Consider the following 144179-nt stretch of genomic DNA (forward strand, 5'->3'; position numbering starts at 1 on the left):
CACAGACTGGTGGGACCGCATAGTGTTGCAGGTGTGGGACGATTCCCAGTGGCTGAGAAACTTTTGCATGCATAAGGGCACTTTCATGGAACTTTGTGAGTTGCTTTCCCCTGCCCTGAAGCGCCAGAATACCAAGATGAGAGCAGCTCTCACAGTTGAGAAGTGAGTGGTGATAGCCCTGTGGAACCTTGCAATGCCAGACAGCTACCAGTCAGTCGGGAATCAATTTGGAGTGGGCAAATCTACTGTGGGGGCTGCTGTGATGCAAGTAGCCAAAGCAATCACTGAGCTGCTTCTACCAAAGGTAGTGACTCTGGGAAATGTGCAGGTCATAGTGGATGGCTTTGCTGCAATGGGATTCCCTAACTGTGGTGGGGCGATAGATGGAACCCATATCCCTATCTTGACACTGGAGCACCAGGGCAGCCAGTACATAAACCGAAAGGGGTACTTTTCAATGGTGCTGCAAGCACCGTGGATCACAAGGGATGTTTCACCAACATCAATGTGGGATGGCCAGGAACTGTTCATGACGCTCGCGTCTTCAGGAACACTACTCTGTTTAAACGACTGCATCAAGGGATTTACTTCCCAGACCAGAAAATAACCATTGGGGATGTTGAAATGCCTATAGCTATCCTTGGGGACCCAGCCTACCTCTTAATGCCATGGCTCATGAAGCCATACATAGGCAGCCTGGACAGTAGTCAGGAGCTGTTCAACTACAGGCTGAGCAAGTGCAGAATGGTGGTAGAATGTGCATTTGGACATTTAAAGGGTTGCTGGCACACGTTACTGACTCGCTCAGAGCTCAGCCAAACCAATATTCCCATTGTTATTGCTGCTTGCTGTGTGCTCCACAATCAATGTGAGAGTAAGGGGGAGACCTTTATGGCGGGGTGGGAGGCTGAGGCAAATTGCCTGGCCGTTATTACACGCAGCCAGACACCAGGGCGATTAGAAGAGCACACCAGGAAGCGCTGCGCATCAGAGAAGCTTTGAAAACCAGTTTCATGACTGGACAGGCTACGGTGTGAAAGTTCTGTTTGTTTCTCCTTGATGAAAACCCGCCCCCTTGATTGACTCATTTCCTGTAAGCAACCCACCCTCCCCCTTTGATCACAGCTTGCTTTCTAAGGAAATAAAGTCACTATCATTTAAAAATCATATATTCTTTATTAATTGATTATAAAAAGAGGGAGAGAACTGACAAGGTAGCCCGGGTGGGGTTTGGGAGGAGGATAGGAGGGAAGGAAAAGGCAACTTCAAAAGATCAAAATAATGACAGCCTTTTGCTTGGGCTGTCCACTGGGGTGGAGTGGGCGGGTGCATGGAGCCTCCCTCCCTCCCCTCCCGCGTTCTTACACGTATGGGTGAGGAGGCTATGGAACATGGTGAGGGGGAAGGGCGGTTATACAGGGGCTGCAGCAGTACTCTGTGATCCTGCTGCCGTTCCTGAAGCTCCACCAGACGCCGGAGCATGTCCGTTTGATCACGCAGCAGCCCCAGCGTTGCATCTTGCCACCTCTCATCTCGAGCGCCTCTCCTCTTCTCCCATTCGTTCCTCATTGCCTCACGTTCACTGGAAGCTTTCCTGTACTGGGATAGGGTGACCTTCCACTCATTCAGATGAGCTCTTTCATTGCGGGACAATTCCATGATTTCCGAGAATATTTCGTCTCACATCCGTTTTTTCACCGCCTTATCTGAGATAGCTTTCTGGACAGAGGAGGGAGGCTTGAAAAATTTGCAGCTGTGGGAGGGAGGGAAAAAAGGGAGAGAAGTATTAGAAAGATATATTTTACAGAACAATGCTTATACTCTTTCACGGTGAACAACACTAGTACCCTGAATCAGAGAGAGTATATATTTGTTCAGTCTTTTCAGGTCTAAGATAAGATGAAGACCCTCTTTTTTCTTCAAAATAAGGAATTGTCCAATTATGCTGGAAGAAGGACCAGAGACACTGGATGTGGTATAAATAGACTTCAACTTAATTCTTAAATATCAGGCAGTACCTAACAGATAAAAGTGCACAGGGCAGGTAATTCCATAATTATTTTAATATATACCTGAGGTGCTTCCGTCAGCCCTCCCTCTTTCCCATTGTAGTCCCCAGCCAATCCCGTGCTGGGACATCACCCTCCCCCCCCCAAATGAGGTTTAAGGGTCACTATAAAGGGGGGGGGCCGTGAATGCCTACCATACCAGTTACATACCCCAAACACCCTCTTTCCACTCCTTTAAAGAGTACCTCCTTTAAATCCTTTCCCAATCCTTTTTATCTCATCACTGTATTCCCTTCATGGAGGGAATACCTATGGAATATCCGCACTGGACATCTGCCACAAGGAGACTCCAATAATTAGCTTGGTTGCCTGTACTCATACCCAGCTGTGTTCATAGACATCTCCTAATGCTCCCTTTAATATTGGCCTAAAGCATGTCTGTTCCCAAGTCTGACAGGGGACCTCATCCTCCCTGAATAATTATGGTGCCCCATGTGCTATGTCTGGAAGCAAAATTACCAACCCCTCTCCCATTACAGGGTAAGACTTACAAGGTAACACACCTTGTGGACAGGGTGGAAGTGGTAGGCATGGTCTATCTTGATTTTAGTAAAGCTTTTGATACTGTCCCGCATGACCTTCTCATGAATAAACTAGGGAAATGCAATGTAGATAGAGCTACTATAAGGTGGATGCAAAACTGGTTGGAAAACCATTCCCAGAGAGTAGTTATCCATGGTTCACAGTCATGCTGGAAGGGCATAACGAGTGGGGTCCTGCAGAGATCAATTGTAGGTCTGGTTCTGTTCAATATCTTCATAAATGATTTAGATAATGGCATAGAGATTACTCTTATAAAGTTTGTGGATGATACCAAGCTGGGAGGGGTTGCAAGTGCTCTGGAGGATAGGATTAAAATTCAAAATGATCTGGACAAACTCGAGAAATGGTCTGAAGTAAATAGGATGAAATTCAATAAGGACAAATGCAAAGTACTCCACTTAGGAAGGAACAATCAGATGAACACATACAAAATGGGAAATGACTGTCTAGGAAAGAGTACTGCAGAAAGGGATCTGGGGGTCATAATGAGCCACAAGCTAAATGTGAGTCAATGGTGTAACACTGTTGCAAAAAAAGCAAACATCATTCTGGGATGTATTAGCAGAAGTATTATAAGTAAGACACGAGAAGTAATTCTTCTGCTCTACTCCTCTCTGATTAGGCTTCAACTGGTGTATTGTGTCCAGTTCTGGGTGCCACATTTGAGGAAGGATGTGGACAAATTGGAGAGAGTCCAGAGAAGAGCAATAAAAATGATTAAAGGTCTAGAAAACAAGACCCATGAGGGAAGATTGAAAAAAAATGGGTTTGTGTAGTCTGGGAAAAGAGAAGACTGAGAAGGGGATATAACAGTTTTCAAGTATGTAAAAGGTTGTTACAAGGAGGAGGAAGAAAAAATGTTTTTCTTAACCTCTGAGGCTAGGACAAGAAGCAATGGGATTAAATTGCAGCAAGGGGAGGTTTAGATTGGACATTAGGAAAGACCACCTAACTGTCAAGGTGGTTAAGCACTGAAATAAATTGCCTAGGGAGGTTGTGGAATCTCCATCACTGGGGATTTTTAAGAGCAGGTTAGACAACCACCTGTCAGGAATGGTTTAGATAATTAGTCCTGCCACGAGTGCAGGGGACTGGACTGGATGACGTCTCAAGGTCCCTTCCATTTCTATGATTCTATGAAAATATATTGGAAGTAAAGAAACAATTGTAAAATATTCTGTACCTTTCTGCTCCTGCTAGGATAGCTCTACTGATAAGTGAGGGCATTCTTGACCTGGCTAAGGTTCTGTGGGATACACCAGCCACTTAGCTTCCAACATCTCAGATAGCAGGAAAGAGGTATCCGCTGCCTCAAAGGGCTTCGAGCAGTTCTGTACTCATGTAATGCTGGGCACCTTGATTGTCTCATCTGCACTTGAAGTTTAAGCAGACAAAGCATCCCTAAAGACAAAGACCACCTCCCATTGGATCTGGAAGGGCCTGTTCATTATCAGCACAGCAGTTACAAATCACCAAATGCCAGGATCTATTTGTGAAGTATAACTCCTTGTTATAAGGTAATCTCCTTTTGTATCTATGTAAATCCTGTGGTGAAGACCTAGAGAGTTGTGAGCCCACTATTGAGATCTGTGAGTGAACAGAGAGGAGTGGCCTTGAGAACTCCAGATGGAAAGGCTGCATTGGGGAGGGAGCTCTCGGCCAGCCTCTGGTGGAGAGCAAGGAGAATTGACTAAATGGGCCAGGTCCCATTTGCATTTCAGTTATGTGGCATTTTAGGTTATTTTGGTTAAAATATAGTTGTGTTAAGTCTGGAGGCAACACAGTGTTATGGACCCTGTTGAGAAATAAAGGGACAAGGATCTACAGTAAATGTGTCTGGGGGCCAGTCATCCTGACCTGAGACTTCAGTCAGCATAGTTGGATCAGGAGCAGGAGAGAAGAAAGAGGCATCTGTCTTCTGCTGAGAATGCCTCTGTGGTGGTAAGAACTCTGTTAAGGGTATTAGGTCCACAGATCTCTCTAAAGAGCTGAGCTGAGGCTGCTGCAAAACAGCAGACAGCACAAAATGGTTCCTTCCTATGGGACTCTGGTGTGGGCCTCCCTACCCCGCAATTAAAGTTGAAATCACTCCAGATGGGTTGGGTACCAGAGGCCTCGGGAGCAGCACAGATCTGTCAGCATCTCTGGACTCCATCAGCCCAGGGCAACACACTAAGGCCTGGTCTACACTGGGGGGTGGGGAGGATCGATCTAAGATACGCAACTTCAGTTATGAGAATAGCGTAGCTGAAGTTGATGTATCTTAGATCGATCCCCCCCCCGTCCTCACGGTGTGCAATCGACGGCCGCAGCTCCCCTGACGACTCCACTGACGCCTCTCACCCTGGTGGAGTTCTGGAGTCGATGGGGAGCGCGTTCGGGGATCGATCTATCGCGTCTAGATGAGACGCGATAAATCAATCCCCAATAGATCGATCGCTACCCGCCAATCTGGTGGGTAGTGTGGACGTACCCTAAGAGTGAGGAGCTGGGGCAGAGGGAAGTGGCTATAAAGTACCATCCACGCTCAACTACCAGAAGGAATGAGGTTTGCACTCTAGGTGCTGCCGGTGGGGAGATCTTACCTAAGAATGTTAAATTGTTAATTGCTACTTTTCCCAAATTTATTCTGTTGTCCCCCATCCCTTGCCCCCCCCCCCCATACAGTTTTCTTTGTTTTAACACCTAGACTCGGTGCTTGCAAGTGAGGAAGTATTGCCTTTGAAAAAAATCGGTTGTCCCTTAAGTATTCAGGCTAGATTTTGGGGCCTCAAAGCAGAATTTGGCTCCATGTCTAATGAGAGGCATTTGAAGTTGAGCTGGTCAAAGTTGCTGGATAAAATTACAAGTGGAGCTCTTTTTGTCACTGACATTCAACCACATATTTAGAGCAGTATAAGTCTGATAAAAAAGTACTGAGAAGATTTTGTCAAGGAGAAGCTTCTTTGGAACCTACCAGTTCTCTCTTACTTGCTCTCACAGTTTCAGCTAAGATCAATTATTCTTTTAGTTTTCATCAACTCTTTAAAAATTATTTCTCCACCTTTGTTACATATTTGTTAATGTACTTTGAGCACCAACAGGATTACCATGTACACTAAACTAACAGGCCTTCTCTAATATAAAGAGTTGACAATTTGCATGTAAATTAGTCAAAATAAATCCAGCTATTCTTTAACACCTGCATTTTTCAACATTTCCTAGATCTTTAATGTAAATGAGGACATATTTTTAGATTGTCTCCCAGATTTATTTTAAACTTTAAAGCCCACGGCATTTCAATTTTGAATGCCATGAGTATTTTATATATATATTATATCATTCAACTAGAAAGAATCCTTCTAAAGCTACAGAATGATTTTTATAGCTGCTGTGATGAAGATAATGAGAATAATGAATAATAGATGGGAAGCATTCATGAATACATGAACTCCTGTTAATGACTTTTTGAACTACATTAGATGTTTATACATATTTCATAAAAACAAAAATGTGTTGTAATTTATCGTTACGTACTTACGGCTGTATTTGTTATATATATTGTTCAATTACCAAGAAAAGGGGGGGGAAAGCTTTCTATTTGATTTTCCCTCTTTCCAACCCAATAACCCACCCAAATCCATAGAGCACAGTCCTGCTCCTCTTCAGTTGCAGTAGAAAAAATGATTTCTATAGGAACAGGATTAATCCCAAAAGGCTTTCTAAGGAAAGGCTCACTCATGCAAATGTTTACTCATGAGAGAACTCTTTATTCACACCCATAGCTTCTGCGGAATTAGTATTGAAAGATGTATTAATAAGTAAGTGTTACAAGAGAGACAGTTTTGGGTGAGGAAATATCTTTTATTGGACCAACTTCTGTTGATGAGAGAAAAGGTCAGGCCATGCACTGGATTTCTGCAGCAATTTTTTTTAACTACCTTCCTAACAAATAAGTAAACCTCCTGCTGAAATTTCAGATTTTTAGTAGTGAGGGGCACCATTCTTTGAAGTGCTGAGCATCTTTCCCGCCTATTTAAATTATTGTGAGTTAAGGACACTCAGTACTTTCTTAGGGCCTAATACGGTGGATTTGAATTTGTTCCTTTATCTCTTACTTGATCATTGCTCACAGAAGTAGTCTCATAGTCAGTAAATCTCTTCTCTTGAATAAGGATTGGGCCCCTGGCCCTCATTGTACATAAAAGGGTGAGATCTGATATGTTCTTTCTCAGCTACTTTGTTTCTTTTTCTGTTCTGACCTACTCTTTCTCTCAGTCTAGTTGCTGGATCAGACGTTCTGGGCCCAGATTTATTTTTTGTATATCAGTGAATTAGAAGAGAGAAACGTGAAGGTAACAGAAATAACTAGTTTCTTTTAGGTAACAGTTGGGGGAAATACTAAAGAAAACACCATGATTACATACAAGCAAGTAGTAGTTTTTGGTATCAAATTTTGATTCTCAACTGTTAGAAAAAGGATGGGGTGAACCTGAGAACTAGAAGACTGGCAAAGCTCGGAGACTAGGTTTGCACATCCCTACATTTCTAATGTTTGAAAAAGTCTTCTTATAATATACACTAAAGTTTCTCTTATTCTTCAAAGTTGAGTCATTTTTAAAATGAAGTCGTTGGCTTTCTTCCTCATCAGTTGCATACCATCTTCAGCTAACTACCCAGGAAAGAAAGCAATGAGAAACATCCGGCAATCCTTTAAAAAATAACCTTAATTTTGATCTGACCCAGAAACTGCTTTGTTTTGCTGGTTTAAACTTAATAATAGACCTCCAAATATATTGGATGTAAATTCTTATAATACTGATCACCTCTGGAATGTCAACTCGGTAATACAATTGAGTTTTCTTAGCACAAGGGGTCAATAATAAAAAATACCCAAACACTTACCAGCCTGCCTGAACACATTTGGTTGTAGTGTAATAAAAATGCTAGGTCTTGGTTTAATGAATCAAAGGGAAGGATTGTAACAGAGCAGGATTCATTCTTGTGTTAACCCTAGAATCTGTGCCTGTTCTGTGTTAGTGATTGGTGAGTAAGAACATAACAGAATTAAGACTAAATGAGCAATACAATCCTGAAGAAAACAAAACAGCTATTCTCCATAATGATGTGTAACACTATTATTTAAGTATCAGAGGGGTAGCCGTGTTAGTCTGAATCTGTAAAAAGCAACAGAGGGTCCTGTGGTGCCTTTAAGACTAACAGAAGTATTGGGAGCATAAGCTTTCGTGGGTGAATGCCCACTTCATCAGATGCAAGAAATGGAAATCTCCAGAGGCAGGTATAAATCAGTATGGAGATAACGAGGTTAGTTCAATCAGGGAGGGTGAGGTGCTCTGCTAGCAGTTGAGGTGTGAACACCAAGGGAGGAGAAACTGCTTCTGTATTTGGATAGCCATTCACAGTCTTTGTTTAATCCTGATCTGATGTCAAATTTGCAAATGAACTGGAGCTCAGCAGTTTCTCTTTGGAGTTTGGTCCTGAAGTTTTTTTGCTGTAAGATGGCTACCTTTACATCTGCTATTGTATGGCCAGGGAGGTTGAAGTGTTCTCCTACAGGTTTTTGTATATTGCCATTCCTGATATCTGACTTGTGTCCATTTATCCTCTTGCGTAGTGACTGTCCAGTTTGGCCAATGTACATAGCAGAGGGGCATTGCTGGCACATGATGGCATATATAACATTGGTGGACGTGCAGGTGAATGAGCCAGTGATGTTGTAGCTGATCTGGTTAGGTCCTGTGATGGTGTTGCTGGTGTAGAGATGTGGGCAGAGTTGGCATCGAGGTTTGTTGCATGGATTGGTTCCTGAGTTAGAATTGTTATGGTGCAGTGCGTGGTTGCTGGTGAACCATAACAACTCTAACTCAGGAACCAACCCATGCAACGAACCTCGATGCCAACTCTGCCCACATATCTACATTTGGAACGTAGGCTTTTTGCTAGATCTTAAAAGAAACAATTACAAAAATTAAGCATCGACTAGCTCTCTTGAGGTTCAGCTTAAAGGTTACAAGCAAAACAAAAGCATCTGGGGTTAGCACAGAGGAGATCCATAATCCAAAATAAAGAAATAAACCTAATTGCATCTATTTAAACATACCTAGAAGAAATAATTGGACAGGGTATGGACAATGAATTGTTATACCAGGTTCAAGCCTTCCACAGGATTCCTGCCTATCGCATTGCTGCTCCGTGTCTCCTTCTCAGGAGACCAGACAAAGGGAAAGTTTCTTTCCCAATTTTAAAAAGTTCTAGCCTTCCCATTGGCTCTTTTGGTCAGGTGTGCCCTTTTTTTTTTTTAACCTGGGGGACTTTTTAACCCTTTACAGGTAAAGCAAGTAGAGAACAGCTACTAAGAGGGATTTTACAGCTAATGGGCTGGCTGGCTGTCCATCAAAGGGAGCTACCCCCGCTCCTACACATCTAAATAAGGATTAGCCCTCGAAGGGTATGGAAAACTGGTCGGGGGGGGGGGGGGCACATGTTCAATCACACATAGGAGAATTCATACAAGTTGATGAATAAAATGCTTGTAGTGTATCACAGTGCTTTGCTCCACAGGTCAAGGATAGAGTACAGTATTGCACTGCGTAGCACAGGGTCCATGGAATTTCAGGGAAACCCCACATATGGGACATCAGCAGGATCAAGGGGACTGAATGAACATGCCACAGGAGTCCTAATTAGGATCCACAGGTTCTAGAACTGATCCATTCATGGAGCTGGAGGAGAACATTACATCCCTATGCATTTATTTTCTCTCCTTCCATATCCTACTTATTTTTATTTGGTTTCTTCTATCTTCCTAAATGTAGAGTGGTCCTTTGTATCTTGGGACAAATGACCCCTTTTTACTAATCCCACCTTTATCCTCACCCACGCTGAGTCTAGGATCTAGATTTTATTGGCTTTTTAAATTTGTTATTATTTTTTTTTTACTTTGAGAGGCCCTTGTTAGCAAAGAAGCATGATAACAGGCTTATGCATGTGCTGGCAGACTGAGTGCACTTTTCCATCTACTCTAAAACACATTAGCAGTTTTCTGCTTTCAGAGTCATGATTTTAAGTGTATTATTTAATGTATTCATTAAATGTCGGTATTAATAATAATTAATCACATTTGCAAGTTTCTTATTGTTTTTTATTTATATTCAAAACCTGCACTTCATTGTATAAGGCCTGCAGGGTTCACATACAACCTGAGAATTCTAAAGACAGATAGAATTCTGCTTGGGTGGAAAGCCTCAGCAATAGTCTTACCTCCTGCATTTAACAAAAAACAAATTAGCCCCGGGTGTTGAAATAAATCCTATTGTGAACATGCAAATTGACTTGCATTGTTTCCTTGAATCCTATTACTGGCTCTATGTGCAAAAGTTATATAATCAGACAAGCCAGTAAGTTACAAAAGAGTAAAATATATATATCTGGGTGATCCCCAAAATGCTTCAGTGGCATAGTTGTTACAGGAGTTGCACCCCAACATCAGTGAACTGCGGTTCATACTCCAAACACTTGCTAAGCAGACCCTAACAGATTCAAAAGTGAGGGAGCACAGTCCAGCCTTATGGTTTATTATTTTCTTTTGTTTATTTCAGGTTAAGGTAAATACAGCAAGGAAAGGGGAAAATGAGCCAGTTAAAGATCTTGGACACAATGGAGAAAAAGCAGTTTGGGAGCTGAAGTCTAAATATGATTTTCCCCACCAAGGAGAAATCAGCAGAGGATCTAAAAACTTTGCTCAGTGAGTATTTTGAGCAGCAGGAGGAAGCAGCAAAGGGAAATGACTATGGATTGGGAAACCAACCATACCTTAATCACTCACAGGAGACAGCCACTCAGGTAGTGCTGGCCAAATTGCAGCTCTGCAGGCCCAAGGAGGAATACAAGAACCAGGTTCAGATGGCAGAGGAGAGACTTAGAGAGAGAGAGAGAGCAGCTCTTGAGGAGGTAGAAGAGTGGGCTGACCAGCAATGAATAGCGTGGATCCACATAGCCAAGGCCAATGAGGAGGTAGAGAAGCGCCCCCATCTGTGATAAATGGCAGTGATTGAAGCAGAAGAAAGCACATAAGGTACAAATGAAGGCACAGGAAATGTAGCCGAGGGAACTGGAGCAGCAGAAAGATATTCCCCAACCCATGAGTAATCCCCCCAAGAACTCACGCAGCTGGGATAGTTTATGCCCACCTTTTAAAGACTCAGACTGTACAGAAGATTATTTAATTGCTTTTGAAAGAATATGCAGGCCAATGGTAACATTTTCCAAGTCTTTATTGGCATTTCGTTGGGGGAAGCTATTGGGGGAAGCTATGAACTATGATAAATATAAGGAAGCTGTGTTGCTAAGATTTTGAATTACACCAGAATCATACTATATAAAGTTTAGAAATCTAAAGCAGCATGACAACATCGTCATAAGGAGTTTATGCACAAAATGTGTGATTCTATAAAACAATTGTTAAGAGATAAAGAGACAGAAGGGACTATCGGAAATTTCTTTACTTGTTTGCCCAAGAAAACTTTTTTAATACTTGTTTTGATGAAACCAGAGCTGCCATATGGGAGAAATCTCCAGAAATAGTACAGGTGGCTGTTTGGGCTGTGCAGGTATTGAACAAAAGCCCCAAAGAGATGGGCAAAGACCAGGTATGGGGGGGGGTGCAAATTCGTTCACAGAAGGAAGGAGAAAGGATGCAAGGCCAAATATACACCAAACGGGAGCCTCCAAGCAATCTCTGTTACAAACTTCTGTCCCAGTATGAGGCCCCAAGAAAATGCTGTGTGTGTGATTCTACTGAACATAAAGAAGCATTGCCCAAAACTCAAGCCCCATCCTGTGCAATTGTATCTAATGTGAGCTGGGAATCACAGCCCAAGCTCCTAGTGTGGACATACCCTTAGAGGGTATTGGAGAAGAGATCCTCTTCTTGGAAGAAGACTTGAAGAGGCATTTCTTTCCCCTTGTGTCTGTGTGTTTTCTACCCTCCTTGTGTCCCTGATGGGAGGAATCCTTAATTCTACCTGTCAGCTCTGGATCGAGGTCACAGTGCTCAGGGGCACACTGCTCCATGCCTCTGCCTGACATACAGAGGGGTCTCCTGAGCCAGGGTTGGACTGTGGCCTCATTGCTCAATCCATAAGGAATCTTCACAGTCTGCATTCACATGCCTGACAGGTTCAGCTTTGAAAGGATCAGCAACTGGAGCACTTTGAGGCAGCATGAGCTTCCCTGAGGCAGTAGAGGTACCTGAGGTGGCCATCTCTGACCAGAAAGGCCCAGGACAGAAAACAGTTCTTGAAACCTGGGACCTTGAGCATAATAGCCACCAAACATGGATGAGTGTGTGTGGAGGCGGGGAATAACCATTAGAGGAAGACCCCAGCCTCTGAAGACCAACCCAAACTAGTTACAGCTATAAAAACTATCAAGATTTTCATCTAATATTTACAGGTTGATGGGGATGAAACCAGCAGACGCTGCAGGCACTGAGGAGATTCTGTCACAGGCCACAAGCAGTAGGAAAGAACTGGAGAGACAGTCAGTCCGCACTGCCCCTTATGCCCTCAGTTCAGAGCACGAGGAAGAGAATGGCACAGATGCAGATCAACAGATATTACTAGAAAAAAATTCCAGTTTCAGGAGAATGGGTATGTATGTGCATCTCCAGTGGAATACACATAGGGACCATCACTTGAAGAAGAACTGAAAAACTTGCTTATTGAATTTTCTCCCTAGATATATTGTGTATGCATACCAGTTTTTTATGAACATCAGCGTTGAAGCATTGGTTTAAAAAGAAAACAGAGAGAGAGTCCTTAGAAGCAGATATAAGGAAAATATGTCTCTCAAATACTGATACCAACCTCGTCTCTCTCTCTCTAAACAAAAAACAAAAAACAAAAAAAAACCCTCCAAAAACAAACAAGCAAACAAAACAAGTTATTTCTTCTATCCAACTTATTCTTACCATTTCTAGCATTTAAAAATCATTAATCCTTTCTCCTAGTCTGAGTGTTTTCATTAACATGTTCACAATTAAATATGAAGCTTTCTAATGAGCATGCCGCCTCCAAAACAATAAGCAAAGAATTGTGTTTGCATAACTGATACAACAAAGTATGCAGCTGTTTCTGGCCTGTGAAGAAATCTTATTCTTTTTAAAGGATCTTACTTGCATCATTAGAAGTTAATGGTAAAACTCCCTGATTTCATTGGGAGTAGAGTTGTCAAGGCTGTATCCCCACTTTGAACTTTAGGGTACAAATGTAGGGGCCTGCATGAAAACTTCTAAGCTTAACTACCAGCTTAGCCCTGGTCCGCTGCCACCATTCCCTCCCTGGGAAGCCTTGGAAAACCTTCACCAATTCCCTGGTGAATACAGATCCAAACCCCTTGGATCTTAAAACAAGGAGAAATTAACCATCCCCCCTCCTTCCTCCCACCAACTCCTGGTGAATACAGATCCAACCCCCTTGGATCTAAAACAAGGAGAAATTAACCATTCCCCTCCTTCCTCCCACCAACTCCTGGCTAATCAAACTTAAAGAGCTCAGAGGACTCCCCTCTAGTCTTATTTTCAAAGTACAGCAAACAAAGATAAACACTCTAGTAAAAGGTACATTTACAAGTTGAGAAAACAAAGGAAAACTAACACGCCTTGCCTGGCTATTTACTTACAAGTTTGAAATAGGAGAGACTTGTTTAGAAAGATGTGGAGAACCTGGATTGATGTCTGGTCCCTTTCAGTCCCGAGAGCGAACACACTCACAAACAAAGAACACAAACAAAAGCCTCCCCCCCCCCCCCCCCCAAGATTTGAAAGTATCTTGTCCCCTTATTGGTCCTTTAGGTCAGATGCCAGCCAGGTTACCTGAGCTTCTTAACCCTTTACAGGGAAAAGGATTTTGGAGTCTCTGGCCAGGAGGGATTTTATAGTACTGTACACAGGACAGCTGTTACCCTTCCCTTTATAGTTATGACAAGAGTTATGATAATAATCAATAATTTTGAAAATCTTACGCTGAATATCTGAACTAAGTAATGAGATTGGGAAATAGCAGGCACTGTCTTCTCTTGATTTGTTTTATTTGATACAAAAAAATAATGGTAGAACATTGCATGCTCCTGCATTCTCCTTGTTCCAGAAATCTATTTAAAATAATTCTTTACAAAAAGATTATTTAAAGTGAAAAAATTCACATCTGGACCTGGACATGTTCAGCCTTTTAGACTCGTTGTGTTTCCTATTCTTACTGATCTAGCTAGGGCATTTTTACTTTAATTATTTCCTGATCACCCTTGTGCTTACATTGATAGTGTAAGGAACAGAAGTTTTGTACAGAATTCAGGAGAAGAATTTGTATCTTTGGCAAGTCTAAATTCTTGGCCTTCATATTTGATCTGAAAAACATCTCTTTAAGCCTTCTTAACTGATAGACTAATATTCTGTAAGCTTTGTTCCCTTTCTTATAAAAGGAATACTTAGCCAAGTTTCAGTTCCTGGTAGTTTTCATTAAATCCAAAAGTAGCTCCTTCACCTCCAGTCTTTTACATGAATTTTTATAAATTTGTCAAATTCTGCATCTTCTATAGTTTCCATATTTGGCTGCTGACATAAATTATTTTACTTCACAATACTACTTTGGATGCTTCCCATAATATTGAGTGAGCAGTAGTACTGCTAGCATTATTTGCCACTTATTCCAACGTACAATTTTTTAACTTAGAAGTTGCCCATATCTTGTAATATAATAGTATTTAGGGTCCAATGTTGATTAGCTTCTGAGCCTTTGGAATATCAACCATACCAAAAATCAGTGCACAATTAGATATTATTACCAAACTTTTATAGCCAACATAGATTTATATTCTTGAAAAAGACCATATTTTATTATAAGAACAATGACTCTGAAAAGCTCTAAAATAATTATATGTGATACATTTAGCATCCATCATTGTAGCTCCATAAAAGTTTGTGGCTGGATACCAACAGCTATTTTGTTTAGTTATCTTGAAACCCCATTATCCTTCAATATCAGTCACCTGGTTAAGATGCCTTATTACATAGATAGCCCCTTAATATCATTAGTCAGGGTCATGATCTTGTTTGAGTAAGAGTGTTCTCATTTAGAGCATGCAGATTTGTTATACTAATCATCTAATCATAAAGCATACCCTGAAAGAATACATCATCTGGCTTCTCTAATTAGTCTCACCGGACCCCAAAATGGAGTCCTTTAATTAAAATATCAACTCTTACTCCCATTTTTAAGGGGTGCACAAACTTTCCCCCAGCCACAATTTGTTATCTTCCTTGGGAAATGGTCTTTTGCAGCTATATCAAATCAGGCCTGAGATGTGTTTCTTACAAGCTGGAAAGGAAATCCTAGCAAAAGGGAGGTTTTAGACAGAAGCTCTAGAGCGAAGCAGAGAAAGAGATGCACACTTTAGGGACAATACTGGTTTTTCTCATTCTAATGAAATTTCTTATTAGCAAAATGTGACCAATTCTTTAATCGGGTCAGTGATGAGAAGGACTTAATTTTTTCAGGTGGTTAAGTACTTGCTGCTTCTTCTATGGATTATTCAGTCCATTTATTTTCCATAATACCTTATGAAATCGATCCGTCATTAACTTAATAGAATCAGATCTTTCTGAATCAAACTGAGAAATTACACTGGTCTACAATTTTTGAGAAGTCGTCTGCTTCAGAGATAAAATGTGATATTTATTATGTATTTTGATGTGCTGAATTCAAATATGACAATTAAAACAACTGGCTACTGTTTCTAAGATATTTAAGTTTTTACATTTTATGTCTATGTATATTGTGTAGATAGAGTTTTAATCATAAATTGTAAACCTAGGTCTTTTCATGTGTTTATGGTTGCATACATGATAATATTTCACCTGTCCTGTTTATGTAACACTTTAAAAATCAGCAAAAGGGTTATATAAATAAAATTTATTATGAAACAAAAGGCAAAAAACTATTATGTACATAGTTTAGTCCTATTCAGTGTCTACTCGGCGCTTCCTGGCTTGTCTCTTGTATTCATTAAATGGAGCATCTCTTGTCACTGTCCAGCAATAGTCTGCAAGCATTGATGGGCTCCATTTGCCCTGATAGCGTTTCTCCATTGTTGCAATGTCCTGGTGAAATCGCTCGCCGTGCTCGTTGCTCCGCAGTTCGGTGGGAAAAAATCTAGATGAGAGTGCAAAAAATGTATCTTTAGTGACATGTTGCAACCAAGGCTTTTGTATGCCTTGAGGAGGTTTTCCACCAACAACCTGTAGTTGTCTGCCTTGTTGTTTCCAAGAAAATTTATTGACACTAACTGGAAGGCTTTCCATGCTGTCTTTTCCTTGCCACGCAGTGCATGGTCAAATGCATCATCTCGAAGAAGTTTACGAATCTGAGGACCAACAAAGATACCTTCCTTTATCTTAGCTTCACTTAACCTTGGAAATTTTCCACGGAGGTACTTGAAAGCTGCTTGTGTTTTGTCAATGGCCTTGACAAAGTTCTTCATCAGACCCAGCTTGATGTGTAAGAGTGGTAACAAAATCTTCCTTGATTCAACAAGTGGTGGATGCTGAACACTTTTCCTCCCAGGCTCCAATGACTGTCGGAGTGGCCAATCTTTCTTGATGTAGTGGGAATCTCTTGCACGAATATCCCATTCGCAGAGAAAACAGCAGTACTTTGTGTATCCAGTCTGCAGACCAAGCAAGAGAGCAACAACCTTCAAATCGCCACAAAGCTGCCACTGATGTTGGTCATAGTTTATGCACCTCAAAAGTTGTTTCATGTTGTCATAGGTTTCCTTCATATGGACTGCATGACCAACTGGAATTGATGGCAAAACATTGCCATTATGCAGTAAAACAGCTTTAAGACTCGTCTTCGATGAATCAATGAACAGTCTCCACTCATCTGGATTGTGAACGATGTTGAAGGCTGCCATCACACCATCGATGTTGTTGCAGGCTACAAGATCACCTTCCATGAAGAAGAATGGGACAAGATCCTTTTGACGGTCATGGAACATGGAAACCCTAACATCACCTGCCAGGAGATTCCACTGCTGTAGTCTGGAGCCCAACAGCTCTGCCTTACTCTTGGGTAGTTCCAAATCCCTGACAAGATCATTCAGTTCACCTTGTGTTATGAGGTGTGGTTCAGAGGAGGAGGATGGGAGAAAATGTGGGTCCTGTGACATTGATGGTTCAGGACCAGAAGTTTCATCCTCTTCCTCGTCTGACTCAAGTGAGAATGATTCTGGTGCATCAGGAACCGGCAGTCCTTCTCCGTGGGGTACTGGGCATATAGCTGATGGAATGTTTGGATAATGCACAGTCTACTTTTTCTTCTTTGACACACCTTTCCCAACTGGAGGCACCATGCAGAAGTAACAATTGCTGGTATGATCTGTTGGCTCTCTCCAAATCATTGGCACTGCAAAAGGCATAGATTTCCTTTTCCTGTTCAACCACTGGGGAAGATTTGTTGCACAAGTGTTGCAGCATATGTGTGGGGCCCACCTCTTGTCCTGATCTCCAATTTTCCAGCCAAAATAAAGGTGATAGGCTTTCTTAACCATAGTTGTCATATTGCGCTTTTGTGATGCAAAAGTCACTTCACCACAAACATAGCAGAAGTTATCTGCACTGTTCACACAAGTACGAGGCATCTCTGCTCACTTTGGTGAAACAGAAATGTGTCCCTTTGCAAAAATCACTGACAAATAAGAGAGCATGACACTGTATGATTTCTAGAGCTGATATCAGGCAATTTGTTCAGCAGAGTGATGTAAGCTTCATTATGATTGCATCATCCATGACTTCTAGGAATAACATGATGCAATTCATATCATGTATGACGCAATACCAGCTTCAGATTGCATCACTCATTGTTTTGCCTAAAAAGCAAGTACTGTCCAAACCCAGTCATAGATTTATTCATAGATCCAGTCAAAGATGTATTTTAGTCATTTCTGGTTTAAATTGAGATCCCTTCCCTTTATAACTCACTTATCCTCTGCCATTCCCAAGTAAAGGGTCGTATATACTGACCCAATAGCATATCTTGAAAACTAGAGCCAATCAACAATTTTAAGCATCATGTTCGTTCTCAGTGACCCAGAATTAGTAAAGTTTGACTACATTTATTTCAGAAGCATTTTGGCTGTAGAGCAGTGTTAGGTCCTGAAACAAAAATTAGAATGCAGATATGATAAACCATGCTGACATAATTGAGTGGCGCCATTAAAATATCAGTATTTATTAGCCATTCTCACTCATCCTTGCTATTCTAAATAGAGGATCAACCTGTGGTAATATCAGATGCTCACATGGTGATAACTGTTGGCAAATGTTGGCTCTCTTATGGCAATCATTGTACAATGGCTGGCACTGAAATGCTGACATTTACTGTTACAAGTGCTGATGACTTTGCAAGATGCAAGACAGTTGAAAAATCAGGCCCATTTTCTGTAGTTTAGGAAATACTTACAATATCACAATAATGTTGATTACTTTTAAATGGTAACTGTCATCTTTTTAATGGTGACCACTGAAATGTTTTACGCGATGATCCAATGTAGAAACAGTCTTCCTGCTTTCATGACTGTGTACTTCCCAAATAAATGACATTTTATAGTCTCGGAACTTTCTTAAATGAGTCTTTCACTGATGGACTGGTCCCTGAATTTCCCAGGTATTGTGTGTACATCGTTCTTGTTCTTACCTATATGTCCAGTGGAATCAGCTCCTACAACTCATTGACTTCAGTGCCATGACTTGATCTTATGTTTGTCTGCCATATACGAATCATGAAGAGGGTGTTTGAGGAGCTGTGTTCTATAATGTGCTGGGGGGAAAGAGAGAGGCTGGGGGGGTGATAGCTCCACATGGGTGGGGGGGAAAGAAGGGCTTGGGGGGCAGCTCCACGCAGGAGGAAGGGGGAGAGGGGTTGTGGGTGGCAGCTCTGCTCAGGGTGAATATGCTCAGTGCTCACCCTACCACAGCTCCTGCCTCCGGCCTGACCAGGGGCGGGGCCTCAAGGGGAAGAGGAGGAGCAGGGCAGAGGGGCCAGGGGGGAGAGGAGAATCAGGGGAGGGGCCAGAGTTCCAGCTTGCAGGGGGGGACCCCCAATTGGCCATGGGCCCATACGTTAATCCGCCTGTGGTTTTAGCATCCCAGGAATGCAACTGTTACAGCCTCCTTCCTTCATATTACTTTTGCAGCCCACAAGGAAGGAGCTGAGGGTAAAAATAGTAAGGTACCTGCAGTAATGTTCTTAAAATGTTGTGCTGTTTACAGTGCAGCAGGGGGCCAGGTAGAATGTAATCCTTTCAGGGATTACATTACTAGTTAACTATTGCTTCTTTAAAGGCTAGCCATCATTTGGAAAACAGAGCAGCGTTCAAGTTATGGAATGGAAAAGAGAAGTGGCCTTCCATTTCTGTGGAGGACACCCGGCCACCTATGCCAGAGAACTATTTCTGCTAAAGGTCAGTCCTCTACATATAGCTCAGTGGAGGGGTTTGGGTGAGCCACAAACATGGAGTAAGCACAGTTGCCCTGCTGTTAAACCTGAAGAACCAGCTTGAATTTCTGCTGCACCAAAAGTTTGCTGACTTATGCTTAAAAGGACTAGAAGGCTTCCTCCACTGGGCCCGCCCAATAGAGGAGCAGAAACACATGGTCCTCCAGGTCTTCTGGTTCTTCCTATGAAGTCCTTAATGCCTCCTTGCCCTGCCCCTGAGGGGCATCCCATCTTACAGTGAGGCCAGCAGGGTTGAGGAGGTCACGAGTAACTTCAGGCTCCACACTCACATCCCTGGACTCCAGCTCATCGTAGCACAGACATGTGCTGGATCGCCTCCCGGAGCCGTTGTTGGAGTCCTTCATCCTCCAGTACAGGAGCCTCAGCTGCTTCATGTGCTCCTGGCACTGGGACGGAGTCCAGTGAACACCCACCTCCTCTAGCCTCTGTGAAATCTCCCAGTGCAGGGGAATGTTCCTGCTCGTCCCGACGAAGTTATGGAGGATGATGTATTCTGACCACACACTGACCATCACCTGGGTGTGTTCCAGAGACCAAGGAAAAGTTCTTGGAACATGATCCATGATCACCTGTGCTGATAAGCAAAGTTCACAGGAGAACTGATTTGAAGTGCTCAGCGCAGGTCGCTACTACTGCTGGTAATGGTGGGGTAGATGGGTCAGGGACCTTTATACCTTTGGGTAAGGGTCAAGCAGCAAAGAGATCAATGCACTGTGGGAATGTCCCTGGGGATCTATCAATACCCATGGCCTAGTACACACTCCTTAACCCCGTTCACACTACACTGCAGAACAGACTCTGGATTCTGCCACAGCAGAGGCATGTGCATACCCACACTCCTCATGCATAATAGATTTTGTGCTCTGTTCTCTTTTTCAGGAACATGCTTCAGGTCTTCACTTGTGGGCAATATGGGGGTTATTGCACAACAATGCACATGTGTCCATGTGCAGTCCCAAGCATTGACATAGCATCTGATGCCCATATTTGTAAATCTGATGCTTTGCAAGTTATACATGGTAAAATGACAAACAAAAAAATCATTGTAAAATTTTAAATATAATAATACTCTCTATAAATTGAATTGCAATTCCTTCCTGCAATTCTTTGTTTGCACCCCTGCTGCCATTGTCATACTTAAATTATTTATCTATGCTAACCTTGGAGCTTCAAGATCTTTTGTCAGAAAAAAAAACCTGAATAAACAGAACAGAGGGGCCCAAAACAGCAGCTACTACATGGTCATCTGCCCTCGGAAAAGTAAATACAATCAAATTAAAAGGTATTTTTCCCATCCTGGAAAATAGGTTTCTAGCAGAATAGTTCCAGTAATCCACATCAAGTGATACTCTCTCTGCAGGAGATTGACAGAAAAATGGATGAATCAAGAAAAATAAAAGTATCCTGCCTTAATCAGTTATAGCTGCTGGTACGCAGGAACCAGAAATGCAGCTTCACTAGAATAACTGGCTCACATCAGCTAGCGATATAGGATAAATGGTGTAACGTATTAGGTAGGTGGACACATTACTGGAGCTACTCTTCTAGAAATGCAGTTAACAGCCAGGGGAAAAGACCTTTCCTCCATTAAATACTTCCATTAATACATACCTATGGACTTTAAACAGCAGAACCAGTCAGGAAAAGAAGAAACATATCTTGATTTTTTTATTAGCAGAGGCTCTACCATTCAGTCTATATTACTCCAAAAGTCCATCCACTCCTTTGCAAGTCGCTTCTGCTTAGGCAATATGCCACTACTAAGCTGTTTCAGCCCAGGTGTCAGCCTGATCGCTGATATGAAGAACTTTTATTGATAAAGAAGGAGCTTTTATGCTTGGAGGATAACTAAAAAAAAATCCGTCAAGGAAGAGATGCTCTTGAAGTTGATTTGTGACTTTTGTGCTGCTTCAAAAGAGACAAAAAGGGAAAATAGCTAACTAAAACGTTTTGACCTTTCCAGGTACAATTAAAGTCCTGGACCATACTGAGCAACTGTAGGATCTTTTGACACATTTCTAATTTGAGAAAAAGACAATACTAGTCAATTAATGGGAAATTGATATTTTTTTCCTGTGCATGAGGCTAGGTACAATTCTCAGGAGCACTGTCAGGGCCAAACGTAACAAATGCAATTTTCTAAGAAAAGGCTACTATTTCTCCAAACTTCTGGCCAGGAAAGAGTCAATTATTTTGATAGCAAATTGAAAAAGTTATGACTACAGAGAACTGCACTGAGCTTGGGAATCTGTCTTATGCTTGCCTGAGTGAAGGACAGACACCTTTAAAGCATGATTTTGCTCCGAAACGTGTTTGTGAAAATGTTGTTCTAGGTTTGATGAATCTTGTGTCTCAATTATGCCATACATGAACAGCTTATGACATCTCATTCTGGATGAGATTGTAACCTTTTTAGTTCTGATGAGGCCAATTATTTGGTGCATGCCAGAAAATGAAGATTTACAGAATTTTATGATACAGGACTCTAAATCTGAGTTATAGCTGCTTACTAAGTGAAAGACAAAAGTAAGTTTCCATCATATTTATTTTACTCCTTGTAGTGAGGCGGTGTGGCTCCCCGCCGCCCCAGAGTGGGAAGAGCCCATCCGGAGGCCGGAGTGGGCAGAGCTAGGGAGCTCTGAGCCCGCCCCTCAGAGGGTCAGGCGGCGACCTGGAAGTATAAAAGCTCGCCCTCACAGCTCAGTCTGACCCCAGCTGCCGGAGAGACCAGACATCTCCAGCATAGCTCGTGACTGGGAAGACCCCACGGCCCAAGGCAGCCGCCAGGACTGGCTGGGCCTGCCCTGCGCCCGCTATCCAGAGGAGCCGCCGGGCCTGCCCTGCGCCCGCTATCCAGAGGAGCCACCGGACCGGCCGATCAATCCCTGCCCTAACGAACCCATGGTCTTGGATCCCCCAGAGGCCGACACCAGGACCCAGGTAGGCCCCGAGGGGGAGTGTGGAAGTAGTCCAGGGGCAGCTGACCCCAGTCTGGCTGCAGCACAGCCAGAGCCTATGTCAGCATGTTGCGGCCAGGATCCCCACTGACAGCAGTGGGCCTTCTGCCGCTGCTAGGGCCCCGGGCTGGGACGCAGTGGAGTGAGAGGGCCTGCGTCCCCCCTGCCACCCAACTCGTGGGTGGCAGTCTCCCCCCCAGGCCTTTTGAGGCTTGGGCCTACTATTGTTGCTCAGCCCTGATTGAGGGTCTGAGCTTCTGACTCAGCGTTTGTTGCCCCGCCCTGACCTCGGGCCTGGGCTAAACACTCTTGCTTGCTGCTCAGCCCTGACTGAGGGCCTGAGCCCCTGACACAGTCTTATTGCCCGCCCTGAGCAGGGCTGGACTTACCGTGTTCTTCCAGCTACAGCAAGAGCTGCCGAGGGAGGCCCACGGCCGGACAAATTTCCCCAGCTCACCAGTGTGTAGTGAGCTGGTGTGGCTCCCTGCCGCCCTAGAGAGGGTTGAGCCCTGGCAAACTCTTGTACACTCCTGTTAGCCCTGGAGAACCAAAACTGCTATGGGAGAGCAAGTCAGATTATGTTCCGACTCATGCTTCAACAAACTATGAATCAAAGCCATCAAGAGAGCCACCCATTTCAATTAGAGTAAAATTGTTCCCTAAACTCAAACAGCAGATTTTTATTACTAGAGAGGACTCATGATCTAGAAAGAACACTGCTCGATTTCCAGATAGCCAGTTAAAGATACAGGGCTGGTAGAGAGGAAAACATACTTGTAAACTAATTAGTAACTGTTTCTATACTACACAGTCATTTTGACACAAGACACCTTACATTGACCTATCTGCGGAAGTGTCTTCACTTAAATTTTGCTTCCACTGATGTATTTACCCCACTATGCTGACTTAATAACATCACCTCCCCGAGCAGAGTAGGCTCAGGATCGATATAGTTAGGTGAATGCAGTGTCAGTGTAGACACTACGTTACTTACACTGACTGTTACTGGCCTCCAGGGGCTGTCCCACAATCACCCACACTGACCGCTCTGATCACTGTTGTGAACTCCGCTGCTCCTGTGTCAGGTACATAAGAAGCAGCCCCTCCCCTGCACAGAACCATGAATTTTTAAAATTTATTTTCCTGGTTGCCCAGTTTGGTGAGCACTCCTAGCAGCTCCCCATTGCTGAGTGTAACTGCCCAGCTGACCATGCCAGCAACATGCCACAGACACATTCCTGCCTGGAGAATACAGGATGTATTGGATCTCCTGGGCCACCTGGGAGAAGAAGCTGTGCAGGCACAGCTCCCCTCCATCTGTAGAAATGCAGACATCTATGAGCAGATTGCTTGGGAGAAGGGCTACAACAAGGGTCACTGAAATAGTGGTACAATCTAGATTTAGCCTGCCTTTAGAGATCTCAAAAAGAGATGGCACTCAATTATTTTCCAGCTTTGAAAACCTGCTACAGACAGCTAAGGCACAGCAAGTAACAAGGGTAATTCTGTAGCTATCTTGACCTGCAGTTTTCATGTGGTTAGTTCAATTGAATCAAACTGCATTTTTATTTTCCTGTCTAGTGGTAATTGCATCTTGGAGGATCTCTTTGTTTTTGGTCATGAGCTCAATTCTCCTGAAAGATCATCTCCAAAAGTTTCTGGAGACTAAGGTCACTTTGCAGAGGCAGCAGATACTTACAGCGACAATGCACACCTCTTAACAAAGCTGTCTAAACTTGTCTGCCACTGCACTTTAGGAGGATCTCGCTCTCTCTCTTGTATTTTCAGCCAAAAATCTTTCACATCCCAGAAACTTTTATTATTCCATTATTGTATGGTTACACATTGTGCTGTGTAAAGGACAATTTAAATAATGAAGAAAAGCAATAAGAGCTCCTAACCTATGAAACATACATTGTGGTTTATCTCCCTGCGCAACCCCAGCTGACATCAATCTACTGAGGATTGACAAAAGGATATAGCATTTAGAGCAGAGTACCTCAGCAACCTCCCTCGCTAATAGCTTTTTCCTCCTGAGCTATTCCTGTCACCTGAGTTTAGTGTGATATGGATCCTGTTTCAAACACTTGTATTTAAAGCTAAATTCCTTGAAGACAACAGCATCCAGTTGTTTCCATCTCAACAGCAAACAAGCTGGCAGGGGCTGTGAGACTAAATATAGAGCCTCACCATTACCATTTTGGAAGAACTGTGGCTATGAGACTGAAGAGAGAGGGTGTGCACGCTCATATTTTGCACATCTGAAAACTCTGAGTCTTGGACAGCAGTGCTTCATCAGCCATTTTGAAATGATTAAACTAGCTCGACTGATCCCCTGTGTTTATCAATTCTAACCTTTTTCCTTTTCTTAAGAGCAGAGTGTGACACAGCTGTCTGGTAGTGGACTAGTCACTGCCGGCAATAAGATTCTCGCCTAACTGATGTCCTTACAAGCATCTCACATCTTCAATCTTCTTTTTTTTAGAATCCTTGTATTGGTTCGTATTGCTGCTGCAATATCTGCAGGATATCTGCAGATATCTGCAGGAAAGCTGCCATTTGAAAACCTGCTGGAAGGCTAAATAAAGTCCCATATTATCAATCATATCCATTGCCAACTTATATGCAAGTCAGAATCTTCAGATTAAACTCCCCATGAGTTCCTATATTGTCCATGCTTGTTCCAACCCACCTCGTCCTATCTCTAGCTTGTAGCTTTGTCAAACAAGCTCACATCAGGAAATCACAGGCCTAATTCTTCACTTCCTGGCAAATTCATGTAAGTCCTTTACATCTGTGTGAATTGTGTGTGACCCAGTAACACAGGCGTAAGTCAAAGGAAACATCTAATTTCATTGCCATTTAACTCACTTTACATTCACTAGGACTAAATTCTAGTCTCAACAACATTAGTGAAAATCAGCAGTAACTCCTATGAAGTCACAACAGGAAAAAAATGATGTGAAATCAGCATCGGAACCACTTTGCACAGGTGCAAATTACTACATGGGGCACAAAGCAGTCAAGAATCTGACATAGTTTTATTATTGAAGGGAATCTGGTTACAGACTGAAGAGCAGATCCTCAATTGTTATCAACAAGTAAACACACCCGCAGATCTGACTCGGTGTGTGTGTGTGTGTGTGTGTGTGTGTGTATATTGTTATATATAAACAGACACGGATTTTCCTTAGTCATGAATTAAAATTTCAGATTTCAATTTGCACATATATTACAACACTAAATGGTTGCTTTTCCACAGATAATAGGATAATTTAATGTTACTGACTAAGGTATGCCTGTGCCTAGGACTAGTTAAGCCATATGGATGATGAAAAAATTTTGTAGCCAAAAAGAAAAATTGAATTAATACTTTAACAAAAATCTCAACAAAACAAGTTACCCAGTGCCTTTCAAGAACTTCATATGAGAATAAAAAGACAGTTTAGCTACTGATTCTCATATACATTTTCAGTGACTTATTCATCATGACTCATGAAGGAATAAACCTGAACACAATATACAAAATATGTAGACTTCAAAGAAGTTTCCACCAAGTTTTTAAGACAGCCACATTTCTCAAGGAATAAATGCTCTAAATTATTTACTAACTCCTAGTTTTTAAACTATGGAGCTTGACAGCAAAGAATGTTTTAAAACCCAGCCAAAAAAAAAACAAAACAACCCCTCTTACACACCTATTTTTCCTGTTCAGAAACGAAATAAGTCTTTTTAATAATTATTATTTAGAATAATTCTTTTTTCTTTGGAAGAAGTCAAATATGTTCTGCATTTTATGACATTCTTAATGGATGGGTATATCAATTACTGATCAACCTTTCAGACTGCAGTGGTCAACAAAAGTTCAGTCTGCTTATTGGCCACAGCATCATGAAGATCATCACCAATATCATTAGAATGAGCCCACAAAGGGCAGTGACACCACAGACATTCACAAGTATTTACAAGTCTGTTATCAATCATTTTGTTAGGCAGATAACTAGTGCCACAAACACTGAAATCAACAGTAGACAGCGATAGAGTAAACTGTTTAGCCACATGACTTAGGTCAACACAAGGCAGCTTACGTTGACCTACCTGTGAAAGTGTCTTCCCTTAAATTTGGCTCCCACTGACATAAGTGTGCTGCTACACCAACTTAATAACCCCACCTTCCTGAGCCACATAGACTGAGGGTTGATGTTAGGTCAACAGTGTCAGTGTAGACCAGGGGTGGGCAAACTACGGGGGCTGCATCCGGCCCACCAGCTGTTTTAATCCGGCCCTCAAGCTCCCGCTGGGGAGAGGGGTCTGGGCTTGCCCCGCTCCGGTGCTCCAGCCAGGGAGCAAGGTCGGGGGCCACTCCTAGAAGCAGCGACAAGTCCCCCCTCTGGCTCCTATGCATAGGGGCAGCCAGGGGGCTCAGCTCTGCACACTGCCCCCACCCCAAGCACTGCCCCTGCAGCTCCTATTCACCCGGAACCGCGGCCAATGGAAGCTGCAGGGGCGGTGCCTGCAGATGAGGCAGCATGCAGCAGAGCCGCCTGGCTGCCCCTATGTAGGGTGACCAGATGTCCCGATAAAATCGGGACTGTCCTGCTATTTCGGTGTCTAGGGATGCAGGAGAAGGGCAACAAGAAGGACCAGCAGCAATGCTGCATGAAATCCCAGGAGCTATGGCAGGTGTATCAGAAAGCCAGGGAGGCCAACAATCAAACTAGTGCACAACTGCAGACCCCCCACTTTTACAAAGAGCTGTGTGCCATCCTCTGCAGAGACATGTCCCCAAGGCACTGGGGATACTTCTGAGAAGCCTGAGTCACAGGCCCCTGCTGTGAACATGGAGGAAGAGGAGCAGTACAGGGAACTGGGGGATCCAGATGTGCAGAAAGCCAGGAAATGTTTTTGACTCCAGCACAGTCCAGACAGTCAAGCCCGGGCAAGCCTGATGCAGGGGAAGGAACCTCTGGTAAGCATGTTATTTACTTTGAAAAACAGGGATGGCTCCCCCAAAGCAGTAGGATACATTTTTTGATTTGCTCATTTTCAATTTTCCTAGAAGAGGTAGTGAAATAAACAAGAGAGGTAGAGTTGCTATCTGCTTTTCATTCCCCTCTACAGTTCGGCAGAGGGGGAGCCATGCAGAGCAGTTTGTTTATATGCACTGATATGTCCCTTGAATCCTCTCTAGAGATCTTGATGAAAACTTTCCTGGAGACACTCTGCAATTCTCTGTCGAAGGTTTCTGAGGAGAGCTGCCTTATTACTTCTGCTGTGGTGGGACACTTTCCCCTGCCATTCAGCAATTACTTCAGCAGGTACCACGTAGTACACAGACTAGCAGCATATGGGCTTGGGCAGTATCAGGACTCCAGCAGCAGCTGTGCTCTCTCTGCCTCTGTTACCCTCAGGAGAGAGATCAGCTAAAATGATCACCGCCTGTGGAAAATGGTGCCAGTATTCAGTTCCATTGCCCTATACAACTAGAATCATGCAAGCAAGATATTGCCTCATGCCCCAAGACTCTGGAGGGCCATACTCATCATGGCCGGTGCTGTGACTGGCACCGTGTTGTATCAATTCCAAGCAGAAATGAGATGGTTGTGCTTACAACTTTTGGGGACCAAGGGGAGTGAGTTCAGCATCTTAAGCTTTGATTTCCGTCATGAATACTCTGACAATGGTACCTCTGTGTGTTGTATCTGCAGCTGCTACCATTGCAGGTTCTCCACCTCCACACCCGTGGGACACCTGAGCCAGATAAGGATGACATGTTCCAGGAGATCCTGCAAGCCAGTGCTGCATCAGAGAATGAACTCAAGGCCTGGAGATCTTCTCCATGCTGTCTGCAAAGGTGGATAGAGTAGAGAGAAGAAAGGCAAAGGAGAAGGGCATGCAGCAGGAAATACTTTCACTTCTCAGACAGCAGACAGAGTCTGGTAGACCTGCAGGTTCAACAATGGTGGGGGGGGTGTAATGGAAATGACTGTTCTTACCCCTTCTTAAGTTCTAGTCTCTGAATTTATTAAGTTCTAATTTTTTATTGCCTGGTTCATGCTACAGAAATGAATTATATTCCAAAAAATAGAATTTTAGTTTATTAGTTCACAACATATGCTGGCTGGTGCTGAGTAGGTCTGACATCCATCAATTTCCTATTACTGTACTGTATCAGAAACTCATATCTTTCACAAACAATATTAATAGGTGCATTGTCAATGTTGGCTTCCTATGCACACAGCAATCACTACAAAATTCATTCTGGTACCACAAAAGAGCAAGGCCAGGTAGACCACACTACAGCACCACACGCTATAGCGGCTCACTATTAAAATGCTCTTTCAAAGCCTCCCTGAGCTATATAGCTCTGACTTGAGCTCTTCTATCTGGCCCTTGTATCTGGCTGTTCAAACTCAGCAGACAGCTGCTCCACCTCCACTCCCACTGAAACCTTGAATTGTTTCTATGTCCAAGGAATTGTCATGTTCCGAATAGCTCCTCTTGCACCTCTGCAAGATTAGGAACTCTGTATTTTCAATGCTCATTACAACAGTGCAGAGCTGTGCAGACTCTAGGCATCTGTCAGAGATGGAGGACACAGACGGTGCAGGTTTGTATGATCTCTAAAAATAGTCCCTCCAAAGCTGCAATGACACACGCTGGCCGGGAAGTGTGAGGGAGTCTTCTGTACCAGTGACTATGTCTTGAGGAAAGGACTTCTGTCTTCAGGTTTAGCTATTCACCTTTCATGAGCATGACATTTACATTTTAAAAATAAAGCTATGCTAAAAAAAAAAAAAAGTGACATGCACACAGGAGTCTGCTGTGATCGTACATTAGACAATCAGAAGATTATTATAATAGTGAATGACTTGTATTTCCGGTTCAAAAACAATAATACTACAAGTGACAAAGGAAAGGCTATTACACTTTTAACCTCTTCCATATACTCTTAAATACAGGATGCAGTGCACTCTACTATGAAATGAAGGCTGCATAGGACAACTGTAATTCTAGGAACACTTTGCAGTGTGGTGGGAATTTTAAAGTCGAAAGAGAGGTTTGAAAGCCCAAGTGCCTATCTGTAGTAGACGTGACAGAAGTGGATACTAATGAGTAATACCGATTGGTAATGTATAGGAATACAGCCATATTATTTTCCCAATAAAGTTTATGATTATATGTCACTGATGTGGTCAGGCACCCCCTGCTGGCCACCCATCAGATTGCTGTGAGATGACTCCAAGCCTCTGATTCCCTGGCTCTCCAGCTGAAAAAGCCTTCAGATCCTGAATAGAGTCCAGCCATTGCCCCAATCTTGGGGTCCCTAGACACACTTTAGGGGCATGGACCCTTTGTTTAGTTCCCCACTCAAAGAACTGGAACCTGCTGTCCAGTCCACGTGGGTGTAGGGTTGACCCTTCAGACTTCCCTATATTTAAACACATCCTCTCCCAGAACCCCATCAGGAGGTTTAAGCCTTGTGGGGTTACTGTTTACCTTTCTCAGCAGGCACATAATAATTGTGAAACAGATTACACAATCACAAATTTTGCACAGAGTCTAACACAATTTTTCTTTTATGTACTTACACAAAGCACAAGAGAGTACAGATCATACAACAAAATAAACCCTACATAATAAATCCTCACCATCTCACCTTCCTTCAGGCAGCTTCTCCCTCATGGAGTCTTGCTCTCCAGCTTGCCTCCTGTTCTTTTTTGGCAATCTAACCCCTTCCATCCTCTTCTCCGGGCCTCTTGTTCCTGTGTGGCTCTTATCCAGTTCCCCTGTGAGACTACGGTTTTGCCTGGTCAACTGGCTTTCTTTGTTCTGTGCTTGGTAATTTTCCATTGCTTCTACCTTCCCTACTCTCTTCACAAGAGAGGAGGAAGTATCTTCCCCCTTCTGAGCAAACCCACTTTTCTGAGCAAAACAGTCATTTAAAGTACCTTCCGAATTCCTGAGTCTGGAGTGTATTTGCTGCACGTCTGGTCAGCAACGGTGGATCCACATACATATAGGTTTTCCATGACACAATAATTTCATGATACAATTGCATAATATCAACCAGAATGTATTAGTTGTATAGACAGAGTCCCCAGAAAACCACATCTTAGACCCTTCAATTACATTGGGGGATGATTCTCAAAACCTGAATACTATGAATTTGGCCTACCTTCCTTTAACAGCTTATTTTTTCATCCAATTTTGTGACAGAGGCTATGTAAAGAGTTGCTCCCCCCAATGGATCCTGACAGAGCTATAGCTTGGTTCTAGTTAGTAAATTGATAGCCTTTTTTTCTGCAGCCTGCTGGCAAGGAAACAAACTTCTTTTAACATTACAAGAGACACCCCACCCCCCCCTCCCCCCCCCCCACACACACAGCTTACCCTCAAGGAGGTCAAGAAGTTTGGTCTTCCACCTGGCCTGAACCACAGTGTTGAGGGACTTGGCAACACAAAGGTCATTAGAGGTTTCTGTGCCACTTTAGGAAATAGAACTAGAGTGTACATCTCCATGAATATTTCCATCTCTGCCTAAGTGTATATTAAGAAAGAAAGAAAGAAAGAAAGAAAGAAAGAAAGAAAGAAAGACTCTAGCTGTTCTATTTTTCTCTACAAGAGAAAGTACTCATGACCAGTTACTGTGATATTTGTGTATGGAATTTCAAATGTGTGAAGTTCTAGCTTTAATCTATCTCATAGACTCATAGACTTTAAGGTCAGAAGGGACCATTATGATCATCTGGTCTGACCCCCTGCATGCTGCAGGCCACAAAACCGTCCCCACCCTTTCCCTGACTCTGCTGATGAAGTCCCCAAATCCTGTGTCTTAGTGACTTCAAATGGCAGAGAACCCTCCTGCTAGCGATCCCTGCCCCATGCTGCGGAGGAAGGTGAAAAACCTCCAGGGCCTCAGCCAATCTACCCTGGAGGAAAATTCCTTCCCGACCCCAAACATGGCGATCAGCAAGACCCCGAGCATGTAGGCAAGAGTCTCCAGCCTAACCCTTGTTAACCATTATACTGTTTGCCTGCCATTGCTTGGTATTCCTCAGCTAATATGTTTCACCATTAAACCATTCCCTCCATAAACTTGTCTAACTTAATCTTAAAACCAGACAGGTCCCTCGCCCCCACCGTTTCCCTCGGAAGGCCATTCCAATATTTTACCCCTCTGACGGTCAGAAACCTTCGTCTAATTTCAAGCCTAAACTTCCCCACGGCCAGTTTATATCCATTCGTTCTTGTGTCCACATTAGTACTAAGCTGGAATAATTCCTCTCCCTCCCTTGTATTTATCCCTCTGATATATTTAAAGAGAGCAATCATATCCCCCCTCAACCTTTGTTTTGTCAGACTAAACAATCCTAGCTCCTCCAGTCTCCTTTCATACGACAGGTTTTCCATTCCTCTGATCATCCTAGTGGCCCTTCTCTGCACCCGTTCCAATTTAAGTTCATCTTTTTTAAACATGGGAGACCAGAACTGCACACAGTACTCCAAATGAGGTCTCACCAGCGCCTTATACAACGGAAGCAGCACCTCCTTATCCCTACTGGATATACCTCGCCTAATGCATCCCAAGACCGCATTGGCTTTTTTCACCGCCACGTCGCATTGTCAACTCATAGTCATCCTCCGGTCTACCAGAACCCCTAGGTCCTTCTCCTCTTCCGTTACTTCTAACCAATGCGTCCCCAGCTTGTAGCTAAAATTGTTGTTAGTCATCCCTAAATGCATCACCTTACACTTTTCACTATTAAATTTCATCCTATTTCTGATACTCCAATTCATAAGCTTGTTCAAGTCTCCCTGCAGAATATCCCTATCCTCCTCCGAATTGGCAACGCCTCCCACCTTCGTATCATCCGCAAACTTTATCAGTCCACTCCTGCAATCAGTTCCGAGGTCAGTTATAAATAGATTAAATAAAATGGGTCCCAAAACCGAACCCTGAGGAACTCCACTGGTAACCTCCCTCCAACTTGACAGTTCACCCTTCAATACCACCCGCTGCATTCTCCCCATTAACCAATTCCTTATCCACCTCTGAATTTTCATATGGGTCCCCATCTTTTCCAGTTTAACCAATAATTCTTCATGGGGTACAGTATCAAACGCTTTACTGAAATCCAGGTATATTAGGTCCACCGCATTTCCCTTATCTAATAAGTCCGTTACTTTCTCGAAGAAGGAGATCAGATTCGTTTGGCACGATCTGCCCTTCGTAAAACCACCCTACATTTTTATTATTGTGAAATGCAGTAGCTCAGTTCCACTGAAAATCAGATCACTTATTTATGTGTGTGATGGGATGTGTATACCCTGCACTGGGCAAGAGAGGGTTAACCCCACACTTTCAGCAGCGGAAGTCCCGCCTCTCAGATGATGCTGTGCATGCTCCAACTACTGTCTCAGTACAAAAGGGAGCAGTCCAGCTCATTCTGGGCTGACGGCCAGAGGGAAAGGACCTTGGGCAGAGGCTCCAGCTGAAGAGCCATCACGGACTGAGAGCTGGACTGGAGGGCTGCGGCCGATGGAGCCGCAGGGAATCACCCGTGCTGAGGAGCTCGGAAACCCTGGTGCAGAAAGGACTACAGCCTCTAGAAGTACGCTAGGAAGTGACCCAGGAGGGTGTGCGAGTGGTACCTAGTACTTGAGTGGGGTCAGCGTGTTTCAATAGGAGTCCCCGCTGACCCATTGTCAAGGCCCTGGGTTGAGGCCTGGTGGAGTCAGGTGGGCCCAGACCTCCCTACCCGGGCTGTCACCACCCTCGTAGCAGTCCCTGAATGCAAGGGCCACTGGAATTAACTCTGGCCACTAGGCCGCACAGCCCTGAATGCAAGGGCCACTGGAATTGACTCTGGCTGCTAGGCCGCACAGCCCTGAATGCAAGGGCCACTGGAATTGACTCTAGCCACTAGGTCGCACTGTCCAGAACACAAGGGCTGCTGGAATTGACTCTGGCCACTAGACTGTGCTGCCCTGAATGCAAGGGCTGCTGGAATTGAGCACCAGACTCAGCAAGAATGCCTGATCCAGCAAATGGCTGCCTTGATGTGCCCAACTGATGCATCAAACCCCAGCCTAACTGGACAAGACCCAGGTGCTCTTCCCCCACAGCCTGCCAATATGACTGTCAAAAAATGGGACCTAGTGTTGACCACAAGGCATTTTTGGTGACTTTTGAACAGGTAGCCACTGCTGCCAGTTAGCCACCATAGTACTGGGCTACCCTGTTTGCACCCTACCTGACAGGGCCAGCCCAGGCGGCCTACTGGGGGTTAGATCCGCAAGACACCCTCATGTATGAGAGAGTGAACCAGACCTGGACCAGACAGGAATCAATCCCGACACGTACCGATGGCGCTTCCACTAAGAAAGATACCCGCAGGGGGCTAGGCCTTGGGCAGTAGCCCAACATCTGAGGGACAAAGCCTGGTGATGGTTGGAGCCAGAAAAACAGTCAGGGGCTCAAGTAGCAGAGACTGTTGTCCTTGAGCACTTTATCCAGATCCTCCCAAGTAGAGGGAAGGAGTGGGTACAGTGGCACTGGCCGACGATGCTGGCAGAGGCCATAGAACTAATGGAGGACTACTTGACATCTGATGGGACGGAGACATGACCGCGGAAGTCTGGGAGACTGAGGAGGAGGGATGGACCGGCTTTGGGGAGCTTTCACAAAATGGACTCATGGGAATCACGATTCATCCCCTGACCACCAGCTACGCCCCTAACCCCCAAACACCAGCACCCGACCAGCCAGACCCGGACTAACAGGGAAGGAGACCCTCAGCGGGGACAGAGTCTACCGAAGGCAGACCCCAGGACAGGGGGAACCCGGGACCATTGCTGGGAGTGTGGCCAAGAGGGACACTTTCGGCAAAATTGCCCCTACAAGGATTGTACTTATGGGCAAGTCTGTGTAGCTGGCACTCAGGCCAGGAGAAAGGGCCAGAAAAACTTCTTGTATTGGTTCGTGTGGAAAGAATCCCCACAACAGCCTTAGTAGACTCAGGCTGTAGTCAGATAATTATTCGGGAGGGACTCGTGCCCGACCTTGAACTCTCTGGAACAAATATACACCTGCAGTGTATCCATGGGGATATACAATCTTACCCCACTGCATGGGTAAGACTTGAGATCTACAGCTGGGGTGAAACCCTTCAAGTCGGCATGGCTCCCAGGTTAGCCTAACCTGTGGTATTGGGAAACTCTTCAGCCACTCTGGGGAACCCAACCCTGTAGAAGGACTGTCTCAACCCCCTGAGCCGGCCGCTGAATCCCCTCAAGGTACAGAGTACCCTGTCAAAGATGCTCAGGGGGAATTGGAGCATGACGGGGACTTTGTACAGGAACAGAGCGAAGACCCATCTTTAAGTCGAGCCTGGGGGCAGGCAGCGACCCCAGACCAAGAAGGAAATGATACACCACCTCCCCCCGTACAGGGACCATGTTTCTAGATTTGAGGGGATTGCCTCTATCGAGTAGTGCAAGAACCCCAAACATGGGTAGTCATACGACAGCTCTCAGAGTCCCGGAGACTGTGCTAGAGCCTTCTGCAGCTAGCTCATGCAGTACCGTTGGGGGGGGGACAGCTGGGTACAGAGAAGACCCTACAGAGGATAGCTCGCCGGTTTTTCTGGCCTTACATACACCAGAAGGTGAGGTATTATTGTGCTTCCTGCCCTGAATGCCAGTGGGCCGGACCAAAAGGGGTACCCAGGGCCCTCCTCATACCCCTCTCGGTGGTTGGCATACTGTTTGAATGAATTGGCATAGATCCGGTGGGACCACTAGAAAAGAGTCAGACAGGGAATGGGTTCATCCTCATATTGGTCAATTATGCGACACGCTATCCTGAGACCATTCCCTTATGCATGGCTACTGCCCCTCACATCGTGACAGAGCTAGTGAAGGTTTCCGCTCGGGTTGGGATACCCAAAGGGATCCTAAGTGATCAGGGCACCAATGTTTCCTCCAAATTGATAGCATAGTTATGTCGCCTCATGAACATTTGGACCGTCAGGACTTTGGTCTACCACCCACAAACTGATGGATTAGTCAAGCACTTTAACGGAACCCTCAAGTCAATGCTCCGCAAGTTTGTAGAAAACGACCCCCGACATTGGGACGCATTATAGCCTGCTCTACTGTTCGCTATATGGGAAGTCCCACAAGCCTCGACCAAGTTGTCTCCCTTTGCGCTCCTCTATGGGAGACAACCTTGGGACATCTTTGACCTCCTGGGAGGCACAAAAGACCCCTGCAGATCTTAGGTGCCTTTGCTCAAGAGAACCTGTTACAAGCCCAGCGAACCCAGACACAACAATACAACACAGGGACAAAGGTATGCCATTTTGAGCCCGGAGACCAGGTTCTACTATTATTGCCCTCCACTGAATCAAAGCTATTAGCCAAGTGGCAAGGCCCCTGAGGTGTCGCGCTGGGTAGGACCAGTAAAATACGAAATCAGGCTATCAGAGTGATGGAAAGAAGTATGCACATACCATGTACACTTGTTGAAAGCCTGGAAGGACAGAGATGCCTTATTCATCGCACCTGCACCCCCTGAACCAGAATTGGGATCATTAGTTGGAGAACCCCTAGACCCAGGGTCGGTGGTAATGGACGAGAACCTCAGCCCCACACAACGAGAACAGCTACAACGTCTCATATAGGACTTCCTGGATGTCTTGTCAACGCGCCCAGGATGGACCGATGTCATAAGCCACCATATAATGACTACCCTGGGACAGAGGGTGAGGGACAACTATCAGCTCCTTCCCAGGAAAATATGGGACATGGTCCACCAGGAATTGGAGACGATGCTTGAGATGGGAGTCATGGAGGAATCTTGTAGTGAACAGCAAAGCCTGATTTATGCTGGTCCTGAAACCCAATGGCACCATCCGCTTTTGCATTGATTTCAGAAATGCTATCTCCCAGTTTGATGCGTATCCAATGCCTCACATTCAAGAACTCCTGGAGCGACTATATTTGTCGACACTAGACCTAACAAAGGGGTATTGGCAGGTACCCCTGATGCCAAACTCCAGGGCAAAGGCTGCCTTCCCCACAACATACTGCCTCTTCCAGTTCACGGCTATGCCTTTTGGACTACATGAGGTAGCCGCCACCTTCCAGCAGTTGATGAACAAAGTACTGCAGCCCCACAAACGATACGCGGCGGTAACTTATTGTGGCAGTTGGGAGGACCACCTTTGACACATAAACAGTGTTTTCAAGGCCCTTCAGGAGGTGGACCTCATGGCCAACCCCACAAAATGCCATCTCGGACAGGAAGAGGTGATGTACCTGGGGTATATAGTGGTAGGAGGCAAGTTACGGCCCCCGATTGATAAGGTGCAAGCTTTAGCTGATACCCCAACGCCGACAATGAAGAAGCAAGTGTGCCAATTCCTGGGATTGTCTGGATACTATCGGTGTTTGCAACAATAGTGGCTCCCCTATCTGACCTAACCAACTTCGGCAGGTGTGGTGGTCCAATAAGTGTGAGGAGGCATTCCGGACCCTTAAGAAATGGCTAGCACAGGAACCAGTCCTTGTATATCCAGACTTCTCAAAAGACTTCATATTGCAAACAGATGCCTTGGAAGAGGGACTAGGGTCCGTCCTATCCCAGGCAATCAATGGGGAAGAACACCCCATTTTATATTTAAGCCGTAAGTTCTTCCCCAGGGAAACACATTATTCAACAATCAAAAAGGAGGCCTTGGCGGTAAAGTGGGCTATTGACACCCTACACTACTATCTGCTCGGCAGCTCCTTCACATTCATTACCAATCATGCACCACTCCGATGGCTGCACAGCATGAAGGACACCAATCCTAGGATTATGAATTGGTACCTCTCCCTCCAACCATATGATTTCCATGCCTGTCATCAGCCAGGTAAGGCTCATGCCAATGCGGACTTCTTCTCCAGGCTGGAAGGGGAGGAGAGGGCGATGGAGCACTTGCCAGGGTCCCTTAAGTGTGTGTGGGGGTGATGGGGGGTGTATACCTTGCACTGGACAAGATAGGGTTAACCCCACACTTTGGCAGCGGAAGTCCCATCCCTCAGACCATGCTGTGCATGCTCCAACTACTGCCTCAGTACAAAAGGGAGCAGTCCAGCTCATTCTGGGCTGATGACCAGAGGTGAAGAACCATGGGCGGAGGCTGCAGCTGAAGAGCCATCACAGACTTTGTCTGCAGGACCTGGAGACCCTGAGAGCCAGACTGGAGGGCTGTGGCTGACGGAGCCGCAGGGAATCACCCGCACTGAGGAGCCCGGAAACCCCAATGCTCAAAGGACTACAGCCTCTGAAAGTGCGGTAGGAAGTGACCCAGGGAGGGTGGACGAGTGATACCTCCCACCCGAGTGAGGTCAGCATGTTTCAGTAGGAGTCCCCGCTGACCCAGTAGCGGACCACTCCACCACTGTCAGGGCCCTGGGTTGAGGCCCGGTGGAGTCGGGTGGGCCTGGGCCTCCCTACCCAAGCTGCCATCCCCCTGGTGGCAGCCCCTTCCTCCTCCCCAGGTACTGGCCATTGGGCCATATTGCCCTATGTCTAGGGGCTGCTATATTGACTCTAGCCATTGGGTCACACTGCCCTGTATCTGAAGGCTGTTATATTGACACTGGCCCTTGGGCCTCACTGCTTTGCGCATAGGGGCTGCGATATTGATTCTGGCCCTCAGGCCACACTACCCAACACCAGAGGGCTGTTATATGGACCCTAGCCATTAGGCCATATTGCCCTGCTCCTGAGTGCGGTTATATTGACCCTGGCCACTAGGCCGCACAGCCCTGAACACAAAGACCACTGGAATTTACTCTGACCACTAGCTGAGCTGCCCTGAATGCCAGGGCTGCCAGAATTTACTCTGGCTATTAGACCACACTGCCCTGACCCCAAGGGCCGCTATACTGTCTCCAGCCTCTGGGCCATGCCGCTTTCGGCCTAAGGACTGTCAGGGAGACTGTGACAGTGGTAGTATCACAATCCTATCCCACCCCAAAAGAGAGCCGGTGTGTGTATATCCCACAACAAAATGCTTATATCGCATATGGGATTTAGGCACAAGTTTGAGCATATTAACCTCTTACTACTGGAGATCAAATTCTAGCAGTTGGGATCATATTTATGATATAAATGTTTCTTGGCTCTTGCTAGGTTTAACCGTGATTTTCATAAGTGACATTAAGAAATTTATCAAGTTAACATTGGTCCATTTCCTAAAACATATTGTTAATTTATGGTTTTCCTTTGCCAACTTGCCACTTCCTCCAAATGAGCACATTTATTATGGCTGACTGCTTTTCCTCTGAGACATAACAAGCAACATAGTCAAAGCCCATTACTCACACTAATGCTGAAAAATGAATCCTAAATGACAGAAAAATATTATATGTTTTAAGTAACAGATATGACCAACAAGGATGGACAAACTAGTTCAAGCAATATCTACTGTAACCTACACTTCATCTGAAAGAGAATCTTCCTGAAAGCTGTAATAAGAAGTCCCACCATTCTAATTTATGAAAGGCTTGAAGCTGAGATTTATGTCTGAAAGACCGCTAGACCTGACCTACTGTGATCTTACAGTGGAGTCTGGAGGTATCAACAAATAGGGTGGGGAAGCTTTTTGTGAACCAGGTAGAGGCAAAGTAAGTCAGTGGAAGAAAGAGAAACAGAGGGCCAAACATAAATGATGAGTCCAAACCAATAAAATACCAAACTATAGAGAGTCAGACAAAATGCAACGAGAAAAAAAAAGTAGAACCACCTGTTAGAGGGAAATAAATGGGTTGAGCAATAAATGGGTTGGTATCAGAAAAGCATCCACCTTTTTTAAAAGCTTATCTACACCAAATCTTTTCAGAGTTTGCCTATCAACAATCATGACCCTAGCTTCTAGGAAATCATCACATAACTAAAAAATAATGGTAGCTTGGGTACAAGTGATCATGCCAATCACATTTATAATGTGCAAGCAGAATAAAGTCCAGTCCCATTATATATACCCTTGGTGCTTTAAAAGGGCTAATTTCACAAACCTGAAAATTGTGAGCCTCATCAGCTGGGAGTACAAACTTAATTGGAAAAATGTGAATAGTAATTAGGAATGGTTTAAAAACACTTTACATACCAACTTCCCACAATCCCTCAATTGAGGAAGGAGGACATATTGGTTAAAAAAAATTGGTTTTGTGGGGAAGAGAAAGCAGCTCTAAAAACAAAAATTTAAAATACCAAAAAAATGGAAGAGAGGGGAAGTTGATAGTAATGAATATAAATCAGAAGTTATGAATTGTAGAAAATCGATAATGGAAGCAAAGGGACACAAGGAAAAAAAATCTATGGCCAGCAGAGATGAGGACAATAAGGAGGAGGTTTTTTTACAGTATATTAGGAACAAAGAGAATCCTAACAATCGTATTGGTTCATTACTAGATGGAAATAGTAGAATTATCAACAATAATGCAGAAAAGGCAGTAGTATGCGATAAATATTTCTGTTCTGTATTTGGAAATAAACAAATGATGTAGTCATATCATATCATAAGATACTTTCCATTCCACTAGTATCTCAGTAGGATACGAAACAGCAGTTACTAAAGTTAGATATTTTTAAATCAGCAGGTCCAAATAACTTGCATCCAAGAATTTTAGAGGAGTTCACTGTGGAGCTCACTGGGGTGTGAATGTTAATTTTCCATAAGTCTTCGAACACCAGGGAAGTTCCGGAAGATTGGAAGAAAGTTAATGTAGTGTCAATATTTTAAAAGGGTCTGCCAGTCTCATATCAATCCCAGGCAAAATAATGGTCCAGCTGATATAGGACTTGATTAATGAAGAATTAAAGGAGGGTAATATAATTAATAACCATCACCATGGATTTATGGGAAATAGATCCTGTCAGATTGGTACTATTTTCAATAAACCTTTGATGGCCATTAATTATATTACCCTCCTTTAATTCTTTATTAATAAAGTCAAAATACGATATAATCAATGCCAATCAGCATAGGGTTATGGAAAATATATCTTGTAAAACTAATGACTTTATGAGATTAGATTACATTTGGTTGATAAAAGTTATAGCATTGACATAATATAGTTTGACTTCTATAAGGCATTTGAGTTGGTACCACTAAACATTTTGATTAATAAACTAGAACATATAAAATTAACATAACACATTACATGGATTAAAAGATGGCTAACTGATAGGTCTGAAAATCTAACTCTGAACAGGGAATCATCATCAAGTGGGTGCATTTCTAGTAGGGCCCCACAGTGATCAGTTGCTGGCCTTAAGCAATTTAACATTTTTCTCAACGACCTAAAAGAAAACATAATATCATCACTAATAAAGTTTTCAGACTGCACAAAAACTAGGACAGGTCACTGATTAGCACAATCTCAATCACTTGGTAAACTGGGCACAACAAAACAATGTGTTTTAATATGGCTAAATGTATACATCTAAGAACAGAGAACGTAGGTCATACTTACAGGATGGAGGACTCTATCCTAGGAAGCAGGGACTCTGAAAAAGATTTGAAGGTAGTGGTGGATATTCCACTGAACATGAGCTCCCAGTGCGACACTATGACCAAGAGGACTAATGTGAGCCTTGGATACATAAATATGGAATCTCAAGTAGGAGTAGAGAGGTTATTTGATCTCTGTATTTGGCACTGGTGCAACTGCTGCAGGAATACTGTGACAAGTTTGGGGACCAAAAATTTAAGAAGGATGTTGATAATTGGAGATCATTCAAAGAGGAGCCATGACAAGGATTAGAAAGCATGCCTTATAGTAATAGACTCAAGGAACTCAAAGTATTTAGCTTAACAAAGAGAAGGTGGGTAGGGGTTGATTTCAGGCTAAGTTCCTACATGGGGAACAAATAATAATGGGCTCTTCAGTCTAGCATAGAAAGGTGTAACATGTTCCAGTGGCAGGAAGCTGAAGCTAGACAAATTCAGACTGGAAATAAGGTGTAAATTTTAACAGTGAGGATAGTTAACCATTGGAAGAATTTACTGTGGGTTGTGGTAGATTTTCCATCATGGACAACACTTACATCAAAATTGTTTGTTTGTCTAAAAACTATGGTCTAGGAATTATTTTGGAAAAGTTCTATGGCCTGCATTATACAGGTCAGACTGGATGGTCAAAATGGTCCCTTCTGGCCTTGGAATGTATGAAAAACATTGTCATCAGCAATATACCCAACTCTTTAGGCAGCTGGTTGACACTGGTCTATGTAACAATGGCAGAAAAGAAATTCTGATTACAGAGATAACCATAATTAGACATTTTGGGGATAGAGAACATTGACATCAACACCATTTCATGGATAGGTGTTTTCACTATTATACTTTTTTCCCCTGAACGTTTAAGGCTTCTGTGAAGGAACTGCTGGGGCTGGTAACATCACCAGCAGTAACATCGCCTGAAGCAGTGGAGCCTCTGGGGGTTGATCAAGGTGACATTTGGAGAGTGGATTTCAAGACAGGGTGAACAGAGAATGGTGGCAGGGAAGTCACAGAGAGTTGGAGGGTCAGAGAGAAGGTCAGGCTAGACTTGCCTGGAGAGAGAGGCTAACTGAAGAAGGGTTGGTAGAACCCCGAGGAGGGGACCTGGAGATAGTTCAGCTTGGCGTTCAGAGCTCCAGAAACTCCAAACATAGATAGATCGTGTTGGGCTTTGGACGGGAGAGATTCCTCAGAGAAAGTGAGGGTTCCGAAAGCCATCCCAGGAACCTAGCAGCGAGGGCTGCTGGTGGGAAGTAACATCAGGCACAGACAAGTCACAGCACAATTAGTATGTATATTTGTAGGTAATTGTGAAGGTCAAATCAGATGAGCATATTTCTGTGTATGGAACTATTTCTTTAATGCTTCCAATTCCATGTTGGATTGCATTTCTTAACTTGTCCTAAACAAGATCCGTTATTTTCACTAACTCTAAGACTAAGACTAATATGTGCTATTACACTATTTAGACACCTGACTGCTGCTTCTCAAAGTGACACTACATCATACTTACCACAAGCAAGAGTATCTCTCTGGATTTCCAACTCCTGAGGAGAAGAAAAGACTAAAATGTTTTATCTATAACTCTAAAAGAAACAAGGACTGAGTATTAGATGGTGGCAGCAACGGTACCGGATAGAGGGTCACAGAGTATATCCATGCATGTGTGTCAGTTGTTCACCGAAGAGTGAGCATGTCATCAAAGCATCCGTAAAAGGAACTAAGTCGCATCTCTGGAAATGCCTGTTCATATGCTCCAACTCTTGGAACTGACAGAAATGGTGTTCAATTAGATGGATAGTTATGGATTATTAATACAGTAACTATAAGTAGATGTAGGTAATATCCAGTATCTCTAGCTAAGCTAAGTGATTACAAATATTCAGAATTGAGGAAAAAGAAACGGAGAATATTTTCATGTGACTTAAGTAAACCTTACTCAAAGCAATTATTTACACAGGCTTTGCTAGGATGACTAGATCAGTGGTTCTCAACCAGGGGTACATGTACCCTTGGGGGTACACATGTTTTCCAGAGGGCACATCAGCTCATCTAGATATTTGCCTAGTTTTAAAACAGGCTAAATAAAAAGTACTGGTGAAGTCAGTACAAACTAAAACTTCATGCAGACAATGACTTGTTTATACTGCTATATATATTGTACAAGAAAATGCAAGTACAATATTAATATTGATTTATTTTATAATTATGGTAAAAATGAGAAAGTAAGCAATTTTTCAGTAGTTGTGTGCTGTGACTGTATACTGTAGTGTACTGTATGTTTATGCCTGAGTTTGTAAGCAAGTAGTTTTTAAGTGAGGTGAAACTTGGGGGTACGCAAGACAAAACAGACACCTGAAAGGGATACAATAGTCTGGAAAGGTTGAGAGGCACTGGTCTAGAGGGCTCAGAGAATTGATAATGTAAAGTAAAGCTATTCATCTCTAGTTCGCCAATTCAAATCCAGCCACCTCAATAGGCCCAGTAGAGAAGCCTAGGATTGAATTACACTCTTGCTTCCTTAAGTACCTCCTTTCCACTCCAGTTGGATGCATTTGACTTTAACAAAATTTGTGACAGCATTAGGAAGCTACTACTGTTGGTGCCTCTGCTCCTGTTTTGTGGATAGAGGGCCCCACCACCTTCCATGCCTGAGATCCCAGCACCTCTCACAAGACAACAGTAACAACGTTATCCACCCAAAGAGACCCAAGTCAGAAGATTGGGCCTTTCATAGGTATTAATCACCTTTTGACTATACGATAGTTGAACTCCCATTTTTGGGTGTATCCATACATTTCATCTGTAAGAGTATAAAAATAGAGCTAAACCAAAACTAAGTATGATAAGCTATATAGACTTCACTGGGTTTTCAAGTTAAAACTTTTCTTACGTAGGAGATCCTTAAGATGTTTCCCCTAACTGACAGAATTATCAAATCAATTCAGCCATGGGGAACTGAGCAAGTTAAACCAAAAGCAATTATCTGTGTGTGTTGAACTGGGAGCACAAAAGGTAGAGACTCTGGGAAGTTCTTCTCTCCAGACACTTAAATCTCTTATAGAAAGAGTTGACCCTTGACTAGCATTGTGTGCAGGAACAAAAGGAATATCTAATTAAACCCAGAGAAAGGCAAGTTGTGTGATCCCTTCATTTGTGCTTTATAAGTACTTTGATTTTAGGTCTGTCAACAAGAAAGTGCAAGGAGACATTTAAAACATGATCTCTAGCAGTAATATCTTTCTTTGTTGCCACATCATCTAAACAGTTAATATGCAAGTACAACACACTTTAACCCACCTGATGATTTACTGTGGTAATAAGCCCAATATCCTTTCCAACAGGTTTCCTGAAAGACTGACTGCAGGGTGAGGTATTTACATTAAGGTAACTGGCAAAAAAACAAAACAGTTGGATTAGTGCCCTGTTGCTAAATTGTGTAGTCAATTGCTTGACCAAATTTTGGTTCATTATGAAATATATTCAAGCGACCAAATAATCAATGTATGCAGCATTTGTGTAGTAGTGTCAGTCCCATGATATTAGAGAGACAAGATGGGTGAGGCAATATATTTTATTGGACCAACTTTTGTTGGTGAGAGAGACCATTTTCAAGCTCACACAGAGCTCTTCCTCTTCACTCAGTGTCACAGATAAAAAGAAGATGGAACAGATTGTATAGTATAAATACTTAACACATATTTCAAGGGACCATTCAAGGTGAAGCAGCCCATTAATACCCCTCCAGTCATAGGAAGGAAAGGGAGTTGTTAGTGGGTTATAGATTGTTACAATAAACCATAAATCCAGTGTCTTTTCAGTCCATGATATTTAGCGTCTAGCAAACTTATGAATTTAAGCTCCCAGGCTCATCTTTTGAAAGTAAAAAGCGACAAAGAGTCCTGTGGCACCTTATAGACTAACAGACATATTGGAGCATAAGCTTTCATGGGTGAAAGTGTTGTCCAGGTTTCATTTCAGGATGAGGCTTATATATTATATATAATATATTACCATAAGCTTAGCATATATTGGTTAACAGCCCCTTCTGCTTCTTTATGATGGATAAAGAAGACCTGGTAGATTTTATGTTTTTGTTTCATTCTTTTTTAAGGCTGTGGTTTGTCTGTTTTATATCTTAGATATATCAACAATTGGATCTGGTCTTTCCTACTTTGCTAGATGTCTTTTTGGAGGACCCAGGGAAACGGATTGGGAGCGCTCTCAACACTTAATTGAAGGAGGGGTATTAAAACTTTAACTTTAGAGTGTTAAATTATTTTGATTGGGGCTAGTATTGAAGTGAAATTTTTTAAACGTGTGAGTAAAAGTCATTTCCTATTAATTACTCGAGTCTTTGCTTCCTTGGCACCTATGATATCAAAACCCTACTAGTTCCCTCAGACTGCCATAGAGTCCTTCAGGAAAAAATTAGGGTTTACAAGACCTGAAATCTCAGTGTCAAAGAAAAGTATAACTTTATACTTGGTAATTTTTTTAAAGGGCACAAACCATTTTTCTCCTTTGTTCCTTACAGTCAAAGTGCCATATTGCACCTTTCTCCTCAGTGGGGTGCACAATGGTGGGAAAGGTTACAAACAGCACTTCCCTCCTTTTACCCCCATCACACACACCTATCTGAAGCAACAAAGTAGAATTGCAATCCCTGAGCTTCCAGAGGAAGGTGTTGCTTCCTCTGGGCCCAAAATACTCCAAAGGGGACAGAGAGAAAGCAGGTTCATAGCCCATTCCCCAAGCACTGGTCAGCAAAGCTTTCTGGGTGCATGGAGATGGGAGAAGAGGGACATAGTGCACTGAGAGGTAGACCCCTCCCAGAGATCTCCTTAGGATAAGGCAGCCCGAGACTGCCTCCAAAGTTGGGCTGCATCTTAAAGAGGTACAGATGAATGCTAAAACATTACAGAGCCAGAAGAGTGAGGGAAAGGTAAACAAGCAAGGGTGATAGAAGGAATCCATTAAATAGCTTATAAGGTTGCTCAAATGGCGAAGACAAGGAGTTTGAAGTTTATGCCGAAAGGTATGTAGAGTCATTGAAGGTACTGGTAAGGGAGTTGCTGGGGTGTTGTTTACCCCTCTGTGGTCAGATGTGCAGTCGAGCCTGCATTTCCCTAGCTTTTCTGTACTTCAGGGGTAATCATCTGCTTCCACACTACTAGGATTCCAAAATACGATCTCCCAGCTGGGGTCTGGTTCAGTACAGAAATCATAACCCTTCACTTCCACAGGAGACTCCCACCTTCCCACTCCAGGGCCTCAAGCACCCACAATGCTCTAACTAGAGTCTGAATTGTGCTTAGTCCCAGGTATCAGGGCTCACGGTCTTTCTAAATTCATTTCAGAGGTCCTCCAGACTCCTTTCTCTATGGTTTGTCACAGACCCTCACAGGCTGCTTCCCTGGCTCACACAAGCCCATTCCAGTTACCTTGGCTGGAGAAACCCCACAGGCACTACTGTTCCTTCATGTCCCTTCCTCTCTGAAGAGCCTCCCACCTCCCTTCTGCTTTTCCCCAAGTTTCTTTCTCTCGTGAGTGACTCAGCTTTTTGCACCAATTCCTCCCCCAGCAACTTTGCTGAGTCACACATCTCTGCTGGAGACTACTACCTCTGGAATGCCTGGCCTTAAAAGGGGTAGACCCCCTACAACAGGACTGCTGGGCCATTAAATGGCCAGTACTTTGTTATAGGAATGAAATAGGTAGAGCAGCAGGTCAGAAGAGTTTGACCAGTTCAATTTAAATAGACTGGAAGAGAGTGAAAATGGCTGAATATATCACAATAAATGGCTGAATAAATCAGGAAAATCACAGAAGGATATTACAGTAATCCAGACAGGAGATCCTGGAGACATAATAAGGATTTTGGCAGCAGGGATACATTCTGAATATATTGGTGTGACGGGTTGGATCACAGAACCCCCCTTGGGAGCTGCCGCCCAATGTGCCAAGACTACTTCTACCCCTGCTTTCCCTGCCAACTCAGGACCCCAGTACCCTGCCTTGCTGAGACAGACATACCCGTCTGCTCCAACAAAGACCCAGGGTCTGAATTACTTGCCCCAAAGCTGCAGGTTTACCTGAAAGTAGCTAACAGAAGTGTTCCTGTCTTTAACACTCAGATGCCCAACTCCCAATGGGGTCTAAACCCAAATATATCCGTTTTACCCTGTATAAAGCTTATACACAGAGTAACCTCATAAATTGTTCGTCCTCTATAACACTGATAGGGAGATATGCATAGTTGTTTGCTCCCCCAGGTATTAATACATACTCTGAGTTAATTCATAAGTAAAAAGTGATTTTATTAAATAAAGAAAGTAGGATTTAAGTGGTTCCAAGTAGTAACAGACAGAACAAAGTAAGTCACCAGGCAAAATAAAATAAAATGCGCAAATCTATGTCTAATCAAACTGAATACAGATAATCTCACCCTCAGAGATGCTTCAGTAAGTTTTTTCTCAGACTGGACACCTTCCAGGCCTGGGCACAATTCTTTCCCCTGGTACAGCTCTTGTTCCAGCTCAGGTGGTAGCTAGGGGATTCTTCATGATGGCTCCTCTCCTTTGTTCTGTTCCACCCATTTATATATCTTTTGCATAAGGTGGGAATCCTGTGTCCCTCTGAGTTCCCACCCCTTCCCTCTCAATGGAAAGACACCAGATTAAAGATGGATTGCAGTTCAGGTGACATGATCACATGTCACTGCAAGACTTCATTGCCCACTTGCCAGCACACACGTATACAGGAAGACTTACAGGTAAAACACAGCCACCTGCAGACAATTGTCCTGGTTAATGGGAGTCATCAAGATTCCAAACCACCATTAATGGCCCACACTTTGCATAATTACAATATGCCCTCAGAGTTGTATTTCATATTTCTAGTTTCAGATACAAGAGTGGCACATTTATACAAATAGGATGATCACACTCAGTAGATAAGCTTTGTAAGATACCTTACAAGAGACCTTTTGCATGAAGCATATTCCAGTTACATTATATTCACTCATTAGCATATTTTTATAAAACCATATAGACTGCAACGTCACACTTGGATATAAAGAAAAAGCAACAAGATTTAGCAAGAGTCTGAACATGGAAGACAAAAAGAAAAGAGAAAGCTGTCAAAGCCAACAGCACCACGCTGGGGAATATAGCAGAATTAGCTAACACTTAGGAGAAGGGAAGACTTGAGGAAAAAGTTAGAATTTTTGTTTTGCCAGGTTGAACTGTAGTTTATAGCAGGATATCCAGAAAAAAAGTTGTCCAGGGTGGACTCTTCATACAAATGGAGAATGAGTGAACTAGAAAGGCAGATTTGTAAATTATCAGCATAAATATGGTTGCTGAAGCTGTGGCTGCAGCAGAGCCCACTCTGCAGGAAGGTGTAGAAGAGGAAAGGATGACACCATAAAAGAAAATCCTGTGAGACTCCAATGAACAGTAGCAGAGGGAAGAGCTGGAGCCCCCAAGAGATGTCTGAAGGAGAGGCCTGTTGAGAACTTGTCAAGCACTAAGTCACAAAAGGCCAGAGAAGAGACTGGAAAATGGACTTGGCTGATCATTCTGAGAGAAGCAAAAGAAGGATAAAATGAAGAGGAAACCCTTGGAAATGGGAAGGAAGATGACACTGGTCACCTTCTGCAGAACAGTCTCTGAGGTCAATATAGTTTCCCCAGCACTGACCAGTATGTTCAATCTTGCTCTCTGGAAAAAGCTGCTGCTTTTATTAACCACAAAAAGTTATGTCTATTTATTCAGCCATATTAGTCATTTATAGAGATCATAAATATACACAGTATTTTACAACCAAAAAAGTGAAATACCTTCTCTGCCTCAAAAGGAGTGGATGCATTATACAAGACAATATGGCAGAAGGAACAAAGTAAGAAGAATTCTTGCAACATGGGGGTTCAAGGAGCAACTTAAGAGAGGAAAGGTGCCTAACTAGTGGACAAATAAAAGATTTTTCTTCCAAGCTCTAGGAGTGGTGTAAATGAAAGCACAGAACAGGGGTGGCCAACCTGTGGCTCCAGAGCCACATGTGGCTCTTCAGAAGTTAATATGTGGCTCTTTGTATAGGCATTGACTCTGGGGCTGGAACTACAGGCGCCAACTTTCCAATGTGCTGGGGGGTGCTCACTGCTCAACCCCTGGCTTTGCCACAGGCCCTGCCCCCACTCCACCCCTTCCCGCCCCTCCCCCCCCCAAGCCTGCAGTGCCCTCACTCCTCCCCCTCACTGCCAGAGCCTCCTGCACGCCATGAAACAACTGAGCAGGAGGTGCGGGGAGGGAGCGGGAGGCGCTGATCGGCAGGGCTGCCGGTGAGTGGGAGGCGCTGGGAGTGGGGTGGGGGAGCTGATGCTGGGCTGCTGATGTATTACTGTGGCTCTTTGGCAATGTACACTGGTAAATTCTGGCTTCTTCTCAGGCTCAGGTTGGTCACCCCTGGCATAGAAGGACAGATACAAATGAGCAGAGCATGAGCAGACATGTATCTGGTGGCAAGATTACATAGAGCACTGAAGGTAAAAGACTATGGTCAGACTTGATATGGTAAGAAACAGGAAGCATAGAAGGTTTCCAAGATGATGGAGTGGTATGATATGGTATCTATTCTGTAATTCTGGGGGAAGGGGGGAATATATTTGTCCATACCTATATAGTGCTTTTCATTCCTAAGTGCTTCAACTACATACATTCTGTAGCACTGAAGTATCACACCTTGTCGGATGGAGGGTCACAGCTATATGAAAAATCAGCACTCAGAATGCTACCAAAAAAGGTGGGGTGAGGGGCGGGAGGGGGGAAATATTGTCAACACTCCTCTTACAAAGTCTTAGGCTCTTTGTATAGAATGCTCCGTTTAAGATCTAATTAAAAAAAATACAATAAGGTTTTTAGTACTCTGTTTAGCTACCAGAAAAGGTGGAACAACAGAGCTGATCTTGCAGGCCCATGAACCTATGATTCTCAGGGAATTTCGATATCCCAATTCTGATTCTTACAGAAAGCAGCATCCTCAAGCAAATGCCATTGTTTCATTTGTGCCACATCTACAGAGTCAAATTCTTCCCAGTTTACTACCCCTTAACTGAAATGGAGCAGAGTTGGTACAACTCCATAAAAAACTTAGCCCACAGTAATAAAGAAAAATACTGAAATTCCAAAGTAACTGGACACATCCTATCTTTGCTTTGGAAGCTGAGAGCTATCCCAAACCTGGCACAATGAACAGTACTATTCCATTCACTACCATTATCTATCATTTTACATAAAAACACACACACACACACACCCCTGCACTTAGCCTCTAAAATAGAAGTCTGAAAAATTAAATGCAATATCTGTTTAGTTAGCTGTTATTTCAGGGAGGTATTTTTCAAATATTCTGTACACTCACTCTTCTATATGTCACAAATTTATCTGTTAAACCAATATGCACTGGATTTCTTTTTAAAGTCACCCTGGAAATGTGCATGCTTTTGTATCACTAGCTAGGTGGCAGCAATAAGGATGCAACAGTTAGGGGCTAACTTCTATAAGACATCTCTTCAGTCTGTGCTGTGTAGTGACTCGTGAGTGGCAGACATATTATTATGCTATTACAATATCATGGTAGTTCAATAGTGACTCAGACTCATAGACTCATAGACTTTAAGGTCAGAAGGGACCATTATGATCATCTAGTCTGACCTCCCGCATGATGCAGGCCAGAAAGCCGTCCCAACCCTTTCCCTTGACTCTGCTGTTGAAGTCCCCAAATCCTGTGGTTTAGAGACTTCAAGTAGCAGAGAATCCTCCAGCTAGCGACCCCTGCCCCATGCTGGAGGAAGGCGAAAAACCTCCAGGGCCTCTGCCAATCTACCCTGGAGGAAAATTCCTTCCCGACCCCAAATATGGCGATCAGTAGAACCCCGAGCATGTAGGCAAGACTCTCCAGCCAGACCCTCATTGGCCATTGATACTATTTACCAGCGATGGCACACTGTTCATTTGACTAAAATCATGTTATCCCATTAAACCATTCCCTCCATAAACTTATCTAGCTTAATCTTAAAACCAGACAAGTCCTTTGCCCCCACCGTTTCCCTCGGAAGGCTGTTCCAATATTTCACCCCCTGACGGTCAGAAACCTTCGTCTAATTTCAAGTCTAAACTTCCCCACGGCCAGTTTACATCCATTCGTTCTCGTGTCCACATTAGTACTGAGCTGAAATAATTACTCTCCCTCCCTGGTATTTATTCCTCTAATATATTTAAAGAGAGCAATCATATCCCCCCTCAGCCTTCGTTTGGTTAGGCTAAACAACCCGAGCGCCTCGAGTCTCCTTTCATACGACAGGTTTTCCATTCCTCTGATCATCCTAGTGGCCCTTCTCTGTACCAGTTCAAGTTTGAGTTCATCTTTTTTAAACATCAGAGACCAGAACTGCACACAGTACTCCAAATGAGGTCTCACCAGTGCCTTGTACAACGGAAGCAGCACCTCCTTATCCCTACTAGATATACCTCGCCTAATGCATCCCAAGACCGCATTGGCTTTTTTCACCGCCACGTCACATTGTCGACTCATAGTCATCCTGCGGTCTACCAGGACTCCAAGGTCTTTCTCCTCCTCCGTTACTTCTAACTGATGCGTCCCCAGCTTGTAACTAAAATTGTTGTTAGTCATCCCTAAATGCATCACCTTACACTTTTCACTATTAAATTTCATCCTATTTCTGTTACTCCAATTTACAAGGTCATTCAAGTCTCCCTGCAGAATATCCCGATCCTCCTCCGAATTGGCAATACCTCCCAACTTTGTGTCATCCGCAAACTTTATCAGCCCACTCCTACAATTGGTTCCGAGGTCAGTAATGAATAGATTAAATAAAATTGGTCCCAAAACCGAACCTTGAGGAACTCCACTGGTGACCTCCCTCCAACCTCACAGTTCACCTTTCAGTACGACCCGCTGCAGTCTCCCCATTAACCAGTTCCTTATCCACCTCTGGATTTTCATATCGATCCCCATCTTTTCCAATTTAACCAATAATTGCTCGTGCGGTACAGTATCAAACGCTTTACTGAAATCAAGATATATTAGGTCCACCGCATTTCCCTTATCTAATAAGTCTGTTACTTTCTCAAAGAAGGAGATCAGATTGGTTTGGCACGATCTGCCCTTGGTAAAACCATGTTGTAATTTGTCGCAATTGCCATTGACCTCAAGGTCTTTAACTACTTTCTCCTTCAGAATTTTCTCCAGGACCTTGCACACTACAGATGTTAAACTGACAGGCCTGTAGTTACCTGGGTCACTTTTTTTCCCTTTCTTGAAAATAGGAACCACATTAGCTATTCTCCAGTCCAACGGTACCACCCCTGAGTTTAAAGATTCATTAAAAATTATCGCAAAGGGACCTGCTATTTCTCGCGCCAGTTCCTTCAATATTCTTGGATGAAGATCATCCGGTCTGCCCGACTTAGTCCCGTTAAGGTGTTCAAGTTTGGTTTCTACCTCAGATATGGTAATCCCCCCTCCTGTATCTCCCTCTGTCATGCTGCCAATATTCCTAATCCCTTCATTGTCCTCATTGAACACCGATGCAAAGTATTCGTTTAGATATTGTGCCATGCCTAGATTATCCTTAATCTCCACTCCAGCTATAGTCTTCAGCGGTCCCACTTCTTCTTCTTTGCTTTCTTCCTATTTATATGGCTATAAAACCTCTTACTATTGCTTTTAATTCCCCTCGCAAGGTCCAACTCTACACGGCTTTTGGCCTTTCTCACTCCATCTCTACATGCTCTGACCTCAATAAGGTAAGTTTCCTTACTGATCCCTCCCCTCTTCCACTCTTTGTATGCTTTCTGTTTTTTCCTAATCGCCCCTTTGAGACGGTCGCTCATCCAGCTCAGTCTAAATCTCTTGCTTACTAACCGTTTTCCCTTTTTTGGGATACAGGCCTCTGACAGCTCCTGCAGCTTTAACTTAAAATAATCCCAGGCATCTTCTGCCTTTAGATCCATTAATATGTTTGCCCAATCCACTTCCCTTACCAGTCCTCTTAATTTATTAAAATTAGCCTTTTTAAAATTGTAAACCCTAGTCTTTGATTTAATTCTGTTACTCCTTCCATTTAGTTTAAACCGAATTAGCTCATGATCACTGGAGCCAAGGTTGTCCCCTACAACCATTTCCTCAACGAGGTCCTCACTACTCACCAAAACCAAATCCAAAATGGCCTCCCCCCTCGTCAGTTCAGCTACTACTTGATGAAGGAATTGATCAGCAAGCACATCTAGGAACATCTAAGCCCTATTATTGCTACTAGCATTTGTTCCCCAATCTATATCTGGGAAGTTAAAGTCCCCCATAATTACACAGTTCCTATTAGTATTTACTTCCCTAAACACATTAAATAGTTCTTTATCCATATCCTGGGTAGATCCCGGCGGTCTATAGCACACCCCAAGCACTATCCCAGGGGAGGCTCTAGTAGTTCTTTTACCCAGTGTGAGTATTGCCCAGACGGACTCCGTCTTATCCATTCCATCAGTTATTATTTGTTTACAGCTTACCTCATTATTGACATACAATGCCACCCCCCAACCTTTACCTTTATTCTGGTCGTTCCTAAACAGCACATACCCTTCCATACCTGTACTCCAGTCATGACTGCCGTTCCACCATGTTTCAGTTATTCCTATGATATCCGGTTTCATTTCTTGGACCAGGAGCTCCAATTCCTCCATTTTGTTACCTAGGCTTCTTGCATTGGTGTATAAACATCCTAATGTATGCCGTTTAGCCTGTCTGTGATCTCTAACACCAAAGCCACAGGCACTCAATATTAAGATGCAAAATGTGACGTTGTACTGAAATCACATGTGCTATGTAATGTGAATAGTGTTGTTCACCATGAAAGAGTATAAGCATTGTTCTGTAAAATGTATCTTTTTAAAAACTTCTCTCCTTTTTTCCATCCCTCCAGCAGCTGCAAATTTTTCAAGCCTCCCTCCTCCGTCCCGAAGTCTATCTCAGATAAAGTGGCGGAGAAAGAGGACGCGAGACGAGATGTTCTCGGAAATAATGGAATACACCTGCAATGAAAGAGCTCATTTGAATGAGTGGAAGGACACGGTATCCAAGTACAGGAAAGATGCCAGTGAACGTGAGGTCATGAGGGACGCTTGAGATGAGAGGTGGCAGGCTGCAACGCTGGGGCTGCTGCGTGATCAAACGGACATGCACCGGCGTCTGGTGGAGCTTCAGGAATGGCAGCAGGCTCACAGAGTGCCGCTGCAGCCGCTGTATAACCTCCCTCCCCCCTCATCATGTTCCATAGCCTCCTCACCCAGACGTGTAAGAACCATATTGAACAGAACCAGAACTGATCTCTGCAGGACCCCACTCGCTATGCCCTTCCAGCATGACTGTGAACCATGGATAACTACTCTCTGGGAATGGTTTTCCAACCAGTTTTGCATCCACCTTATAGTAGCTCTATCTACATTGTATTTGCCTAGTTTATTTATGAGAAGGTCATGTGGGACAGTATCAAAAGCTTTACTAAAATCAAGATAGACCATGTCTACCACTTAAACCCTGTCCACAAGGTGTGTTACCCTGTAATTGTTACCCTGTAATGGGAGAGGGGTTGGTAATTTTGCTTCCAGACATAGCAAATGGGGCACCATAATTATTCAGGGAGGATGAGGTCCCCTGTCAGACTTGGGAACAGACATGCTTTGGGCCAATATTAAAGGGAGAATTAGGAGATGTCTATGAACACAGCCGGGTATGAGTAAAGGCAGCCAAGCTAATTATTGGAGTCTCCTTGTGGCAGATGTCCAGTGCGGATACTCCATAGGTATTCCCTCCATGAAGGGAATACAGTGATGAGATAAAAAGGATTGGGAAAGGATTTAAAGGAGGTACTCTTTAAAGAAGTGGAAAGAGGGTGTTTGGGGTATGTAACTGGTATGGTAGGCATTCACGCCCCCCCCCCCCCCTTTATAGTGACCCTTAACCCTCATTCGGGGCGGGGGGGAAGAGGGTGATGTCCCAGCACGGGATTGGCTGGGGACTACAATGGGAAAGAGGGAGGGCTGACGGAAGCACCCCAGGTATATATTGAAATAATTATGGAATTACCTGCCCTGTGCACTTTTCTCTGTTAGGTACTGCCTGATATTTAAGAATTAAGTTGAAGTCTACTTATACCACATCCAGTGTCTCTGGTCCTTCTTCCAGCATAATTGGACAATTCCTTATTTTGAAGAAAAAAGAGTGTCTTCATCTTATCTTAGACCTGAAAAGACTGAACAAATATATACTCTCTCTGCTTCAGGGTAATAGTGTAGTTCACCATGAAAGAGTATAAGCATTGTTCTGTAAAATGTATCTTTTTAAATACTTCTCTCCCTTTTTTCCTTCCCTCCCACAGCTGCAAATTTTTCAAGCCTCCCTCCTCCATCCAGAAGGCTATCTCAGATAAGGCGGTGAAACAACGGACGTGAGACGAAATATTCTCGGAAATCATGGAATTAACCCGCAATGAAAGAGCTCATCTGAATGAGTGGAAGGTCACCCTATCCCAGTACAGGAAAGCTGCCAGTGAACGTGAGGCCATGAGGGACGAATGGGAGAAGAGGAAAGACGCTCAAGATGAGAGGTGGTGAGATGCAACACTGGGGCTGCTGCGTGATCAAATGGACATGCTCCGGCGTCTGGTGGAGTTTCAGGAACGGCAGCAGGATCACAGAGTGCCGCTGCAGCCCCTGTATAACCGCCCTCCCCCCTCACCATGTTCCATAGCCTCCTCACCCAGACGTGTAAGAACGCGGGCGGGGGAGTGGGGGAGGCTCCATGCACCCACCCACTCCACCCCAGTGGACAGCCCAAGCAAAAAGGCTGTCATTATTTTGAAGTGGCCTTTTCCTTCCCTTCTATCCTCCTCCCAAACCCCACCCGGGCTACCTTGTCAGTTCTCTCCCTCTTTTTATTATCAATTAATAAAGAATACATGATTTTTAAATGATAGTGACTTTATTTCCTTAGAAAGCAAGCTGTGATCGAAGGGGGAGGGTGAGTTACTTACAGGGAATGAGTCAATCAAGGGGGCGGGTTTTCATCAAGGAGAAACAAACAGAACTTTCACACCGTAGCCTGGCCAGTCATGAAACTGGTTTTCAAAGCTTCTCTGATGCGCAGCGCTTCCTGGTGTGCTCTTCTAATCGCCCTGGTGTCTGGCTGCGCGTAATAGCAGCCAGGCAATTTGCCTCAGCCTCCCACCCCGCCATAAAGGTCTCCCCCTTACTCTCACAGAGATTGTGGAGCACACAGCAAGCAGCAATAACAATGGGAATATTGGTTTGGCTGAGCTCTGAGTGAGTCAGTAACGTGTGCCAGCAACCCTTTAAATGTCCAAATGCACATTCTACCACCATTCTGCACTTGCTCAGCCTGTAGTTGAACAGCTCCTGACTACTGTCCAGGCTGCCTATGTATGGCTTCATGAGCCATGGCATTAAGAGGTAGGCTGGGTCCCCAAGGATAGCTATAGACATTTCAACATCCCCAATGGTTATTTTCTGGTCTGGGAAGTAAATCCCTTGCTGCAGTCGTTTAAACAGAGTAGTGTTCCTGAAGACACGAGCATCATGAACACTTCCTGGCCATCCCACGTTGATGTTGGTGAAACGTCCCTTGTGATCCACCAGTGCTTGCAGCACCACTGAAAAGTACCCCTTTCGGTTTATGTACTGGCTGCCCTGGTGCTCCGGTGTCAAGATAGGGATATGGGTTCCATCTATTGCCCCACCACAGTTAGGGAATCCCATTGCAGCAAAGCCATCCACTATCACCTGCACATTTCCCAGAGTCACTACCTTTGGTAGCAGAAGCTCAGTGATTGCTTTGGCTACTTGCATCACAGCAGCCCCCACAGTAGATTTGCCCACTCCAAATTGATTCCCGACTGACTGGTAGCTGTCTGGCATTGCAAGCTTCCACAGGGCTATCACCACTCACTTCTCAACTGTGAGGGCTGCTCTCATCTTGGTATTCTGGCGCTTCAGGGCAGAAGGAAAGCAAGTCAAAGTTCCATGAAAGTGCCCTTACGCATGCAAAAGTTTCTCAGCCACTGGGAATCGTCCCACACCTGCAACACTATGCGGTTCCACCAGTCTGTGCTTGTTTCCCGGGCCCAGAATCGGCGTTCCACGACTATAACCTGCCCCATTAACAGCATGATCTCCAAAGCGCCAGGGCCCGCGGTTTGAGAGAATTGCATGTCCATGTCCTCATCACTCTCGCCGCCGCACTGCTGTAGCCTACTCCTCGCCACCTGGTTTTGCAGGTTCTGGTTCAGTATAAACTGCACGATAATGCGTGAGGTGTTTACAATGTTCATGACTGCTGTCTTGAGCTGAGCGGGCTCCATGCTTGCCGTGGTATGGCGTCTGCACAGTTCACCCAGGAAAAAGGCACGAAACGGTTGTCTGCATTGCTTCCCTGGAGAGAGGGGGAGGATGTACCCAGAACCACCCGCGACAATGTTTTTGGCCCCATCAGGCATTGGGATCTCAACCCAGAATTCCAATGGGCGGAGGAGACTGCGGGAACTATGGGATAGCTATGGGCTAGCTACCCACAGTGCAATGCTCTGGAAATCGACGCTAGCCCCGGTACATGGACGCACACCACCGAATTAATGTGCTTAGTGTGGCCGCATACATTCAACTTTATACAATCTGTTTCCAAAATTCTAATTCTGTAAATTCGGATTAATCCCATAGTGTAGATATACCCTAAGACTTGAGTGGTGCATAGACCTCATTCAACCCTTGCACACCAGAGGTAAATTTCATCCAAATTAAGGAGTAACTTTTTCTTCTGTGGGTTCCAGTTCAGAAAGAGACAAGCAACTGCCAAGTCTGCCTTTTGTTATGCAGCATAGTTATCTGTTAGAACATACCTGAAAGTGCTTGCATTTTGTTTTCCAAAAGTTGTCTATTAGTGCCTAGTTTACAAACTATACTTTTATTTTTTTTCTAGTTGCGAAACTAAATTACATGTCATTCTGACTCAGGCTTGTGGAGTTCGGGCTACATTAGCCTACAACTTGAACTGTTGGCTTTTAAGTTTTATTTCCATTTTACTTAAAACTTGGGGAGTTGAGCTTTATTTTTGTTTTCCATTTTTCCTTTTTTTTTTTTGTATAAGAGAACTGACAATTGATTGACAAGAAAGTGTTTATTTACTGGGTTGCTTTGCTTTTTACCTTTTTAAAAAGTCCTCCCTGTCAGTCTAGAGTTAAGATTCTATCGCACAGTCTCATGAAGATAATCCTTCCTGAATATTAAAAGCATAAAAAAGTCAACAAGCACTCCATCGGCCAATTCCATTATTCATTTTTGCTTAACTTTTTTAATAAAAGCAATGTAGACTATCTATGACCTGAGTACAACACATTTTCAACTGAAACCACACCCAAAAAATCTCTGAATAAATGTTATACAATGATCAAGGTTGTTGCTGGATTAGATTAGTTCAAAGGAAGGAGCCTATTGACAATATTCAATTTTTCATTAATTCATATCTCACCCCCTTTTCTTCTCATTTTTTGGAGAAAAGTATCCATTATATTATGAATAAGGCTATGATTTGGTCACGGAGGTCACAGAATCTGTGACTTCCACAGACCTCCATGACTTCAGCCCACAGTGGCTGGCAGCCGCAGGGAACCCCCACCTCCCATGGTGGCTGGGAGCTGGAGGGGCCCCTTGTCGCCTGGAGTGGTGGCAGTCCTCCACAGCTCCCCAGCCACCGCGGGTGGGGGGGATCCTCCGCAGTTCCCCAGGCATCGCAAGCGGCAGGAGAATCCCCACAGCTCCCCACCTGGGGGGGGGAATTCCCCCAGAGCTTCCCAGTCCCCAGGGGATCCCCCACAGCTCCTCAGCCACCACAGGTGGGGATCCCTCCCAGCTCTAAGCCACGGGGCAGGGGCCATAGTTCCCAGTCACAGCACGGCAGGGTGCTCAACCCTCCTCCCTCCCCATTTTGTCATGGATATTTTTAATAAAAGTCAGGGACAGGTCACTGCTTCCGTAAATTTTTGTTAATTGCCTGTGACCTGTCCGTGACTTCTACTAAAAATGTCCATGACAAAATTGTACCCTTAATTATGAATAGTCATTGATTTGTTTCCCAGACATAAATTTACCTTATAGATGTAATTCCTCAGTCTGATCTTCAACATTCAAGTATCTTTAAAAAAAAAACCACTTTAATGTAAAATGCTGGCTTACTGCAGTTGTCTTAGATAAGATGATGTTTCACCTATCTCTAGATTCCTTCCAGTTTTGAAGCTAACTCTTCAGCAATTCATTACTTCATTGTTGGGCTTTATTTTATATTCACAGGTTTGGTGCTACACCACTGTAGAGTTATGTTAGCGTAACAATGGTGCTAAGGGTGGCCAATAGAGGGTTTTTTCCACTATGTTCGTCTATGCTTTTTCAAAATACCACTCTACATTTAAAGTACACACTACTGAAAGGATTCTATACTCACTCCCCTGACTTCCCTCTTCCCACCCCCACACAAGCACCTTTATCCCCCCAAAACCCCCAAGTGCTTTACAAACTAGGGCTTGAACTCAGCAAAGCTTTTAAGTGTATGCTGAAGTCCCCTTCACATCAATGGGAAGTTAAGCACATATGTTGCTGAACCAGGGCCTATACAAAATCCCACTTGTCCCCAAGGAAAGCAACAGGGACTCCATGTTGTATTATTTGAATTACAGTAAAGACCAGAAACCACCTTCAGGGCAGGGGGAACTATAAGGACCCAAGCATCATTAGAACATCAAGTCACTTTGCGTGTCGTCAAAATACAGCAGCCATTTCCAACATGCGTAAAACATATTCATGTACAAAAACAAAACATTAACTGGTCTCTTTTCAGGACACTGAGAAGTACAGATAAATAGATATAGCTAGATTAGATCCTGATAGCTAGTATTATAGTTCATTAAATGTCTTGGCATATTAATCCAATATGTATCAAATAGGTTTTCATACCACCTATATTAGTCCAATATTTCACTATACATGTCTAGTTATTAATTTGCATGCTGTCTCAACTCCAAAGATATTACATACAGAAAACAGAAATATTTAAAAACTTTAAAATGTGTGACTACTTCAATTTCTCCCTTAAACAAACAAACCAGTCTCCTGCAGTAAACTCCATATTCTATTCTTCAGCTTGATTTCAAATAGTATCAAAGGCATGCTAATATTGTGGGGATTAGTACATTTAATTATTTATGTGCCACTGATTTAATTAAGAGAGCTTCCATAGCAAAAACATGCAAAATCCCCAAATAACAAAGTCCCATTAATAGGCAAATAAACTTGACCTCCTTAAAAAACCATTAGAATTTTCTGATAGGATTTGCATTAAAATAAAGTAAGAGTGGTTGTTGCAGGGGTGCTCCATATCTGTCTACATGTAAAAAGCAGCAACAAGAAATGTCTTGTCCTTGGCACATGGCTTCCTCTGGTGCCTGTATTTATTTATTTATGTTTTACTCTTTACTTAAGCATAGGTACCATATCATATTACTATCTAATACATCCTCTACTGGAAACAATAGCCTCCTTATGTAATCGGATGGACTTTATAGGCAGCCCAGGTTAAGACAATTCTGCCCATTACAGGACTCTCTTAAGTTGCTTATATCTTTGCCAAACTTTAACCATTTGAGATGAAGTTTTCCACACTGGGTGTCTGCCTGAGGCAGATTTTTTTTTTAAATCACATTTCATCTAAAAATGCATCCGAAGAAGTGGGCTGTAGTCCACGAAAGCTTATGCTCTAATAAATTTGTTAATCTCTAAGGTGCCACAAGTCCTCCTGTTCTTCTTTTTGCGGATACAGACTAACACGGCTGCTACTCTGAAACATTTCATCTAAAGTGGCTCAACCAACTCCAAGTACAAGGGGAAGACTCATTGAGAAGACTGTGCTCACTCACTTAAGGGCCAGGCAGAATTCTGTCCCGCTGTTACTGCTTGATGCTTGGGCAATAAGTTGACTGTATTGTTTTTGCTTATCTGTTCCTGTTATAATGTAATAGCAAACATTTACATGGTAAATACCCTTGTAACTAAATCACCCATCAAAGAAATCTTGTGAAATGCTGATGAAGGACTTAAGGACTTTAACAGAAAATGCTAATTTCAAAGCAAGTAGCCATTATTTATATGGTCAGAGGTCAAACGTCTTAAGAGCATTTCTCACTCACCTTCAAAGGAAAAGCCCACATGGGAGAGCCCTCAGTCAGCTTGCTTTCTGTGTGAAGATACTATAAATATGGATTCAATGAAGGTCCTTTTTTCTCTGGACTCTTTGGATTCTAACATGGTAGAATAACTGAATAAGAAGATTGAGATCCAGAATTATTCTGGATAGCCCTGAAAGACTTTTGGGAAACTAGCAGCTTATTACATCATTGCCACCATTTGGAGTTACAAATGGTGATTTACCTGTTATATTTTATCTGCTTTAACCTCTCGATAACTCATTCTTTTTCTTAGCTAATAAACCTATAGTTAGTTTACTATAGATTTGGCTGCCAGCATTGTCTTTCGTGTAAGATCTGGAGTATCAATTGATCTGGAGTAAGTGATCGGTCCCTTGAGGCTGGGAGCAACCTGATGTGGTGTGATTTTTGGTTTTAGTGACCTTTTATCACAAATTTCAATTTGTCTGGGTGGTAAGATGGACTGGGAGTGTAAAGGGACTGTCTGTGTCTCCATAGTAAGACTGATATAGTGATCCAGTAGTTCACATTTTTTACTGACTTGGTGAAATCTAATTAAGAACATAAGCATCATAGAATATCAGGGTTGGAAAGGACCTCAGGAGGCCATCTAGTCCAACCCCCTGCTCAAAGCAGGACCAATCCCCAACTAAATCATCCCAGCCAGGGCTTTGAATATAAGAACAGCTATTCTGGGTCAGACCAAAGGTCCATCTAGCCCAGTATCCTCCTGTCTTCCGACAGTGGCCAAAGCCGGGTGACCCAGAGGGAATGAACAGGTAACCATCAAGTGATCCATCCCCTGTCACTCATTCCCAGCTTCTGACAAACTGAGGGTAGGGACACCATCCCTTCCCACCCTGGCTAATAGCCATTGCTGGACCTATCCTCCATGAATTTATCTAGTCCTTTTTTGAACCCTGTTATAGTCTTAGCAAAAAGTTCCACAAGTTGACTGTGCATTGTGTGAAGAAATACTTCCTTTTGTGTTAAACCTGCTGCCTATTCATTTCATTTGGTGACCCCTACTTCTTGTTTATGAGAAGGAGTAAATAGCACTTCCTTATTTACTTTCTCCACAACAGTCATGATTTTATAGACCTCAAACATATCCCCCATTAGTCGTCTCTTTTCCAAGATGAAAAATTCCAATCTTATTAATCTCTCCTCATATGGAAGCCATGCCATACCCCTAATAATTTTTGCTGCCCTTTTCTGAACCTTTTCCAATTCCAATATAGCTTTTTTGAGATGGGGCTATCACATCAGCACACAGTATTCAAGATGTGGGTGTAACACAGATTTATATAGAGGCAATATGATATTTTCTGTCTTATTATCTATCCCTTTTAGTGGTTCCCAACATTCTGTTTGCTTTTTTGACTGCTGCTGCACATCGAGTAGATGTTTTCAGAGAACTATCCACAATGACCCCAAAATCTCTTTCTTGAATGGTAACAGTTAATTTAGACTCTGTCATTTTATATGTATAGTTGGGAATATGTTCTCCAACGTGCATTACTTAGCATTTATCAATATTGAATTTCATCTGCCATTTTGTTGCCCAGTCACCCACTTTTGAAATATCCTTTTGTAGCTCTTCACAGTCTACTTGGGACTTAAATATCTTGAGTAGTTTTGTATCATCTGCAAATTTTTCCACCTCACTGTTTCCCCCCTTTTTCCAGATCATTTATGAATATGTTGAATAGTACTGGTCCTAGTACAGACCCCTTGCAGACACCACTATTTATCTTTCTCCATTCTGAAAACTGATCATTTATTCCTACCCTCCATGAGAAGACCTTCCCTCTTATCCCATGACAGCTTACTTGGCTTAAGAGCCTTTGGTGACGGACCTTGTCAAAGGTTTTCTGAAAATCTAAATACACTATATCTACTGGATCCCCTTTGTTCACATGCTTGTAGAATATACCACCAGTTTGGGTCATCTGCTCTTGTTTTCTGACAGTCTGTCTTGAGGAAGGCACTTTCAGTTGTGAGGCATTTTAGACAGTGTGCCTGCTCTAACTCATCAGAAGCAGTACATAGAACAGGATTGGGAGACACAATTAAGGAGGTCTGTCAAGGCTCCTTCCCCACTCTGAACTTTAGGGTACAGATGTGGGGGCCTGCATGAAAACTTCTAAGCTTAACTATCATCTTAGATCTGGTCCGCTGCCACTACTCCCAATGTGCTAATTCCCTTCCCTGGGTAGCCTTGAGAGACTCTTCACCAATTCCCTGGTGAATACAGATCCAAACCCCTTGGATCTTAAAACAAGGAGAAATTAACCACCCCCCCTCCATTCTCCCACCAACTCCTGGTGGATCAAGATCCAACCCCCTTAGATCTAAAAACAAGGGAAAAATCAATCAGGTTCTTAAAAAGAAGGCTTTTAATTAAAGAAAAAGGTAAAAATCATCTTTGTAAAATCAGGATGGAAAATAACTTTACAGGGTAATCAAACTTAAAGAGCCCAGAGGAACCCCCTCTAGCCTTAGGTTCAAAGTTACAGCAAACAGAGGTAAACACCCTAGTAAAAGGTACATTTACAAGTTGAGAAAACAAAGATAAAACTAACACGCCTTGCCTGGCTGTTTACTTACAAGTTTGAAATATGAGAGACTTTTTCAGAAAGATTTGGAGAGCATGGATTGATGTCTGGTCCCTCTCAGTCCCAAGAGCGAACAACAACCAAAACAAAGAGCACAAACAAACACCTTCCCCCCACCAAGATTTGAAAGTATCTTGTCCCCTTATTGGTCCTTTGGATCAGGTGTCAGCCAGGTTACCTGAGCTTCTTAACCCTTTACAGGTAAAAGGATTTTGGTGTCTCTGGCCAAGAGGGATTATAGTATGGTACACAGGAGGGCTGTTACTCTTCCCTTTATAGTTATGACAGGGTCTATACCCTTTGAGCACTTCAGAGCTCTGCTCTGTTGGGACTGAGGGAAAAAGCCAGAGAGTGTAGAGAATTCAGGGGTCAAGGCAGACAATCAGCAATGTATATCCAATGGACATTCTTCCTGAAGCACTCTAGCAGTGGGGTTAACCACAGCTGAGTCTCTGGTAGTAACAGGAAAAAGCTACATTACAACTCCAAATGTGGTTTCTCTTCCCCCTTGGTCCCATAGTAACTGACAAACCCCCGTGGGACATCCATCTGCTGGCTCATTCTGTGTTTGGTTGCTAATTAACACTGATCCGTATTTTTCCTGATGAGCACCAAGTGTTTGGATGGACCATGGACAACTGAGTTTGCAACAGCCAACAAGCTACCAGAATTGCAGCATGTGACATTTATTTCTGAAACACCAAAAACTATTTTAATAAATTTACACATTAGAAAGTAACATTGAAGCAATCCATCCGCCTGAGTCATTGACACTAAAAAACAATGTCTCAATGCATCTTAAAACACAGATCACTTCATAGTAAGTGTATTTATTGTTTATTAAGTGCAATTACTCAAAACTGAATCATTGCATAGAAGTTAACATGATTTAATATGGTACCTATGGTGTATATTTCAGGAGTAAGCCTTCCTCAAGTCAAAATGCTAAGGTAAAGAATTACTGGGGAGAGACCTGATTTTAGATTTGTGCATACACGACTAATTTTAAAAGACTGTATAGAAATTTAAAAGGGGATAACATTCCCTGGACAACCTTTGCAATTGCTATTCAACCCCTTGCATCCACAGAGTATATGAAACAAACCTCAAAGAAATCTTATGTTTAGTGAAGAACAATTCTAAATTCATGGTGGAGCTATGAGAAATACATATGAATGTGATTATGAGAAGAGTGGAATTAAAGGCCAACAGCTCGCTATCACATATAGCCTTTATTTGACATGCAAAGAGGGAGACAGTTATATGATCACAAGTCTAAGGACTGCAACCTGACAGTAACATTTTTACCATTTACCTCTCACATTACAGCTGCTGTCAGAAGCATGGATTCATGCAGGGCCATTTTCTAGTCTCATTAGAAGTTCAGTCATGAGAATAAGGTGCAGAGTTACAGTCTTAATGCCTGATATTTAGAGAAAAGCAGCGTAGTCTGCAGTGCTACTTTGACCTTTTCAGTATTCTGTAATTTGGTTGACCATTCATGTTCTCCCTTGTTTACAGTTTCACTAACCTGGGAGGAAGAGCAGCAGTGTAAAAAGGTCAGAGCAGTACAAGGAAAGTCTGACAGAATATGCTAGGCATTCAAATTCAGATATAATCAATGCCATACAAATATCAAACTAACCCACCCAGAAAATGGCATCATAATACATTCTCAATACAGAAATATTGAGAAATAAACCAAACTAACCTACCACGCACCTAGTGGTTTACATTGGAAACTAAATTCTTTGGGTGTAGAGATGCACAGTGGGTACACTTAATTATTCCATTTCCAGAGATTATAGTGAAATGAAGATTCTATTTTTATAATTTGTACAACTGTCATATATATATATAGTGTGTGTGTGTGTGTGTGTGTGTGTGTGTGTGTGTGTGTGTGTGTGTGTGTGTGTGACAACCCAAATTAGTGGTTGTTTTTTTCTAGTCCAACCTTGGACATTCAAGGTTTCAAATCATCAAGGTACTTTAAGCATTTGTAGTCCCCCTGAACATGCTGCTTAAAAAGTTACACATATGCAGAAGTCTCTTGCCGAATCATTACCAAAAGTGCACATAAGTCAATGGCAACGACTCAGACCTTCAGGTTTTTTAAAAAAACGGTCATGCCTCTATGTATGTAAATATGGGACAACAAAATTAGAAAATGGTTTTAAAAATGTTGAAAATAATGTACACCAAAAAAATTGTTGGGGATCAAATCATATTGCTGAATATTCTTTTATTCAGTTTCATGGAGATAACATATAAATTTATCCAGTTCCCCACAAGCAACATTTGAACACCTTCATTTGTGTTGAACATTTTATTACCATAGAAGTATAATGTTAAAGTCACTATTCCTGCTCTTATTTTTATACTAATGAAAAGACAAAGGTTGGTCAAAAATTCTGCCAAAACTATATTGGCCAAAAACCATTTCCATTTTCCAGTGAAAAGCTGAAATTGTCCTGAAGGGGGAAAAGAACCACCAAACATTTTCCAAACAGCTCTACAAGTACCTTTGAACCTTGATTGGTTTTCTTTGATTTTTTTCCCGTTATAATTGTGTTGTGTATGCACTGCACTTTAAACACTTCAGCCAGGGGACCTCTAAAACCAACCAAAAGTTACTCTTTCTGAAAATCCAAACAAGGGACCAAATTCTGCCCACACATCAGAATAAATCCAGAGAAACTTAATTGACGTCAGACCTTGAATTCACACTGATGTAACAGAAGAATTTGACTCTATGTTTGCATGTTATACCCAAGTAAACTGAGAAGTAATTGAAAAATTAGTGCTACTGTCCACTTTCCTCTTTACAATTGTTCTTCCTGTTAAAATATCAATTATGAGAAGTCCTAACAATTATGTTTAGTTCAGGAGGGACTTCAGTGAAAGGCTTGGTTGCTATAATAAACCCCTTTTATAACTCCAAACTCAAACTAGCTCTGATGATGTAGAAAAAAAAAACCCTAAAGCTTAAATGTTTTGTCTCAAAGATCCAATTTGTCCATCTTTAATCTAATCTACATTATACTGTGCCATCCACCCTCCGAGTGAAATAAATATTGGGTGGGTAAAACCTACAACTATCTGCAGCTGAACACAGCTCAAAAAATATTCTTCTTGTAGGTTGCTGGTTTGTCCTTTGTAGGCAAAGGCCCATTGAAGTTAGGCTAATTTAAGAGCTGAATCCACTCTCATACCCAGAGTCTTTTCCAGATAGTTATATTTCTCAGAGGGAAAAAAAAAAACACTAACAGTTCCTCAGCCCACCCTGAGCACTAAATAGTCTGTTGTCCCCTCCCTCCCCCCAAAAGGTGCCAAGCAAGGATGAAATTTTGTCGAATTTGATCAAACAGGATTGTGCTAGTTAATCTGATCACCCAGTTCACATCTGTCTCCATGCTGAGACAAACATGTACTAACAGGGAAACTTGTTATTTTTGTAGTGTTCCCTTCAGAAAGGAAAACAAAAGTCAGAGCACACTGTGCTCTTCCCACTAACACATGATGCCTTACCAATAGCACATTTGTTACTGGAGAACAAAGGGAGATGTCTTATATTGAAAACTGCAGTGCAAAAACTTATTCCTCATTTACATATCTTTATGTACCACCACATCAACACTAGTCTTGAGTCTCCACACATCCCCAGATCTCCATTACATTGTTGGAATTAGTGGTGGGAAAACTGGTTTAGTGTAAATAAAAATTCCCCAAATCTTCACCCATCCATAAAACTGAAGCTAAGTCTTGAGGTCTGGGACACAGGGGCTTATTGATGGCATTGATCTCAGGGAAGTTATTCCTGATTTACATCAGTAGAAGTGAGGGCTGGTCCACACTAACCCCCCAGTTCGAACTAAGATACGCAACTTCAGCTACGTGATAACGTAGCTGAAGTCCAAGTACCTTAGTTCAAACTTAAAGGTACTTACCAAAGGTCCACACGCAGCAGGCAGGCTCCCCCGTCGACTCCGCCTACTCCTCTCGCGGAGCAGGAGTACCAGCGTCGACAGCGAGCATTCCCAGGATCGATCCCAGAAGATCGATTGCTTACCGCCGAACCTGGAGGTAAGTATAGACGTACCCTAAGTGGCGTATCAAGCCCAAAGACTCTTGCTATAAGAAGAGGGCACAGTTACTTACTCCACAAAAATTGCTGCTTTTGTCAAAATAGAGAGGAAAGTCTCCTCACTGTTAATGATAGAAGTAGTCAGGAACCCCCACCATAGAGTTTTAGTGGGTTTTCTTTGACATTTCCCACAAGTACTCTGGACAAATCATAATAAAGTTCTTTTACAAGCAAAAAATTCTATTCAGATCTTACTTAAATCAGTGCAATTAAAAGTGATTCAGAATATTAATGTTATGTTCAAACTAGGTCCAGTTCATTTTTTTTTTTGGTGCCCACTCTAGTTGTCTTGCTACACAGCAGAGAATCATAATCAGACACTGAACAACTTTTTAAATTGATTTAAGTGTGCAATTGTGCAGTGCAATCTTAAGCATCTCTGAAATTGACAACCTGTTGAAGTGATGATTGCTGCAACAGTTTTTGGGCCTCCTCATACCGATCTTGCATTACTTCTAGTATTGCTGTTAAACAGGAGTCAGTCTCCTGCATCTTATGCCAACCAGGTTCCATTAAGACCAGAGTTCACCACAGGTGACAATATTTGTCCCTTTCATTTTGCAGTTACCATCACCTATTTATTTTCTGCCTGGGAGTCAAAAATTACTGTCACACAACCAATATCTGAGCTAAAAATATTCAGGGTTTTAAGTAAAGCTTTCTTGTTCCTACCATATTTGGTTGATGGGTTCATTAATAGAGAACTTTCAGATAAGCATAGTAAGCATCTGAAGCCTCACTTCATCTTGAAGTGGTCTGAAGCATTTGAAGAAGTGGTTTTTTTACCCATGAAAGCTTATGCCCACATAAATCTGTTAGTCTTTAAGGTGCCACTGGATACCTCAATGAATTCATCTTGTAACAGACAATACTTCAGCTCTCTGGTAAAAGGGACACCTGTAAATATTGCTCCGATGGTAATTAGGATGATAGTTGGTAGGATGGTTTATATTGTTCTATATACTACACACTGAAATGTAAGTACAATATTTATACTCCAATTGACTTATTTTTACCATATAATTATAAAATGAGAAAGTAAGCAATTATTCAATAATAGTGTGCTGTGATACTTGTGTATTTTTTGTCTGATTTTGTAAGCAAGTAGTTTAAGTGAGGTGAAATTTGGGGTATGCAAGACAAATCAGACTCCTGAAAGGGATACACGGATGTAGGCTGTCCACCTATGGTGATGACGACCCATTGTGCTGGGACCAGGGCAATCCATGGAGCTATCTCCTATCCGGTACCCACTGGTTGAAATTATGGAGAAACTTTATGCCGGCCACACACCCGTTGGTAAGGCTCCTTACACCTTTTCCCACCCTCTGTGCACTGACATGAGTTCTAGCTACAGTCTGCCACTTGATGAGTCTCTGCACTCCTCCATGCCAGTCTGCAAATTGAATTTGTATGTGTGTGTTAAACATGAGGAACATACATAAGAACAAAGGAATTGGCTTTTAAATATATTGGCTTTTAGAGAAACCAAATGGCTCTATCAATAGTTTGAACAGTATTATTGATACAAATCAGAACTTCACCAGTTCTGCAAGAAATGACAGCCCAGTTAACTCACTGCTCCATCTGCACACACCACCTTTGGAATCAGTACAGCTTTTAGAAATATTAGTGCCAATTTCTCTTGATATTGCTTTCCACTTTAAAAGTTAATACTGTGCTTGAGTGAATTCACAAATGAGTAGGATGTCATCTCAGCTTGCTGTAAAAGCTAGGTGAATGGTTTATATTGCTCCATAGACACATTCTTCAAAGGCTTTGCAACCTATAAACAGGGGATGTTACCACTGGTAGTTATTTTGTATCATCTTGGTGAAAGGAAATAACCCTTGGATCATCTAAGAAACACTTGGAATACATTAAAAAGAATGTATGCATATAAAATATGCAGTAGAGGTAAAAGTATGTAAAAATATCCTCATACATAATCAAATAATGTCTTGGGCCTATAAACAGGCTTGAATTGCCTAAAGTCTGGGGTTTTAAATTCCTGGAAATGGTGGGGTAATGAAAGCAGGTAGTAGTTTTAAAATGGCTGTCTAGTTGAACATTCTAAAATCCCTCCTATTTCCTTTACCTTGTTATGAATTATTCATCTGGACTGAGCAGCATGCAAACAATAATAAAACTACATCTGTATTTTTGTGACAACCGTTGACAAACTGCAGCTACACTAAAGACAGAAAATATTAGCTTTGTATTGCCAAGCTGTACGCCTTTCTCCTCTTCACACAGTCAATTTCACATTCTTTCTAAGCATCTAAGATTTGGAGTGCATCATTGCTCACATGTAGGTATGAGGTGTTGAACTACAGTTTTATCTTAAACTAAATGGTCAGACTGACCACTTAGGATTTGCACAGCCAATGTACTTCACATTATAGCTTGTTATACAAACAATTATGTGGTTGCAAACCTTTGGTACACCAAAAAGCTAGAATAAACTGACATGGAAGCCATTGGCTCGGAGCCAGCTCATTAAAAGCAATGGTGTGAATAATATAACTATGTTACAGATTCAGCTCTTTGAAAAGCATTATCCACCTAACAGTGCACCAAAGCAACATAATAAACACAGGGATCTTATGGCTGCACATTACTGCAACACATGTTGAAAAATTAATATTAATCAAACTCACTGAAACACCTACTAAAAATATCTGTATTCTTTTGGTGTGCATGCTAAAATATTCTAAAGCATAGAGGAACACTTATCACACATCAGTTGAAAACCCCTGGATTCAAGTGGATTTTTACCGACTTTTCATGGGTAAAGCAGAATACAGAGAATGAGGAGAGGTGCTAGTGTGATTTAAATGATTTTAAGGAGATAGAAAGTATCTGGGAACTGTGTTGCCAGCCATGGTACAAATTTAGTTTAAATTAGTACCAGAGATTAAAAATTACCTCCTAGTCCATAAAACTTCTTTTCCTTGTAATTTAAACCCATATTTCTTTTAGTTAGGTTCAGCCATGCATATCTTTAGAGATATTAAAATACTTAATATTTGTCTAGCATAGTGTCCAAAAATACATTGGGTAAATTAATAACAGAAAGTGCAGTTTGCAACAACTTTGAAAGTGTCTCATGCCTTCCAGTGGTGAATGCCAGTAAGTTTTATTTTTAAAAAAGATTAAATTGTTTAAATTAGCATAATAAAATAAGAGACCAGCCTAAGGCTGGCAGGGGGAACAGAAGCTCTGACAGCCTCAGGAGGTGAAAAGAGATAATTTAGAATTTGTTTCCACCTCCTGCCAGCCTAATTTGAGGATGCTGCTCTCTAGTTCCCCATAAGGGTCAAAGGGAAGAACTATGGGGCTTCTGACCACTTGCCTGGTATATTTCGCATTTACTTGAAAGGAGGTCCATAGAGTGTCCAGAGATATACCAACTAGAGTTTCCCCTTGTGCCACACTCATGTAATATGTTAACTGTGTTATGTAACTGCAGATATGTGAAAGGGAGCACATGTGTTAGAATTCATGGGTGTTACTCAATGGGGAAAGTAAGCCACATTGATCCAAAAGTAAGTGCTGCCAAGCTGGACAGTCAGGGCTAACCTGGATGGGAGAAAGCGGGGATTCTTTCTGCAGTGTCATCTTATTTTTGGGGAAAGAGGATCCCAAGATAATGTGTTTGTCTCACCCAAAGATGATGAAATACTTTCCAGTCTATTCGTATCCAGGGAGGATGTTAAACAACATCTGCTAAGGATATTTTTTTTTAAATCAGCAGATCCGGATAATTTGCACGCAGGGGTCCTAAAAGAACCAGCTGACGACATCTCTGGCCTGCAGATGTCCATTTTTAATAAATTTTGGACCATCAGGGAAACTTCAGAAGACTGGAAGAATGCTAATGTTGTGCCAATATTCAAAAAGAGCAAATAGGATGACCTGGGTAAGTATTAGGCCAATTACCCTGACATCAATCCCAGGTAAAATCATGGAAAGGCTGATATGGGATTCAATTAATGAAAAATGAAAGGATAGGAATACAATTAATGCCAGTCAAGATGATTTTATGGAAAACAGGTTTTTGTAGAAAATGGATTTCACTCTCTGATGAGATTACAAGTTTGGTTGATGAACGTAACTATATAGATGTAATAGGCTTATGCTTTTATAAGGTTTGACTTAGTACCACATGACATTCCAATTAAAAAAAAATGAGCACTCTTTAGTATCAAACTACATATTGAATGGATTGAGAACTGGGTAACTGACAGATGTCAAAAAGTGATTTTCAATAGGAAATCATAAGTGAGTGGGGTGTCTCTATTGGACTCTGCAAAGTTTGGTGCTAAGCCCACAGCTATTCAGTATTTTGATCAATGATCTGGAACTAAATATAGAAATCACCGATGGTAAAGTTTATGGATGACACAAAGCTAGTTGGAATGGTAAATAATGCTGAAGAAAGGGCAGTCATACAGAACAATCTGATCAATGGATAAAACACATTTTGTTTGAATGTCCAGGTTAATACAGCCAAATACAAAGTTATACATCTAGGAACAAGGAATGCAGGCCATATCTACAGAATGTGAGACTATCCAGAAAGCAGCAACTCAGAAAAGCATTTAGGGTTATAGTGGACATACAACTGAACAAGAGCTGCTAGTGCAATGTTGTGGCAAAAGGGCTAATGCAATCCTTAGCTATAGAAATAAGGGAGATGTGAAGAGGAGTAGGGAGCTGATTATACCTTTTTTACAGCACTGGTGAGACAGATGCTGGAATGCTGTGTACAAATCTGGTGTCCCCATTTTAAAAAGAATGTTGAAGACAGAAAGGGTACCGAAAAGATCCACAAAAATCATTTGAGGGCTGGAGAATGAGAGGCTTACAAAGCTCAAACTGTTTAGCTTTATCAAAAAAGATTGAGCGGTTACTTGATTACAGTATCTAAGTACCTTCACATGGAGAAAAAATACTGGGGACTCCTTAACCTAGCAGAAAGAGGCATACCAAGAACCAATCACTGGAAGATTAAGCCAGACAAATTCAAATTAGAAATCAGGTACAAAATTTTTAACAGCTATGGTGATTAACAATTAGACCAACTTACCAAAGCTAGTGATATTCATGGCCTCTTGATATCTTCAGATGAAGACTGGATGCCTCTCTGAAAGGTGTGCCTTAGCCCAATAAGTTTTTGGGGAACAATACAGAGGTAACTGGGTGAAATGTAAATGCCTGTGATACACAGCAGATCAAAGTAGTCCCTTCTGGCCTTGAACTCTATGAAGATCTTTATCAAAAAGCTAGAATTGGGATAGCAACATTGGACTTGATCCAGCCTGATGGAGTAATAATAGCCAAAACAGAGAGCCAACCTCACCTTCAGAAGCAGCTTCAGAAATCAGGTTGGAACTTAGCAGAGGTCTAAGAAGAACTGGCTGGGCAGCGGCAGATGGACTGAGTTTGTCAGCTTCCAGAGAAAACTCATAACGGAGGGGGAGCCCTGTAGCCACGTGAGATTGAAGTGGGATTGAACTTTGGGATGAGGCAGATATGCAGCTTCTGCTGGGAGCCGGGGTTTAGGGTGATCAAAAATAAAAGGGGAGGAGGTGTGCATGCAGCAGGCAGCATTTAGTTTGTTTACCCAAATAAAATTGGTTATGTTCCCATGATACCATGATCTGCTTGCAAAAGGGGAAGAAAAATGTTTATCAGAGGTGAGCAGAGCTTCTTGATTTTAGTTTCCCTTACATTTTTTGGCTAAGTATGGCTTTTTTTTATTTTGGGGGGGGGGGGGTGGAGAACCCAATCAAACATTTTATTTATTTAAAAAGAAACCCAACAGAAGTTTTAATTAAAGATACTCAAATATGTTCACCTCAACAGAAGTCTTAAGATGCTAACCTCATGCACCTGTCCATACATCTTTATATTAATCCATACATAAAGTAAATACACTTCAATTTTCAGATCATAGAATCATAGATTATAGGACTGGAAGGGACCTCGAGAGGTCATCGAGTCCAGTCCCCTGCCCGCATGGAAACGCTTTTAGCTATTGGGCTTCCATTTTCCTTTAAAACTAAATTTAAGGGCTATGCACTTAGAGATCTAGAGCTCTGTAGATTAGAGTTATCCTGTTATAAATCACTCGTGAGTATAAATATGTTCACAATGAATGACAGACAAGTGTACTGGCAAAGAAATGCAATTAAGTTGAATGCAACTTAATTGCTAAAAAAGCTGTAGTCACTTAACTTCTCCTGGGTGCTCTGAAACTATAAATCTCATCTATACCTAGAGCTCTCCCAAACCCCAATTTTCATTGAATCGTATTTGGATTGGACTTTATTTACTTTCTAGCTTAATTAATTAATGAAGGGAACGAGTTCCCAAGTCACGCTGAAGGGCAGAATTGTGCACCGACACTGTTTAGTCATTGCAGTGGCACTCCAGAGTGGCACTACTTAGCTGCCAAAGAGGAGCCACAGTGAACAGCATTCTCTGTAGCCCATCTTAGAGCTCCAGCTCCCATTTTAGTTTTCCCTTTTACCAAAATATTCAATCTGACAAGTTTCAACATTCATGTAGGATACTAACATCTCAGTACTAAACCAACACTAGTACCAAAAATATGTCCTCATTGTTTAATGGCCGTTTGAATGCCATTCCAATTTCAGAATTGAAAATGAGTTTGGAAAATGTGACTCTATTAAGATTCTCACAGAGGTCTGGCACACATGCTTTGGGAACATAGTAGTTGCCTACATTCTGGAATGAGTTTCTACAATTGGCCAATTTCAGTGTTACTTTGACATAACCTCATATCTTCTGTTCCATCTTGAAGAATCAGATTATATTATATTCAGAATGCAAGTTACTACAGTAAAAAAATCTCCCACTAGCATCTTGGAACAAAATGTCTAGCATACAGGGTCAATATCAGTTGGAATAGGCTACATTTGAAATAATTGCTTTTGCATGATCCAATGAACTGTAGTTACTTATAAGACACCCTTCCCCTTATCCTCCCCCGCTCCCATTGCTATAATATCTGAATGCCCGAGCACCTGTATGACTAAACACTTTCCAAAACTGCATGTCAAGTAGTTCTGACTCAGTGGAAACTATGAAGTCATTATTGATGAAGCATTGGTCATTGTTCACATGTCGTACACATACAGCCTACATAAAGATCAGCTGTTAATTAACTTGTATATTGTGGACAAAAAAACACGGCAAGATGTCAAGGATAAAGCTAACTTTTTTTCTTTCAGTCCAATATTTAGAGCCATCAAAATAGTGTCACGCTGGTGTAATACTTAAAGTTGTTGTAACATTGAATCAGTTATGTTTCATAAGCACCTTATATTACTGTTTTTATGATCAGTTACTGCACGTTTTCTCAATTTTTTTTTTTCAAAATAAAGAGAAGGATATTCATCTGAGGGCCAGTTAGCAAACATTTCAGTAGGCAATCTGATTGGCTCAGAGGAAAAAAGTTCAATACATTATAATACTGACTAATATATTGTTCAACTCAGAAGCAGCCTAGCAAGTTTCTATTTACATATATAACAAAAAACCTATGCTGAAAGAACATTTAAGATGCAAAGTCAAGTTCACAGGCATTAAACAGCACCATGTTATGGCTGCCTTGCGATCTTAGTTCTGCACCTGTGCACTCAGTGAGGCATGGTTCTTATGGATAAATAATGTGACTATTTAATTAAAGTAACGCACATACACAAGGGACCATACTTGAGGTTTCACAGAACAGTGTAAATCTGTCATTTAACTTTCAAGTGATTAACTTTGAAACAAATAACTTGACCATTTTCCATATACCGTTTACTGGGGAGGTTAAAGAAAAAAACCAAAACAGCAACCATCATAAGCAGGCTTTTAACAGTGCCATCTGTAGTACCACCAGAAGGTGGATGGCCTGCTAGAGCTATGTGCTAAATCTGGGGAAGCGTTCTCTCATGCAGGGGCAGAGCCCAGCCCAGCTCTCTCCTTTCCTTGTCACCAGGGCTGGCTCCAGGCACCAGCCCACCAAGCACGTGCTTGGGGCGGCACCTTGGAAGGAGCGGCCAATCTTGGGGTGGCGGGGGGCGCTTGGGGTTTTTTGTTTGCTTGTTTGTGTTTCAGCGGCACTGCACGGCGGGGGCGGGGGCTGGTGCAGCACTCGGGGAGGGCGCGGGGGGTTGGGCAGCCCGGTGCTCGGGGGGGGAGGGGCAGGGGTTTCAACAGCCAGGCCCGCCGCTCAGGGGGGCAGGGTTCGGCGGCCCAGCCCAGCGCTGGGGCGGGGGGGGGGTTTCAGCGGTGCGGTGCTCGGGGGGGGGGGGGGGGGATGTTACGGCGGGGCGGCACTTTTTTTTTTGGCCTGGGGTGGCAAAAAAGTTAGAGCTGGCCCTGCTTGTCACTATGGCCTTGGCTGCACTTGGGACTTCACAGTGCTGCCATGGCAGTGTTGTGAAGTGCGAGTGTAGCCGCGCCACCAGCACTGCGAGAGAGCTCTTGCAGCGCTGTATGTACTCCACCTCTCGGAGGGGAATAGCTTGCAGCGCTGCGAGCGAGCGTGCAGCACTGCAGGCTCTGATTACACTGGCGCTTTACAGCGCTGTACTCACTGCGCTCGGGGGGGTGTTTTTTCACACCCCTGAGCGCAGCAAGTTGCAGTGCTGTACACCGCCAGTGTAGCCAAGGTCTCAGACTGCTATGGCAGTTCTCAAGCAATCCCAGATGCAGTAGTTCCTACTGATTTGGCAGCAGCATGGGTCCACCCTTAGACTGTTCATATTTAAATATTATTTTGCCATGCTGCTAGAGTTTTCCTGAGGAATGCAAGCCAAAGAAAGGAAATAGTTAAACAGAGACTGTACCTCAGCCAAACTTGAAAGGATTTCCCCAGAATAGACAAAAAGGTATGTCTCTAGCTCAAGGGCTTTTTCTTTCTTCTATATTTCATAGGTCTGCTGCAAATAATGAGGGTGAGAATTATCCAAAAAAGGTCCCAAGAATCCAGGGCCGGCTCCAGGCACCAGCCCTCCAAGCATGTGCTTGCGGCGGCACCTGGAGGGGGCGGCGCTCACCCGGGGAGAGCGGGGCCGCAGCTGGGCTTGCCGCCCCCCTCCCCCGGCGCTCCGGCCGGCCGGGGAGAGTGGGGCCGCGGCCGGGCTCGCCAACCTCCCCCAGGCGCTCCGGCCGCCGGGGAGAGCGGGGCCGCGGTGGGCTCACCATGCTCCCCGCTGGGGGGCGGCGGGAGGCTTTTTTGCCTCGGGCAGCAAAAAAGCCAGAGCCGGGCCTGCAAGAATCCTTTATAAACAACACTGCTATATTTAGGCTAACACATTACACTCAAAGTAATAATGTTTCAGAAGACACATTTTTATTGAGACTGTTAAAAAAAGTCCCTTACTCTTTATCATTTATTTAATCCATAATGAAACATCGATAAGTCCTTAAAGTGCCAATCCTGCAAAGATTAAAGTATACATGCACAAGCAGTACCTTTGACATCAATAGGACTATTTGGAGCATGCGAAGTTAAGCACACGTGCACACTTTTGCCGATTGAGAGCCCACGAGCCAAGGTTTTTCCTTTATGCAAGATCAAACTGCTTTTTTGTTTCAACCCAAATCAGACTTTCAAAATAGCAGCTTCCTATTTGTTATTCTTTTACTACAGTAAGATTAAGATTGAATCCAAAGTTTCCTGACCAACTTTAGTGTCAGAAACTGCTGTTTCATCAAAACCAAAACTTTTCATAGGAATGTCTCAGTTTCAAGGCAGCTTTCATTGGGAAACCTTTCTCTGATCCAGGATGAAATTTCTGGTCAAAGCCAGACTAGGACGGAGACTCCAGAGTAGCCCAAGTAGCCTGGTGCTTAGGACCTTCCCCAGGGATGAGTGAGACTCAGATTCAAGTTCCTGCCCTGAATCAGGCAGAGCAGGGAGTTGAATGTAGGTTATATGGCCTACTGGTCAGAGCCAAAGTCAAAAGCCAGGCAAGGGAGCAGGGCAGGGGGAGACTCAAGCAAGACTGGAGCAGGGCAGGAGCAAGGCTGGGGACAAGGCAGGCACTGGAGCAATCACACCTGCAAGTATATCCACTGAGCAACCAGCAATCTGCTGCTGAGCTTAAATGCAAACCTGTTGGCTTCTTCCAGCCAAATCATGCAGGCTGACCAATCAGGTGATTCTGCCAGAGCACAGAGCTCATTAACCTTCTGGAAAGCTGAGCCAACTAGCCCCTGGCTTAGTTAAGGTAACTCAACCCCAAGGTTCCTGACAGAGTCTGTTTCTCACATTTTTCATCAAAAAAGCTTCAAAAAGTCTTGCTTTCATCCCTATATGGACAGGAAAACGATTTCCCATCCAGCTCTGATTAAGATACTGATGTAGTCTTTATAATTAGTACTAGTGATTAGGGTAAGTTTTATATTACATTTCAGTTTTCCTCCTTTAGATTTCTACATTAACAGTTCCTCAGACTGACCAAGCATTTAAAAAAATGGTTATATTAAATTCTATCACCAATTGGAATAACTAGCTCTCTTTATCAGTGAAGATACAATAATGATAGTGACTGTTGAACCTTGGGGGATATACTATAGACTTCACAAAAGAAACCAAAACAGATTACCCTCTGGAAATTAAACCATCTAACAGAATGTCACCCGCACCTGCTATATCTTATCATTTTGCAGAAATAAAATAAATATTATCTCTTAAAAAGAAGAGAGAAATTACTGACATATGCACATTATTTTGAAAACTGCAGTCAAAATTTAAAAAAAATCAAAAACCACTTCATAAAGTATTACATTGACTGGAAGGAAGATGATACAGTAGGTACACAGTATAATACATATTACTAATGTCAATGGTAGTAATATGTACTTTTTTCCCAAATGAGAGTTCACTTTGAAAAAAATAATTAGATCTACATAAAACTTTTCATTGCAAGCATAAAACTTTCATCTCAGCTTTGTAGACTTACTGACTCTTGAAAGGATTGAAAAAGTTTTTCAAATGTTCTCATAGAATATGAGGGTTGGAAGGGACCTCAGGAGGTCATCTAGTCCAACCCTCCTGTTCAAAGCAAAACCAATCCCCAACTAAATCATCCCAGCCAGGGCTTTGTCAAGCCTGACCTTAAAAATTTCTAAGGAAGGAGATTCCACCACCTCCGTAGGTGACCCATTCCAGTACTTCACCACCCTCCTAATGATTTTTTTCCCCTAATATCCAACCTAAACCTGCCCCATTGAAACTTGAGACCATTACTCCTTGTTCTGTCATCTGCTACCACTGAGAACAGTCTAGATCCATCCTCTTTGGAAACCCCTTTCAGGTAGTTGAAAGCAGCTATCAAATCCCCCCCTCATTCTTCTCTTCTGCAGACTAAACAATCGCAGTTCCCTCAGCCTTTCCTCATAAGTCATGCGTTCCAGCCCCCTAATCTTTTTGTTGCCCTCCGCTGGACTCTTTCCAATTTTTGCACATCCTTCTTGTAGTGTGAGGCCCAAAACTGGACACAGTACTCCAGATGAGGCCTCACCAATGCAGAATAGAGGGGAATGATCACGTCCCTCAATCTGCCGGCAATGCCCCTACTTATACAGCCCAAAATACCATTAGCCTTCTTGGCAACAAGGGCACACTGTTGACTCATATCCAGCTTCTCATCCACTGTAACCTCTTAGGTCCTTTTCTGCAGAACTGCTGCCTAGCCATTCGGTCCTTAGTCTGTAGCAGTGCATGGGATTCTTCTGTCCTAAGTGCAGGACTCTGCACTTGTCCTCGTTGAACCTCATCAGGTTTCTTTTGGCCCAATCCTCTAATTTGTCTAGGTCCCTCTGTATCCTACCACTCCTCCCAGTTTAGTGTCACCTGCAAACTTGCTGAGGGTGCAGTCCACTCCATCCTCCAGATCATTAATGAAGATATTGAACAAAACCAGCCCCAGGACTGACCCTTGGGGCACTCCACTTGATACCGGCTGCCAACTAGACACGGAGCCATTGATCACTACCTGTTGAACCCGACGATTTAGCCAGCTTTCTATCCACTTTATAGTCCATTCATCCAGCCCATACTTCTTTAACTTGCTGGCAAGAATACTGTCGGAGACCGTATCAAAAGCTTTTCTAAAGTCACTGCTTTCCCCTCATCCACAGAACCAGTTATCTCATCATAGAAGGCAATTAGGTTAGTCAGGCATGATCACTGATCACTTTCCTCTCCTCTAAGTGCTTCAAAATTGATTCTTTGAGGACCTGCTCCATGATTTTTTCCAGGGACTGTGGTGAGGCTGACTGGCCTGTAGTTCCCCGGAACCTCCTCCTTCCTTTTTTAAAGATGGCTAATGTAGTGCCTTTTTCCAATCACCTGGGACCTCCCCCGATTGCCATGAGTTTTCAAAGATAATGGCCAATGGCTCTGCAAGCACATCCGCCAACTTCTTTAGCACTCTCGGATGCAGCGCATCAGGGCCCCATGGACTTGTGCTCATCCAGCTTTTCTAAATAGTCCGGAACCACTTCTTTCTCCACAGAGGGCTGGTCACCACCTCAGTGCAGCAGTCTGGGAGCTGACCTTGTTTGTGAAGACAGAGGCAAAAAAACATTGAGTACATTAGGTTTTTCCACATCCTCTGTCACTAGGTTGCCTCCCTCATTCAGTAAGGGGCCCACACTTTCCTTGACCTTCTTCTTGTTGCTAACATACCTGAAGAAACCCTTGTTGTTACTCTTAACATCTCTTACTAGCTGCAACTCCAAGTGTTATTTGGCCTTTCTGATTTCACTCCTGCATGCCTGAGCAATATTTTTATACTCCTCCCTGGTCATTTGTCCAATATTCCACTTCTTATAAGCTTCCTTTTTGTGTTTAAGATCAGCAAGGATTTCACTGTTAAGCCAAGCTAGTCGTCTGCCATATTTACTATTCTTTCTACACATCGGGATGGTTTGTTTCTGCAACCGCAATAAGGATTCTTTAAAATACAGCCAGCTCTCCTGGACCCCTTTGCCCTTCATGTTATTCTCCCAGGGGATCCTGCCCATCTGTTCCCTGAGGGAGTCAAAGTCTGCTTTTCTGAAGTCCAGGGTCCGTTTTCTGCTGCTCTCCTTTCTTCCTTGTGTCAGGATCCTGAATTCGACCATCTCATGGTCACTGCCTCCCAGGTTCCCATCCACTTTTGCTTCCCCTACTAATTCTTCCCTGTTTGTGAGCAGCAGGTCAAGAAGAGCTCTGCCCCTAGTTGGTTCCTCCAGCACTTGCTCCAGGAAATTGTCCCCCCGGTGAACCTAGTTTAAAGCCCTCCTCACTAGGTTAGCCCCAGCCTGCTTGCGAAGATGCTCTTCCCGCTTTGTTAGGCGGAGCCCATTTCTGCCTAGCACTCCTTCTTGGAACACCATCCCATGGTCAAAGAATCCAAAGCCTTCTCTCCAACACCACCTGCGTAGCTATTCGTTGACTTCCACAATTCAACGGTCTCTACCCGGGCCTTTTCCTTCCACAGGGAGGATGGACAAGAACACCACTTGCGCCTCAAACTCCTTTATCCTTCTTCCCAGAGACACGTAGACTGCAGTGATCCACTCAAGGTCATTCTTGGCAGTATCATTGGTGTGAATTCTGTAATCCTTGTAATTTCTTAATGTGTTAATAAGATCTTCTATATGTATATGTAGTGGTACATTTAGCCCCCATGGGGTCTTGGAGGGGATGGAACAGAGATTATATAATAGTTTATCATAAATTAAGAACAGTTTATTAAACTTACCCTGATCCTTGGTTTTTTTTTTTTTTTTTTTTTTTGGTTTGTTATTAAAAATATATTAGGTCAATAATACAAGTAGCATTTGACCTTATAGCCAAGTTCATTCCTGCTATACTTCAATATAGATACACAATAGATTAAAGGACCAAATTAAGGGTTAAATCTTCTCCAAAAAAATATTCCAGACTAAACTGTACTGCACTTGGTTGTCTGTAACATGAGGTTCATACTATAATTGGTCTAGACACTTGGCAGTTTGTATTGAGTTTGCCTGGCTTGGTCATTAGTTCCATCTCCAGCTTGCCTGTCAGTTCAACTCTATTCAGACTGTCAATTTTAACATCTTAGTAAGTCTGTAGCCAGAGCTACAGAAAATTACCCAGTCACCATTGCCTCCAACTAATGGTTTCTCAAGTATCTTGTTAACTACAGCACCATTTGGAGCTACAGTACGTAAACTGATAAGTAGAAAATTTACTGTCTCTCTCTCAGATATACACAAACACACCTTAGAAAAGCAGCATCTCTCAATTTTTTACCAAAATGCTTAATAGTTCATTTTCAGATTACAGCATTGCATGTCAACTCTAGCTAATGCTTTAAAATACTGCTACATATTTGTACATTATAGCACTAAATAGTACCTATGCTCACAAAGCTGTGTGAAAGAGAAAGAAAGCTTTAAAAAGCTACAGAAATGGCTGCAAACAACCTGTTCATGACAATCTTGGATCCCCTCTGTGACAACAAGGCATCCAAGCTGTGCTTAAAAATTTTATTTTTCTTTCATATCTGCTTTAACAAAATGTGAGCTTTTGCTTCAATAATAGAATATAATCTCTTCAGATATAAAATGCCTCAAGTCTGGCTCTGATTTTACCTTGCAGTAGTATCCTGTAGAATATTGCTGGAGCAATGATAATGTCTTGGAGTATGTGTGATATCCCCCAGGGTACAATCTGGACTGTGGAATTGCTGTGCCCCCTTAAGTCTCTAGCTCAGTGTACCTCTCTCACTGCCCTGAGAGTGACAAGCAGCACCTTCAGACTTTGCTCTCACAACAGCCATTAGCATGTGAAGGCCTTTATCAGAGTAAGCTCATTAATTAGTTCATCATACCATCAAATAGCCATTAACCTTTGTACCCGAGTAGATCCCCCAGACTTCAAATCAAAAACACACTGGCTTGGACAGAATATTAAAATAAGTTTATTAACTACAGAAAGATAGATTTTATGTGATTTATAGTGATATAAGCATAAACTTTCAGAATTTGTTACAAAAAGAAATAAAATATAAAATTGCAGTCTCATTCCTAAACTTTATCAGGCTAAGTCAAATGTAAAGTAATAAGATTTCTCTTACCCCAAAACCTACTGTAGTCTGTGCTAACCGGAAAGCTTTTCCAGTTGGGATCACTCTCCCCATTTCAAATGTTTCCTTGTCTTTCAAACAAACAATCTTGTTGCCTACAGTGCAGGTGGGGGAGGAAAGGTGAAGTGGTGCAGTCATTGGCCCTCATTTATACTCTCCGAGATACTGAAAAGATCCTTGCTGTGCCATAGGAGTTAGGCAGCCCATGGTGTATGTGCTCAAGCAACTGTCTTTCATGTGACTTGTAAACAAGAGATTTACAACTCCCCTGCTGGTGATGGTCACTGAACACTTGGCTGGGGTGTTGGTCATTCTATTGTTGCCACTGAAAAGCTAGTCTGTGGCCTTTTCCCAAACTCTCAACAAGTTTTAACATACATATGGCAAAATTTCATAATCTCACATACAATGATGACACACATTTTAGCAGGATAGTGATGCTCAGATAATTTTTCAAATGATACCTCCTGAAACATGCTTTGTATAAAATATATCATAACCATATATAAGTGGGGAATATGAGGGTTTTGGGGTGCTATTTTGAGATACAGTGCATCACAGTATGTTTCATCACTATCATGGAAAATCCCAAAGGGCTTCTTTGCAATGAGAGTGCTACCCAGATCAATCTCTGGAAAAGTGCTTACGGTGGTCTGATAGTATATTCAATAAATGCCATCACTGGCAAAAAACTTGTCGTGCCACCAAAGCTTTTGGTACCCACACGATCACCAGCCGTATAGCAGCACTCCTTGGACCTTTGGTACACATGTCATAATTCACTGGTTTTCCATTCTTATGTGTCCATACCAAAAAAGATTCTGAAACCAAAGCAGTAGCGATGGAGTTTGTTGCTGGGTTTGGCTTTGAATATTCTCATTTGTGATCTTGTCCTGCCATTTAATATGACCATCTGACGGAGACTGAGAATCAAAAATGTCAATCTTCATGTTTCTCAACACTCATGTTTTATCTCCATCCTACAGAGTTGGTGTAGGTATGGATCAGCAGCTTTATATCAAGCTTAATGTGATGACATCCCCACAGAGACGGCTGAAGGACTTACCACATTATGCTGCCATGTTTCATACAAGCGTCCACAGCTTTCGAGTGTCTCCAGTACTGTCTTACAAGCGTCCACAGCTTTCGAGTGTCTCCAGTACTGTCTGGCACTTGACAAGTATTTGTTAGCTACCACCTGCTTGATGTCCCATCTGGACAGTTTAATATTGAGATGGTTGTAATCTGGAGTTGGAGGTTGCTTGATGTGAATAGCCAAGGACTTAGTTTTATCAAAATTAATAACCAGACCAATGTGTGCTGCTTCTTGCCTGACCAGATCTGCCATTGGCTGCACCAATTTACCAAACCGAGCCAACAATAGTCATAGATGTATTAGAGACCCCGAATAGAATGGTATTCTGCTCAGCCCTGCTGACAGCTGCATCCTCAAGCTTATCAACCAGTTAAATATATGTATACTAAACAATGGTGACAGACACAGCCTTACCGAACTCTCATGGCGATAGGAAAACATGCCAGTATCTGACACTAATTCAAACAGGTTTTTGTTCTCCTGTCAATGACACTATCTTCTCAGGGAGGCCCAGTCACATCATTAGATCCCACAAACTTCCTCAATGCACTTTCTAGTCTAGCCAGCTAAAGAATACAGCTGAACACAAAGGTGCAAGTGCTAAATTCAACAGAACACGTTGGGACTATGTGGAACACTATGGTCAATGGGAGCATTAGAAATGACTATGGTGGACTTGACAGGCCTTGTGATCATGAGTGGCTAGTCCTGTGTGGTTACAGGGGAAGAGGAAGGCAAAAAAAGAGTAGTGTATTAAAGAGCTTTCCTTTCTTGTACCACTGCCCATGGACCAGTCACAATGGAGCTAAGAATCAGAGCCACCATTCCATGAAGAGATATTGCTAGTGCTAGCCTTTCTCCTGCTCTTCCCTATCATCCAGCAGAACTGGCCAGGAGCGAGGGAACACACTGCTGCTGTTTGTCTTGTCACAAGAGCTACATTTCTGCAAAATCTGCTACCACCACTAGTTTAAGCCTAATCAGTGTCACAGGAACATTAAACTTTTGACTCTTCTTCCTCTTATTAGACAATAAAATAATTTGAGATATTCCTCACCCCAATTATGGGCCCAGTAGGTGGTATCGGTACTAATGTTATAAACACTATAGCAGGGCAATTAATACCTCAATAGAATTTAGCAGTTCTCTGACTGACATTTGGGCTTAGAGCCTGCTGTTTCACTTTCTCCAACTCTTTAAAAAGGGATGATTTAAAATGCTCAACAGTTTTTCCTCTTCTTTCAGCTGAATGATAGATCTCCCTAATCCCCCTCCTTTCACAGGTGTTTGTTTTTTTAATTTCTAGCTCTGGTCCCACCTTAGAGTTTAAGAGACAAAACTCTGCTGTAGCTCAATTACACTTTATCTAAAACAACATCCACATTAGAAAGTTTTACCAGTAGTCTGTCTGCAAGCATCCAGCTGCATGTATTGTAATTTTGCTAGAAGACTTTGGGTCCCAATCTTTCGCAGAAACAGAGAAGTGTGCAAATATTACCTGCAGTGAAAGATCCACAAAAAACAGACTCATATTGTGTACCATCATCCCCTGTAAATAGCACAGTAAGTGTTATGCACAAGCAATATCCAACAGGCTTTATAGACCAGTATCTTGTGCTTATAAGTCAGCAAAAAAGTCCCGTAGCCATCACAGAAAGCACCAACACACCTGAGAGTGAAAGAGTGAGGGAAAGGTGTGATAACTGGGGCAGCTTCTGGTAAGTAGTTCAGTATAACAGAGTTTTTATGAAAACAAAGTTGTCAGAATGCTACTTGGAGGATGAATATCAAAATATCAAGTGGGAGTAAAATAATGAAAGTGGCTAGATGCCATTAACATTCAGACCAGAGACAGAAGGGCTCAAGAGTCAATGATAACACAGCAAGAGCCAGTTTTCAGTGACTGAAACTAAGAGCCCACACTTTTTATTTATCTGTCCTTTAGGCTGCACTGTGTGTTTGCCTGGCATTTCCATTGGAAGCACTCACCAAGTTAAGCAAAAAGATATGAATTAAAGCTGAAAGAGGCAGCTTTAAATGTGGCATTTGGTGCTCCATGGTATATTTATGTTATGGTTGACTTATATGCTACTCCCGATCTTGTGTTCAAGTCCACTCTCTGCTACTTTTTCAGTGGCCAAGAACCAATTTTGAATGTACACCATAAATTAATACTGTTAATGCTTCTGCCCTAGAGGAGCAGAGGGTGGGCTTTCTTTCATACCACTTTTTACATTTTGGATGGAAGATGCATTGAGCACATGCTTCTCCACTACTGCATGTCATATGCAAGGTGGCATGTTGAAGTTCCTTGATTTTTAACATCTGGCTTCAGGCAGCCAATTCTGATTTACACACACACACACTTCTCCCCTCTCCTCCCCCCCCCCCCAAAAAAAAGTATATACATGAGCACTCTCAACAGCATAAAATGCCTCCCCTTTGAATCCACAGTTCAGAATAAATGTCATGCTTCTCACATCATGCTCTTCAGCTCAGTTTTCTAGCCAAGTAGAAAACCATTCAGGTCTGAAAACACTTAACCTGCACTAATGATGTAACAAAGTGACAAACACTCCACTGGGGAAGGGCAGGTGTAGGAAGGTCCAGACTGACCCCTGCAGCGCCTCCTGCTGGTCGTCCAGGGAATTAGCTCACTAGCCTCTAGAGCGCCCTATGCAGGCCAGTGATCTGCCTTGTCGTCTGCACTGGCCCCTGTGTCCCTCCCAGGACCCCAGTGCCCCTATTACTGGGCTGCTGCCCCCTGGCAGTACCCCACAGATCTGGGTCTCCCCGCCCTGGGGAACCCCCATCCACTATCCCCACCTTGCATCAGCACTAGGCCACTGCCAGTCACCAACTAGCCCCCACTCCCTGGGGCATACTGCAGTATAGGCCACTCATCACTGGCAAGGGGGGTTTGGACTTGCTGCCTTGGCCTAGCCCTGAGCTGCCCTCTGCAACCCCCAGTACCCCTTGGGGTAATACTAGGCCACAGCCTGGGGCTTTCCAGGCTGGCGCTCCTCAGCCTTTCCCCAGCCCTGCTCCACTCAGATATCCTGTGTCTAGCTCCCTGCAACCAGGCCCTTCTCTCTCTGAAGATGGAGAAAGAACTGTTGAGCTTCTGGCTCCCAGCCTCTTTGTACAGGCCAGCTGAGGCCTGATTGGGGCATGACCCAGCTGCAGCCACTTCCCCCAATCGGCCAGGGATTTACCTTGCCCAGCCCCAGCCCTCTGCAGGGCTTTTCCAACCCCTCAGAACAGGAGCGGGTGTCCACCTTGCTACATGCCTTCCCCCTCAAAACCCCTTAGTCTTTTCCTAGGGCTGTTTCAGGCCCTTTCAGGCAGAAGCGGGTGTCCACCCCGCTACACCAGGTAATTTTGAAAGTTTTATCCTTAATCTAAATGATTTAGGAACTTAAGTTCAATTTTCCAAATGCCTTTAGCCACTTAGGAATCTAAGTGAATTCATTTTGTTAAAAGTGAGTGAGTATGTTCTTTGAACAGCTCTTCATTTACTTATTAGCCTGAATATATATTGTTTACAGTCATGCCATGTGATACCTATTACACTGGCATGAAATTAACATTTAAAAACTCTTTACTTTTGAGCATGTTTTTAAACAACCTGTTTTCCTTTCAGTGCAAAACTTCTAGAAATATACATAGGATAGGTACTGGTATAAATAGCCTGTCTGTCCTTAAAAAGCATAATCATCAAATAAAGCTGCTGCACAGGAAACTGACTTGCTAGATTAACATAGAATATATAAATTGTGTGTTTTCATTTTATTTCTCTGTCCGTCCTGAGAATTCCTACACTTTCGGACGGACGACCTTAATGTAGGAGAATTGTGAGGAACGTATAAAAAAAGATGAACATTTTCTTGGTGAGCAGCCATTTCAAGAAACAAGTCACTTAGATCTGCTATTTCAGGACACAGCTCCACTAAAAGGGCATTAAAGAAATTAATATGGTCAAAGCTCCAAAATCAACCTTCACATTTCAAATATTGTGTTGACATCTGCAACCTAAAATATGAACACTACAAGAATAAGGGTTTAGAGGGCATGTAAAGAGACAAGAGCTGCAACACGGATATTTGTTTTAGTAAAAAGATGTGATTAGTAAAATAACTATGGGTACATTTATACTAGTGAATATACATCTGTCCATGAGCCTGATTGAGCCATAAGCCCCTTATTGTCCACATCTTAACCCCAGAACCATATGTCTGAAAGTCAAGTAGAGGAGTGAGGAATACCTGTAGCATACCTGTATGGGTAAGTACATGCTTCAGGCTGTACACGGCCCCATACCCATGCCAAAGTGCAGTGTGGATAAGGGTAAAGGGTATGTACCAGATCTCGCATTGCGGTAGTCATCCACCTCATTGCCACAAGGCAATGAACCCTTTCTGCCTGAGCCTTACTCAACCTATAAAGGTCCCTGTCCCCCAGTTTTCACAGATATGATCAGCACAGCTTGCTACTATCAGAGCAGTTTTCCACTGCATTCTTTACCGATCAGTACAGGTGTCAATGGTTCAAGGTCTGAGAGCAGCCGTTTGGCCTGCCAACCACATGCAGATGCTGATCAATGTGTGCTCAGAGTACAATCTCCTCCATGCCTTCTCCCAGAGCAGCAGGAACATTCACCTGTACTGGGAAATGTCACGAAGGCTAGGGCAAGTGGACTGTCACGGTGCCTCAGTGGATCACAGCTGAGAATACCAGCTTCAGGACAAACTGCTGAGACATAGGGTAGACTTATCCCCAAACAGGTGGTTATTCCATCATAAGATATACGAAGCCCATAACAAAAGTTAACTTCTATCTCATCACAAGAAGTCCAAAGTGCAGTCCTTAGGCATTCCAGTCCTTGCTTCATCACCCAGATACTGCACTCTATAACGAGTGGTCACTGAAAACCAATTTCATCACATATAGGGTCCTCTAATCCCAAGAGATCAGCCACATAGCCAGGTCAATATATAACTCAGATCTTACTAAATTACTGGCATCAGCATAATTATTGGGTATCTACTATCTAAAGGTTTATTTAGAAGAGAAAAAGAGGAGAGAGTTAAAATGGTCAAAAAAATCAGACATATAATCATTGCCAAGTTCTTGGATCAGGTTTGTAGCAGTTAAGTGTTTGTGAGAGTTAAGTGTTCTTTAATGGGCCATCAGCTTGAAAGGTCCATTCACAATGTGCTGGCTAGACTGGGAGTATCCTCCCTTGTGGTGTTACCCCAGGAGCAAACACATTTGAAATACTGGTACATAGTCAATATTCATAACTTTAGATACAAACAGGACGATCATATTTGATAGATTGTAACTTTTCCATTGACACCTTACATGATATATGCTGTACAAGATTTGTTGCAATTACCTAACAGTGAAAATATTAATGATATAAGTGGTCATGTTTCAATCATACAGTATCACATGGGCATTTACCATCTCCAGCCCAGTGCCGAAAATCAACAGTCACTCCAGTATTGTTGTACACTCCTTCTACGGGGAGCTGGACCAAGCGCTGCCAAGGGCTCCCAGTATAGGACCTGAAGTGGCTCATGATCCTCAACTCTGCCAGATTCATTGTCTGATGGGAGGAAAAGGGCCTTCTTGCCCAGGCAGCAGGGACTATGGAGGGTGCCCAGGAAGACTCAGAAGATGAGGAGCATGTGATTCCGCCCCTCTACCCGAAGAAGCTGGTTCACAAAGCTCCCCCAATGAACACAAGGGGGACCCCCAGGTCATGAATAAACCACAACAATGGACCCCCACACTCCCTGTCAATTCCTGATTTTAAGCTCCCCACTCCGTTTCAACCCTTACATAGTCCCTGAGCAAGACACAGCTATAAATCAATGATTTTATTGATTTCTGATGAACCCCTACTATACATGTGGCAGAAGCTAGAAAACAGATAATCAACAATCATTATACCCCTCTGTCTGTAAATTTCTCAGCCAGCACACAGGGAGGGTGTTCTCTGGGGCTACATGGACCAGATAGGGTGAGTTTAGAAAAGTCACTGTTGGGAATGGGACATTTGTAGAAAATTTATAGTTGCTCATCTGAAGTTAGTAATAATTGTCTTTTGTCCCTTGGAAGGTTACACAGTCTTGGTGCTTCTACCCCCCAACCCCCACACCAAGCTTACTGCCTGTTACAAATGGGAGCCATATAGAATTGTGGGCAAGGGGATGGGGGAGCTGTAGTGGACAAGGGGCGAGGTCCAGGAAGGGAATGTATGGTTGTTTTAGGAAAGGAGTTAGTCATAGCAGTCCTTTCTCCCTTGGTAGATCACAACAAAATTTTTACTATCCCAGTCCCTGGCGTCTGGCTTCTCCCCTCACCAAGCCATGCTGCACAAATGTCACAGTCACAGTATGGGATTCGGTGTGCTCCCAGCTCCAACAATATTTGACCCAACAACTCCGTAGCATCCAGGAGGATGTGCTCCATGGAGCCTGGCCTGGGGAAATCTATTCCCACTCAAGGATTCCCCAGGACCAATGGCCTTTTCGCTATTCCTGGAGACTCACTAACTGGAAGTGCACAAGCATAGCCTGCTCCTTCACGACCTTTGGCTCTATGAAAGGAGTGTGGGCCCCCGCTATAAAAATCCAACCGGCCCTTTGGGAAGGCTGCCTCTGGGACTGGGTGGTCCATCACAACGTGTGGGAGGTGGCGCCCCCCAATGACATGGCTAAGTGATATGTGCTGACAACATCTTCTGACTATCAGTACATATGGACTGCAGAGGGCAACACCTGGCAGCTATGGCCTATGGAGCCCCATCAAATGATGTGTAAAGAAAAAGCAATGTCAGGCCGCTTTTATGAGGTGGGTCAACACATCTGCTGGGAAGGGGAGGCATCGGGATACACCCCCATTAAGACACATGTGTTTACTAATACCTCTGCATGTGTTTGGAGGACCACCTACCCCAGGGTGCCCCTTGATTTGCTGTTACACTCTAAGGCGCAAAATTTTTCGGTGCATTGGCCCGTGGTTATGTAAAGTATGGTTAATATTTCTAACTATATTGTGTTTAATTTTTCATGGATTATGCCCAATGTTTTTCTCCCATTGACACATGCCTGGGAGCAACTTACCGTCTTCCAGACAGATGCCTCCTCCTTTACAGTGTTGCAGCACACATTTAACCTGGAGAAAGCTGCCTTTGCCACCACCATTCGGATGGGGCATCTATGTCAACAAGGGGATATGTTATGCTATGTTACTAATGAAGCCAGAAGCCACTACTGGCTTGTGTATGCAATTGTTGCTGCCCTAATAATTTTGTTTGTGTTATATTGCTGCTTGTGTAGGAGGCCAATGGTGACACTGGCCACAGTGTCGGAGGGAGGGTGGAAACCTAAGTGGTGACCCCTCACAAAGACATGTTGATTCAGGGTCAAGTGGGGGAATGTCATAGTCACAATAAAAATTGCCTCCTCATGGGGTCCCCTGGGTAAGCACCCACGTTGTATATTGCTAACACGTATATATGCGTGGGAAAGGATCTTGGGAAGGGTTGAAGGTGTGAGTGTGGAGTGAAAAATTCCTTTGAAGGTTGCAAGAGGCCGAGGGGGATGAAGGGAGAAAGGAACAGGTTAACTCGACGATTCAGCTAGGCTTGAAGATCAGGAACAAAACTGCTGCTCAAGGCCAATGCACACAAACAAGCTCTCTGCTGCCAAAGAGCCAAAAGCCTGTGGGAAAGGAGAACTGAACCAGACAGACCTGAAGGGGGTTACAAAACGAGAAAGATTGCGACGGCCAGTGAGTTGAAAAACAACAGTCTCGCGACCCTGAAGCTAGTGTGTTTTGGGGAACCTAAGGGAGTCGCAGAAGGCCTGTTCAAACTGGTACCGAGAGCATGGGAGATGAGGATCCCTGGATGAAAACGCCCCCGGAAGAACCCAGGGCTTAAAGCCCTTCCAAAAGCTGAAGCAAGTTGGAGACCAACAGCGGATCCTAGAAGGCCTGTGCACAGGACAGAACTACTGTCTACCCTTCCCCCCCTCTTCTTTTTATGTTACACCCAGAGTTGGCCAGGCTTGGGTTGTGCATGTGTGAATATGAAAGTGGGTTAGAGCTTGGGCACTAATGCTTTCTTCCTTCCTTTGAGTGACCCAGCACTCACCTCTGTTATTTGATTAATAAAGCTTTAAACTTAGTCACTTGGTGTGCTCCTTCATCTCCTTCCCTAAAGATCCTGCAGCCTCAGCCTGATCACCTGAAGCCCCAGGCAGATTGGTAACATAAATCTGTCACACAAGCCAGGGGGAAACAAGAATGGGAGAAGATCTGATCCAATGGTTGGATAAACGGTGCATTTTCCCTTTGCATTCAAGAGGTGAGGGGCTTGTGGTGCTGATTTGAAACTTCAGGGAACACAATAAAGTTGTGGTTTGTCTCTCTTTCCCTGCCCACCGTTGTTAGGCAGTCACAGGGGCAGGATCTTATGGTGATGCCTGGGAGGCAGTTTTCATGGGTTCCACCTCACTTTGCACAAAACCTTTGTATGGTCAATTTCCAGTTGAATTGCCTCCCAGTCCTGTTAGCATATTTTAGCAAATTTCTGGTGTAGCAGATACCTGGGTCTTGAGGTTCAACAGCAGTGCACATCTGCTTGGCCCACCTTCACACTGACAAAGCCCCTCCATTCAGCAATATGTAGAGAGGTAACCATTAGCAAAAACATCTCCCCAGCACAGATTGCTGGATCTCTTCTACAGGACCGGAAAGCCACTTTTTCCCCACCACCATTCTAGTACTTCAAAGACATCTATGTTCTGCAAAGGTTGGCCAGCCTTAAAACAAGAAATTCAAAACTGGGAATGTAGCCCCTGGAAGGAACTTCTGCACACACTCCCCCACCCACCCAGACCCTATGAACATTTTATGTTTGTAAATGTATCTTACAATTAGTAGCCTCTGCTCCTTCCTCAAGGGCTGCAAATGTTGTCTGAGAACCAAGAATCGTCTAACAGTCACATTCCTGAAATGTTCACAAGTATCAATATTGTGAACTTCCACAGCAAAGACATTATGGGGGGAGGGAGTGGGCTTTCTCTGCTTCTTCCAAAGAGAGGAAAATAATGCTGCCCTTTGGCTCCCAGGAAGGAAACCAGTCTACCAGGAGGGCAGGAGCAGCACCCTAGAGAAGGAGCCTGAAGGACCTGATCATTGGCAATGGGCAGGAGGAAACAGGAGCAGTTGGATTTTCTCAGGGCACAAGAGAATCAGACTCTTCAGCAGAAGAGAAAGACACTGAGGCACTGGTTCAGGGAGCAGGAAGGAGGCCTTGGGGAATGGGAGCATTCCCACAGTGAATAGGAGCATTCCCACAGTGACTAGGAGCATTCCCCAATGGAGAGGCTGATAACACTGGTGGCCAAATGAGTTCAGGATCTGCCTGCTGCTATGGCCACAGTGCCTCTCCATGTACTGTCAACATCCTCCTTCTCCAGCTGCCCTCCAAGGTGCTCCAGATGCAGAGAACTTGTGTCCTTCTCCCACCCCCTGCAGTGATCAGGAGGAGCCTTCTGGACTCCTGCACCACACTATCCACCAGCCCCCAAAACTCCTCAGAGTGGGACTGACACCCCCCACCCCAAGCATCCAGGAGGGGAATGATGAGCCTACAGGAATCCCTGAACACCAGCAAGTATCTGCAATCTCAAACCCTGCACAGGAGACACCCCCAACTTGTGCTCAAGGACAGTTTTCCCCAAACTGGTAGGCTGTCTTCTTTGATTAATTTTACAAAACTACTATAGGTGAAAAAACATGAAAATTAAGGATTTGATCCTGCAAACACCTAAGCAGGTAAGTTATCTATCAGCATGAGTAGTCCCACTGACTATCCATGTGAGTCAAGTAAATATTCAAGTATTTGCAGCCTCCGTGGCTAAATGCGGTTGTTTATTTTTTAAAATCGGTGGCATAGAACCTTTGTCACTTCAAAACAAAAAAATTATGGTTCAGGGTGAGAATGAAGATATTTTTGGGACTCAGGATTTTTATGACAGCCAGCTGGAAAGCCAGCTCCAGCCCTGCCCCACTACAATGAACCGAGATTCCTGCCCTGCATTGGCTGAGCCCAAGTACCACTCAGAAAACCAAGCCAGACTTAAGAGTCCAATCTCCTGGAGCGAACTTCACCATGTAAGTACCTATCCTCACAATTTATTATTGGTGGCAGATGTGAGCTAGGAGCATTTGCCTTCCCCTATTCCACCTCTGCACTGCTTCAAAATGGTACTCACGAGCATGGCAGAGTCGCAGTTGGCCCCCAGACCGCCACTCCCACCTGCCCCCTTCTGCAGCAGATTCAAATAAAAGAAACATTCATTTGTGAAAAAATCAGCAGTTAATTGAGGCAGTGCTTATAGGAAAAGGAATGTGGTTAGTTTTCATAGTTTACATGGGATATGAGTGCACCTTGCATACCCAGTCAAGGCACAAACAATACTGCTCCCCACTAAGGTACAAATGCCCAACATCATGCACTGTGGTTGATAACCAGTGTAAGGCCTTACTTATTTTTCTTTTCACTTTCTCCATGTCTCCAGGGGAGAGGAAGCACAACACAATGCTGAGAAATTGCTTCAACCTCCGCATTTCCACAACAATGCTCCCAGCTGCTCCCGTTCTCATCTCAGATCCAATCTCCAGGCACCAAGAGCCCTGCAATTCCCCTGGGAATTTTGAGCCAAGGCACTCGACCCAGAATCCACATGGACAAGGAGTGCCAGAGACAAGGCGTGTACTCACCTTTACGTTTATGCGCACACACCAAAAAAATGTTTTTGAAATGTTCTTATTAATTACGAGTTTTGTTCACACCTAATTAAAGGTTTGTGTTGGTTGTATAGTTGGTTACTCAAGACTGGAAATACATTAAACTAACCAAATAGAAACATTTTCCCATTGATTTTATTAACATTTTATTAAAATTTGTTATTTTTATTGTTATTTAATAAACGGTTTAACACCTCCATTATTTGTAATCATTGCCTCTAACAGGAATTCCTTAAAAATTAAGCTGAAATAATTCATAGGGTTTTACAAAAGCACATAGGGAACTTTGAAGTTCAACCACCCACATACAATACCCCAGTGCTCACAATGTCAGCATCTGAACACCCTTCCCCTAAGCTAACATGTTAAGTCATGAGATTCGAAATATGAACAGTAGGCATCCCTGACAGTATTCCCCCAGATGCTGGAGTTCTCTATGGGACACCTTGCTGGCTGCTCAAATCTCTGTGCAACTCTCCGCCCTTCAGCCTCCCACCCATTAGTAAGGCTCTCCCCCTTGCTCTCACAAATATTGTGCAAAACATACAGTTATAATGATCAGAACTTTTTTCGTCTGCTTCCAACATATTCCATAAAAACACCATCTGCCTTTCAATAGGCTAAAGGCACACTCAACTACCACTATGCAGCTTCTCAGTGATAATTAAAACATTCATTCTGTCCAAGCAGTCTGTGTATGGCTTCAATAGCCAAGGCATCAGGGGATAAGCTCCCAGAATAACCAGATCAACCTCCACACCATTAATATCCACAGTGCCCCTGGGGGTAAACCATCCCTTCTTCATGAAATTTCAATACAGCCTCTCAGACCACCTTGCATAACATCTGAAAACCTGCCATGGTGGTCAAACAGCCCTTGGAGCACCTTGGAGAAATAATCCTCTCTATTTATAAATTCTGTGCCTGAGAGCAGGGAGGCAAAGAATTGGCACATTAGTTCCATCAATTTCCCCCACACAGTTAGGAAAGTCCATACACTGAAAACCATCAATAACCCCCTGAGCATTACCCAGCTTCATAACCTGATTAGATAGAACCTTATCAATGGCACAGCAGACCCAATGACAGTGGCCGCCCAGAGTTGTTTTCCCCATGCTGACTTGGTTGGCTACAGATGGATAACAGTCTGGAGTGGCCAGCTTCTAGATGGCAATGGTGACTCATTTCTTCATTCTCACTCTCTATGGGGCACCACAGGCTGGTATGCTGTCACTGAAGCTCCAGGCTCAATTCTGTATGTCTCAAAAAGATAACCCTCTCTATCCTGAAATTCTCTCGTCATTGCTGTCCTCTCAGGACTGCAGAATGATCCTTTCCCACCAATCCACACTGTTTCCTGGGCCCAGAAACAGTGCTAACATTGTGTCCGTGATCCAGGAACTGGTCCTCTTGTTCCAGCTGCCCAGTATCCTCCAGTTCTGCCACCGCTGCAGAGTAGCCTTCTGCTGCTATAGCACCTGCTGCCACTGCCATACAATATTCTCCTGCTCGGTGGTGCAACCAACAAAGTCCAATGCCAAATTTGTCTAGCTCTGAGTGCTATAGTACAGCCAAAGCTACCTGTGGATATTCATGCTTATCACCAAAATGACACGGAGAACCAGCCTGTCCACACTAGCTGACAGCAATTCAAAAGCAGCACGAGCCAGCCCAGGAAGGAAGTATGGGGGAGAGACCGCAGAAACATGGGCTTTTTCTAAAAAAAAATTGAACCTGGCTGGTATCCCACAGTTCACAGCAAAAACAACCCCAGGCTGCCTGCTGCTCAGCAGCTAAGCCAAGGACGATGGGGATACCCGCAGAGAACATTCTGCCCTCAGTTCATAGCAAACTGCTACTTGTGTTCATACAATGCAAATTGAAAATGAAGCAGGCGTAATGTGCGCAACTATGGGTGCAATTTATCTGGGGCTCATCAAAAAGCTCCTGGTTAACACCCTATGTAGACATACCATATGAATATCCATGGAGTCCTGGACTTGTCTTTTTAGTATAGGTAAGCATTTTAAGTGCAAAACTCAATAGAAGAAACAAAGTTTTCAGTTCTATCCATATATTTGCTAACTAAAGAAACCAGTAAAAATCCAGTTTATTTACATATTGATGGTCATTTATTTCCCATTTTTAGTCTTAAATTGCTAAAGAATCTCATATCATTAAAAAAGTCTTAATGTTTATCCACCATATGGCACAGAGACATTTATGGGGGAAAGGGAGGCTAGCATCATTCATGCCATTATGCTGAAGTTCACTTTAAAACATTAGACTAAGCAAATTTTGCAGTACTATAGTAAGAGATAAAAATAAGCAATTGCTTTCCCTCTTCTGTGCAAGACCTAGAAATAAAATTATGAACAGAATGAAGTTCCGGGTAACTTATGTTGTAAAAAAATTGAATATTAAGTTGTTATGAATGAAGTATATTGCAATCTGACATATGTTCTTAAGTGAGAAGGCAATGAAGATAAGTAGCAAAAAACACTAGAAGACAGGATCTTGATTCGCTACACCTGGAGGAATTCTGCGCCACTGTGCAATGCAGAATTTTGCAGAAATTAATGTTGTGCATGCAGAATTTCATTTCCCCCCACAGAAATGGGCTGCAGTGCTGCTGGCTGTCACGAGGGGCCACTGGACCCAGCAGAGCCCAGCTCACACACAGAAGACACTGCTGTGGGGAAGGGAAGGAGGTAGAGCAGTGGTGCGCCTGCCTACTAACAAGGGAGCGCTTCCGCTGGACAACCCACCGCCGAGGAGCGCGGCCGCCGGACAACCAGCTGCCGAAATGCCGCCGAGAAGTGGCAACGCCAAGAAGCATCGCCGCCGAAATGCCGCTGCTTCTTGGCAGCATTTCGGCAGCAACGCTTCTTGATGACACTGGTTCTCGGCAGCATTTCAGCGGCGACGCGTCTCGATGATGCCACTTCTCGGCGGCATTTTGGCAGCTGGTCATCTGGCACCCGCCACACTCTTCTGGGAACGTGGATATGCTATTGCAACAGAAAGGTTGGGGACCACTGTGCTAGAGGGTTCCTGACAGCTGCAGTTACCCGCACACTGTGAAGAAAGGAAACAGTGGCACGCAGGAAACGTCACACAAGCCCGAGACCCAGCAGCAGGCTGTTTCTCCCTCCGGATCCCTGGGCTCTGAGGGGTCGGGTGGCGGGTTGCTGGGCTATGGGGGCTACAGCTGGGGAGGCATGTGTGTATCTGGGCAAGGAGAAGCCTGTGGCTGGGCTCTAGGGGCAAGAGGGGCAGGTGTCTGGGCTGGGAAGCCACAGCTGGACTCTGGATAGGAGAGGGTGGGTATCTGGGCTGGGGGACCCTGTGGCTGGGTTTTGAAGGGGGGGTTGGGTGTATTGGCTGGGGGGCCCTGCGGCTGAGTTCTGGGGGGAAGGGTTGTGGGTGTCTGGTCCCCAGGATGGGCATGGGGGAGGGGTGAGAAGGGAGCAGAGAAACAGGAACTGGGTTGCCATAGGGGTTTCTTTAACTCTCTACTCCTGGGGGAATTTTTGTGTGTGTCTTTATTGTCACAGACATACTTGCTGACAGGTATTTTGAAATAAATTACCAAACTGAAACTGATGTGATTATGTAGTGTTGTTTTGACAAATAAAATGTGCAGAATTTTAAAATATTGTGTGCAGAACTTCTAATTTTTTGGTGCAAAATTCCCCCAGGAGTTATTCTCTGGTCACTCCAAATATGGAGTTTCCTTTGATTGAGGTATGGAACACTGACCACAAACAACTGCAGATTCAAGCCCCAAGTGTTTATGCCAATAAAACTTGCCCCTGTGGAAGTCATCACATTTACCATTGCACAACCAGGCCTTTGTTCCACCACTTAGTAGTGACACTAATTCCTATTCACATCAGCTGGAGTTGCTCAGAGGCAAGAATTCAATTCAAGTTTACCACTGTGCAGGTAACAAGCTGAAGTACTAAGCTGCAAAAAGAGAAGGTATACAGATGCTGTTTACAAACAAACAATTTAGTCACTGGCTTTTAAAGAAGGCCTATTTTTCCTGTGGAAAAGGATGGATGGGCTTAAAATAAGGAAAGGTGCTGAGTTACAGAGACAACAAAGACAAATGGCAAAGTACATATGCACAGAAGGAATTGGGGATATTAAAGATTTAGGTTTATGCTGTGAAAGTTGCAAGAAAAGTGGAAACAGCAAAAAAATAAGGCAATGGATATCAGAAAGGAAAAAATAAAGTGACTAGGAAGAGAAGAGAAATGTTGAAGAGCAGCAAAACGAATGATTAGTAAGCATGGCACAGCAAGTGAAAAATGACTTCAAAAATCCATTCTTATTTCAGATATGGACAAAGAGTCATGTAGCCTAACAAGTCATGCTATAGTGGGTGAATGAATAGGTGAATAGAACACATTCTCAAATTGCTTAATAGAACTAACCCTGAAATTGAAAGCATGGGGGTTGAGTGACTGCAAGTGATAATAGAATCATCCAATTGATTTCAGGTCAAAAGTACACCTTTTATACCAAAGAGGGTTAAAGGAAACTAGAGTGGGTGGAATAACTTCAGGTATCCTATATACAATATTGAACTGGAAACAGTCCACTGCCTTTAAGTGTGTATGCTGTAGCTATGTTCCTTAAATAAAGTAAGGGGGGCAATTTGAAGAATTACCTTTGCTGGAGTTGGGCTGAATTGCCTTAGATTAGCTGTTACTCAAAGTTTGTGCTTCCTTTCTTTACCTAGGTTGTTTATTTCTACACCCAAAAATAAATTTAAGAGGCTGCAAAAGAGGCTTCACACCGGAAAATTTTCTTCAATCTATTCAGTGTGTTAAGATGCCAAAGAACACACGTGCAGGTAATGTTAATAGGGCAACTCCTGAAATTCTTACTCAGTTCTTCTTTAGTCAGACCTCCCACTGAAATCACAAGGGAATATGGTTGAGCCACATGCTCTGCTGCACTGTGTTGTATGGCAGCACAACTCTTCTCCCTCTCAATTATGTGCAAAAGCACCTTCCGGAAGAATTATACAGTTTACCTCCTTAATCCACCAGGTTGATTGTTAATCCACCAATTAGTTGTGGTAGAACTTGGGTGTAGTGTGATGGCAGAATACTATCCTCAACTAAGTGTCTTTTCGGCAGGTTCAGTTATAACGGTGGCAAACATTTCTGGCCAGGGAGTCCTGTTTAAAACTGGTTAGAGAGACATTATAGGCCCCAGTTAAACTGAAAAGATGGAAAATTTGGATGTTAGTATCCCTAATATGGAAACTATCCAACTCTACTCCAAACTGTTCATGGTCATACATGTAAGTTATGTGGAACATTGTGTCTGGGTGCAGTGTCCTTTACAAGCATTCTGGGGATCCACTTGGCTTTTACCATTCGTGTAGAAAAGCCCTCGCAGGGGAGGTGCTAGTAGGTGGGCATACTGCTTAAAAATTGTTTCCATGAACATTTGGGTTAGTAAAACTCGATATAATGACAGTTCACAGAAAGCAAACAGTCAAATCCTTTAAAAAAAAAGTTCTTTGTTTGTGCCAAGTGTCATTTAATACATACGGAGCGGCAACCAAAGTCGGTATTCTCGCTACCACTTTCTTTCAGATGTTTGCTGGAGGTGAAGTAATTGCATGGGACTTCATGTTATTTTCAATTTTATTTCTTTAGTTTTATTCATGTATAGTATCTTACTGTGGAATAGCCTCTCAGGAAGAAAAGGAACCCTATTAGTTCAGGTGCTTGAAATTCAACTAGATGAAGTGACTGTAATATCACTGACAAACACCAAAAGGTGCTATTATGGATAGTCTTAAAATTTCTTTTAACTGGATGTGTAAGCACTCAGATCTTGGACAAATGCTAGCTAGAACCAGTTTTACCGGCAATCTGCTCACCTGCTAAAAGGAACTTCTCTACAATGTTCAACACTGGAATAATCTCTTTAGGTAGAGAAGCTGCCTACTGGTTAAACCCAAAACAAGAAAAACATTATATGGCCTCAAAAACATTATAGCAATCAATAATATTTTGTTGGAAATCGTCCGAGCTTCTCTATACAAATATATATTTCATGGCAAGATGGGGAGTAAATCTACCCTATACTGGTCTGCTCTCTAAAATGCAGCCTGTATCGCTATATAGCTAGCTCTATCTACCAGAGTCATTCAATGTGAAATCAGAGTAGTTTAGTGTATGTGACATTCCAATTAATCTCCTTGGAGGAGTTATGACGTTGCAGATTCTGGATAATGACATCACTATTATAATTTAAGCAGGAAAAGCAAGCTCATTAGAAAGTGATTTTCTATACTTATTCATGCTCACCTATGTATACACACAACCACAATAAGCATAATAATGAAAATCAGATCCTGTTGTGAACTGCTGGAAGCTAGTTAAGTGCAACTTTTACTGCATGCAAAAGGCTTCTGAAGATGTGCTAATAAGGGCTGGGATTTTCTAAGGATATTGCAGCTGAGAATGAGCCTCCCAAAACCAGGCATACAGACTCATTACCTCAGATCAACCTAGTGTGCTAAAAATAGCAGTGTGGACATTGTGGCTCCAGCAAAAACTTGAGCTATGCGTCTGTGCTCAGACTGAGGGGGCCTGAGCTGCCACCTGAGCCACAAGGCTGACTACCTGGACTGGGAGGCTCTCCTAGCTGCAGTGTAGACATTCCTTAAGGGGCCTGAAGGCATTAGTGGCTCAAAGCCAAACTGCTCTGACAACACAGTATCACAGAACAAGCTGCTTTGGCTTTTGAGAATTGCCAAACTGCTTTTTTATAATTATGAAACCGAACCAAAAATGTTTACTAAATGGGTGAAAGCTCCAGATGGTGTGGTGGCCATCTTTGCCAAGGACAAGAAGGTTTAGCAGAAAGCTTGAGGCAGTCATCTTTGCGAGCAGTGCAGAGACAGAAGTGAAAGGAACATCTCATAGAAGCTTTTTCATGAAGAATATGGAACCAAACTCAAAGTAAGCAGCAGTGAGCAGGCTACATTGCTTTAAAAATCATATGAAAAAACCAATAGAACTAAAAAAAAAAAGTGTTGTGTTTACTTTGCCTGAACTCCCAGCACTTAACATCTAGGACGGGGATCTGCAACCTTTGGCATGTGGCCCACCAGGGTAAGCATCCTGGTGGGCTGGGCAGGTTTGTTTACCTGCCGCGTACGCAGGTTTGGCCAATCGCGGCTCCCACTAGCTGCAGTTCGCCGCTCCAAGCCAATGGTGGCGGCGGGAAGCAGCAGCCAGCACATCCCTCGGCCCGCGCCACTTCCCGCAGCCCCCATTGGCCTGGGACGGCGAGTGGGAGCCGTGATCGGCCAAACCTGAGGACGCGGCAGGCAAACAAACCGTCCCGGCCCGCCAGGGGCTTTCCCTGGCGAGCCGCGTGCCAAAGGTTGCCGATCCCTGGTTTAGGAGAAGAGAGCTCAGCAATGGCAGGAGTGGACACAGATTCACAGTCTTGTATTCACTTGGTATTTTAAGTCCAAATGGACAAGTTGCACTGTGCTACGCTACATGATTCGGGAAGGAAGTGACATGTATTTAACATCCATCACAATACCTCTTTGAAAGAAACACAGATGTGATCAGTCAGACCACTATGAGGTGGGGGCTGGGTGAGACTGTGGCATATGAAACATCGCTTTCAAAGCTAACGTCAAAAGAACTAGGCAAGACACTGACTAATTTCACATCAGACCATGTGTACAAGTGCTCAAATACTGGTTTGCCAATACAAATTGGCAGGAACAAGATTCAGAATTGCAATACGATATTAGCTAGTTAACTAAGCTTCAGAGAAAGGCACTCAGTGAGGGGGTTTGTGTTGCCCAAGCTTTTGGATGCTGAACAGGTTGTAGCAATGACAAAGTCCCTTTGCATAGAAGCTAAGAACAAACTGCATTCAGATCAGCCTATAGTTTTAGCAGCCCAAGTAAAATTGCATCTCAAAACACTTGACGAAAGGCCAACGGATCACACTCCTGTCTAGGAAAATATTCTTCAGGCCCAGCAGTTGGAAAGGAGTTTAGTGAATTTGTGCAGGAAAGCCACTTTATGGAACATGCTTTTCTGCCAGGATACAATTTACAACAGGAAAAGAGTATTCCCTATTCTGGAGAAGGCCAGCATACAACAAAAACATACAAGAATATCAAATTAGGCCGTTGCTACAGAGGATACCAATATTGACAGGAAGGAAGCTGGAAACACCTGCTAAGCCTGAGTTCCTTGCTTTCCTGCCACGTTGTCCCTGAAGAGGTTGAACTAGAACAGTGGCTCTCAACCTTTCCAGACTAGTGTACCTCTCTCAGGAGTCTGATTTGTCTTGTGTACCCTCGCATTTCACCTCATTTAAAAACTACTTGCTTAAAAAAAAAAAATCAGACATAAAAATACAGAAGTGTCACAGCACACTGTTACTGAAAAATTGCTTACTTTCTCATTTTTGCCATATAATTATAAAATAAAGCAATTGGAATGTAAATATTGTCCTTACATTTCAGTGTATTGTATATAGAGCAATATAAACAAGTTATTGTCTGTATGAAATTTTAGTTTGTACTGACTTCGCTGGTGCTTTTTATGTAGTTGTTGTAAAACTAAGCAAATGTCTAGGTGAATTGATGTACCCGCTGGAAGACCTCTGCATACCCCCGGGTTGAGAACCACTGAACTAGAAGATCAGATGCCTGCAGCTTATGTGCAGCTCCAAGGGAGCAGGTATAAGCAATTGGGGTGGGCTCAGGTGGTCAGACAAGAAGTCCCAGAGCTAGAAGAAGTGACTGGCTCCCTCCTCCCCAGTTGGTTTGGAAACACATGGGACCCAGCAATTAGGTCCACTTAGACTTGTGACCAAACAGGGAGTTACTGGGCCAGGTTTTAATAATGGCTACTGAAGACTGTCCACAGGACTGTAACTCAGTTAATGCTTAATAAGGACCAAGTTAGAGTAGTGTAAGTTAGTTAGTCCTTGGTGGGTTTACAAGGTATTGGGTAAAAGGTACAAGGTTGTGTGTCTTTAAAAAGGCACCATACTGTGGTAACCAAAGAATACCAGCACTGCTGTAGAACTCAGTAGTTTTTGCACTAAACTAACACTTTGTAGTTGCTAGAGCTCTGTTTATTAAGCCATATGAAGTCTGTACCTGCATATGTCTAGCTTTCCTTTCTATTAGGCAGTGCAATAGCAATGATCAGAAATTTAAATAAAGAGTAAGATGACAGCTTTGTGGTTTCGGGAACATACAACATTTTTAACACTGCTGTAACTGTGGCAGGGGCTCTTTATGTCAAATGAGTATGTTAAATCATCCTGAAAGTTGATAAGTTGATAAGTTTTTTGAAAGCAAAGCAAAAAAAGGCAGTTTTTCAAATAGCTTTCATAATTCCTATAGCATCAAACTCACTTGTCTGTTCAACAGAACTGATGCAAGCTAAGTACCCTCTCTGGGGACAAAAGATGACCGACACGTGCATGCAGAAATATTAGAGACATTACAATTTTGTGATAGGAAAAATTGAAACTAGCTGCCTGTGCAGTGACCACTGGGAAAAGGGTAGTGTTCATACTGTCTACATATTTTGCAGCAGAATCTCATTAACAAGCAGTACATGTTACTGTGCCTCTGAGTTCAACAACAAACATGAGCCAACATGTGACAAATCACAAGGGGTCAGAGAATGGTTTTAGGACAGCTGAAGCAGCTCCACTGTGTTACTTAAGGACAGTATTTTTACAATTGGTTTCTAAGCACTCCAAAGAAAGACAGCTATAGCTTTAAAAGTAACACTGAGCATAGTAATTGATTCCACACTAGTGCCTGCATATTTTGGAGTGTTTTCATTTCCAATCTACCAATAGAACAAACAACAGAAAATTTAAGAGACGCAAGAGAGGGAAAATATTTAACTCTTGGGAAGAGCCATATAGTAAACTGCTTGTCCCAAAATATTTATGATGGAAGGTATTAGTACATTTTAACTTTTCAACTGTAGTGCTATTCAAACAGAACAAGACATTTGTGGCCCAAAAAAGGAAAAGCTATGATAAACTGCATGTGTTTGTGTGGGCCAGGGAAGGCTAGAGACGAGGAAGAAGTGGAGGGAGTCAATCTGCTCTCTGAGGGAGCACAGACAGAGGACTTGGGCACAGATACAGCACCAGGTGGTTAGAGGCAATTGACAAAACATGGGCAGTGGACTCTGAGGCAGGGGGCAGTGACTATGAGATCTGTGGGTAGGAGCAGCAGCAGAGTGCCCACCCTCCCTCCAAATGCATACATAATGGGTTTTGTGCTTAACAGGATGCCCAATGCCCTTACAACCCAGAAGATTAATGTCTGTCCCTAGGTTAATACACAATGGTACCAAAAAGAATATGAACAGACTCCTGAGTTACAATTTCTAATTATACAGATTTAATAGCAAATGAAGAAAACATGAGTATGGACTTCAGCAAGATGCTCATTTTTGAAAAGTTAGAGCAGGTTGAGCAGATGAAATTGATAAACGGGAAATAAATTGTGGACATCATTGCCTTTTGTCAGCCAGCTCTTTAGTAGTCTCCTGTTCTCATGAGACTTTCTGCACACATGGATGGCTATTGTTTTCAAAAGCCAAACTGGCATATGCAGGCAAGTTCAAAGTGAGGCCTCAAGAAAGCACAGATGCTGAATGCCCACATGCCACACTTATTCTGCGAAGGAGCATGAGAATGTTAAACCACCTCACTGCCTCCTTCGTCTGTGCCTCTACCCCTTTTCTTCTTTTTCCAAACAGTCACACGCCTCCTCTTTAACAGTGTCATGAGATATCTAATGGTCACAAGAGATCAGGAGCTCTGTTTTATATCCCGTCCACCTCAAACAGCATGCTGTCCTTCATAACATGCTGGGGCATTAGCTCAACACACCGACTTGTGTGTGTCACCCATTTGGACACCTGGACAATATTGGTCTTTCAATGTCTCCTACCATAATACTGATCCTGCTGAATTCTGTTTGTGAAAACTGATGGGATCACAAGCAGAAGATAAACTTTTGAGACCATTGTTTAAAGTGTTTCCTTCTGTTCTGATCAGTGCCTAAGGCTATGTCTACACTACCGCAGTAAGTTGACCTAAGTTATGCAACTCCAGCTATGTGAATAACATAGCTGGAGTCGACGTACTGCAGTGTCCACACTCTCCTGACTTACCTTACTCTTATCGTTCCGGGTGGAGTACCAGGGTTCACCGGAGAGCACTCTGCCATCAATTTAGCAGGTCTTCACTAGACCCACTAAATCAATCCCCGGTGCATCAATTGCCAGAGCGTCGATCTGGTGGTAACATAGACATAGCCTAAGGTAAGAGTTTTAGGATTTCTGGTGGGAATAAAACCTCCATAAACAGTGTTGGCTGTATCAACCATCCAGCATCCTCATGATTTAATTTTTCTGGTTGCTAATAAAAAGGATTAGGATTCTTTGGTGCTTTAGTTTTTTTGTTGAAGTACTCTGGAACTTCTAAAAGATAGATTACAAATCGGAGGATTTAATTTTTAAGTAGAGCCATACATAATTGCACAGCCTCACCTAATTCATGTTATCTGCTGCAGTTATTTATAGGCCCCTAATTGCTATGACCCAATGTGGGTTTGATCCCAAAATACTGAATATCTATAGTGCAGACTTGTCAGTCATACTACAATAGAATTAACACACATTTGTTTCTGGCAAGTCAATTTTTCACTTCATTTTACCCAGATAACGAAGTTATGCCTTATAGAAACACATGAAAGTGCTGGTCCTGGCAGATGAGTTGCTTGATAAAGTAATAAGTTGTGTACAACAACCAAATAGAAATTTTTGTCTGCACTAGGCTATTTCTACATTATCACTTTTGTCAGTAAAATTTGGTCAGTTGGGGGGAAAAAAAACACATAACACAACAAGTTACACAGACAGAAGCACTGGTGTGGCCAGCGCTATGTCGGTGGGAGACACTGCTTGTTCGGGGTGGCTTAATTATGCCAACGGGAGAGTTCTCTCCTTTCGGCATAGAGATGCTATATGGGAGACCTTACAGCAGCGCAGCTCCATTACTACAGCTGTGCAGCTGTAAGCTGTCTATTATAGACATAGCCTTAGGATCTTTCCCCACTTTGTGGAGGAGGCTGTTGTTCATGCAGTCCAGATGTCAAGCCAATAATCTGACCCAGATAGAGCATATAGGTCAGTGGTAGTCAACCTGTGGCCCACATGTGGCCCATCAGGGTGATCTGATTGCGTGCTGTGAGACATTTTGCTGATGTTGACCATCCACAGGCATGGCCCCCCGCAGCTCCCAGTGGCCGTGGTTTGTCGTTCTCGGGTAATGCAGCTGCGGGAAGTGGCGGCCAGCACATCCCAAACTCTGCAACAGTATTGATGGGAAAAAGTCGCTTAAAACAATGGGGAATACATTTAACATCATGACATTTCTAATAACTGGTTGTTGCAGACCCTTCCCACTGAGCACTGTTGGCAACCACTGTGGTGGTAATACTTCCAGTAGCTTCACTCTTATTTTTCCAAAGTATTGGACAGAAGCTATCATCATCTCATGTCTTGATCATGGATACACCCTTCTCTGGCCTTGACAAATGTAGTCTTGCCCCACTCATGTCCTTTCAGAAAGCTGTTGCTAAATCATTTCCCTAGATTATTTCTTTGACTCCCTTCACTGGCTCTCTTTTTCACATCAAACATAAGAGGCTTGTCTTCAATTTCTATCCCAATCCTACTTATCTCTCATTCACTATCAAGATGTCGACTCCTGCTTCTAATCAGGCCATGATGCCAGCCTCCATTACTCCATTGTTACATTTTCAAACAAGCACCTTCATGCTTTCTCCTAGGCTGCTCCTCACACTTGGGAGGAGATCCCCATAAACCTCTGCAAAGCCACCTCATTATCCACCTTCAAACCCCTCCTTAAAAAAATTCTCCTTTGCCATGATGCCTACAGAAAAGATTTGACTGTGTTTATCCTGCTGTGTGCAGAGCCCACTGCATATCATGCTGACCAATACAGTCTCATTGTTTCCTTGCATTATCCTGTCTGTCTCAGTCAGTTCTCTTTTGCATTATATTTACAGTGCAAGCTTATTGGAGCACGGACTTGTTTTCCTGCACATAGCACAATAATGTCTTGGTCCCTAACCAAACCCCAATAGTACAAACAACAATAATAATAATACATTAGTAGCTCTCTGGACAGAGACACATCCAACTGTGAATTACCCAGAATTTTAATTCTGTGCAGGAACAGTATGTGTCATGACTTAGTGAATAACAAAGTGAGGTACAGTTACCAGAAGGGTAATGCTTATGTGCAGTTTGCTGCCTTAGCTTTTAATATAGCTGTAGTCTCTCAGTTATTAATATTGCAGCAAATCCTTAGGACCCCCTAATTCCCCCACCAAACAACTCACTCCTTACTCAGACAACACTCTCATAGCTACAGGTTTTGATCCATTATTATTAGTTCCATGAATGTACACAGTGCCTTACAAATGGGCATTAATAACATTGCAGAACTACTAACTGTGGTATGTAACCTATCGCTTAGCTCTGGTTCTGTCCCAGATGACTGGAAGGTAGCTAATCTAACACTGATTTTTAAAGAGAGTTCCAGAGTCAAGCCCGGCAATTACATGCTGGTGAGCTTCCTAACTTCAGCACCAGGTAAATTGGTAGAAACTATAGTAAAGAGCAGAATCATCAGACAAACATGGTTTGCTGGGGAACAACATAGCTTTTGTAAAGGTAAGTCTTGCCTCACCAATCTATTAGAATTTCTTTGAGGGTGTCAACAAGTATTTGGATAAGGGTAACTCAGTTAATATAGTGTACTTGGACTTTCAGAAAGCTTTTGAAAAGGTCCCTCATCAAAGGTTCTTAGCTAAGCAGCCATAGGATAAGAGGGAATGTCCTCTCCTGAATCAGTAACTGATTAAAATATAGGAAACAAAGGGTAGGAATAAATTGTCAGGTTTCACAGAGGAGAGAGATAAATAGCAGGGTCAGACAGGGATCTGTACTGGGGCCTGTGCTGATCAACATATTCATAAATGATCTGGAAAAAGGAGTGAACAGTTTAGTGGCAAAGTTTGCAGATGATACAAAATTACTCAAGATAGTTAAGTGCAAAGCAGACTGCAAAGAATTATAGGGGGATATCACAAAACTGGGAAAACAAAATGGCAGATGAAATTTAATGTTGATAAGTGCAAAGTAATGAACATGAGAAAAAATAATCCCAACTATACATACAAAATGATGGGGTCTAAATTAACTATTACCACACAAGAATGATCTTGGAGTCACCGAGGGTGGTTGTCGGAAAATTTCAGCTCAATGCACAGCAGCTGTCAAAAAGGCTAACGGAATATAAGAAACTACTAGGAAAGTGATAGAAAAAACAAACAGAAAATATCATAATGCCACTATATAAATCCATGGTAAGCCCATGCCTTTAAATACTGTTTCCAGTTCTGGTTGCCCCATTGCAAAAAGGAAAAAGCAGATCTGGAAAAAGTTCAGAGAAGGACAAAGATGATCAATGATATGGAATGACTTCCATATGAAGAGAGACTAAAGATTAGGGCTGATCATCTTAGAAGAGACGATTAAGGGGGAATAGGATAGGCATCTATAAAACAATGAATGGTGTGGAAAAAGTTAATAGAGAAGTGTTATGTACCCTTTTCCACAACACACACAAAAAGATGTCACCCAATGAAATTAATAGGCAGCAGGTGTAATACAAACAAGAGCAAATACTTTCACATAACACACAGTCAACTTGTAGATCTCATTGTCATGGGATGTTCTGAAGGCCAAAAGTTTAAGAACTAGATAAGTTCATGCAGGATAGTTTCAATGGCTATTAGTCAAGATGGTCAAGGATGTAACCCCATGATCAAGGTGATCCGAAACTTGTGACTGCCAGGAATCAGGGAGGGAAGACTGGGTTGGATCTCTCCAAAATTGCCTTGCTCTCTACATTCCCACTCAGGCTCTGGTACTAGCCACTGTTGGAGACAGGCCATTTGGTATGATCCAGGCTAACAGTTTTTATGTTTTTAACATATTCCCTTGTAGCAGGGTGTCACCAGCTCCAGCTCGGACAGGGTTAAAGCCATCCCTGGGAGAGGGCTGGGGCTGTGAGCTAAAGGCTCGCTGATTGGGGAAGCAGCTGTAGCTGGGCCACGCCCCAATCGGGCCGCAGCTGGCCCTATAAAAGGCCAGTGAGCCAGGAGCTGGCAGAGTCTTTCTCTGGCCATAGAGAGAGAAGGACCTGGCTGCCTGGAAGCTGAGCAGGGTAGCGAGAGTGGAGCAGGGCTGGGGGAAGGCTAGAGGAGCTGGGGAGCTCCAGCCTGGCAAACCTCCAGGCTGCAGACCTTTGATGAAAGGCCAGGAAGGGTACTGGGGTTGCAGAGGGCAGCCCAGAGTAAGCCAAGGCAGCAGGTCCAAATCCCCCTTGCCAATGATGAGTGGCCTTTACAGGCTTCTGTCTGCCCCAGTGAGCGGGGGCTAGATGGTGACTGGCAGTAGCCACTGAGGCGAGGTGGGGATGGGGGTTGGGGGTTCCCAACTGGGGAGACCCAGATTGGGGATTGCATCGTTACATCCCTGCTTCAAAGAGACAATTACATAAGTGTATCTGATTTACTCATCATATACATTCATCTTTGGTTTTGAGTTCCCATCTCCAATTGAACTGTTTCTCTTCTCCAAAAATCTGATGGTTCAGGTTAAAGAGAAAAAGAAATATTTTTCAGTGTCCACTATTCTCCCCCAGAGCATATAGTGTTCAGACTCTGATGGAGTATAAATATCTTCACAACACCTGCCCAAACTTTATGCAAACAGTTTTTGACAAAACAAGGACTGAACTGGGGGAAGTGCTGGACCCAGGCTAAAGGGATTTCTAGCCTGCGTGTGAAACACCTGGGGATTCCAAGCTGTAAAGCAAGTGCAGGATGCCCCTTAAGGATCTCCAATCTGTTTGTATCATTTCTCAGGATGAGAATCTGCTATTCATATCCAATCTATTTAGTATATTAAGCTTAGTTTGTGTTTTTTTGTTTATTTGCTAGGTAATCTGCTTTGATCTGTTTGCTATCCCTTCTAATCACTTAAAGTCTATCTTTTGTTGTTAATAAACTTGTTTTTGTTTTAATCTAAAACAGTGAGCTTTGACTGGAGTGATTGGGGAAAATCTCTCTTAGTTACCACAGGTGTGCATTGTTCTCTTCACATTGAGGGAGAGGTGGATCCGGTATTAAACCCATACACTGGCCAGATTTGACCAGGGCAGGACGGTACTGCTTTGGGGTCCCAGGCTGGGAAGCTGATGGTTAGAGATCTTGCATGTAACTGCAGCTGGGTATGTCCCTACCTGTGTGAATGCTGGTGAAAGTGCAGGCTGGAGGGCTTTGCATCTTGTCACAGCAGTACAGTGTGAGAAGGAGCCCAGACTGGTGAGTCAGGGAGCTCAGTGGTACTCCAGTTCCAGGTGGCACCCCAGGGGAAGCCATCACAGCGAGATTTATATTTTCTGATATTAGATTGCATTATGTTTAAAAGGAGAACATATTCTGAAATGAGGTGAAATAGGCACAGGGGTACTATTGGTATTTGCATAGAAACATAACTATTTCATAAAGTCAAAAAACATATCACATTTCTAGCTGTCAGCCCTGGAGCGTGCCATTGTTGTTATTGCAAAGACATTAGTTGGAAGAAGTTCAAAAGACAAGAAAAGGAAAATGAGATAATCGCGCAAACAAGAGATGAATGCTAACAGCTGCATATTAACTAGGATAACAGACTTGCACATCACTTCAATTCTCACAAACTTGGCTTACAAAAGGTAGGTCATGTTCACGCTGTAGCAGGCACCAGCAGTGCTGATAAAATATGCTGAGAAATAAAGTCAGCCTTTGTTCTGATCTAAGCATGATGTCCCTAAGATCATTTTGGCAGAGGACATTCATCCTTGATGCACTCTAACATTAGATCATTAAAGTGACTGGCGGTATTTAAGCTGCAGCAGTAGGGGAGGTTTGTGTTATCAACTGAAAAACAATTGTGAACGAGGAAAGGCAGAGAAACCATGGGCTGGTTTGTACAGATTACTTCAGCACATTTACATTTTCACATGCTGGGTGATTTGCCTTTAGTCCCAAGAGGGAGCGTCCTGTAAGGGAATTTGGCACGACAAACAGTTACTCTTTGTTGTGCAATATCCCATATAAAATGTCACTCACAGCCAAGGACCTAGTTTCAATATAATGCTGAGAACTTAACCAAATTATGTCATTTATCTACAGTAACTTCCTGCATCAGTGGTCTGCAGGCCAATGAGATGTAAGCATGTTAGCTGTTGCAGAGTATAACAGATGTAGTATTTTCAGAGACAATATAGCACATCAGTGTACATCATTAGAACCATTAAAAAAGACCAATTGTCTTCTGAGTTATGACATTTTACCTGTCTGAAGCTGAAGGTTAAATTGCTCAGTTCATTTTTACCTATATTTTCCTCTGGCTGTTGTACAATCTAAACAACGTATTTATCACATAATAGTGATAGAGGCCTTGTGTAGGAATTTACTGAGTGGCTGACAATGCACTTTATATTGCAACAGAATGTTCACCAACAAAAACATGATTTTTTTCAACTTCTTGATCTCCTACTGTTCTTATGGCTTTAGCTGGGTTCTTAGTCTAATAAAGTGTGTGAGAAACTCAACCAGAAACAGATACTGTGCTGAGAAACAAGGGTTTTCATTTTTGCAGAAGGTTGGTATGATTGTGTATTTGCCACTTTTTCACTTAGCTTTTATGATTAAGTTGTTGTCAGGATCTCAACTGGCATGTGTTCTTAGAACCAAAATAATTTCAGTAATAGAACTAAATTAATTTCAGTAAGAGACTTGAGCCCAATAATATATTTACAACACAGGATAAGGGAATAAACCTCAGTGGAAAAGTGTGACAGAGGACCTGGAAGGAGAGGCACAGGAGCAACTCTGTACACTTCCCGTATCCCTGGCAGCTCATGAAAATATTATTGCTGGCATATGGCAGAGTCCAGGCTCCATGTCTGGAGGAAGATGGGGATGGGGCAGTGAAGGCCAAAATACAGAGCCACTGTTCCCTAAGGAATGATCTTTTGGGAAGGTGGTAGATTTCCTAGTGGTTTCCAGTTAATATTTGAGGATCAGATTCTGAACTCCCTAACCTTGTTGAGTAGTACCCTCAACTAGGTACTCCATAACACACAGACATCATATTGACTTCCCTAGCATAGCTGAGGTAGTGATGTGCTATTCAAGATGAGGAGGAGTTGTATTACATTGTCCCTCTTCCATGGGATCTTTGGAGGTTAGACCTATATCAGAGATTTGAGAGGATTATATTAGACTTCAGTACTCCTACATAGCTGCAAGGGCATGGAATGAAGCAGACACACACATGAAGCTCGGTGTAAGTTATTAACTGCTTGACTACTCCTGAAGTTGGCTGTCTTTGGGAAGGAAAGAAACTGTTCTTTATTTATTGGATATTGAAATTTGTTACTTGCAACTGGTTACACTTCACATGTAATAATATAGTCTCTCTCTCTTCCCTGAACACAAAGTAACTTGGTTTCAGAGCCCCAGTAGCTGCTTTAAGCTCTACCTCCCAATTATCTGAGGGAGAGAAGATCACTTAGGGTGAGGTAGCAGAAAAGGAAATGTAAGTTTAATATCCTTTCCAGGGCACGTAGCCCTTGCTCAAGGCATCACTGCTAAAAAAAAAAAAATAGGCTGTTATAACATGTAGCTGTGCAGGGAATTCTCAGATTCTTGTGTGTCTCGTTTAATTGCTTATGTGTCCTGGCTATGTTGAGGGGTTTTGGGAAACTGCTACCCTGCTGTGTCAAAATGTGTCCAGTATCATGAAACATAGCACTTCCTATTTACTGGTGCATAAGAGTTAAACATTTGCTTTCCAAGAGCATTAATGCAAGTAAAACTGGTCTGCACAAATATTCACAGGAAGTGGAACACAAAAAAGAGCCAGCACTCTTGAAGCAGGATCAGTGTCAAATTCAAATGAATCACTGGATCTCTGAATGCCAAGAAAATGTTAGCAATCTCCACAAAGATGATATTCGAGATTATTTTAAGTGTTGGTGATGTTATTCCAGGAAGTGATAATATCTTACTGTGAGAGCTTCTTCATATTCTCTTCACATTATTTTTAGTGTTATCTGCCTGATGCAGAAGTAAAATACCAGTTGGCTTCCCTTTGTTGTTCCCTCTGTTTTTGCCTGGCCCCGGGTGAGTGGGGGAGGTAGGGAAGTGAGGGAGCAGGGGGAAACGGTCTTTGATTAAGTTTCATACTTTTATGTTTTATGGCGTCCTATGACGTATTGGAGTTCTTTCCTTTTAAGATTTTAGTTTTGATCTTCCAGATCATTCAGACCCTTTCTACTGTAAAATGGTAACCTTGACCTTTTAAAGAGTGATGCTGTACAGAATCAAAGTGATGGTAGCAGTCAGACAATGCAGTGACATTTTGGAAGTAGATGGTACCAAATGGTAATGAAGGGGCTCCCAGCAGGAGTTATGATGCTCAAGTATCCCTGGAAAGTTGGCACATCAATATTTTAAACTAAATTGCTAACACTGCCTATGCAATTGACCATGATCTTCTTTCCACTATGCACAACATATATTCCCATATATCTCATGCCTGCGTCACATGGCAGACACATTTTCCATATGCAATGGTCTATGACACAAAAGATCCATACACTAGTTTTGTCAGACCACCACAGTAGAAGGAGAAAATGAAGATCAGGTAAAGTGCTTTACCCTGTTTAAGCATTTGGCAGCAAGCATACGCCACACTACTCCTAGAGTACATAAGGGATGATGAGCAGAAGAGACTACATGGACTTTCTTCCATGCAGATTTGTTTACCAGTCCTACCAATTCAGGGAAGCTGCTTAGGAAAACTCAAAGGAATGTGTATGTGATATGAAATATATTGTTTCCTCAATATCAGTGTACAGTTGTAACAAGTATTGCATCAACTGTTGAAGGTCTGGGTGGATAAACTGCATAGTCTGCAGAACTATCAAGAAATTTTAATATGCACCTATGTGTTGCCAGTAGACATACTAGACAGACTGCAGCTCTTCGCTCCGTTACACACACACACCAGTCCAAGGTTAAGAGCACAAACCTGACTCAGTAATCTAAACTTAAACATGCCACCTCTTAAGCTAACAGTATACAAACTGCCTCCAGCATTGCATAAGAACCAAGAAAAATATGAATTCATGGCAGAGCATCAGAAAACTGCCTCAGTATGATCTGCTCATTCAGAGAGTGCCACTTCTAATATTCCATTAGCTAATGCCACTTATGCCACTCTTCCCCAGTTTGGGGCAGGTCTTCACTACCGGGGGGGGGTCGATTTAAGATAAGCAAATTCAGCTACGCGAATAGCGTAGCTGAATTCGACGTATCGGAGCCGACTTACCCCACTGTGAGGACGGCGGCAAAATCGACCTCCGTGGCTCCCCGTCGATGGCGCTTACTCCCACCTCCGCTGGTGTAGTAAGTGCGTCGATTCGGGGATCGATTGTCGCGTCCCAACGAGACGCGATAATTCGATCCCCAAGAGATCGATTTCTGCCCGCTGATTCAGGCGGGTAGTGTAGACCTAGCCTTGGTAGATGAAGGCTGCCCCTTAGATCAGTCTAAGTGGATAAAGATGTTCATATGGAAGCACTATTAAAAATTATCAAATTAGTGCATAAGAAAACGGACCACTTTTCATGTTACACTGAAGCTTTGAAGATTCCTGCCAAAATAGCACTGAATACCCCAGTTCCTGTGAGAGGAGTTATTTATTAGCACTTACAGTGATGGATGTTCTATAAATACCCAAAGTACATAGAACTTCATTGTGATACAGTAAAGGTTGCTACACCAACCTATGACAGCAAAGAAATAAAAAAGTTAGGCGACTTATCAGTACATAACCTCCAGTCTTCCACCTGCAGGCACCTAACCATTACCATCATACCATGCAACACAACCAGAATTCTGCCTCCCTCAGCACACATCCCCTTTCCAGATTAGCCCCCCTGTTGTCCTTTGCTCATTACAATACATGTAATATGAAGGAACCACTGTACACAACATGCCAGGCCTACCTATATATACACACTGCTGTTCTGGTTACTTCTGAAATCTTGGCAGTGCAGACCACTAGAAGGCTCAAGGTTTTTAAAGGAATACTATTAATTCCTATACATCACAAGTGCCCGTTCACAACACTATTAACTGTGGATGTTTGGTGTAGAGTAGTTGGTTGTGCTGGGAGAAGGGCATTTGAGAAGTGGCTATCTGCAGAAGGGTAATTTAAAAAGATCAAGGTCTAGTGTATGGGAAAGGTGGCAATGGAAAATTGCATGCCTGTGGGTGGAGGACAACTTATGTACTACTAGGTGGCATAAAACTTTTAATTCCTTGCTTTTGTTGGCACTTCGGTAGCATTTGTAATTGCCTTATGGTAAAGTTTGTGTATGAGTGACCTAATTTTGTTTTTAAAAGATTATTAGGGGTAAGAGTACAGCTGCTGAACAAGGAGAAGCAGGGCCGGCTCTAGCTTTTTTGCTGCCCCAAGCAGCAAAAAAAAGCGCCGCCCCCCCGAGTCCCCCAGCCGAGCGCCGCGCCGCCCCCCCGCCGAGCGCCGCCAGAACCCCCCCCAGAGCGCCGCCCCCCCGCACCCCGCCCGCCGAGCGCCGGAACCCCCCCGAGCGCCGCGCCGCCGGAGCCCGCCCCTGCCCCCTGCCGAGCGCCGCCGGAACCCACCTCCAGCGCCGCGCCCGCGCCACCCCCCCGCCGAGCGCCGCATGCCGGACCCGAGCACCGAGCCCCGCCAGAACCCCCCCCCCGAGCGCCGAGCCCCGCGCTGCCTGCCGCGCCGCCGGAGCTCGCCTCCGCCCCCCGCCGAGTGCCACCGGAACGCCCCCCCGCGCCGCCAGAGCCTGCCCCCCGCCGCCGGAGCGCCCCCCCTCCCCGGGGAATGCCGCGCCGTGCTCCCACCGCTGCCCCTTACCAGGTGCCGCCCCAAGCATGTGCTTGGGTGCCTGGTGCCTGGAGCCGGCCCTGAGGAGAAGGCTATCTATCAGAAACTGCACACAAAGCCTTCTCCGGCATAGAATAAAATGGAACCCCCTGACAGAAATTTTAGTTTGACAATAAAAGCTGCATGCAGCCAGCCCCAGTCAGGTTTGTGCACAAGCACTTAAGATTTCACATATGCCTAGTAATGGCTAAAAGGGACCATAAATCCCTGTTTTAAAAACAGAACAAAAAACTACCCTTTTGCTCAGGATGCTTTTCCCTCTCCCTCATCCCCCTGCAATGGCTATGAAAAAAAAAACTTGTTGAAATCGGGTATCTAGAAGCATAGTGAAGAACCACAGAAACACTACACTGAAAACACCAGGTTCTAACAGCCAGAGACATGCAGAGAACTATTGAGGGCCATGCATCACAGAGCAGTAAGGCAGGTGAATTCTCTGGAGTCAAATAAGATACAGGCCTGGGCAAATAATTCAAAATATTTTGCTTCTTTAATTGCATACTGAGCCAGTAAATAGTGATATTCTTGTTTTTGCTCATTTGAGGTTTAGTTAGTTGTGGTCTGAAGACAATTTGTGTGACTATTCAAGAATTCTTGCCCTTTCCAACACATTCCTCATCTCCTAGTACATCCATCCACTGCAGCCTTCTCTCCTGTGTTTAAAGTGGGTTGAGAGTTCTCTCTCCACTTCCTTTGCTGCTGTCCTGCCTTTTCCTTAGATGGTGAAGTAAGAATTCATGTATGGGACAACTTCAAGTGAGAGCAACATCTGTCCCACACAGAACATGATGGTTACATCGGTTTCTACACAATAGAAACGTTTCCAGAGACACACAAAGAGTATGTCCCTACAAAAAGTGTGATGTGCTTTATGTCAGGAGTTGAGCACCTGAAACCAACCTCAGGAGCTACCCAGTCTCAGAATTAGCTGTTTTGAAGAACAGAGAGAGAGAGAGAGACACACACACACACACACACACACACACACACACACCATTTCTGCCACAAGACTGCTAGCAATGTGTGCAAGTACTTAGATAACTACATAAGTGATGATTGCCTACTGGTGAAGTCTGAGAGAAATTGTTAAACTATTTCTGTATAAGTGGAATTAATACAATTTAAGTATCAATAAATTAAGCATCATTCTGCACAGCAATTTTTCATGAAGTTCCTATTTAGTGATCGCTCCATGCCCATCACTGAAGCTGTTTTCCCCCCTCAAGTGAAAAAAGTATGATTGTTCTTCATGGATGAGGTCTTTTACAAGGTTTCATTTTGGCATGTGGTTTAGAGTTGGGGAAATCAGCTATTCAACTGCATTTTGGGGTAGTGAACAGCATCAGCTACTGTTAAGGAAAAAATTAAATGGGAGGTATGTAAAGGTCTTGGAGCAATTGATCATTTAACATGAAGCCTTATAGTGACTGGTCACCAGTTCAAATCTGGTCCAGAGACTTGAAATAGTCACTATCCTGATAGCTGTTTGGTGGCTCAAGTGAGAATATGGGATATTAATATAGTTCTGAGTAAGCAGGTAGTCCAACACAAAAAGCATCTCCACTATGGGCACCTTACCAGTATTGAGTGAAAGGGATATGGGGACATGACTACTGTAACATCTTGCTCTTAGAGGAGGTCTTGTCTCCATATCATGGTGTGGAAGAGTTCACGCTGCTTCCGTCTACACTTACCTAAGGCCAAGAACTGGAGCAACAGTAAATGACTAAAGACCTCCAGTGGGTAAGAGGAATATCAGGACATACAGATTATTTTCCAACATTTCTTTTTTGTTTGTTTGTTTCAGATTGCCACTAAGTATAGCTCATTGATCTCCTACACTTAAGAACAGGGCAAGAGCAATCTTGTTTGTATATTTTTACCCTCCTTTCCTTAGGTGAAGTGCTTTTAATCTCAGCCCTAGCAAGCAAAGAAGGATTCAGCCATTACTGCTGTGTTTTATTGATGAACATAGATTTTAAGGCTCTAGAGTTTTCCATCTAGCATCTTCTACCCAAGCACTAATTCACTTTTTAAAAGGAAAACGGTAAATACATTTTCCAAACCTTCATTGAATTAAGTAAGTAATATTTGTTATGATGAGGTATGTGAACTACAAATAGATTTAAGTACTCTGTAAGTCAAATGTACAAGCACATACCATATTTCTAAGAGTTCTCAAGTAACCTTGTGAAATTAAGTGTTTAGGAACAGTGAGCACTTTGCTACATATTCACTGAACTACATGAATATTGATTTACGGCTTGTTATGGTAACCATCACAAGATGGGATTTTTAGATATAATCTTACAGTTTCTCTTAATGCAACCAAGTTTTTAGTATTGGAGAAAAGAATTGCTGGTCACTTTCTGATGTTGTTTCTTTGTGTCAGGTAGCTTTTAATCATAACTCTGATTATAGTCAATTCTTAAGACAGAACTAGTGATTCATGTCTGATGGAGATCCCTGAAATATGGGATAGCCTGTGTGCTGTTGGCAGCCACCTCTGTTCCAGGACTGGTTTTACTTATATAGTCAATTACAATATACCCAGACCCTGATGTTACTTTTTTCTCCTGCAATAGGAAGCCAGCTTCCAAGGCCTTGACATCTGCTTCTGCTTGGCCAAGGGGTAACATTTATTTTCATTCCTAAAAAGTAAAAATAGTGGCTTTAGTGAAGAGTGAAACTACTATGCATAAATAAGAGTATCTCCTTCATTTTAGATTTGTAGCTTCATAAAACAGCAGGAAAAAATTAGCTGTGTAAATCCTACTATAACCCACTCTAAAACAGTGTAGTTCTATGTCCCCATCTAGTGGTTAGACCATGTATAGACATTTACTCATCTGCTACTGCCAGTAAGCTAATAAAGAGTCCTTTAGCTCAACCATTCAAGGCTCTTGGGGTTTTTTTACTTCTTGAGATCCCTGTACATGACCCATGCAGCAGAATCATTACACAAGCTCAGAATAATTTACCAGCAACATGTAATTGAACTGCCACCAATGAACTTACAGCAATAAAGCCAACAAACTCTAGATTGTTGTAGTCTAGATAAAGGAAGGCTCCTTACCCACAGATGTGCATAACTTGGGTATTTCTCAACAGCTGTAAGGTGTGTGGCAGATGGAAACTTAATGGAAATGGGAAAATAGATGCTCAGAATAATGCAATGAGCAAGACCTATCCCTCATTCTCTACTATACTGATGTAGGTCAACTCCCTATTTAGAGCACAATCTCTTCAAGGCAGGAATTGTCTTATTCACTCTGTCAAATGCCTAGCACAGTATGGTCCTGACTTTGATTGGGGCTTCCAGGCACTACTGAATACAAATACACACAACAGATGGAGGCAGGAAGGACAGAAAGGCTAGGGAGAACACAGAATTCACTGCTGCAGAATGATACAATGTGCAGCATGACAAAAAAAGTGTCACAATCATATTAATGTACCTTAGTTATTTTACTTTTGCTGACTGTTTTTATTAGAGTTATGTGTGGCTATGGTCAGACATGTGACCTATAAATGGTAACCTTCTTACCCAAAGTTCTTTTCCTGTGTACCAAAGCTAGCCAGACACCCATACAACAGCCAAATACCCTTTATAACTCAAATGGTTCAAAGTCAGTGAACACTGTTTAGTGAAGTTCCATAGTATGATTTAGTTTCAGGCAATTTTGCATTCTTGAAATTTTGCTGTTCTACTGAAGAGTGCAAAACCACTTGTTTTCACATTGTTGTTTGCACTGAAATCTTTCGTAAGAAAGTGTTAGGTGTCACAAACAGATTCTGCAAGAAAGTATTAATACAATTAAAATAGTTTTACAAGGAAAATTCATCTTTGTGGTATGAAAGGCCAATGTCTCAGTCTATGGGAATAAAGAATTCAAGGAACTACTAGCCTTTGATAGTTTCTTATTTAAATCACCCATGAAAAATAAAGTATATAAGATCACATTAGTTTCCAAGAGTATGCTGGCTAGAATAATGATGCTTATTTAGATTCCCAATTACTGGGGGCAGGAAAACCAGACCCATAACCAAGGCAATATAAGCAAGGATATTCCAAAAGATTGTAGCTGAAGATCTTGGTAAACACAGCAGCACAGGTTTTACTGCAAATTTTTCCTCAGAGAGTCCAAATTATTTACGGAGGCTCATGAACACAGACTCAACCAATCAGTAGACATATCATGTGACTTTAACCCTGACACCAATCCCAGCCATTCCAGCTAGAAACTCAAAATGCACTGTGTAAAACAGCCCTGAAATTTCACAGCAATCAGATAGTGGCAGAGAGTAGGGAGGGGGAGAACTGTGCTCAATTTCAATAAAATTTGATTTTACTGGCTACTATCTACAACTCATTAGCATTTTCCTCAGCAAAACCATTTGGATTTAACTTTTTGATTGCTAAAGAGTGCACATAGAAGAAATACAGTATTATGAACCCACTATAGCAATTACTTATCTCTTTTGCAACCCATACCTAAAGATCTGGAAGCTAATTTACTGAGGCATATTACTGTAAGTTTCTCTATATTCTGCTGGTACCAACACCATGAAGGTGAGGATGCACCTCTATCAATTTAGGCTTCAGTCCATCTTTATATTACATTAAAACAAAAGGAGACTGAAAAAGCAAAAAAAGCATATTGTTTTACAACTTGTAACATTTTCCAAGACATCAAAATGTATTTTCCAAGACATCAAAAACTCAGCACAGACTTGAATAGATCTTCTTTATTGTTGATTTTAATCAAGTTATTCATTCACATAGGAGGGAACTGTTTTCTATCCTCCTTTGTTTACATCTTTGTTTACTAGGTTTTTTCCAGCACCACTCACCAGAGTCATGGTCTGATATTCTACCAATAAACATAGTAATCAAGAAATTTTTTTTTACAACTTCTAGGTAATCAAATTATCTATACCTACAATATAGTAAATAAGTAACATCCACCTGGCACTGAGCCTATGAGAAGATTTAAGGGTAATTTTTCTGCATCCAAATCCATAAGAATTTGGTATTCCATCTCCCCTCTTCTTGCCCCCCACCCTCCAAGTCACCAATTAAAATAGGCTTAGAGTTTTGTTCAAGGTTCTCCCCTCCCCCATTCTGAAATACTGATACTTGAGTATCTTCACAGAGTACTAAAACTCAGTGGGGGGGTTTTTTATAAAACACGCTTAGAGTACTCTGATCTTTGAAGTGCAGTAGACTTCAACTCCAACTCACACCTCAAACAGATTTTAATGATAGCATTAAGATTAGAGTAACACTGCATCACATATTCTTCACAGACATATTATGATATGATTATGGCATAACTATGATGTATTTTATACGAGAGGTCATGTGAGATACCATTGAAAAGGTTAGGATTTACTGAATATGATTATCCTATTTATATGCATGTATCATTTTTGTATCTGAAGTTAGAAATATTGACTATAAATCTGTATTACAAATGGATTTACACCTGGGGAATGCCCACTAGACAGAATGCACTCAGTCTAGATGGCTGTCTGGGAAGGACCATTAGAGGGAACAATAGGTTTTAGAGAAGAAGCTAATCTCCCACCAGGGAGCCTTCCTGAGGATGCTACAGTCTCCGAGTCATTGCTGCTGTTGCTCTACAGGGACATGTGACCAAGTCACCTGATGCTGGATTCCATCTTGGAATACCAGTGTTTTTCCACTGAAAGGTGTGGGAACTAAACGTGGAGACAAACGTTTCCTGCCATAGGCAAAAGCTATTCAAGGCAGGGGAGTGACATCATTGTGGTTCTTCACTGACTCCCCGCCCAAAGAGACTCCTGGAAACATCTGCAGAACAAGGACTGAACTTGGGGAGAAGGGCTGAACTTAGGCTAGAGGAATTTCTAGCCTCTGAAAAGCAAGAGAGGGTCCTGTGGCACCTTTAAGACTAACAGAAGTATTGGGAGCATAAGCTTTCGTGGGTAAGAACCTCACTTCTTCAGATGCAAGTAATGGAAATTTCCAGAGGCAGGTATAAATCAGTATGGCGATAACGAGGTTAGTTCAATCAGGGAGGGTGAGGTGCTCTGCTAGCAGTTGAGGTGTGAACACCAAGGGAGGAGAAACTGCTTCTGTAGTGCGATAGCCATTCACAGTCTTTGTTTAATCCTGATCTGATGGTGTCAAATTTGCAAATGAACTGGAGCTCAGCAGTTTCTCTTTGGAGTCTGGTCCTGAAGTTTTTTTGCTGTAAGATGGCTACCTTTACATCTGCTATTGTGTGGCCAGGGAGGTTGAAGTGTTCTCCTACAGGACCTACAGGACCACTACAGAAGCAGTTTCTCCTCCCTTGGTGTTCACACCTCAACTGCTAACAGAGCACCTCACCCTCCCTGATTGAACTAACCTCGTTATCTCCATACTGATTTATACCTGCCTCTGGAAATTTCCATTACTTGCATCTGAAGAAGTGAGGTTCTTACCCACGAAAGCTTATGCTCCCAATACTTCTGTTAGTCTTAAAGGTGCCACAGGACCCTCTCTTGCTTTTTACAGATTCAGACTAACACAGCTACCCCTCTGATAGGCTGTGAAAGGAATATGTGTGGTTTTAAGCTGCAAGCAAGTTTAAGAATCTCTGCAACCAGTTTAAATCATCAGTTAGGGTGAGAATTTGCTACCCATATCCTATCTCTTTAGTATATTAGTATATACTTAGATTGCGTTTTGTTTATTTGCTAGGTAATCTGCTTTGATCGTTTGCTATCTCTTATAATCACTTAAAATCTATCTTTTGTAGCTAATAAACTTTTGGGGGTTTTGGGTCCAAAACCTGTGTGTGGAAATCATAACTTGGGGCAGAAAGCTTTGTATATTCCTCTGCACATTGAGGGAGGGGGCAAATTTCATGAGCTTACGCTGTACTGTTTCCTGTTCAGGGCAAGATGGTATAATTTAGGATTTACCCTCCAGAGGGAGTGTGCGCCTGAGATGTTGGTAAGTGCCCTAGCTGGATAGCCTTCCCATGCAGGGGCTGGTCAGAAAGCCTGTCTGCATGTTATTACAGCTGGGTGTGTCCCTGTGTGCTGGTGAATGTGTGAGACCAGGAGTGTATCTGCAGCTTGTCACAGCATTACTGGGTGAGTGGGAGCCCAGGCTGGTGGGTTGGGGGGGCTCAGTGGTAGCCCAGGTCCAGGTGGCACCCTAGGGGGAACCCGTCACAATTACTACCATGGTGTGATCTTCCATCATTTCCATTACATATGATTTCATAAAATTCCTTTCTGAAACAGCAAGTTGAAGTTCCTATATCCACAGCAGTAATCAAGTTCTCCTCCCATTCCCATTTAATATGGAACCCCTTGCAGAGGAAACTAGTCATTCAGTTCAATGGTAGCACACTGCCTTTCCATTTTAAGTATAGCTCCCCATTCCACTTCAAAGGGAGCAGGAGCAGGGTTTTATTTAGCAGGGGATTTCCCAATCCCAAAGGACTCAAGCCTGGGACTTACTCATCTAGTTTGTTCATGGTCAAAAACAAAATTCAATGGGGCTACACACCTGAATAACCTTTACCCACACTCTGCTGTAATAGTATCAGGCAGCAAAAGTAAAATAACTAACAAACATGCACTAATGTATCTGTGACAGTTTGTCACACTGCACACTGTATAGTTCTGCACCTGTGAATCCTTTGTTCTCCCTAGCCACTCTCTGTGTCCTGCCTAAGTCTACTGGTATTTTATTTATTTGTATTACAGTAGGGCCTGATGGCCCCACATGAAGTTGGAGCACAAGGCTGCTCATATCACAGTTTTCGCTCGGTCGGTGCCTCCATTTGCCCTCTTGGGTGATCTGGCTCTCAGGCCAAAACAACACTCATCCCTTTCTGCGGGAACCAAGGATCCAAAACAGAGAGAGCTACACCATCTTCATCCTCAGCTCCTTCTCGTAGGGTTGCATGATCTTCCCCTTGGTAACCAAGTTCCCACAACTCCTCCTTCCTTTAATAGCAGGAGTGCAAGCTAGACAGCACTCAATCTACTCTTCAGCCATTCTGGTCCCAGGCTCCTTGTCAGCATCATAACCAGCTCCCCACCTGAGAGCACTATGGATTTGGTCAAGGTCAACATCCCTGTCCCCGTCCTAGGGGCCCAAGGCAAGGGAAGCAGCTCACCCTAGGTTTTCTGCAAGCTCTGCTTCATGACTCAGTCATTACCTTCACCCATTTCATCAGCCTCCCTAGGTCCTGTTCCTGGCCACTTTATTGGTTTCTATAGTAAATGAACCCCTGCCCCATATTTTGTCTTTGGACCCTTTCCAAATGTCCTCCTGCAGGCCTGCTTGGGCTGTTCCCCACAGACCCTTACTGAACTTGGTCACTTCTGCCCTGGAGAGAGCCCACCACAAGTCTAACCTTTTTCCCTGATCCCTCCATACTCAGTGGCTTTCCTTTTTATTCTGCTTCCCCCACTTCCCAGCAGACCTTGCTATAACCTTTAACCATTTTATCAGGGGAAGAATAAAGCACAAATCACAGTCGGGACTCTCCCAGGCCACTTTGAACAAGGTCATTGATGAGCAAGTTTTTATTCAAGCCTGTTTAAGAGAGTTTGGTTGATCTTCTTCTTACTAACACATTCAGATTTTCTTAATAGTTAATTTTCAAACCTGTTGGACAGATTGTTGAATAATGAAGTTTAGGCGGTTGAAGGCCTGGTTGTCACCCATCTTTGATGCAGAGTAATACAGGTGCACTCTCCACCACAGCTATGAATTTAATTAATTTAAAAATACCAACAGCTTTGTAACAGAACTTCTGACTGTTTTGTATATTCTACTTCACAATATATCTTGCCTCTGTTCCTGGTGCTTACTACTTTGCAGTCACTGGAGCCCACAAGCTTTTTGCTAAACATCACAACTCTTAAATGTATGGGTCAAATCGTGCTCAACTTTATACAAGAGGCTAGCTGAAGGAACTTCATCATCCTCAGTGGAGCGCCTCCAGATTTACACTGATGCTAGCCGAAAAGTTGGCTTAACAGATTTTTCTTCTAACTTCCTTACTCCTGTTTGGCATGTTTTTTAAGAAAGTTACATCATGGCCAAATGCAACAATGACAGAGTCAATACCACAGCATTCTGCTACCTGCTTAAAAATGGCTTGGCTGATAATTTTATCATGGCTTGCTGCATCATTTCATCCATTCAAAACGAAAGTACTAATGCTATTGTTGTTCAGAGTTTTTTGGACCGTTACTTGCCATGTTCGACTGGCTAGGATTATAAATCCAGGTTCAGAAATAAATTTTAATTGTTTAATTGACTCAATCCTGATTGAATCAATGCAAATTTTGTCACGGACTTCAATGACAGTAGCATCAGGACACTAAGGCCTCCAATTCCCTACTAATTGATCTTGCAGGAATCTTCCTGTGTAACTGTTTTATTTCTCTTTTAATTTATTGAATAAGAATTACTTCATTGCTGGGGAGTCTGACAAATTATGTATCACGACAGCTAACAAATCTTATGGTTTATGATCAACTGAGGGATTATATTTGATATGTTCCAAGGTTAAAAAAAGACATTGCAAGATGGACTTTTACATTTAATTTTCATGAACACAGTCCTGAAATAAATTACTGCTGTATCTATGTAATGCAGATAGGGATTCTGGCTTGAATTAGGCCTTCAGAATGAATTTGCAGAAGCAAGTTAACTACTTACTTTAAATATTTTTATTTCATAATGGAAATTAAAAAATAAAGTGAGGTTAAGTACTATGAGTTAGTGTTCCATTATTTTCTTCCCACATTATAGATCTCCTTCACCATAATAACTTGAAATAATAACATTTAAGCCAATATGATAATTTTTGAATATTTGAAATAAAATCTGTTTAACTCACACAGACTAGTTTTCTGTGCTGATGAAGGTTTATACAGTATGACTGCAATGGGTACATGTGACAGGTTTGGTCACAGAGACTCCCTTGGGACTGTCACCTGATGCCCATTTTCTCTGCCAGTTTGGGCCTTCAGAACCCTGCCTTGTTGAGCCAGACATGCCAGTCTGCTCCATCACAGACCCAGGGTCTGAACCACGCGCCCCAAAGCTGCAGACTTAACTGAAAACAGCTTAAGAAGTGCTCCTGTCTCCAGTCCCCAGACACCCAGTTCCCAATGGGATCCAAACTCCAAATAAATCAGTTTTTCTCTGTATAAAGCTTCTACAGGGTAAACTCATAAATTGTCCACTCTCTAAAACACTGATAGAGAGATATGCACCACTGTTTGCTCCCCCAGGTATTAGTCACTAACTCTGGGTTCAATAATAAGTGATTTATTAAGTATAAAAAGTAGGATTTAAGTGGTTCCAAGAAATAACAGGCAGAACAAAGTAAGTTACCAAGCAAAATAAAACAAAACACGTAAGTCTAAACCTAATACATTAAGAAACTGATTACAGATAAAATCTCACCCTCAGATATGTTCCAATAAGCTTTTTTCACATACTGGACTCCTTCCTAGTCTGGACCCAATCCTTTCCCCTGGCACAGTCCTTGTTCCAGCTCAGGTGGTAGCTAGGGGATTTCTCATGACTGGCCCTCTTTTGTTCTGTTCCACCCCCTTATATAGCTTTGGCCCAAGGCAGGAATTCTTTGTCTCTCTGGGTTCCCACCCCTTCTTCTAAATGGAAAAGGGGTTTAAGACGGATTCCAGAGAGCTCCTAGTTGAGGACAAGTGGGATGATACTGTGGCACAAAGTTTGTGCAACTTTCACCACAGTAAAGGGCTCCCAAATGGCCAGTTCAAAGCCAAAAAGTGGGTGGTGATGCCTAAACGGAGCAAAGCCAGAGAGCCTGGCCATATCTTGATTTTGTAAATTCCCTGGGCAACACTTACCAGCATGACTTCTATGGAGCCATGGCCTCAACATAAAGCTGTGGTGGGCTCTACTAGTGCTAGGGGATTGACTTTGCATACAACCCTGTGCCAGCTGGGTGAAGGGAGTCTGAACATCAGGATCTCTATGGGGGAATTCAGAATTCAATGAGTAGCTGTGTCATCCCTACCCCGTAACTTGTAGTGCCCGTTACAATGCCTTGCTGCTTTAGCCTCCAGCCTGGACTGTTCACAAACAGCCTCCAGCATGCAAGACACTTCCAGCTATGTCTGTGTGTGTGCTGCAGCCAGCCAGCCAAGCCTTGGATTTTACCAGCCTTAAGGATTACCATAGAGTGACCCCCAAACACATTCCCAGCCCCAGATTTCCCCTCAGAAACATATGTCCTGTACTGCCCAGCCCTCTTCTGGACAGTATAATTATAGTGAGTCCATTATTCCCTTAAAGGAATAGTATGTACACAACTTGTTACCCCAAATGGAGTTACCCAGACACTTTGGCTTGAACACATTAGATTAAACAAAACAATAAAACAATTTTATTAACTACAAAGATTTTAAATGAGTACAAGTAATGAGGCTTAAAATTCAGAAATGGTTACAAGAAAAATAAAGATAAAATGCTTACTGGCACCTAACAAACTATTTTAAATTAAAAAACAAAAGGTTCTCTCACTACATGCTTTCAGCAGTCTTACTGACCAAACTCTTCAGGACCTTTAGAGTCCAACAGCTGCTTCCTTCGTCTCTTCAGGTACACTGAATGTGTCTTATAGTGTCTGCCCCTTCTTTTTATAGTTCTCCCACCCCCTTTTTGAGAAGCATTTCCAGCTGGGAGCAAGGCTACAGGCAGTCTATGTGGATGGAAACTCCATGCTGTTGCTTTGCTAAAATGTAGATTTTTGCCCCTGCTCCCTTTCCTGCCAAAAATGCAGGGCTTTGGAGCTGTGCTCCAGCTCCGCTCCAGCTTCAGGCAAAATCCTGCAGCTCCACTGCTCTGGAGCTGCTCCGCGCTCCAGCTCCAGGCTCCGCTCTAAAGCCCTGCAAAAATGGCCACTTAGCAGGTAATGGTCCATCAGCCTTGTTTATACATGGCTGAGGCGTCAGCTTGCCCTTTGTCTCTGAAGAACTGGTTTGGCCACTCCCCAGTCTTATCTGGAAAACATACTTTTAATCCTGATTTCAACTTATGTTTATAACGTCGCATATAACGCTGCTACGTTCATTTTGCCATAATATTATTGATCAGCAAATTATGAGTTTTTAAAATGATACCTTAGAAGGCATACTTTGTACAAAGATTATTCAATAGTTCATATTGTGTGAATACAGGGGGTATATTCTGTCACACCCCGTCCCTCCAGAGAAACTGTAGGAATGGAATCTCTTGCCACCCGTGATCCATGGAGTTCAGTACTATGGGTTCTTCTGTACCAGTAGCGAGGAAGCAACCAGTCATTTTCTGTTACCTGTGCTTTAGGGATGAGCTCACAGGATAGAGGGAAGTCTGTTTCATATGAATAATTGCAAGTCCACCTACTGTAATGATTATGCCCTAACCCAGGGCTGGCAGATATTAATAGGTTCTCCATCACTAAAACACGTAAATTCACTCCCCAAAGCACCAAACAGAACTTTTACTGACCCATATCACTTCTAAGCTTTAATTTAAGACTCCATATCATAATACAGTCTTCTCTGGAATTATCATTTAATGCAATATAAATTCAAATCTTTCCTCATAAAAGTCTCCCATTTGCTCATTCCCAAATTCCTTCCAGTCTCTCTAGAATCAAGGTATGCACAACAGCATGTCAGAAGAGAATGGTCTCTGATGGTTAACATTTAGGAGTGGGAATCAGGAGTCTTGAATTCTATTTTAGGTTCTGCCTCAGTTCTCACATCTGTAAAATGGAGAAGTTACAAACAATATGCACTCACCTATAAATACCTCACTATGTTCTTGAAAGCAAAATAACTACAGATATTCAGTTCTTCTATGAACCTAAAATATTGATATACTTACTAATTTTCAAAAAAACCCAGCACCTATTGAAAGGTGTGAGAGCCCCTGACATTTTTAAAAGTGTAATCTCAGAGCCATCAGTGCCCTTCAAGGTCAGATAGCCTGGCAGCCAAGAAGATAATATTCAATTAACCCCTGCCAACAGAATTCGCACACCACTGCTATCCAGCCCTAGCAAGTTCCTTATGGGAGAGGAAGAAGAGATGGACCTTGAAGCATGACTTGATAGTTAAAACCACTCCGTCTATTACTAAACAAGAGGAGAGGGAAGCAGAATGTGGAGCCTTAGTGGAAGACATCTTGTTAGCATGCTCCCTCCCTCCAACGAAAAACACACACCCCAACCCAGAAACCAACAGACAGCCAGTGCAGGTCAGAACACTAAATTTCACCCAAACTGCCACTTAACAAGCCTGTAGCTAAAATATGCACCAGCTGCAATTCTAGATGGTTTTAAGATAATGCCAATGTACAGAACATTGCAGTAGTCTTGTTGGCAGAGAGGCATGGATGACATTTGCAAGGCTTAGTTAATTATAGTAATTGTAGGTGCAATGTCATCACCACCAACAGTAATGTACAGGTTAACAGTTGTAAGACACCTCTATGCTAATAAGTTTACTTCCCTTTCTATTTCAATTTTTCCTTTGTTATTAGACTACTTACTTAGCATTGCATTATATTAGCTAGTACTCCAGGTATATTTCACATTCTCTACAGACAGAAGTGGATTAAAACTAATTTGTTAGCACACATTTCAGACCAAAATGTTATCCAATATCACAAAACAGGTGAGATCTTTGGATTTAATAGTCATTTATAATTCATGAAGTCCTCACCATTTCAGAGGAAACAGCTGGAGCAGTAACAAATTCCCATGGGGAAAATAAACAAAACTACATCTCATTGTTGTACTGAACAAGAATGGGCTGCCCGCGGGAGAAAAGCAGTGTGGACCTGCTACTGAAATGTGCCAAGTGCCCACCAATCCTATTATTTCAATGGCAGTTGAAGGCACTCAACACCTTCCAAGTCTGAGCCCTGTGTCCCTCACAATATTGCTTGAATTGAGGTGGGACAAAACTCTGTGAGAAACAGTTTTAATTAACTAATACAGGTAATCCTTGCTTGCTAAGACACAGGTGTGCAGAATGTTCATACTTGTAGGAAGTTTTCAATACATAAGTAAATGTTTTATACTTGCAGCTGATCCTGTTCTTTACAGAGGTATGATAGTAGGAGTCGAGATCTAGACCAATCTGGAATATTAGTTCTGTACTGATTAATAAGGAACAGTACCACCTGCTGAATTATCAGTGCTACTTATCTCAGTAAACTGAGTTTTCCTGGAGTTTCCTTTCCAAGCTCAGGCTATGTAGTTGTATGAATTATGGACTAGATGATTATTCTGCTGAATCAATGTCTATTCCTGTCACCAGGTGTCTTGTACTTTGACACTCCAGTGGGGCCCATAGAAGCATATGTAATCTGGGAACACTTTGGTGCTTAATCCCAATGTTTTTCCTTTGAAATGTCAAGGGGATTGTGGACAAATTGGAATCTAGCAGAGCTGCTAGTGTTTTGCAGAGTTTCCAAAATGAAACAGCAATACCTACCTTGAAATGTCTTTTTCCACCTTCCCAGGGCTAGATCCAGTCAATCCTCATTCATGTGAGGCCATAATATCAGAGACTACTCTTAATTAAGAGCTTGTAGGAATGGGCTTTAGGATATTAAATGACCTCCAATTAAACTCTTGAGTTTTGGGGTTCCCCACACAAACCCTTCTTTCTCCTTAGTCTAATACTTATACACTTGCTTATAGTGTGCTTTATTATGCCCCATCCTTACATAGTCAGTGTGAAAGAAGGAGTATAGAACCTCCCCAATAGCATGGGCTGTCTAACAGTGAATCAGAATTTCAACCCCATTTCTAAGGAGCTTGCTGGAACTACTAATGAGATGGCTCACTCTTTCCCAACACCCATCAGCAGAACCAGCAAGTCAGTGGTATATTTCAGAGTAGCAGCCGTGTTAGTCTGTATCCGCAAAAAGAACAGTACTTGTGGCACCTTAGAGACTAACAAATTTATTAGAGCATAAGCTTTCGTGGACTACAGCCCACTTCTTTGGATGCATATAGAGTGGAATAAATATTGAGGTATTTATGTGAGGGGCATTGCTGGCACATGATGGCACATGATGGCATATATCACATATATCACATTATAAATACCACCCTATACCGGAAACCTACTGACCGCTACACTTACCTACATGCCTCCAGCTTCCATCCAGGACACACCACACGATCCATTGTCTACAGCCAAGCTCTAAGATATAACCGCATTTGCTCCAATCCCTCAGAAAGAGACAAGCACCTAAAAGATCTCTAACAAGCATTCTTAAAATTACAATACCCACCTGCTGAAGTGAAAAAACAGATTGACAGAGCCAGACGAGTACCCAGAAGTCACCTCCTACAAGACAGGCCCAAAAAAGAAAATAACAGAACACCACTAGCTGTCACCTTCAGCCTCCAACTAAAACCTCTCCAGCGCATCATCAGAGATCTACAACCTATCCTGAAAGATGATCCTTTACTCTCACAGATCTTGGGAGACAGACCTGTCCTCGCTTACAGACAACCCCCCAACCTAAAGCAAATACTCACCAGCAACCACACATCACTGAACAAAACCACTGACCCAGGAACCTATCCTTGTAACAAAGCCCGATGCCAGCTCTGTCCACATATCTATTCAAGTGACATCATCATAGGACCTAATCACATCAGCCATACCATCAGGGGCTCGTTCACCTGCACATCTACCAATGTGATATATGCCATCATGTGCCAGCAATGCCCCTCTGCCATGTACATTGGCCAAACCGGACAGTCTCTACACAAAAGAATTAATGGACACAAATCTGACATCAGGAATCATAATACTCAAAAACCAGTGGGAGAACACTTTAACCTGTCTGGTCATTTTTGTCAGACCTGCGGGTGGCTATCTTACAACAGAAAAACTTCAAAAACAGACTCCAACGAGAGACTGCTGAGCTGGAATTGATATGCAAACTAGACACAATCAACTCAGGATTAAATAAGGACTGGGAATGGCTGAGCCATTACAAACATTGAATCTATCTCCCCTTGTAAGTATTCTCACACTTCTTATCAAACTGTCTGTAGTGGACTATCTTGACTATCACTTCAAAAGTTTTTTTTCTCTTACTTAATTGGCCTCTCAGAGTTGGTAAGACAACTCCCACCTGTTTATGTTCTCTGTATGTGTGTATATATATCTCCTCAATATTTATTCCACTCTATATGCATCCGAAGAAGTGGGCTGTAGTCCACGAAAGCTCATGCTCTAATAAATTTGTTAGTCTCTAAGGTGCCACAAGTACTCCTGTTCTTTTAGTGGTATATTTGTGACTCTTCCCACAAGTCCCCAGGGTTGTGAGGTATCTCACAACCACCTACTTTTAGCATGAGGAAGCCTTGTCTGTGTCTGCCAGGGGTCACATCCCTGACTCCACCGGCTATGGAGCACCCAAGCACTCCCTGTCCCCCCAGGCCTACATAGGCTCTGCTGTCCTTCTGCAGCTTAGAGATAGGCATGCCCCATCCCCAAGCTCTCCACTTGACACTCCTCCCAAAGGGGCTGTAGCCCCCAGCTTACCAGTTGCACCTTAGATCACAGCTCTGCTTTATACACAGCAGTTAGACAGGTTTGTAGTGCAAACAAGCAAAAAGTTTAACAAAAAAGAAAATCAAGTGACAGCAAGTAGAAATTTTGGAAACAAGTGGTTACCTATCAAACAAAACATGCGTTTTAGACCCTAAACTTACTTAACTAGTTACTGTCATGTCTTATAGGGCAAAGCTCACCTCACATGCCATCTTTTGTTAAACTCGACATGCGTACATCAGACCCAGGGAAACCCTGTAAAACTCTATGCAAAAAAGTTCCTGGATCACAACATTGTACTCCTTAAGTGGCATGTTACAAATTACTCTCTTCTCCCAGGGAGATCAGAGGCATTAAGCCTTGCAGGCAGAATGCTTCTTGTTGCTCTGTGACCCTGGTGGTCCTTGCCTCACCTGTAATGCCAGGCTACAGCTAAATGCCACCGTTAAGCCCTGTGTGTTTTCATGACCTAGCCCCCTTCTGAAGGGAGCCTTTATTTTCATGCTTTGCCTTCATTTTTTCTTATATTGTCCTTTCCTGGAAAGAAATGCACACAACTTTGTAGCAAATGGTTCATAAATACTGAAGGAAACATACGTTGAAGGAGAACTCTGTTAATGATGGCTTAGAGAAGGGTCTGTTTTATGGGAAATTCCAGTATTTATTACTGTAAGTCGTTAAAGTTATAATTAATTTTCAGAAGCATATTATAGGAGTATTAAATTAATTCTAAATGTGTTGGCTTTGCAGTTTTAAATGGAAACTAAAATCTTTAACTGGGCTTCCGTGGAACTGCAATATCACCCAGTGGTTGGTCAGGATCTTCTTTTTCTTATTGCGGGTCAATATTTCCCAGCTATATGAAGGAGTAATAAATAACTGTACAATTTGCTGCATTTAGCACCTTTCATGTAGTTACTGCAATGTGTTTTCCAACCCTCGTCCTTACAACAGCACTGTGAGGTAAATAACTATATTTGTGCCCATTTCTAGATTTTTTTTTAAAAAAACTAATGCACAGAGGAGTTAAGAGACTAATCAAAAACATCACACAGGAAGTCAATGGCCAAGGCAGGACTAGAACCCACAGGCCTAGACTCAAATACAGGGAACAATCCTGAACTAGAGGTCTTTTCCTTCTGTAATTTCTATGATTTGGTTAAACATTAGAATGCACTCCTTCCCACAGAATGAGCCAACAGCACCTCGTTGCTACCATTCTGAAAGAGGCAAAGGACAGCACAGCAAAATGTTTACAGAACAGGTCAACAGCAGAATCAGGAGTAGAGCTTCTGTCTCCCAATTCCCGGTCAGTACCAAATCTGCCGGATCACGCTACCTTCTCATTAAGAATGTCCTCTGATAATCTGATGTTATAGCAGAAGAGCCCAATGGCAAGAAAGCTTCCCTCCCTAACTCACCACCACCTTCCTTGAACTCTCACCTATGGAAAGAGACAGTCAAGGTGCATGTTGAGATAGTATGATGCTTCCTCCCCCACCAACCCCTCTTTAAATCCAACCCAAGGCTGGAGGTGGTGCCTGTGACTCATAGCTCAATTGATTACTGCTATTTGACTTCTTTTATATCTTTCTCCTTCATCTCCATGGGGAATGGGGTGAGGTGAGAGAAACTGTCACTCCCACTGCTCCCTAGCTTTGTGTACAGCGCCATTTCTGGACAATCACTACAAAGAGAACACACTTTCTTGCTCAAGCTGTGCACAGCAAAGAGCTTACTGCTTGAAGCAACCGATGCCCCTGAAAGATCTCAACTCCCAGAAGCCCCCACCCCACCCGGGTAGGGGACAAGGATGAACAGGAGAGAGATTCCCCAAGTCTAAAGATAGCATGCTGGTTCCCAAGCCAGAAGCGGAGGAGCATTTGTAGCATACACATACAATACCCCCCACTCAGACTGAATGTAGGAGGGAAGGTAAAGGGTAAAAAAGGCTATGTTATGAGGTGGGCAAGATGGAGGAAAAAGAAATGGAGCAGCAGAGCTATTAGAGGTGAAGGAAGCAGAGAGGAGAAATGAAGTGGGAGATTGGGGGTTTAGAAAGATTAGCAGGCATCTGCAAATTATGCCACTGATGTTTCAGCCTGTATTGTAAAGACAATTGTGCATAGTCTTCATTGTATTTGTTAGACAAGGTAGCCAGGGTCAGGATTCAGACACGTGGACAAACATCTAAACTAACTTGATGCTTAAGATCCACCAGCAAAGACTTGTCACAAGCCTTGTCATCTATGCTTATGTTTGGCATTTCCATTACAATAACTGCGTTCTTCTTAAAGTGAGTTTAAATGCTTTATCCTGCATATTCAGCCAAAGAACAAACTGTCTAGGTGATGTTGTCTAACTCAAAGAATATTTCAGTACAAAAGGAAGTAAAAAGGTTCATTTTTTTAGTTTCATGTTGACCCTGCTGAGCCATCACAATGGAAGAGGGAGTTGGAATCTATTCTTGGTGACCAATCAACAGAATTATTAGCTAAGTTAATTTTGAAGAATTTTTCTTCCTCTTGATGGGTGGTCACTTCTGATTCCCAGCTGGAGTTTGAATTAATAGCTAGGACTAGATCTTCCTCCCTGTGCCAAGCCAAACTCGCCAGGCTTTTTGTAGGAGGATTCTGCAGTGCCTTTTTGTAGGAGGATTCTGCTGAGGGAAAAGAATCCTCCATCTTACACAGGGAATTGCAGTCCAGCTTAAATAAGAGGAGTTAAAGAAAGAAGACTACACAAATGAACAGACTTCCACCGAGCTTTAGTTCTAGCTGAATCTCAAGGTTATTATTAAGGATACGATTCGGTCACAAAGGTCACTGATTCCATGACTTAAACAGATGTCCATGACTTCTTCAGCTTCAGCTCTGGGTGGCAGGGCTTGGGCTTCATGTTTTGCACAGCACCGTGTCATGGGGCCCTGGCCAATTGCCCTGGTTGCTACCCCCAATGCCAGCCCTGTGTACATTTCCATGATTTGTTGCCTTATTGGTGGCATCCTGTGACTTTTAATAAAAATTACCCATGCCAAAATAATATTTATTCATAGACTTTAAGGTCAGAATCATTATGATCATCTAGTCTGACCTCCTGCACAACGCAGGCCACAGAATCTCACCCACCCACTCCTATAACCAGGGCCGGCTCCAGGGTTTTGGCCTCCCCAAGCAGCCAAAAAAAAAAAAAAAAGCCACGATCGCGATCTGCAGCGGCAATTCAGCGGAAGTGAGGGACCGTCCGCCGAATTGCCACTGAATAGCTGGACCTGCCGCCCCTCTCCGGAGTGGCCACCCCAAGCACCTGCTTGCCAAGCTGGTGCCTGGAGCCGGCCCTGCCTGTAACAAACCCCTAACCTATGTCTGAGTTATTGAAGTCTCAAATCGTGGTTTAAAGACCTCAAGGTGCAGAGAATCCTCCAGCAAGTGACCAGTGCCCCACCCTACAGAGGAAGGTGAAAAACCTCCAGGGCCTCTGCCAATCTGCCCTGGAGGGAAAATTCCTTCCTAACCCCAAACATGGCAATCAGCTAAACCCTGAGCATGTGGGCAAGACTCACCAGCCAGCACCCAGGAAAGAATTCTCTGTAGTAACTCAGATCCCAGTCCTGCTTTGAGTGCAGGGAACTGGACTATATGACAGCTCAAGGTCCCCTCCACTCCTACGATTCTATGAACAGCGTATCCTTAGTTATTATGGACAATAGTGTCTCAATTACTCTACAGCACCCAGAGACACCTAGTGGCTCAATCATATATTGCATATAAGTATTACACAGCCCACCTATGCAATCCTGGAGCCACAGAAGGCTGAGGCTAAAACAGATATCACTCTTCCTGAACCTCTACATTATATACACACACAACACATTAGATCCAGCAGCCTATAGAGAGCCCTTTGCTTTGCTCAGACAACATGGTTGCGAAAAGGACACAAGTAGTATTGCTAGGGTGACCAGACAGCAAATGTGAAAAATCGGGATGGGGTGGAGGATAATAGGAGCCTATATAAGAAAAAGACCCAAAAATCGGGACTGTCCCTATAAAATCGGGACATCTGGTCACCCTACGTATTGCCAACTCCAAGCATTCAAACAATCATAACAGGCCCAAACATCCAATGAGATTTTAAACAAGTTTTAGCCGCTTGCCATCTGGGTTGTTTTTTAACTTTTAGGGTTCATGTTTTCAAGTTTTTTTCCGTAGCCACAAAGGTTAGAAATTTGATTTCTTTAAAAAGAAAAGAAAAGAAGAAGAAGAAGAAGACTGGAAACATTCATGTAAACCTCTAATTCCAGAAGCTTGGGTTCTATAAAAAAAATACTTGTTTTTTTTATTCCTGTGGCATTGTGTTTTCTTAGATTCCCACCTGGTTACAAGTTCTTATATAAGGCAGGAAACTGCATGGTTTTAGTTTATTCACTTTGTGGTGTTTAAAGAACCCTTGCTCTCTTCTTAAGGGAAAAAGAAGATTGATATAGTAGATTCTGCTTAATAGCATCCCAGCTATTGAAAGCTTCCAGTTAATAGCAACACTTTGCTGAGAAGCAATCCTGTCCCATTGACTTTGTTGTTAATGGGGTTTGAATACTGACAATGGCATGCTAATTAACAACATTTTTTGGATGACAGGCCCTAGCTGCAGGCACATTTGTGAGACTGCAGCCAGAGAATGAAGTGTTGAGGAATGTCTGTCCTAGCTGGAGTCCCACAAACATGCTGCAGCCAGTATTCAGTCCATCTCTGCACTTCTTTCTGGGGATGCTCCAGCCCTACAAATCTTCCCGTACACGGGGACCTCACAGGAGGTAAAGGGCTGTGGGCTGGGAGGGAAAGCTACAGGTAACATGGAGGGCAGCTGCAGCCCAGATGTTGGAGCTACCTCCTATTTCTCCCTGCACTCTCTGGACTGCACCTTGCTGCACTGGGATGTCTTGAGACCTGACCCCTGGAGAGTGCAGGGAGAGATACAGTGCAGCCCCACAGGCCCCCACGCCCCAGCATCCAGGCTGCATCCCCCTCTCCACTGCTTCCCTGCTCAGAAGCAAGTTTGCAGGGCTGCAGCCTGGGAAAGCACATCCTAGTGCTTCCTTCTCTGGCTACAGCCCCGCAAACCTGCCTTCCACTTATTAGCAACTGCTGGATAATGACAACTTTGTGCTAGCAACTGAGGGGGTGCTAGCATGTGGAATTTACTGTATTCACTTTGAGAGTTTTAAGTTATCAGGATAGATGTTGAAACAGTGAAATATCCATATTCTTCAAGACTGTCAAACCCCAAAACAAGTTAAAGGGTGGTGTTGGCATTGGCTTTACCAACACAGGAACTGCTTATTAAAGCATTAAGGATGCAAAACCAAAATTCTCTCCAGATTTTACCAGTTCTGTTTTCTCAGACCTCAGCAGATCACCAGAAAAAGTTAACTCAAGTACCACCCAATATTATGTGACCTTTACATCACTTGAGTTTTATAGTGCTATTTATAACTGATCAGCAAAAGTAACTCCATAGCTGCCACCTATTTTATGCACATCACATTGAGTTTATGTAACCCACACCTCCTGGGTGTGGTTCTCAGTCCCCTCTGGTGGCACTGAGACCACTTAGAGATTGAGTCTGCTACAGCCTTACCTAAGGGCCAGGTGGCTTTTAGCTCATGCAGTAGAGGCTCATGCATTTAGGTCCAGTGGTCCCAGCTTCAATCCTGCCTGCCGCTGACCGGGGTCTGTTGGCATTACGTTTACATAAATTCAAAAACACACTGATTTGACTTTTCAGCCGGAAGCTTCTAGCTGGCATGAGTTGTGAACAGCAGGCTCTGTCTGATACCTGCATAGGTCACTAGCACAGGCTATGACACAAGCCAACTCTCCCAGATGATTTATATGGTTGTAATGATGATATAGCTAGTGCATTAGTAATTCTCAGGGAGATGAGGCAGTAATTTTTGAACGATTTACACCTGATCTTGCCTTGCTGGACATAAAATGTCACTATATTCTGATGTGAGGCATTAGATTTTGAACTTGTACAACGGATAACTTTTCACTGAGGCCTGGTCTACACTAGTGTTAGATCGACATAAAACAGCTTACGTTGACCTAATTCTGTAAGCATCTACAGTAAAATATAGCTCCCACCAATGTAACTCGCCCACTACATGGACTTAACTCCACCTCCATGAGAGGCATAGTGCTTAGATTGATGTGGATAGGTCGACGCTGTGTCAGTGTAAGCATTGCTTTCATCAATTGTTGCTGACTTTCAGAAGCTGTCCCACAATGCCCCACACTGACAGTTAAATTGGTGCAAGTGCTCCTTGTGAGGACACGTTCCGCTGTAGTGTGGACATACAAAAGCAATTTAATTACTACGGTGGCCGTACATTGATGGAACTTAGGTAGACATAATTTTGTAGAGTAGACCTGCCCTGAGTCTGAGAGCCCCTAAGGCTGGCTGTGCTCATGCAAGCAAGTACCAAGGGCTGTATGATTTCCACTTTAAAGCCTCAGATCTTTCCCAGGAAAGAAGCACTTTACATAGTAGCTGTGCCTACTAAGTTTCTAGCTCAATGAATCACACCAGAGGTTTTGTTCACCATTTTCTCAGCATGGTACTGGAGCTGCATCTTTCATCCAGACTAAAATAATGGCAACATTCTACCGCGGGGATGGACTTCAATGTCTTCTGGCTAGGATTTCCCACCCGCTATTAACATTTTCTAATATCTCAGCAATAGACTTAAACACTACCCTGCAAGGTTTTGTAATGGAGCTGTGCACTCTTTGACCTACCCATGCTAACACTGAACTCCCCTTACCTCAAAGCAGACATTCTACTCCTTCAAGCTGGCAACCTCAGATGAAGGTTATATAGAAAGCACAGGAGTTGCAATAAAAAGATGCCTTAAAGAAACACTCCTTTGGAATACACCGACAATATTCTGTCTGACTCGATCACCCACTGTCCAGTGTATCACTTGAGTGAATCTCATATCAACCTGTCTGTATAGTCCTTCTGTAGAAGGCCATCATGTGGGAATGATTGTTTGGAATCTTTTGATATTCTTGAAAGAGAAAATGAGGGGCATATGTAAAGGAATTAAGCAAGTCATTCTATCTTTTTTGTTCATAGCCAGATTAATAAAATACTCATCATTACTAGGCTCCACTCGAGGGAAGACTCATCAGTTATAATCAAGACAAGACCTAAAGGCTCGGAGATTGAACTAGCCAAACAATTGAAAATACAGTAGTGGCAGCCATCATGCTAATGGAAGAGGGGGTGTGGGAAGTAGGAGTTACATAGAAACCTGACAAGCCCATTTTGTTAATGTTATCTCCAATTATCTCAAGCTCTTTGATTTATAAAGAAGACAAGAGCTTCAGCCCTTGACTTTCAAACAATTTTTAAAAAATTATAGGAAAAATTAGCTTCCCCCTCTGCCTTCCCCCCACACCTGTACTTCTCATTTCAGGAGATTCTTGTAAATGATGGTAAAATAAAAGTATGTAGTGTTGTTGTAGCTATTAGAGAGGATATTACAGAGACAAGGTGATGTACCTCCTCCAGCTCACTAAACATCCCAGTAACAACTATGTGGGTGAGAGCTTTCAAATGAACTCACACAGGAAAATGATAAAAAGACAAAACACCACATCACCTGGGGGGTGAACATTTTTCACCAACGATCACTCTATATCTGACCTATCAGTCCTCATCCTCAGAGGAAACCTGCACAACACTTTCAAAAGACAAGCCTGGGAGCTTAAATTCATAACTTTGCTAGACACTAAAAATCATGGACTGAATAGACACACTAGATTTATGGCTTAATACAACAATCTGTAACCCATTAAACCTGCCCCCAACTCCCCCACTCCTTCCTCCCCGATGACTAGATAAATGTTAACTGGCCACTTCACCTTGAAATGCTAGCTACTTATGCTAAACAGTCTGTTCCACCTTGTAGCTGTTCAAGTCTGGGAAATATACACAGAATATAAGAAGAGCTCTGTGTGAGCTTGTCTCTCTCATCAACATAAGTTGGTCCGAAAAAATATTACCTCACCCATCTCTTCTTGGTAAAACTAAATGGCACAATTTCTTAAAAACCACTGTCACCCCTGTTCGCAATCTCACAAAAAAACAAAAATATAGAGAGACAAAGTTAGTCTCTCACCCACAGAGCATGTGTCCCATTAGGTCCAAGTCCAGCCACAGTAAAGTTAGTGTTGCTACTACTGACACTCCCTATTCTGTGAATCAGCAAATGACTAGAGTGTACAAAGATAACAATCAAGCTCATTCTAACGCTCAATTCACTCGTAAAATAATGCGTAAAATACCTAGATTAGGCAGAATGTCACAGGACATGCATGTCCTGTAGCCCACCCCCCACGTGCGCGCACACACACACACACACACACACACACAGTGTGCCACTGTAGGCACTCCCTGTCTTCGTTTCCCCTCCTCTGGGTTTTTTTTGCCTCTCCCAGGCAGTCACATGGCTCATGCCTCTTGCTGACTCACTCTCAAAGTTCACACCCCATTAAGGATAATAAATGTCCAAACAAACCAAAATCACATTCTCCCTACTTGGGCTCTTCCTTAGCCCACCCTCTGGGATCAGTTCCCAACCTCTTCTCAGGGCTTGTCCCCACTACTGGTGGGATCGACGCTGTGGTGATCGATCCACTGGGAGTTGATTTAGCAGGTCTACTGAAGACCCGCTAAATCAACCACCAATTGCTCTCCCATCGACTTCAGTACTCCACCAGAATGAGAAGAGTAAGGGGAGTCAACCGGAGAGTTTCTCACATCGAGCCAGTGCAGTGTGGACTCTGCAGTAAGTAGCTGTAAGCAGGGCTGGCCTTACCATGAGGCGAACTGGGGCAGCCGCCTCAGGTGCCAGACTGTGGGGGAGCGCCACTAGGACTCAGAGTGTAGAAAATTGTGTCTGCTGCTGGTGCATATGTATTCTCTCTGCTCTAGATGCACAGAGATGGTGGAGTGCTGTGGTAGAGGAAGGAGGGCAAAAGAGACAACAGGTAGGCAGGAGAAAAAGTGAGAGGGAATAACAGAAAGCAGCAGGAGCTGAAGGGAGAGAGAGGAGGAGGAGCCTCTTATGTAAAGAACAAATCGTGTCAGACCAGTCTGATAGCTTTCTTTGATAGGATAACGAGTCTTGTGGATAAGGGAGAAGCTGTGGATGTGGTATAACTAGACTTTAGTAAGGCATTTGATACGTATGCTATTCTTATCGATAAACTAGGTAAATACAACTTAGATGGGGCTCCTATAAGGTGGGTGCATAACTGGCTGGATAACCGTACTCAGAGAGTTGTTATTAATGGTTCCCAATCCTGCTGGAAAGGCATAACAAGTGGGGTTCCACAGGGGTCTGTTTTGGGACCGGCTCTGTTCAATATCTTCATTAACGACTTAGATATTGGCATAGAAAGTACGCTTATTAAGTTTACAGATGATACCAAACTGGGAGGGATTGCAACTGCTTTGGAGGACAGGGTCATAATTCAAAATGATCTGGACAAATTGGAGAAATGGTCTGAGGTAAACAGGATGAAGTTTAACAAAGACAAATGCAAAGTGCTCCACTTAGGAAGGAAAAATCAGTTTCACACATACAGAATGGGAAGAGACTGTCTAGGAAGGAGTATGGCAGAAAGGGATCTAGGGGTTATAAGCTAAATATGAGTCAACAGTGTGATGCGGTTGCAAAAAAAGCAAACGTGATTCTGGGATGTATTAACAGGTGTGTTGTGAGCAAGACACAAGAAGTCATTCTTCCGCTCTACTCTGCGCTGGTTAGGCCTCAACTGGAGTATTGTGTCCAGTTCTGGGAACCGCATTTCAAGAAAGATGTGGAGAAATTGGAGAGGGTCCAGAGAAGAGCAACAAGAATGATTAAAGGTCTTGAGAACATGACCTATGAAGGAAGGCTGAAAGAATTGGGTTTGTTTAGTTTGGAAAAGAGAAGACTGAGAGGGGACATGATAGCAGTTTTCAGGTATCTAAAAGGGTGTCATAAGGAGGAGGGAGAAAACTTGTTCACCTTAGTCTCTAAGGATAGAACAAGAAGCAATGGGCTTAAACTGCAGCAAGGGAGGTCTAGGTTGGACATTAGGAAAAAGTTCCTAACTGTCAGGGTGGTTAAACACTGGAATAAATTGCCTAAGGAGGCTGTGGAATCTCCATCTCTGGAGATATTTAAGAGTAGGTTAGATAAATGTCTATCAGAGATGGTCTAGACAGTATTTGGTCCTGCCATGAGGGCAGGGGACTGGACTCAATGACCTCTTGAGATCCCTTCCAGTCCTAGAATCTATGAATCTATGTACCTCTCTAGCACCCCCCAGGAGCCTGGACTGATTAACACCAGCTTCTCAGGGAGATTCCTGTTTCCTGCTGCTTCCCTGAACCCAC

The sequence above is a fragment of the Chrysemys picta genome, chromosome 2 (genome assembly GCF_011386835.1).
Source record: "Chrysemys picta bellii isolate R12L10 chromosome 2, ASM1138683v2, whole genome shotgun sequence".
Taxonomy (NCBI): Eukaryota; Metazoa; Chordata; order Testudines; family Emydidae; genus Chrysemys; species Chrysemys picta.